Below are 142,616 nucleotides of genomic sequence, written 5' to 3' on the forward strand. Positions count from 1 at the left end.
TAACATTATGAAGTCTACAATAATCAAATTTACATATTAAAAATCTCAGACTGTTTTCTTAAGTTGATATGTATGTCTCTGCAGTTTTGACATATTTAGAGGTTTTTAATAGACATGCCATTGATTTTTTCTAGTTCTTACACCCTGAATAATTTCTTCATAGTTCCTAATTTTACACTCGATCTAATAATATTAACATTTTGTATTATATTCATAATATTAGTTATCTTTATTATGTATTTTATAATATTAATGTTTCAAAAATTCTTGTTTTACCTGCTACAGATAATACATGGCAAGACTTACATAGCACAACCTTCACATTTATTTAAAGATGGTTCCACAGGGCCGGTGAGCTTATTGTCAGGTCCTTTTCAAGATAATTACTTGAGGGTTTTCTGTGAACATTTAATCATCCATTCAAAACAAAAGGAGGAGTGACAGGTTAAATACCATTTTGCATCACAAGAGTGAAATTGCGCATGCAAATGAATGACTGGCATTTTACAAATGGGGAAGCAGCAAGCAGCTGTTAAGAATTACTTTGATTACACCTTGGGTTTCTACTTTTATTATAGACAAACACTAATCATCAATAGAAGTAAAGACATCAAAACACTAACCACATTCATATTATACTATGTATGTTTATATTTTTGTCAACATGTCTCTTTGTCAGTGTTAGTCATTCTGTCTTTGAGAACCGATATGACCTTCATTGTAAGTATAATTTGCTGACAACTGGGAGGAAAATGATGAGAGTAAGTGGAGCCAAAAGGCAAAACATAGGCACGGGCAGCCGCAGCACACAAACAGTTGCATGGGCCATTCACTGGCAGCGGAACATCCTTCAAAACAGTGGACCCTTGTTCTTCCGCACACATCACTGCACACTACCCAGCGTGTTGTAATGTCGATGGCAAAAATCCTATTATTTTGATCGGGTGTGAGGGAATTGAAGTAATGAGTGTGTTCGGTGTACTTGGCCGTCCAGTTCCTGCCGACAAGGCGGAGGCGCTGTAAGCTGCTGTAATACAGCTACCGGTGCTAAGGTTTTCTGGTGATGACTCTTTAAAGAAGCACGTGTTCTTATTAAAGAATAAATAAACGAACAAGGTACGTGGCTTGCTCAAGCACAGATACGAGTGAACACAAAAGGACGTAATGCGGAGGAAATCCTTCTTAACCTTTTCCAGGATGCCACACAGGAGTCTTAATTCATTGTGACATCTCAAGAACAATAACTGGTCAAGGCAAAACGGTAATTTCTTGGCTAAAGCACGAGTTAGAGAATTGTACAGCAAGTCATCCTCCTTTAATTGCCCCATATAAGTTTGTCAGTTTGTTTTGTTGCTTAACGCCGCTTGTAAACGCATGTAAATATTGGTAATAGTAGTGCAAGTGCACCGTGATTAAATGTCTGATGCAGAGGTCAACGTACAGGATGTCTCTAATCCCCAAACCTTTTATGTGAAGTCCGTCTTATACAGCAGGGAGGGGATGTCTGCTGGGGCCTGAGTCAGACTAAATATCCTTCCTCACAATAGTCATCCCTGCTGTACAAACACTGAGTGAGACAAATCAACAATGAGGAGAAAACTGAGAAATTCCTGAACTAATAAGCAAACTTTGATGCTAAAGGCCACTCTATCGTCATTCCCAAGCTCTTTCATGCAGAAAAACAGTTCAAACAGGCATCAAGGTGGTGGTTTCGACTCTCTTTGAAGAAAATTACAAAAGCAAACACAACAGAACTGACCGGTGGGGAAGCAAGCGCGCGCAGCCTTTGACTTCAGGAATTTTCATTGTTTCGGGGGAACAATTAACCTGGATGCTATTTTAGACGCCTTTCACTAACCCCAATGATGACAGCTGACAAAAAAAAAATTCTCACACGCCATTTCAGATCTCAGACCAGGCTAAACACAAGCCACTTGTTGAACGTTTATTTTCAAATGTGCATAGATACACACTAAATCTCAGTTTTACAAACCAAACAATCAGTGGATTTTGTGTGTCATGCTAACATAAGCATACATTTTCCAAAGACAGTAAGACAGTGCTCATCTAGGAATCAGCCTTGGTCAGTAGTGGTCAGTCTCAGCGTAGTTCAGTCTCTGTCTTGTTTTTGGTTGTGATTTTTTTTTTTTTTTTTTCTTGTACAAATTTGTCGAAATGAGTGTGAGCCTGAGCTGGAAAAGTCCCTTGCAGACTGCTGACATGACGGCACCCTCTTGTGGGTGACAAATGCAATGACATAGCAATGCCCAAAATAACAGACTAACATCTGATTTATGAAATCTGGAAATGTGTACTACTTATTGGATGTGAGAGCATGCGGGCATGGAGAGTGGGATCTCTGATTGGGAGAATGTTATTCTGCAGGACATTTTCTGGATGAATAAAAGTAATAAAGAGCGCACCCTTTACACTTTACCCTTTACCAGACGTCGTCATTGTCACAATGTTTGCTTTTGCTGCGTGACTCATTGAAATGCCTCCACGTGTCCCTCTGTGAGTAACCCAATCTATGGTGCAGCTTTAAACCTAGATAGGTGCAGCACCAATTACTTTGGAAAACCAAGAGATGATGATAGGTAATCAGCGTGCTTCGCTCAGCTCTGAGTTGCATCATATTGTGATACAGCCTCTCTGTTTAAGTGTTTATTCGAAGTTGCGACATGACCAGACGCGGGGAAATAAGGTCAAACATCAGGACAGGGAATGATTCACGCTGCAGCAACACTGCCAAAGACTTCGGGGACAAATTCTTACACTGCATTTCATTTGCAGTGTGTATGATCAAAAATCGTTAACTCAGATAAACATCATACAGTATGTCTCAGGCCGGTGGGCCACTTAAGTATTTGGTCAAGAGGCCCCCTGATAGTCATACAAAGTTACTTACATATCGACAGAACGTCTTTGGAGCCATTAGACTCTGAAACTGACTTTAGTCCTGAATCTAATGCTGATTACATGTTAGTTTAAAAACCCGACTTAACCCGAGGCTATTTCCAGCGGAGCCACGTGAGAATAACCTCTTCCCCGCGTGCCGATCATCTCTAAACTGCGAGACATTAGTGATACCTTATGTTCACCCTGACTTAGAACTAAACGGTGAACCATCCGAAGCAAGCCCAGCCCTTCATCGCTGTAAAGCGCATGTCCTCAGGCATACACATCACATTTGCAATTATGAAACCAACAACGTAAACACCGAGTTTCTTTTACAACCAAATAGTAGACCATATCTCCCCTTTTGTTGTATGAATAGGTTTGACTTTAATTAATGGAGGAAAAGGAAAATAACAATTTCTGTGCACAGTTTTTTTTCAACACAATACATGGGATATATGTTTACCTTTTATAGAGGGTTTTGCCACAAATCCACTCATTTACCGAGTCCTGGACTTTTGTGTAAGTTTACATACTTTTTATTGAGCATATGCACTTATTGTAAGACGAATATTAGCTCACTATATCAGTGAAACAAAGGGAAATAAATATTACTTACCTTGGTGTCATTAGAGCCTTTCAAAGACGCAGCGTTCCCTGCAGCAATAATCTATGCTGTGTCATGATTGTCATGGTTTCTGTACGTCAGTTGTGATCATTTCTGTTCAATCACGGACAGTTTACTGTTCCATTAAAGGGTCCTCTTCCTTTTATGATGTACCAAAGTCATTATCCGTCTCAGAGAAAGGTTGGCTCATAATGGGTTTTTAAGGCTGATCATTTTGTTTGTTTGTTTTTTTTTCTTACCTTAAGCTAAAGCAACTCAGTGAAGCTCCAACTCCTTACTTTGGCCGTAAGCTGTTTTTACATCTAGGCCCTTTTGAAAGATGCCACACTCAGCTGTAATAAAGACACCACTGAATTAACATAGACCTGCTGTTATTTCTGGATCATTTAAGGAAGCACTCCACCAGTTTATCATTGTCCTCCTATAACACTGTCAGATTCATGATGGACGGTATAAGATGAAACAGCTTATGTAGCCTCAAGCCGCTACCCTGATGTGTAAAATTGGTGGAGTGCCCCTTTATGATGGCTACCTGAGAGCACGAGATGTCTTCTGAGTGACAATCAGGGCTTGTCAATTTGAATAATTTTCACCGAGGGTTCAGCACCCATTAACCTTTGCTCTGTTGGACAGAGAAGCGTTTTCTGTAGTCTTATAATTTCTCACAAAATATCAGTATCAGTACCTGTATTTTTCAGCAGCGGGAGGCTGTGCCGCTGTGTATACTCAGAAATAATTTCTTCAAAATCTACCTGGATCCTCAGTAAATAAAAAAAATAAAAATCAGACTAAAATAACAAATATTTACCTTCACAAGCTTCTTGTGGGTCTAATCTCTTCCCAAAGTGATTTATATAAAGGTGTTACTTAAGAAATGTAACTAAGACATTTAAAACAAAAGGATGAAAACGTTATGGATAAATTAGGCAGATGAAAAAATGATTAACTAAAGAATTGATAAATTGTTAGCAGACTGCAACCACATGACCAAAGAGGCAGGGAGGCTGCATTTGGTAAAGACATTCAGAGATTTATACACAAGCAGCACTGCTTAAGAAACACTTAGAGGATATTTTATGCTCTTCTGCATAAGACATTTGGGCAAAAAAAAAAAAAAAAAAAAGCCTCCGTCACCAGCCGTAAAATGGTCACAATTTGCAAGAGCTTGAAAGCTTTGTTCCAGCACTGACCATGAAAAAAAGCAATGCGAGAGCGCATACACCTTGAGTACTAAAACGTCACTGTCACATCTCATGCCGTTTCAGTTTTAAAAGCAGTGAGCCACGTTGTGGAAACACAGGGACACAAAACACCCCATCCCCGACTTTGTTGAAACGGAGGATCAACCAAGCTGAACGGGAGCCCACATAAATATTCCATTAAGACCCTCATGTATTATCTACACACCATTACATCTGGTCCATGATATTGCACAAGTATCCCTTTGAAGGTATGTTCCGGCCCAGCACGGTGGTGTTTGAGTTCAGTGTTACCCCTACTACAACATTAATATCACACACTCTGCCCGGCTGCGAGCGCCTAACGTGTCTTTGGGGATTAGCCAAGTTACTGGAACGGTACTGTGTTCATGCTGGTGCTGCCAGCGAGGTATCAAGGGAGCTATGAGAGAGCAGATAATTAACTGAGGGGGCCAACCAAATAAGTCATATTCTGATAAATTATTCAGTATTTGGAGGCGGATGAATGCACTCCCTCCTCATATTGCAAGCAACACAATAGCGACATACTGAATCATTAGCAATTCATTGCTGTCCATTTTATTGCCATACCTGGTCATTTCCATCTGGATACACATTACACGTCCAGTGCTCGAGCAGCGGTGTCTTGCACAGTTTGAAAAAAGGTTGACAGTCGATGGATTAGTGCAAGGAACTGAAAAAAAAAAATACAAAAAATACAGCTGAAACAACGACAGAGACCCATACCTTTTATGTGATGGGAAAGAGATTTGTATACATATCACAAGAGATTGAGTTCGATATAGAGAATCCTCGTTTTTGTTTTTTGTTTTTTTTTGTGTTGATGAGATGGTAAGAATTAAAAAACATGGGTCAGATTTACTGCAGAACTACTGTGTAAACTAATCTTTGACAGCGTCAGAAAGCCTTTATAAGAAAAAGAAGAATTTGATAGTGGGGTTACCCTTGGGTTTTTTTGTTTGCTGTCAATTAACCAGTGCTTCCCATCTGCATTTGAACATAAGAGTTTAATTTTTCTTGATACAAATTTTAAAAATATCATGCATGAATGTAATGTATGTAATGTCAAAAACATAGGTGACACCTACTTTTTTCTTTTTTGGTCATCCATGTACATCAGACCTTAGTATTTATGATTTAGCAGAACTAGAATAATTAGAACAGATTTTTTTTTTTTACAGTGGACAACACAGTTGTAACTATAATACTATTAATGATTTTGCTCATGTTGACTCACTGGCATGTCTCATACCGACCTGGACCGGAATCATCATTAATGTGTTTAGCTCCACCTGTTTGTTATACAGTTCCTTCATAGACATCAGACCAATTTCCAAATTAAGGTTTTTTACTGGCGAGAGTGAATCCAGTTTTTGACAGGGGGCATTTTTTATCATTTTCCTAATGAAATAAAACCAAAGTAAGTTAAAAAAAAAAAAAATTAAAATATAAAAAAGAGATAAATAAAAAATAAAATAGAAATAAATTAATACATTTTAAATAATAAATAAAACATAAAATTACATCTTTTAAAAAATGAGTTGGCTACATGATGACACTTAAGCCCGTTGCATTTTGATGATGAAGATCATGAGATGTGGCTGAAAGCTCTGAAAAGCTAGTAAATAAACTTTTGAGTTGAGAATATTTTGTCACACACACATGAAAACAGTCCTAATGAAAACAACATGCATTTGTTTTGATACACAATTCACTTTTCAGTTTTTTTTTTCCCTTTCTCTAACCTTTGATTTTTGTCGAAGTATCGGATCATTTGAACATTTATTGAAATTAAATCCATGGGAAGAGTTTAGGGGGGAAACTCATAGACACCTGAAATGTGGAGCCCCGACTAGCCACTGTTTTCTTGTAAAAGGTCACCAGCCAGAAATGTTGGAAACCACTGGTTCGACCTGTAACAATGTCTGAGGCAAGGAGCTCATTAGGAGCCATATGACTTTTTATTCTTGAGCGACATCTGCCGGTTGCGCTAGACAGCATCAGTCTTTTCAGCAAATGCCCCAAAAACGACACGTTTACATTAAGGCGGCAGAGCCCTCTAGCAGTTGTAGTAATAACGACAGGAGCAAAGAACGCAGTCAGTTGATGTTTGATGGCGACATAGTCCACACGCGGAGGAGGTCAGGGTGGGCGGATGGACATAGGGGACCGCTTTACTTTTGGCCTTTCCAACCGAAGGTCACGTTTGTTTCTTGTGACCATGACCGCCATCGTTCTGTAACCTTAACCACCTGTTTATTACTGTAACCATGACACCGGAGGTCCTCTAACCTTAAACAAAGAATTTATTTGAACCCAAACCATGACCCTTGCCTTAAACCTAACCAAACCTTCCCCATAACATTACCAACACAATGAACCAGTTTCAACAGTGATTTTTAAGGATTTTAACCGATTTTAAATCGGAAACGCTCCGATGGGTCGTATCAGAGGGTAGGGAAAAAAACAGCCCCGTATGTTTAGATCGGAGGACTTCACTGGAAACACTGCAACTTATTTTCTTTGGCATAAATAACAATTCGAGTTTGTTAGGCCTCAGACACTTAAATTATCAGCATTTAAAGTGAAAAAAGGAAAGTGTGCCAACAAATGAAGCCAGTCTCTTATTTCAGCGAAAGTGAAGGAGTCCTGATAACTTCTGCTAACGTGTCTTCTTTATTTGGGGAATGCAGGAAAACGATTTTCACTCCACGTTTTTATCATAAAATCTCATAATAAGTTATATCAAATAAACTTTTATTTATTATTAAGTGTAGTTAGATTAGTTTGATGGTTTCAAGTTAAAATGGTTTAATTATCACTTTGAGTGAGTTTGACTGAGTTCAGTTGACAAAATGTCAGATGGATTGTTACTCATCAGTTTAAGTTATTTAGAAACACAGTTATTCACATATACTTCATATCGTGCATTGCACTAAGGTTAAAGATAAGGCTTGACATAATAAATTATTACAAAAAATTCCATGCCTATAATCTCATTTATTATAATCCAAAAAGTTCCAAGTGGGTACAGCACACTGATCTGAGTTACTTTAACTTAAGGAAAATAAACAAAAGTAAAAAATTCTGAGCTGTGATCATGTGAAACAACATTTTACCGTAACTTGTAATAAGTTAACAAAAGTAAAAATTCTAAGTTGCATAAACTCAAACCTTAAATTTAAGAGGGGTTTTCTCAACTCTTTCTCTTTTTACGGTGTTGTTGCAACGTGTCATATTTTACAAGCTCATCGGCAATTTTTAAATCTGAAAAGCAACTAGTAAATAAAACTCTCTGATTTATGTGGTGAGGTGAAAAGTGCTAGCAAGTGTTACCATGGAGATGAAGACGCATGAGCAGGAGGTGGGGGAGTGGAAGAGGAAGGGAGGGGGGGCCGCTGTTGATTGACAGTGGAAGAGGCGGGGCCGAACACAATACTCTCTGCTCATTGGCCGGGTTCGAGTCACGTTGCCAGTTTGGAACGCAAATGAAAAGAGTTGGTGTGGCCCGCCCCTGCTCTTCTTGTATGTCGTGTTCAGCGAGCCTTCGCTCAGAAAAGGTGTAGAATATCTGGTATAAAAAGGCGAGGGAGCGCGGCCAGAAAGAGGAGCGAGGCTACGAGACTTGCGACAACAGTAAGGTGACGTCTAACTTACTTCTTAGCACGGGTTGTCACGGTTTGCACCGGGGGTCATACCGTGTGTGTCGGAACGTGTGAGGTTAATCGTTTGCACAAGCTAACATCTACGGGCCCCAGAACAGCAGCAAGCAGTAGCAGTTGCCTATAGCTTGCTTGCTAACGTTGACGGTAGTTTAACGGCAAAGTTTAGTAAGCACAGCCTCATTTGGTTAAAAAAAAAAACATCAATATGGTGTCAAATAACTACCCATGTAGGGCTAACAACATTAGCAAGTGTTGTAATGGAATTCAGTACCAGCTATCATGGGGAAAATTAGCTGTGAATGAAAATTAACGTGTGAGTAAAAGGTTTAAATGAACTGTTCTGGCCAGAAATAACGTCTCTTCTTCAGCGTTTCTAGTTTTAGCTAAAGTTAGCCAGGTGCTTTCTTCAGAAACTTTGTTCGCATAGGTCATGACCTTTGGCACAAATAAGGAGACTGAACTGAAACTGTTGCTAAGACAAAACAATATCTGTGATGATGTCGCAAAAGACTGAGAAAATGTAATGGATGTTTTTTTCCCACTATTTTCTGACACTTTAAAAGACCAAATTAATAATCAAGAAAATAAGTAGCAGATTAAGCGATGGTAAAAATAATTTAGTTAGTTACAGCCATACTACAGTCACACCAAACCTACCCTTCAGTGTGTCTGCGTTTTGCCACAGTGTATAGTTAAATGTTTTGTTTTTAAAAGGCCAGAAAATAGATAAAAATGCCCAGTATAATTTCCCTGAGTGCAAGGCAACATATTCAAATAGCTTGTTTTGTTCAACCAATAGTCTGAAACCCAAAGATATTTAGTTTATGATAATATAACTCAGAAAAGCAGCAAATTCTTACATTCGAGAGGCTGGAAACAGTAGAGGTTTGGCAGTTTGGCTTGGAAAACGACTGGTATAACGTCATGACGTCAGCGATTGTCAAAACGGTTGTCATTTTATATTTATATTGAACAAGTTGACTGCTTGACTAACTGTTTCAGCTCTGGCACCCACCATAGGCACGAAATATACTTCTTTCCTCCACCTCCTCATATTATGTGCACTTAAGAGGGTCACATCGTGCCCACTAATTTGCAGATTTCAAGAATAAAAAGTGTCAACGTGCTTATAGAAGGAGCTCATAGATTTTCCTGAAGGCTACTGGAGTTGATTTCAGGGGGTTGGTTACGTTATCTACTTAAGGGCATGGCAACTTGTTATTATGGAATAGATAAACTCCTTTTAAACCTGAGATCAGTCAGCCAGAGACAATTACTTGCACATCTATTTTTACAGCTGACACATAGCTTCACTACTATTCGGATTAATTGTTCTGTGCTATTTAGGGGGGGAAACTGAGTGTTATGAAAAGGCTGTTTTGTTCATCTCATGAGAGATGACAGCCACACATCATTTTAATATTATGTTTAGACATATGATCATTTACATGTGAGATGGCCCCAATGTTTCCTCATCTATACCCACTTTACATTCACTTGCCTCTTGCACTACCATTAGAGTTAATCATGATCAGCATGAGAGCCACTTGAAGAATTCCCTCAGCAGAAGTAGTTGGGCTAATCGTTTTTTTCTTGTACAAAATCAGCATACCAGGACATGCTTTTGTTGGCAAGATGCAGACCAGCTGTGCTCCCGTATTTTCAAGATGCCAGTTTCAGTTCCAGCAACAGCCAGTACTTCCATTTCCATTTATAGTCAGACAGGTTGTCAGCAGGCATTCATGATATAAGGACATTATTGACTAAAGATAAGATGTCAATGTCAAGTTTGATATGAAAATCACGCTTGATTATGTTGCACTCATTTCACAGGTAGACAGTTCATTTTTTGCAATTACAAAAGCACAAGTGTGTTCATCTTTTTAGACAGTCTATTTCTGTTAAAATGTGACTGTTAATACTCAGGTTTGAATGGGTGAAGTCATGATTGAGGGGAGCAGAATTGCACTTTACTGCATGAAAAACTTGTCACCCGCTGACGGTCAGCATGATATGTAGAAGCTTTTCGATCCACCTACTGCAAAAATGCAAGAACAGAGGTGTTTGAAAATGTTTTGCTTTAACAAATGTCACATTTTCTGCTCTCAAGATGAAGTAAACAGTGCTCATCTCCATACAGGTACAAATAAAGCAGTGATTTGTTTTTTTGTTATTTAAGTCATCTGCATCTGCACCCAGCAGCACAGTTACGAGTAAGATACGGTGGTACAGTAATACACTCAGAGTCTACTCGTGGAGAGTAGAGTCAGCGTTATTATATTAAAATTTAAAAACCTGGCTTAGCCTGGAAGGACCATCCACTTATTAATATGGAAAAATTGTCAATATTATTTCATATTTGAGAAAGCTTACATCTTTTCAAATGCTTTGGATATTGAGATAATCCAAAGACGACAACACATAAGAGGAGGCTTATAGATGATTGGGTTGACTTTTGCACCTTCATTAAAGTGTTCTAACGGGCTAAGTAGTGAACAAAGTTTCAATGGGGATACCACTATCAGGATGTGGTATTTTTGTTATCTGAATATAATTTTTGCAAATGAAAAGAAAAACTTTTCATCAGGGGAAAAGAAATAGAGTGCCTTCATTTTAACCTCATAATGGTCATTCGTCTAGTCCATAGTAAGGTAGTAGATAAATTTATGTTTGCTTATATCACAATTAAGCTACCCAAGCTACTTGAAAGTTGAGTTGACTTTGACCCAGAAGCTTATTGGTTGAACTTTTGATGTCTAGCCGATCTGCTGCTGGCATTGATACAAAATTAAAGTGCTTGTTTCTGATAGTGGCTGTGAAGCACTACATTTCTCTATGCTACTGCTCATCTCAGCTCATACATGACCTATTTTTTTTTTTTTCCTCTTGTTGCGATCGACGCCTGAGAGTGATGCCTCAGAGACTGCTTTGATAGAACAGTCTGGATTGAAGTGTGCTACTAATCTCCAAGCTTTGCCAGAACTATTTAACTGTGGTATTTATAGATCAGAAGGAGAATCTTTAATTTTTTTCTGTCATTCTGCTGCCCCTCCCAGCATGTCTGTGTGCTTCTCTGTCTGCTTCTCCCATTTAGTTTATTTTGAGAGTTGTTAACTGTCCAGGCAATTTTTAGCATTGTGGAGCAATTTGCATCTAGGGGGCTAGGGTCTTACCAAACGAAGCCGAACAGAAAAAGACCACAGGCCTCTCGGGAGAGTCAAGTGAAAGTGTTTTGTATCTTCACAGCGTGACATTACATGTGCTGGAATGGCAAACACAGGCTCAGCACACTTAACCTGGAAAGCAGCCAGAGTCTCTTTGTACTGGTCTACTCAGCTGTGTAAGTCGAGGTCCATCTGAGTCAGATGGCTCAATTACTGCTAGCCGACCAATCTTGCCTCGGGATCAGAGGGTATCTCTGTCTTACACACACTAACAAAGGCACTGCCCTGTTCGCTCTGTTTGGACAAGACCCATAGACCATCATCAGCCTCAGGGGATGACCCGTAGCATCACCAAGGAAGTGCTTCTTTGTAGAGCACAGGATGTGGAAACTGACTTACATTAGAGATTCATAGGCAAGCCCCCCTCATCCATTAGAAATTAAGTGAAAGCAAGTGACATATAGTGTTGTCTGTTAAGATAACATTTGGACTTCTATCTTGCTCTTTATTAATTCAACTTTTGTAACCTCTTATACCTTCATTCTAACTAACTTTGTGGATGTCATTAACTTTATTGCTGTTTTGTTTTAATGTCTGTACTTTCTGTACTTTCTGTCCCTGATTAACTTAAGTATCTCTTGTTATGTCATAGTGCATAAATAAAAAAAAAAGAAGATAATATTTGGAATAGCGCTGCAATAATTATACAATTAATCAATTAGTCAATTGACAGAAGAATAATCTGCAACAATTTTGGTAATTAATTAATTGTTAAAGTAATTTTTTAATGCAAAAATGGCCAGAAAAAAGAGATGTTTTCAGCATCTCAAATATGAAGATTTCCTCTGGTTTTATCATATTAAACTGAATATCTTTGAAGTTTTGACCATTTGTTGGAAAAAACAAGACATTTGAAAATGTTATCTGGGACTCAGAGAAACAGGAATAGACATTTCACTTATTTCTGACATCATCTTGACTAAAATTTTTAGTTGTAGCTCTAATTCGGAATAAGATTCGAGCACAAATGAACTTTTTGCACATAAATTTTGTATCTAATGATAATAATGTTTAATAAGAATTTTTTAATCTACAAAATTTCATAAAACAAAATCCACATCACAATTTCTCAGGTTAAACAGTAATGTCTTCAATTTCCTTGATTTTTTTTTTTTTTCTGGTCAACAATACAAACCCCTAAAATATTTAATTTAAATATTATAAAACGGGGAAAAAAGCAAATTCTCACATTTAATGTGCTTGATCTTTTGAATCTGGTGCATTTTTGCTTGATATAAATGATTATTCAGTTATCAAAGTAGTTGTTGATTAATGTTCTGTCTATCTACTGATCGATTAATGGGTTAATTGTTTCAGCACAAAACTCATCAAACCTACAGTTATAGAAACTTTGTACATTGTTGTCCTTTTCTTTTTTTCAATATATCGATGTACTACAGTATGACTGGATACATTGCATTATGCAGTCTCCTTCGAGGACTAGCCTGGACACCCCTTATGCCACTTAAAGTATCTTAATTTTCTAAAAAAAAAAAAAAAAATTCAACCGCCTCGAATGCTCTGTCCATAAAAATAGATGAGTCTGGCAGGCCGATGCTACATCCCCCCTGTGTGATATAAATAGGCACTCGTCACCAAAAAACAACTGAAGACAAACAGACAGACAAAAGTATCCAAAGAATATATTCATTCCCATAAGGGCTGAATCAACTAGGTCTGTTTCTGTACAATTCGTTTTTCAGTAGCTTCTAGACACTTACATCGTTTTGTTTCATTTCAGACTTTTGCAGATGAATCGTAATGAGTATGGAGTTGCTATATTTTCAAGCAACTTTTTAGTAGGTTGGCTGGCGGTGTCTTTTGATGTACAAATCTAACAGCAAGGCCTATATGGTGCCTAGATCATTAAAGGTCCATCATCAAGCAGCTCATGTCAAACTGAGCCACCCCATCCCTGTTCTTTCCCTCTTGTTTGGACCCCCTCCTCTGCCGCACAGCTCTGTTAGCCAAGTGTGAGACTCGAGGCTTGCGTGTCTGGCTACACCGTCAGCTAATCTATATGCTAATGAGAAGATAATAATCAATGAGGTTCACGCATGGTTGGCCCCAATCAATACCACATTGCACCAGCAAACGGCTCAAATGGCTACATTTCATACAGCCACACAGTTGGGTGGCGTGTTAATGTGGTGGGGCAGACCATAAGTATGCTATTATCCTCTGGTTTTATCTACCCTATTCCACATAAATGAATTCTGTTGTCATTAAAGGGGTTTTAATTCAACTGCAAAGCTATCCCATTTCACTTTTATGAGGGGTTCACAATTTTCTACTTCTATTTTTTGCATTTCATTTCCATAAATGCTATAAATAGGTGGTTAGTCGCTTTCTTGCTGTGATTTGGCTGGTGTAGTTTTAGCCGGTATAGTGTGGATTTTGTTTTTCTTTCTTTTTTTTCTTTTTTTAAAACTCTCTAACCTCAGTGTAAGTCATGTCGCAAAAAATTGATGCTGATTACTGGCCTGCTAGTAAGATAACGGGTTAGATGTTCAGTCTGGCCAAAAGTCACTGCTCCTGTCCGTAGCTGAATGTTATGATACAAAATTGGCCCACTCAGAGACTCAAAGCTGAAGGTTATTTGTGGAAATGGTTCTTTATATAAATAGCTTAAAACCTGCATTTTTAGAAATTGAGGCACTGAAATGGAAATGGAGCCTTCAGGTTTCAGCTGTTCAGACCAAGACTAGGCAAAATATAGAGTATGCTGGCTCTGAGCTGTCATTTTAATCAAATACCTCATTACCTTAGATTTGTGGTTGTTCAAAAAATAATTTAGGTGATAATTACAATCTGCCTTATGTTGGAGGGTCTATGTATCCTAAAAAAAAAAAATCAGTATTCAGTCAGCAGAAGAGGGGGAGGGGAGAGACAGAGTAAAATCATTACCATCATCTTCATTAGAGAGGATCCTGCTGTCCAATCAGCATGCTGCTTTGCACGGGGAATCCATAGGCACCCCGTTGGCTGTCGCTAGGATACCACATAATCAGGAGGCAGGCCGCGGCCTGGTTGGTGGAGTGGGGTGTTGATGCTGGGACGACGAGCTCGCTGTGTGTTGGGGGTAGACAAGAGGGGCTGGGGGTTTGGATACAGCACAGAAACGCACTCGCACACGCTCACTCCTTCACTCAGTCAGCCCACCAGCCAGCCACTCAGTTAGGCAGACAAAGAAGAGCAACAACATCCTGAAGGAGGACAGCACGCTCCCGGGGGATGGGGCATCATACCCCTGCATCGCGATGGGGGGGCCGGAGGAGGTAGGAGCACCAGGGTTAGGGGGCTTTGTCTCAGCAGCAGAGTACCCCTCCACACACACAGGCATACATTCATGTGTGGATCTCCTGGCTTTTAAAGCTGTTAACACACAACAATTGATTTTGCAGCTGACAAATGTTTTCTTGTGGTATTTTTTTAATGTGGGTCATCAGAGGTTTCCTATATGTGGACTTAAGGATGGACACTGATAGAGGCTCCTGCATTTCCTTACTGTTATCTAAGCTCTGAAGAGACAGCCAGGCTGTCTGACAGACTCTTTAACAGCTCTCATCTTCCTGCAGGCTATGCAAATCCTCTAGACACAAATCTGACAGTCGGTTCTTGCGCTGTTCTAATGCCAGCATGACTAGATCAATGTGTCCTCTTGTGAGGGGTGCAAAGAGCTGAAATTGTGTCATTATGGTGTTGACCGGCTCTTTGCAATGTATTACTGGTAACTGGCTCTGCTTTGATGTGCTCTCAAACACACTGGCTTTACCACTTTTCATGGGTACCATATTCCTGAAATCAAGTCAAAGCTTGATTGTAGTTGTAGATGTGGATGTTGGGGTTAAGGACTGGAGTCTGTGGGGGGGGGGTACTCTAACGTACCCCTTCACTGATGGATGGATGACTCCTCTCAGAAGGACAGGGTCTGAAGGCATCATTACCAGAGGGGATTCCCTCCCGTCTACACCGACGAGGAGGCACTGGGAGGCAGACTCGTATGTAGACTAATGATTGCATACAGGCAGGCAGGAAGGCTGTGGCAGCATTGGTGCTTTGTTTACAACCATGAACCCACTATGGCTGACTAGATTTCAGCTTTTTCACCGATGCAAATACATAGATGTGAAATTTTTAAGTCATGACAGGCACTGGTGAATGTCAATTCATGGCCCTTTGTGTTGGACAGTTTTTTAGAATTTACGTTAGTTTTTGTATTTTTAATAAATTGATTTTTCTCCATTTGTGTTGAGTTTCTGCTGGGGTTTTTATTCGTGTTTAGTTATAATTTGCCTGATTCCATTCAAAGACCCTGGAGATTCTTGCTCTGATTATGCTTAAGACTCTTCCTGTTTTGCATGTTAAAGCATTTCTTTATTGAAATATTGATCATACTGCCCAATATATTTTCTGTCATTGTTATGAATCTTCAAATGCTTTTATTTAGAGCACATGCAGTTGTGCAAACTTGATTTACAGCCTTGTCTCATTCAGCGACAGATTTGTTTACCCGAACATTTTAGAGCTATTAAGGGCTGCTCTGCTTTTGCCATTTTAAGGAATAACATATGGTTTAGTAGGGCTGCAGTTTGTTTCCAAGTCTGCTTTGTAGGGTTATAGAGCTGTGCTTTGGCCCCCTAATCCACTCAAAAGAATAATTTGGAGGAGGAGGAGGAAATAGCTTAAGAATTGCGGCATGGGAGCAGCATCGCTCCTTATTTAATTACTTCCATCACACCCTCTCCCCTACTCCAGCCCATTAGAAATCCTCAACCTGCTCATCCAACCTTTGCCCCTCACATGCTCTCTTTCCCCTTCAGCTGCCCACTCCCCCAATAACTTAATGTGTGTACCTTTAACCTCAAGGCTAGAAATTCCATCCTCCCTGCTTTGGCTTTTCTTTTCAGCTCTGTTACATCAACTGTCATGCTGTTTGAAATTTCCTCCACATACACTCATTAACCCCACCCCTCGTCTCTACACCACCAGCATCTCTTATTCTTTTCTTTTTCCGTTAGAGCTCAGATTCATCAAAGACTTCTGAACTTTCTTCATATCCTTTTAACGACTTCAGCTTTGCTTTCTTGCGTCCACTAAGTAATATTTTCTCTCCTCCCATCCTCTTGTCATCTTCTCAACCCTCATGCTGTGCTACCCTCCATCCCTCTGCTTTGAGAGCTCTGGACCTTTTCCTCCTGTGCTAATGGAGAGCAGGGCACCAGGGAACCAACCCTTAAAAAGGCTTTTACGTAAGGGTCCTAAATCATTAGTTCTTTTTTTGTCCATGTTCATGATTGACAAGAACAAATGGATATAGAGGTCTGAGATAGTAATAATAAGCAATAATAATAATAATAAGCAATAATTACGCCTATACTCCTATTAAAGTTGATGACTTGGAGTTTGGTTTGAGCTGTTTTGATATAATTTTGCGTCATATGTACAACAACCTCTGCTGCCTTCCCCATTAGCTTTTACCAACTGTGCTTGTTGTAGTCGAGGTGAAATGCTCAAGTGTCTAATATGCAATTTAGAGTGGTCACTGATGTTAGCCACCTACCCTTCCTTGTACGCTAAATTCACTGGATTTCATTAGCTTCCCAAATTGCATTTTTGTGTGCTTCTCTAACCAGCTTCCCTCTGCCTTGCATCACTTTTTGTTTTTGGAGAATGAAGTCAGACACCCTATATAGTCTTTCAGAGTTTGTGTCTGTAATCTTAGAATACTGCAAGGGTAGTTTATTTGTACAGGCTCCTAAATTTGGATCTAGTATTTCTATTATGATTTTGTGCATTACAATAAACAGACCTTATTCATTTCCGAGTTGATGCTCAGGTACTACTGCAGATTTTTGTAATGCAGGCCTTTACCCTGGGTACTGTTTACAGCTGTGTTGCAATCTGCAGTCAGATGGCTTATACTGGGAATAAAAGGTGTGACTGTTATGGCAAGGAAGGTAGACTTATCCTGGTAGACAGTATATTCATGTATATTTCAGGGCTTTTACTGAATTTTTATTTTTATTTTAATTTGGCTCAGTTTATTAAATACATAAATACACAGTTATGAAATAATAATAGAACCACACTGCTTTGGTGTTTTCTTCTGTTAGTTTGTATGAAAGTGGGTGCGTTACATAAGAATACAGACAAAAGTTTTGTTTGGTTTGTTTTTGGTCTTTAAACCGTGTGCTTTACTATGACAGTTTACATTAAATATACAGTCATCTATGTTAATTAAAAAACTCTCTAGGGCTGCAACTAATGATCATTTTCATTATCAATTAATCTGCTGATGATGTTTTTCAAATGATATATTATTTATGGTCTAGCCTATTAATTGAATGTTTCAGTTCTAAAAATCAATAAGTATTGTTTAAAAAGGCTTTCAGTAACCATGAAAAATAGGTTTCTTTAATTAATAATTCAACTAAACTTTAACTAATTCATTAATTAATATTCCCAAAAGCTGCATATTTAGCTTTTTTCTTATGCAAAAAATGTATTTTACCAACTAGGATTATAACCTTGCTTACAAATTTCAATGAACTTTGGGTAGTATCTTTGGTTTTAGAAAAATTTGGCAGGCCATGTAGGAGTTTACATTTCCTTATTCAGAATCGCCTAAGGTGCAACATTACATTAAATGAATAAATACTTCATCCCTAGTGATGCACACACTAATTTTCCCTGCCCCACTTGATTTCTTTATCAGATCTAACTGATTTCCTCCTTGACATTTTATATGTATTGGTGGTGTCACATTCGCTTGAAGTTGAGCGGTTCATTAACTGTCCTGTACAGGGGAATTTTAGCTTGTTCAGTTGTTTCTTAGTTTGTAAGATGGGTTTTTTGACTAAAGAAAAACTTTTGGGTTTGGGTATAAAGAAGGTAAATAGTGTGCCCCTTTTCTCTTTTCTCTCCCTTTCTCTCTTCCAGGCACAGGAGAGCCATTCAAAAGAGCAGGGGGTCAAAGGTGAGAAGAGCAGAGGGCACCATGGAGAGTGAGCCAGGGGCCCCTGCCTCCACGGCCGGCAGCACCGGAACCACCACCTCCTCCACCACCAACTCCTCCAGCACCACAGCTGCCAGCAGTAGTAGTACCTCTAATACTACTGCTACTACATCTACCACTTCCACTAGCAGTAGTAATAGTAGTAGCAGCAGTAGTAGTAGTAACACTAGCAGTAGTTCAGCTAGTAGTACTGCAACAGGAAGACAGGCAGTGCCTCAGATATCTGTTTACAGTGGGATACCTGACCGACAAACAGTGCAGGTGAGTTTCTTGGCTTTAATAAAATTGTTGACAGCTTGATATTAAGTTGTGATATTGTGGGTTATGCTGAGACACATTCAAACTGCACGCACATTAAAATGCACATAAAGTAGCGTACTTTCCTCTGCTCTTATGCCCTCTCTTGGGGTATTGAAAGCCACATTCACGCTTCTCATGTACTCCTAAAATAAAGTTTGATTCATTTTCCTATTTGAGTAAGTTATGGAAGAAAAGGGATTTTTCTTTCGGATCAATATACCAATGAAGGAAACTCAAATAAATAGTAATTTCACAGGATCTGTCCAATTTAAAGGAAAGAATGCTTTCGGTCCTTAAGTGCTCTTGACCCATTGACCATGTGATAAGCCTCTCCACAGGCTTACCCTCCCCGAGTAAGGTCCACTCAACTTGGGTAAGCCTCTCCACAGGCTTACCCTCCCTGAGTAAGGTCCACTCAACTTTTAGTGCTTATGCTTTAACAGCAGGGTTTTTTTTTTTTTTTTTTTTACATTCAGACCTCCTTTTCTTGTACACACCCTGCTGACAGTTAAAAGGCAAACACTATTGACACTAAAAGGCCCTCCGAGATTAAGGGACTGCAGGTCATTCAGGGTCGGTGAGGGCTGAATGCATGTATGTGTTGCATCTCTGCTAATTTTACCCTCATTCCAAGAGGTTTGGGTCTGGATGATCCACTGACACCATGGACCGCAGGTCAGCATCTTTTCTGGATACTTGGAAACCAGACAGGGAGCACTTTCAGAGGTGAAGAGTGATGAGAGTTATTCCCAGTGGCAGAGGTTTAGCGTTGTTATAATTAGGTAAAAAGAATCATTGAGACTTTTCTTGCTTGCAGTGATTGAGGGAATGGGTGGATTTATGTCTATCTGCTTGCAATACTCACGAGTTTTGGACATTTTGAAACACAGTAGTCGTGTGTATTTCTCCGTCTCAGGCAATCAATACAAATCTATGGACACAGTCCACGATGTGATCAACTATTGAATAAATTGGTGACGATACGATACATTGTGATTAAATACAATTTTTCACCCAAAATTTGTTATTGTTACTTTTTGATGATGAAATCATGGCTGCAACTAATGGATATTTTTGCCTTTGATGAATGTACTGATTATTTTCTAAATTAATCATTAATTAATCTATAAAACATCAGAAAATTGTGAAAAATGTCCATCATAAACTCAAGGTGACATTTTCAACTTTCTTTTTTTCGCCCAACCAACAGTCCAAACCCAAACACTTTCAGTTTATGTTGATGTGAGACAAGTAAAAGCAGCACATGTAAGGTATTTTCTTCTTGAAAATGGACTTAATAGTTTCAGGTTTCAATTTTTTAATCAACTAATTGTTTCAGCTCTAAATTAAATTAAGAGTAACATATATGAAATACATTTTTTATTTCAAATGAATTAGAAATATCCCATATAAATATGTTGTCTGCCACATATACAATAGGAAACACAGGCAGTAATACACTGGAACCTAACCCTAAGGGGAATGAATTTTTCATTAAAATGTTGCTGACTGGGTATTGTTCTTCTCTGTTCCTGGTTTAGTGTCCTCCTTCTCAGTTTGGTGTTTTGAACAATGCCATATGGTCGCATTTCTCGTAAATAAAACGGCCCATGGCTTCATTAACAGTTTTGCCTTAAACCTGGTGGAGATAGGGCTAGTTAGAAGCTGCCTCAGCTGCTAATGCTTATGTTACTTGTGGACTTGTATTGACTGTACCTATCGGTAATTTAACTGTGAGCGCACGTTTCGCCTTGAGGTTTGTGGTTCCACAGGAAGATTTTATGATACTCTTGCACGTTTTGAAGACTACAAATACAATGTAATGATTTCAGGCAGGGTTGTATATAGAGTACACACTTTCTTAAGTGCGGGAGTGATGTGAATGGCTGGAAGTAGGTGTCTGATTGTGGAATGTAGGTGAGGGGGCGCACACGGACACACACACACCGACACACACACACACACACACACACACACACACACACACACACACACACTCGAGGCATGGAACTTTTGTGAATTTGACAGTGTAGCTGAATCTCTGACTCTTTGGCTTTCTGGTTGGTAAATTTTACACCCTGGCCCATTTAAATTTAATATATGCAAACTCTGTTCTGCGCAGAGTGCATTACTCAACCACCTTTGTCTCTGTCTGTCTTTACATTCAGGTGTTCCAGCAGGCGCTACACAGACAGCCAAACACAGCAGCACAGTACCTGCAGCAGATGTACGCTGCTCAGCAGCAGCATCTCATGTTGCAAACCGCAGCCCTCCAGCAGCAGCACAGCCTCAGCACCGCTCAGCTTCAGAGCCTGGCTGCTGTACAGCAGGTCAGCAAACGGCCAAGAAAGAATTATTCTTATGGAGTAGAGATGATTATTCCTGTTATTGTTTACCAGCTGCAAGAAGTCTTTCAGGAAATTGAAAATTTCTCTCTCTCCTGCATCTGTGTTGCAATAGGCCAGTATTGCAGCTGGACGGCAAAACTCTTCACAGAATGGCACTTCATCTCAGCAAACAGGATCTACTCAGGCTACGGTAAGTCCAGTTTTGAGTGTTGGGCCTGTCTTCTAAAAGCTTCTTATTGTCCATTAGATTTTCATGGAGCTAAGTTGATTTAGCACCAAGATGTTTGGGAGAAACTGGGCCTCACACTAGCAGCTCTGTGTACTGTGCTACTTCTTTTTTTATAAAGATAAGAGATTGAAATGCCTTTTGGTAATAGAGTGGTAAAAACACCTTTAACATATTCTCTGTCTTGTCTCTTTATATTTGACATGTTGATTTGAAGGAAGAAACTGGTGTATTGATTATACATATCCGTAGAGGTATAGAGGTGTGTAACCTAATTATCCTGTTCATTCTCCCCATAGATCAACCTGACCACCTCCCCAGCAGCAGCTCAGCTGATCAGCCGGGCCCAGAGCATCAGTTCCACCCCCACCAGTATTTCCCAGCAGGCTGTTCTGCTGGGCAGCCCATCCAGTCCCACTCTCACGGCCAGCCAGGCACAGATGTACCTGCGCGCACAGATGGTGAGACTGCAAACACCAGGAGCGTAGCCACTGGCACATTTACATCAGTGTGCATAAACACAAGCTCACAAACATACTGCTTGAATAAATAAGCACACTCCAGCTCAGATTTTTTTCCTCTGGAGGCTAAGCGTGTGTTTTGGGTTTGGTGTGTGTGTGTGTGTGTTATGTATGCATACGTACTCTGCCATAATAATTGGTGTGCTTTATTCTCATCTTGCCACCAGAGTAGGTGGTCAGGATAATCTGTCCAGCCCCAGAGGGCTCATTACAAACACAGAAGGGAATGCCTTGAATATGAATGAATGCTCAGCATTGTCAGATATGTTTGATCATTCTGGCCGGTAGCAAAACACATTTTTCACTTTAGATTGCCATGGCATTTATTTATGGTAGTCTTCTGGTGTTATATTAGTGCATAAATCAGTGTTAAATTAAGCCTTAGAGAGATTTTCATTTCCTTGGCATTTACCAATTAGAGGTTCAAAACAATGGAGGTATATAATTAACCTAACTGTTCTATCAGTTTGTTCAGTTTACAGATACTTTTTAGGATAAGAATTTAAGAAATACTCATGTTTATGTGCTCTTGCTTTCTTGTTTTTACCATACATTTTTTCACCTATTGTAGATTAAAGAAGAAACCAATCTAAGAAGGTTTTTCTTACTCGCTCACTTCTCCTTTTTTTTCTTTTGTGTGTGTGATGCTTTTCAGGCCCAGCAGAGTAACCTGGTTCAGGTGGCCAGGAGCCTGGGCCGGGCTGTTCCTCTGTCCCCTCAGCTCATCTTCACTCCAACAGCCACAGTGACGGCTGTCCAGTCAGAAAGCTCCACTCAGGCCTCCTCGCAGGTAGGCTCATTGGAAGTTATTTTCACTAAAAATATACGGTTAGTTACATGAGTATTTGGACAGTGAAACAATTTTCCGAATTTTGCCTCTGTACACCAACATGATTGATTTGAAGCAAAGCCATCAAGATGTGATTGAAATTTAGACTTTCAGCTTTAATTGAGCCATTTTTATACATAGTCTCTCATATTGTGAGGCTCAAAAGTAACTAGACAATTGACTGACAATCAGTTCATGGCCAGGTGTGGCCTGTTCCCTCATTACTTCATGACAAATTAAGCAGATAAAAGGTCTTGCGTTGATTCCATGTGTTGAATTTGCATTTGGTAGTTGTTCATGGGAGCTCTCAGTATGCGGTCCAAAGAGGTGTTGATGCAAATGAGGGAGGCCATCATCATGCTGAAAAAAAACAAAACAAACCTAGCAGACTGGTGGCAGAAAATGTAGGAGTGGCCAAATCAACAATTTGGTACATTCTTAAAAAGCAGGAGTGCACTGACGAGCTCAGCAAAACCAAAAGGCCTGGAAGACCACGGAAAACAGATAAAGTCGATGATCGCAGGATTCTTTACTTGGTGGAGAAAAGCCTCTTTACACATCTGGCCAAGTCAAGAACACTCTCGAGGAGGTAGCGTTTGTAAGTCTACAAGCAAGAGACGCCTTCATGAATGTAAATACCGAGGGTTTACCACAAGGTGCAAACCACTGATAACACTCAAGAAGAGAAAGGCCAGATTAGACTTTGCCAGAAAACATCTAAACAACTTGCCCAGGTCTGGAACAAGATTCATTGGAAAGATGACACCAAGATTAACTTTAACCAGAATGATGGGAAGAGGAGAGTATCGAAAAGGAAAGGAATGGCTCATGAGCCAAAGCATACCACATCATCTGTCAAACATGGTGGAGGCAGTGTCATTGCATGGGCATGTATGGCTGCCAGTGGAACAGAGTCACTTGTGTTTATTGATAATGTGACTGCTGATAGAAGTAGCAGGATGAATTCTGTAGTTTATAGGGTTATAGCATCTGCTCAGATTCAGCCAAATGCTGCAAAACTGATAGGATGGTGCTTCACAGTATAGATTGATAATGACCCAAAACATACTGCGAAAGCAACCCAAGAGCTTCTTAAGGCAAAGAAATGGAATATTCTTCAGTGGCCAAGTCAGTCACTTGACCTGAACCCAACTGAGCATGTTTTATACTTACTGAAGACAAAACCGAGGGCAGAAAGACCCATAAGCACAAGCATCAGCTTGTGCAGTAAAGACCTGGCAAAGCATCTCAAGGGAGGAATTTAGCATTGGGTGATGTCCATGGGTTCCAGTCTTCAGCCAGTCATCCACTGCAAAGGATTGTCATCCAAGTATTAAAAATAATCCTTATATTTATTACTATGCTGGTTTGTCCAAATACGTTTGAGCCTCTAAAAATGGAGGGACTATGTATAAAAATGGCTGTAATTCCTAAATGGTAAATGCGATATCTTCGTTAAAGCCCGTGAATTAAAGTTGTAAGTCTACACTTCAATCACACATTGATGGCTTTGTTTCAAATCCATTGTGGTGGTGTACAGAGGCAAAGTTATGAAAATTGTGTCATTGTCCAAACACCTATATATCTAACTGTAATTACAATCTTTAATCTAGTGTTAACGTCCCGAACCGGATTTCACTTGTAACTATAAATTAAAATGCACAGTTGAGCATAACATTTGAGAGTAGAGGATGTGAAATGGCAGTATACATTTTTTCACATATTTAGTAGATCAATAATGATTGAATGAAATAATAAAAATATATTGCACTTGGAGCTCTCATATTAACAGTATCATCTTCATATGCTTCATTAGCTTGCAATTGAAAGCATTGTTAAAGTGCATCATTAATTTTGTAATAAACAGTTTTGACAAACTAATAAAATCCTCACCTTTAACCATCTTTCTGTCCAGAATCAGGTCCAGAACCTGGCCATCCGTGGCCAGCAGGGGGCGACAACGTCTTCCTCTCAGACTCAGACCCTGCAGGCTCTCAGTCTGAAGCAGAGCCCTGTGCCCATCCAGCCCACCTCACTGATCAAGAATCCAAGCCAGGGGACGCAGGCCGCCACAGGAGGGAAGACCAGCTCCTCCGACGGCCCGTCTGATGGAGGGAAGAAGGGGGACGGTGCAGCAGTCACAGAAGTCCGAGCTATAAACATGAGCCGCAGTGTTACGGCTGTCAGTGCCCAGCCTCTGATTGCTCCAGGTAAGTAAAGCTTGCAGTTCCACAGCCTGAAAAGAAAAGAAAGGCCCAGACCCCTGCAGAAAACACTGTCTACGTAGTGAAAATAATATTACTGATATGGGTATTAGAGCCGAAGCACTTAGTCGTATCGATTAGTTAATTAACACTTAACCGACAACTATTTTGAAAACTGATCAATTGTATTGCATTTTTACCAAACATTCCCTAGTCCCAGCTTCTCAAATGTGAGGATTTTCTGACTTTCCTCATCTTTCATGATGGTAAACTGAGGATTTTAGTGTTTTGGACTGTTGGTCATACAAAACAAGACATATGAAGACATCATTTTGGCCTTTAGAAAATTGTAAAAGACATTTTTTATTTTTACTTTTCATTTTCAAATTTTTTAGACCAGTTGTTTAATAAGAAAAATAATCAGCATATTAATCCATTGTGGACATGATTCTTAGTTGCAGCCCAACTGGGTATCATAAATACATGAACCTTAAACACTGAACATAAATACTGTCTGTAGTACCAAATTTTCTTTAGTGTCGCAAACAAAAGGTGCACATTAAAAGCTTGGTTAGGTTCCCAGACTCCTTGCATAATCATCGATCAGGTATTTCATAGTTAAATTTTTAAATCCTATCTAGTGTCTTCAGGCTGATCAAACAAGTTGTAGTCGATAAATTGCCTCAATATTTCCCCCAAGTCGGCCTTTGTTTTAATATTGGATCAGTGTGTCCCTTATCACTATTTGTGTTGTCTAACAGATAGTCCACACTGGTTACAGAGCAAATGGTGTGTTTGTTAAATTTAAAGTCTGCTTTTTTAGAGGGTCCATATTATTTATGTACAGACACCAACACTCAATATTCCGTAGGGCGTTAGATTTTATTTTTGTGGGCAGATAAATTAAATTGCCAACTTGTCTGCCAGTTGATGCCTAATTCTTTTTTGTAACACATGTACATTTGAAACATTAAAATAGACGTGGGGCATCAAGCCGCTGAAGGATATAAAGTAGAAATGTGCGCTCATTTTTATAGCTAGATTAGATGAGAGAAGAGATTTTACACTTTGCCCTTCTAATAGCTTTCCCTGAAATGTCAGGCTCGGCATCACAAACCCATTCACTCACTATAGGTGTGAAACCAGCTGTATTAAAGACAGTGTGTTGGGTTGGGTCGGGAACAGTCGAGCTGCTTTGTGAAATAGAACTGTGAAAGGCACTGTGCCAAGCAAGAGTCTTTCTAAGCCACTTGTGTAATTGGAAGTCAGCAGTTATTTTTTTCTTTTTCTTTTTAGTTTGAATGGTTGTAAATATGCCAGCAGTACAAGCTGATTACGTCCAATTAAGTCCAGTATGTTTTCAGGGTAAGTGCCTTCGGATTTATTATCCTGATAAGACACCACATTTTACGGAATAGTTTATAGTGCGGATCGTACATGAGCCTAAAAATATGAGTATGAATCCACTGTATGTGTTTATATCTGCTGGCAGTAGTAACTGTGTTTGTACATGACAATAAACCTCATGCACACTGCAGTACGCTGTGTTAATGCATGCTGTTGTTATTGTCTGCCTATTCAGATGTGTGTGTGTGCATGCGTGTGTGTTTTGGGGCATGTGTCTGGGAAGGGGGGGGGTGTCTGAATGTGTCAGTGCACAACTGTGTCGTGCTTTGTTGCAGTAATGGATTCACATAAAATGAAAGGGAGGATGGAAGCTGAAAGTCTGGCTTCATGCTGTCTGAAAAAAATTAACATGAGTTGCCATAGCAGCAGGCCATGAGGGACAGGTGTGCACATGAGATGCTAGGGAGTTAATACACTGTGGATCAGGAATAGGAGACACAGTATGACTAGCTGATAGGATTCAGATGAGGATAAAAGCTTGGATTCAACCTGACTGTGACTGGGTCCTTATGCACTTTGATTTCTGGGCTAAAATCACAGAAAACCTTTTGAACTGACACATCACTGTCAATTGTAAATCCAAAATTTCACCAACTACTCTCATGATTTATGTTTAGTGCCTTGTTACAGCTAAAAGAAGGGACAAGCCAGTAATTTAGCTGCGGGAGGCCAGAGATTTTGCTGGTGGTTGGTGCTGGGTGGTAAATTCACACCCTTTCTATAACCTTGGCTTTAATGAGTAGATTGTAGATATAATTAGACTCTGTGTCTAATTAGTCTTTCAATTTTGTTAAATGTAGAAAATGACTCGTAATTGTTAAATTAAAAAAGTAATTAAGTAGGTACTTATAGTATTATTGTATTACTTATTACTGCTAAGAACAACATTTAGTTGCCTTACTAGTTCGCTATATTACTTTTGCTTTCCACCGTAATTTGTTGTGATCACATTTATTGGGTTAATTGTGGACTAAGCCCGCATTACCAGCATACATAGTCTAATGTCTAAATCTTTAAATGTCATTCAGTGTCACATTTACCACTTTATTGGCTCATTTTTATTCACTTTGTTTGATATCTGTGACAATAGTGAAGTGCAATTTCGAGGTACTTGTATTTCCACTTCATGCTACTCTATACTTAAATTCCATTGCATTCCAGCGGCAGATATTGCATTTGTTACTCCAGTACACTACATTTATCTGACAGCTTTAATTACTGGTTACATTTCAGATTTTTCATTTTCATACAGAAAAACCTATAATGAGGAACCAACAATATATAAAGTAGTTAAAATTGGCTCCACTTCGACCAGCTACAACATTAAAATACTGCTCAATTTATCAGAAATAATCATCTGATGATAGAAAATATGATGCGGTGATATGGTAACCCTGACAGGGACCGTTCTGCTAACTTTCACTTTTGATACTTGACATATATTATGTTGCTAGTAATTTGGTACTTTTACTATGTCTACAGTGTGGTATTACTTCTTTGACTTAAATAAACGTCTACCACTGCCTGAAGACATAATAAAACTTAAGAAACTGATAAAGATAATATACCAGTAAAGAATTAAGGAAGCTCAGAATTTTTCAAAAGTAACAAACTTAATGTAAACAATATCAATAACCATAATGTAATTACTGAAACTGTATTGTTAATCAACCTCATCTTTACTTTACTCGCGACTTTTACTTTACTTTATCGTGACTCAACAGAGACCAGCAGTTGTGTTTGACTGTGCCTGCTATTTTTGGTCATTAGTTATCCAGCTATCCAAAAGAGGGCAGATCATTTTGGAGCAATGTTTCTGTTACAGTGAATGTCACAAACTTTAAGAGTCAGTCACTTTCCCTTGAATAGGAATTGGGCTGGAAACCAATGTTAGGCTGTCTGGCTTGTTGCAGTAAGTTTTTGATCACCTCCTCTTGGCAGGAAGGAGCCACCTTACTATAAAAACCACAGCAGGGAACCCCAAAAAGCACCATGCTCACAGAATCAAAGAGCAGGTCTGTAAATGATGCCTGTGTCTTGGCAAAGTTATGTAGCCGCTAGCAACAGTATCAGTTGCCAATTCCTCTTGAATATGATTACAAAAAACCCTGGAAAGACGAGAGGACTAAATGCTTAAGTAAACCTTTTTGCGAAATGAAACCCTGGACTTCAGCTTTATGTAAAACTATCTCACTGTACAAATAATTCACTCTGTTTTGCCCTTGTCTGTTGTCTTTTAAAGTTTCCACTGTTAGTTTATTGAAAGGACTGAAAGAGTCAGGGGGTACCTTAATTGTACACCCACTCTACAGTATACCACTGCTAGAATACTGAAGTCCATCATTGGTTTTCTCCCTACTTTATTTCTGTTCAGTCTTGAGATTCTGAACTTTTCCTTCAGTTGTTTTTATTAAAGTTTTAGTTAGGAGGCCCTGACATTGTTTTTTTTTTCTAATTAAGATAGTGTTCTCTTAATGCTAATCCCTATTTGATAAAGTATCTGCAGACCTGATTTTGAATTGTATTGAAGTGAGGAAGATGGCGTAAGACCTGCTGTTGCTCTGTTGTTTTAGGTTGGAATGTGTTTCATGAAAGTAAGCCAAAGCGGCAGCCAGTGAGAATGTGGAAACTCAGGGATTTTCCAGGGCCTCGTGCTTCAAACTCATCAGGAACGTATACTGTCCTCAACCTCACGACATTGCACAACTATTCACAAATAAGAGTAAGATATGTGCACTTTAAGGGGGGAGTGAAGGCCAGTGCCACATACTGCAGATTGTACGACTGCATGTGCGCATATGCCTATATGTGTGGGCGTGGGGGGGCTGAGTCATTCCAGTCCTTTATCCCAAGACCTTGAGGGAGAATATCAGTAAGTGAATTCCCCGTCTTCCTCTTCTTCCAAGACTTCTCTCTGTTCCTCATTAGGGGCTTGAGAAAGTTGTCAGGATGCATGGGGAGGGCTTGTTGTATCCGGTGCACACTGATTCAGAAATCCCCCGCCTTTGCTCAGACTGGGGGCTGGGAATCTGTAGCTAACTCACAATTTGATTTGACTTTTATTAAAGTGGTGCAATTCAAATTCTACAAAACAATTCTTGATCCGTTTTGACTCTTGCGTGGCAGTTTTCCATAGTTTTTCTTTTTTTAAGACCACATTTTTCAGTACATAATCATTTATATTCATCATGGGAAAATCAAGTGGATTTACTTCCAGTCTCATTCATTGTGCACTGTGTGTGTAGCTGCCATGAGGGTATGTTTCATTTTAGTTCCAATGTTTGCTACATTGAACAGACACCCAGGTTCTCAGTTAAAGAATATGAGTGCAGATCCTTTGCAGCTTGGAGTATATTAACAAACAAACTCAGTTGTCCCTGAGGTAGCCTACAGTACAGTATGTCCATTTTAAATTTCACGATTCACATGGGCCACTTGTTGTTGTTGTTGTTGTCATCTATTTGTATAACTTGGCATAACACTGCCAACTCAGGGTCCACTTACAAGCTTTTTCTAGAGCCTTCAGTCTTCATCAGTCGATTGAGTTGGTTTAATTGTCAGATGGATCTGTTGACATGCAAGCGCAGTTCTTAGGATTTCGTCTGTATCTCTTTTTAGGACTTCTTGTCAGTGTTGGCTTTAAGGTAAAGCATGAAAGATCATTCTGGATCTTGGCATTAGAAGTTTGACAAAACAATCCCACATCAAGGTCCACTTACTAGGTTTTTAGCTATGCTCTAGGGATGGCATTGTCAGTCTGTCGGTCAGTTGGTCTGCCACTGTGGTCTAAACTGACATATCTCAGCAACCACTGGATGAATTGCCATTACATTTTTACAAGCATTCATGGTGTCCAGAGAATTAAACTTAGTGATTTTGATGATCCTCTGACTTTTTCTCTAGCGCCACCATGAAGCTGACATTCCTGGTTCTGAGTGAAATATCTCAAATGTCATCCATTGCCATCATGAGGTCAAAATTTCAGTTTGTCGTATACTTTGGTTTATAACCAAATACCTGCAAAACCAATGACAATCCCATTAGGCCCTCCTGTACTTTCTTACTGATGAAGGTGAACATGGTAAACATTATACTTTAAATGGCTAACATAGTTGATGACTACCAGTCTTGTTTTTTTCATGCATAATCTTTGCAAGTACGAGAAGACAACTGACCAAACTACATCCACTGATGAAGTCCGTGTGATACAGTCTAAAGTTGGAAAAATCTGAAAGGTGGAACTTGATTTGGGATTGTTTCATCGAGGGCTGTCACTGATTATTTTCAGTATTGTTTAATGACTGAAAATGAATGAAACAATTATTAAATTACCAAAATAGTTGCTGATATCTGTCGAATAAACTAATTGATTAATGAACTGATTGTTTCAACTAATCGTTTTATAACTACTTTATCATTTTCTCATTTTTCCATAGAAAATCATGATGCATTAATAATACATTATATTTGCCATCCCTTGGTGTAGCTGCTGAACTGATGGATTTTGTTATCCCCTGAAGTGTCTGTTTAAATTTCTCTTCAAGTGTGATTCATCTTATAGACTACCAATCTTTGATTATCATGCTGCTGGCATCCTGCTCTGAACATTGTAAATTTTAACTGCAGGCCTTTTGTGCAGGCCATAGCTAACCAAATTTTCTGTTGGTTGGTCCCACTGTGTCTCACCATCCGAAAAAGAAAACACTTTTCAGCAGATCCTGTAGCATTAAGGTCACTAATGACATGCAAACTCTGCTGGATAGAAACATCCACATTTTCCACAGCAGGGTACAGACTGTGGTTAGTCTCTCACAGGGAAACTTTGAAACCAGATGGAGCCTATCCCACACAAAACATCATGAAAAGAACGGGGGGAGAAGGGGGAGGGTGAGAACGATGGGGACTTTAGACAAATGCTGATGTACTTGGCAGTTTTCCATGTTTGGATTAATTGGGGGTTGGGTTTATTAGCATCACCAATCACACCTCTACGTTCACGTGACTCATACAGCAGAAGCTACTGTACAGTACTTCACTGCAGGGGCAACTAATTTCTTGTTTGGGTTTCAGTAATAAGATTGAATCTATTAGTTCTTATTGGTTCCTGGTAGAGCTGTAAGAGATCAAGGAGGCAGCAGAGGGACTGGGAACTACTGACTCAACATTAACTCTGTAAAGAGTATCATGGACAGTTGCCTCGGCATGTTCGTCTAATATTAAAATAGCCTCAGGCTGCTTCCGCTGAACACTCGCCCACTCACACATGCTCCCACAATACAAGATTGATGTGCTGTGTCTTGGGCTTCGGGGCGAGTTGAACTCAGGATGTCTTTTTACCCACAACAGCACTGACAGGTGGTGACAGGCCATTTTCAAATGATTTGTGAGTTATGTTCGGGCGAAAACTGCAACAGTGGGACAGTGCACCTTTCAGCAAGCTCTTAATATTACATCCTGTCAACAGGGGGCACACAGGTGAAGGGAACTCTATAAAACAATCTCTGCTGTGCGAACGTCTACATTTTCCACTGTTTATGAGCCTGTGGCACAGTGCCTTTGATATACACTGAGTTTGGACAGTTGTGAGCACACATGAAATTTATAATGCTCATGGTTTGTAGCGAGTCACAGTTGAACACAGTTAAGATATTTCAGAATTACCTTTATAGAAGACTAACATTTGATGAGATTGTGGCAGGCAATGTTAATTGTGTAATACTTTTGAAACAACCCTTCTTATTGATTTTTCTGACAAATTTATTTATTTATTTTTTTGGTCCAACCAACAGTCCAAAACCCAAAGATGTTCAGAGTGTGCAATGATTCTAAAAAAAATAAAAGCAGTAAATATTTACATTTTAAAAGCTAGAAAAGAGGTTATTTGTTGTGGTGATTAATTGATTACCATAATTTTTGCAGATTGACTAATTGTTTTAGCACTGTTGAAATCATCTTTTGCCCTTTGCCAACAGTATTTCCAGCAGTCATTTGTTGATTTATCAACGTTAGCCCTGCAACTGCTTTTAAATACTAGATTCAGGTTTTTTTAAAGTCGCTTCACAGCCAGTATGGACGGGAAAAATCATTACAGTGACCAATAATTCTTTCAATGTACATGTGGCATGTGTGGCTTGAAATTTATAATAGACAAAAATTAGAATCTAACCTTTAATGTTGTTCCATCAAAGGTTCCAGGAACTTTAATTTCCCAAGAACTTGTGTCCAGGAACTTTCCCAAGGGTAAAGCCCCGTGAAGATTTAAGCAAATTACTCTGCTGACATATCAAAAGCTCGATGGTCTCCTTCCATGTCATTTGTACAAAGTGGACGAAAAAAAGACTGGACTTAGACCTCGGTCCATCGGCCATAAAATCTCTTGGGATGCTCCATCCTGGTTGCTGTTGGCCACAAACTACAGGCATAACATGTTTGCAGTTGCAGGTTTTTAAAAATGCGGGTTGTATAACAGTGCTGTGGAAAATACTGCAAACACTGCAAGCCCCACCCCGACAGTTCCTGAACCTTCAGAACAGGGACTTTTTTGGGGGTAAAACTATCTTCCCAGAACTTAATTTAGACCCTGGTTCGTCTGGTGGAAATGCAGGTGGGGGAGCTCAAATGGTTGCTGTTCCCCAGGGAAAGTTCCTGGGGTGGAACCGCACCGCCTTTTAGTAAAATCACGTTGCGCCAGTTTTTCAGCATAAGAATTAAAATAATTAAAAGCTATTCTGTCAGTCTTCTTACACAGTTTTAAAAAAAACAAACACTGATGGCCTTTTGCTTTGATTGTTTCCTCTTTTTTCCCCACTGTCGCCCACAAACTTTTGTAGCTACAGAAAAAAAAAAGTCCAGAGATAAGCAGAGAGACTACAATCTAATGCCAGTCACATTGATATGTAACCAGATATAACTTGTAGGACTTAATTTAAAGGTAAAATCTGCTGACTGCAACCAGTCAGCAGATTTTGTGTATGGTGGACACAGCAGTTAGATAAATCATTTTCATAAAGTTCATAATTTAAAAAAAATAAGTGTCAGTAATGTTCTCGTTCCAGCTTACACCCAGATTCAGCCGCACTCCCTGGTTCAGCAGCACAAGCAGCAGCAGCAGTTTGTGGTCCATCAGAGTCAAGGTTCCCAGAAGACTACCGGCCAGCTGCTGCAGACGGCCTCAATTCAGCCATCACAGCACCCTGTCCCTGTGCTGCCCAAACCTGCTCCACACCAGCCCTCTACACCCAGCCAGCAGGCCACCATCTTCCACTCCACCATCAGCCCCCATGCCCTCCACTCCTCCCTCAGCCAAGCCAAAGCTCAGCCCGTCCAGCTCACTGCCATTAACCTTCAAATACAGCCAACGGTGAGTACAGTCACTTTATGTACACACATGTACTCACGTGTACATGATGCTATTAGATTTATAATAAACTATACTGAATGCTAAAACTGTGTGAAAACCTTGTGAAGGTTTGGTGAGGTCAGATATTGGTGCTACAAAAGAATATGATGTCGTAGTACCATTGTGTCCTTTTTTTTTTTTTTTTTTTTTTAAGGAAAGCCCTTGCAACTATAACTCAAAAGCAAAAAAATTGTTTGTAATTTTTTTTTTCTTTTGTTTAGAACCTTCAGTTGTTGAATGAATTTTAATATAGGCAAATAAAAGTCAATTCTCCAAACTAAACTTTGTACATTTCTATATACAACTACATCAGAGATGATATCCCCCTCTCACAGTAACATACCGTACATTATCCACTGTAGATGTTTCCATGATTGCGTAATGGATGTGATTCTTTTTTTTCTGTTCTCCATTTGTTTCTAATGGGGCATGGCTTTGTGTCCTACTTAACATCCTGACTTTTTGTGTTGTTCACTTCCTTGAATTAGGTATTTTGAAAGTGGTAACCAGCAAAACAAAAACTAGTGTCCCAAACAACACCCACAGTATCAATTTCAATTCCAAGACATACATGTTAAAAAGGAATTTCTGAGTTTGGGATTCCTGGTGTAATATTTTTCCACTGTTGTGATATTTTCCGAGCCTATTGGTTTTCAGTTTTTGAGTCATTGACATTAAAAGTACTAACAGCCCGATGTGTCTCTTCATGACTGTCCCAGATGTACTTTCTCATGTTTTTCCCTCTACCTTTTGTTCCTAATGCACATCTAAGGCCTCTCGACTGGTTCAAGACAGTAAAGATAAGCCAACCTCACTAGTGGTGAGAGAGACATGTCCGACTCCCTCAACGCAGCAGCAGCAGCAGCAGCAGCAGCAGCAACAACAGCAACACCAACAGCAGCAGCAGCAGCAACAACAGCAGCAGCAGCCGCAGCCACAGCAGCAGCAGCCGCCACAGCAGCAGCAGCAACAGCAACAGCAACAACAACAACAACAGCAACAACAGCAGCAACCCGCACCTCTGCCTTTGCAACCCACCAAGCCTGCAGAGCAGCCCAAGGTCGACACAGCTACACCAGCTGTTCAGCCACAAGGTAATGATTCAACGTCATTTTCTAAGCTGCTAAATTACTGTTTGTGAAGTCCTTAAATGTTTTGGTTAAGAAATTCTTTAACCAATTAGCTACTGAGACTAGAAGACTGGTAGCAGTTTAAAAACTGAGTGTTATCTAAAACTTTTCTCCTTGACACAGAAGATATAACTTTATCTCTGCTCTTCTCTCCTTGATTTGGTCAAGTCTTGCAATCTTCAATGGAAGCAAAGAAAACCAATGCTGCTGTTCACTTGTATTTCAGCACACGTTGTGTCAGCAGCTCCTCTAGTTTAACTGTTCCTTTTCTCATATTGCTCTGTTGTCTGATTTAGGACAGCAGTCCCATGCGCAACAATCAAATACCCAAAAAAGCCCTGGACATTAGTGAAAAAACAATCTCATGTAAATGGAGAAATAAAGGAAAGAATAGTCATGTACCCAGACTGATAATGGGTGTTTTTTTTGTTTTGGATTATGTATAAGCAGTTACCTTCAAATGATAGTGGGCACTTTTTGGCACACACAGTTTTCTGTAGTAGTGTGAGATATTGGCTTTGTCAGCAGTGAACAGGGAGCGTCGTGGTTATATTTTGTCCACACCCATTACATACATGAATTGGGCAAAAGTTAGAAACACGTCACATCCCTCTAACTATGGCCTCTCTGAAAAAAGTGTCAACAAAACTTAAAAATTGTATCACAAATGTAGGATTTATTGCATTGCTAGTATATTGGATAGAATTAGATTGTACATGTGTACAAGCTAAAAAAAACTGTATTGTATATGTATAATACAGTTAGGAAGCTTTTAGCTGCATGTATCAAGAAAATCCCAGAAATTTGTTTTTGTATTGTCAGTAAAATTTATTTTTGTATTGATGCCTTTTCTGTTAATTCTGCACATTTTGTGAACCAGGTGATTTGGATAAAAAAGGATAATGACGGTTCTGATAAGTGATTTGACTCACATGGTCACTAGGTTTGAGATACTGTAAGAGGATGATCATGCAGCAGCTACAGTTTTCTTGCTGAGCACAAGTTATTAGGGGTGTACTTTATAAATGTTGACGTGGATCAGTCTCTATAGTGATATTTCTCCTACATGGTTAAATGCTATCGTTGTATTTCTTGTAAATCGAAACGTTCTTTAAACCACAAAATGCTGTTGCTGGCAATGAGTTTGATGTGATGTGGTGTGGAGGTGCAATGCTCACCGCCCAAGCAGGAAACCATCTTGATTATCCACGGTCTGCAGGGGCTGAGGACTACCAACATACAATGTGCCCAACGTTTGAGCTTTTTTACTATAGAAAAATGTAACATTTAAATAGAAAGCCTCTACATAAAAGCTGGTTTGCTCAATTGGTCAACCTTCCACCTTGCTCTATGATAACAGACATTTAGAGAAATTGTCACAAGTTAAAATAGAGTAGTGCATTAGTAGCACACCAATCAACACAAAATAAATGTAGAAAAGGTAGACACACCAACACTCGTTCAATTTCAGGAAGAGTGCTGATCTCAGTAAGACTTTTGTAACCTGCACAAGGCTGGTTATTTGTTTTGTAAAGATTCACTTTTGACATGAAAACAAGTGATGTAGCTGGTATTAAAACAACTAGGTCCTGCTTTCTGCATTTTCTGATTCAAATGAATGAGGGAACTGCATTGACACAGTGGACATACAAACACTGGAAACAGCCGAGCGTTAGAACAACACATGAACTACACTGGTGGGGCTGTCTTGCCTCTGGTACCTGTAAGACATGAAATACGACTGAAATGAATGAGGGATCTGTGTTCTTCATGTAGGGCTAAAGTCGGTCCAAGCACAATCCCTTTGGACTTGGCAGCATGGAGGGCTCGAGGGGGGGGAAAAAAAAACAAGCTCAATCCATGGAGAAATGCACTCAGCCTGTATTCAGAAACTGTGCCTATAAACGAGTCATCGGGACTTCTGTAACTTTGTGATGTCACAACAGTCACCGCCCTCAGCCATGACCCCGCTACGGCCCACCTGGGACCCCCCTACCAAACCTTGCAGGATTTAGATTCTCCAAGTGTTTACCTCAAGTCTGCTCTATTTTTTATTTTTTATTTAGCTTTTTTACTGATCTTTGTTGAGGACTCTTACTAATGTTTTGTTCGGCCTCTCCAACAGTCTTTTCAGCTTTTAATCTTATTACAGCTTTGAATCTTTTTAATGCTATTCTTCTACTGATTGTTGAGCTAACTTTTATCTTGCTGTTTCAAGTACCCCATTTTATCAATCGAGTTTTTTTTTTAAATTAGTTACGCTTATTATGGCTGTGTGTTTTGACTGCGAACTTGCTTACTCACAGTTAAGGGATGATACCCACGGCCTGTAGTCAGAGCTCTGAAAAACAGGATAAGCTGCTTGACAGCCTTGTCTCTGTAGCTGCTGCCCAAGCGAAGCATATTTCGTATACGCAGTCTTCCACTCCTGGTGTCCCAGCTACCCGATCTACCACCTCCCCGATGTCCCCAACGGTCTCGGGATTCTGCGGCCACGCGCGCTCTCCTGGCTGGCCTCTAAAAGTCTCGAGATTAAAATATCTTTTTAAAGAATGACCTGGCCAAGCGAGCAGCGTACTGTAAACATGGTCGTGATAATAATCACAAACAATATAGAATAGAAACACCTGTCTGTATGAAACAATATAATTCAGCAGCCCCACAAACTGCGGCCTCCAAAATGATCGTAAAGTTGAGTCAGCATCTCTTTAAAACAGTTTCAACAGTAACTTAACATTATAACCGTCATGAAGGCAGGACTTATTGCTTGACTGCTGTATTAGACTGCATCTGTTTTAGCTGTGCACCTAAATACACTGTCAACTGAGTGTATGAACAGCTTTACAGTCTTATAATATCCTGAATATAGTTAAAACCAGGATAATACATAACAGAGGATTAGTAGGCATGAAAAAAATATTTATTGACAGATAATGTTGATGGCATGACACACTGTAGAACGGAAGTTGATTAAAGTTAAATTTGAAATAATAAAGCATCATAAAATTGTTTATAAATGTCATGAGATACTCTGATGGGAAAAAAAAAAAAAAATCAGACCCTCAGGACGTCTCCCCTCGGGGACCAAAATGTCCGGTGACAGCCGTGTGTGTGCGCAATGTGTTCATTTGTTCGACGCTTTAATGAATTGTCACGGGAAATTTGGTTATAGTCGTGGGGACGGGAGGACGGTATTTCAGTCGTAGGCTTCAGAGTGTCGGGTTCCCAGCTGAAACATGTTGACATGCTGCAGGAGCAGCAGCAGCAGGCTGAGGAGGATCAGAGCTGCCGACGTTAGCAGCTGTGGGAGGAAACGGGGAGGCGGGCCCTGGTTTAAAGCCTCACATTTATGGGTCTGAGGAGGCGCTGCAGCTTAAAGCCCAGATCCAGTCGCGAAGCGGCAGCGCGCAGCAGGTCGGCGTGTGTCTGCGTGACCGTTTCAGGACAAACGCAAACCCCCAGCCGCGCGTGTTTTGTGCCCGAAAGGAGCGGAAGTTGGCGCGGTAAGAAAACTGTCCTCATTCGGCACCGGGGGCGTTAAGATGACAAAGCATGGCGGCTGGATGTTTACTTTCGCTTTGTGGGTGTAATCGACACGACGTTGTTGTGATGATAGGAGGGATGCACGTTGACCGTACTGCCTGTCATGGGCCGACGGTGTGCCAGTAGGTCACTGGCTGTAGACCATCAGCGGCAGGTGGAGATGACTGACCTGGTATCGGCATGTAGATGACTATAATGCGACAATTATGTGTTAGGGTTGCATAATATAGCGTTATAAGCATATGTATCTTAGTATCTGATGCTTCAGTACTATAATCTGTCATCTTGTGAAAACAAATCAAGAAAAGAGATTGATTTAAGTAAGGCATTAATTATTCATGTTGCTCCTCAAAAGTTTATAGACATTTTGCCAGCTCTGTACTTCAAATAATAAAGGTGAAATTGTTCTTTTTTTTCCTCGATTAATTGTTTGATGTAAAATATGTCACAATACTCAGAAAAAGGCCCATTACAGATTCCTGAATCCCAGGATGGTGTCTGTAATTGTCATGTTTTGTCCAACTAACAGTCTGAAACCCAAAAATGTTCGGTTTACTATCACTTATGACAAGGAAAAGCGGCTAATGTTAACATTTGAAAAGCTGGAACCAGATATCTGATATTTTTGTTCAAAAAATGACTCCAAGAATCCAAGGCTGCTGATTATTTTCTTGATTTGATTTGACTGATAACACACATTCACTTTTACTAAGGAAATAACCGAATAATTTTTCATTCAAACTGACCCCAGCAGTGACCATTTACATGCTCTTGTACATTAACTGTATGGTGTTGTATTCATCTCTCGGTCAGGAGGGGGCTCAACCAAGAGGCCGAGTGCTGCACCTGGGACTCCTCCTCCAGCCATGACCTCAGGAAATGAGAGCGAGGCGCCCAGCGTGACGGGCAGCACGCCACAGAACGGGGAGAACAAACCGCCCCAGGCCATCGTCAAGCCCCAGGTCCTCACACATGTCATCGAAGGCTTTGTCATCCAGGAGGGAGCCGAGCCGTTCCCGGTCTGTGTAAGTGCCTGATCTCAGCTTTACCAGCAGGGAAACATGATAAACAACCCAGAGCCAACACGCTCTCCAGTGTACATGCCTGCAGGGAGCTGTCAGCAGGCAAACACCTTCCCCTCTGTTACTACTAGTAGTGACAGCTCACAGCTTGTGTTTGATTTAGTCATTAATTATAGTGAGGCGGAACTGTAGCAGTGAAAGAATACAGATGGGTGAAGGTGTAAGCATAATGAGCCCCACTGCAGTGTCTGTTATCTCAAGGCATCAAAATCCCTCTGTAATCTATGTCATTGCCCTTAAATATGTTATTATATCTTACATTGTTGATACACTGTGTTTATATGTCTGTCTTTCACATTTGTATCATACCATCTTTATCAACCGCTAAAAAACAAATATGTAAAACCAAACATTTTGTCAAGGTGCAGCATAATATATGTTGATTGTGATTTCTCGACTTGGGGCTCGCTGCCTCCTACTGGACGTTTTGTGTAAATTCTCACTATATCTACATGAGTGCAGGGATGAACAAACAAATAATGTAATTCAAATCCAGCATGAAAGATCATAGTAAATACATTGTGAAGACAGTGGTATGATACCTTCAGTTAGGGCTGTTAAGTGAAAACTGTTTTATCATTGATTGTTGGTGTTTATTTTATGAAATTTCAAACATCTTCATATCTTAATCATGGTAATCATCATCTTAATACTGCTCGTTGTGTCTGACCAGCAGTTCAAATCCAACAGATATATACCATTTAAAATGTTATATAGCAGAGGAAAAACATCAAGTCTTCACGTTTGAGAGGGTAGAAGCGGTGGATTTTGGGTATTTTTGCTTGATAAATCCCTTAAAATATTATCGAAACTGTTGTTGATCAACTAATGGTTTTCTAGAACTGCTTTGAATCCATTTCTTTAAATCATAAGTTTAAAATATTTTCCAGTTAATTTTCTCTTAACTAGTCAAATAATCAACTAATCATTTCTACTCTAAAAGATATACACATGTGAAGTAGCCTTTGCACTTAAATTTTCTGCTGTGATATAGCTCAGATGAAGCGGTCCAACTATATTTCAGTCACAGCCTTGCTTCCATTGTTCTTTTTTTTTATTGCTTGAGCTTGTACCCTTTAATTTTGGTACAGTTGTAAATATTTTCTACTTGACACCAGGTGGAGCGTCTGCCCATTCTTATCGACAGCCCAAAGAAGCTGGATCATCAGCTCTCCTCAGACCCTGACAAAACTCCAGTCAGCAACGCGGCAAACACCGACTCCGAACCGGAGGACATGAACCAGCCAGGTGAGACAAAAAGAACACATTTACTGTAGGTAAAAAGGGTTGCCCTCACTGTAACTACATGCTTCTGCATTTCTTCACCAAACCACTTGATATCTGCGTTTGATAACGTTAGCAAACTGCAGTGTCTGCAAAGTGACTGTTATCACTGCCCTCAAATCAAAGTGAAGCACATGCAGGAAGTGGCAAACTATCAGCAGCAGCTTTAAACACCGTAGTTTACGGCTGTAAACAATTAAAGGGGAGCGGAAAACCATATTTAATGTAGATCGGTGGCAGTTGGCCAATACCCAGTCTGCTAAATAAGGTCAGTATCGATGCGTCTGAAACATCTGAAAAAGGTTTTGGTCAGGTGGAAGTCAACACACCAAAAGTTTTCATTTTAAATTCCAAAGAGACGTACAAAAATACAAAGGTTGATGACTGTTTATTCGTTAGATAGCTTGTATTTGGCTACTTACTGTATGGGACACACTGGGCCGCAACCATCACAGTTCTCTGGAGCAGAAGTAAAAATTGTCACTTCAATATTGTGTAATTAGCATCTACATGATGTACAGCAGAATTGGACGTGTTAAGGTTTATTTTGTGTCTCCTGGTTATACTGTTCCCACCTCCACAGAAAAAGAACAAGAACCGAAGCTGACATGCGAATATTGTGGCTGGGTCGACTTTGCCTACACCTTCAAGGGCTCCAAAAGATTCTGCTCCGTGGTTTGTGCAAAGAGGCAAGTCACCCTGAGGTTTTAAATTTGTTGTCATTTAAACGATTAGATGCTGCTCCTGTAAATAAAAGCCCTAATAACGGACCTTTTGTGAACAGGTACAATGTTGGCTGTACCAAGCGGATAGGCCTTTTCCGTCCAGAGAGGAGTAAACCAACAAATCGCTGGCGTAGAAGATCTCAGGGTCGCTCCAGTATAGAGGCTAAGAAGCAGGTACGGACACACGGACACACACAGACACTTGCTCTTTCACTGCTGTAAAACTTCCTCGTCAACACTTTACATCCCATTCCATACTGCTTCCACTGCACATTTTATACCCTGCACTTTTCAAGCCTCATGCTTTTTAATGAACTTAACCATCATTTGTGTCAGTGACTGATTATCTCCCTCTGTCTTTAAATGGTCATTACGTGCTCTATGATCCTTGTCACCCTTTGTTGGTGACATGTAAAAATGGGAAACCATTTGTAGAAGATTTTCTGCCTTCTGCACATGTTATGTAGACATCAAATGCAACTGGATCTGCTGGACATAATACTTTTAGGTAATTCCAGCAGCAGCAGCAGCCCCCCTATAATATTGAAACATGTAATGAAACAACAAGGTTACATTTTTAGAGTAGAGACAAGTAGTTAAGATAATTAAAGAATACATTCTACAGAAATATTGAGCAATTACAATATTTAATACTGAAAAAAAAAAATAAATAATTTAGCTCAAGAACAATCTTTTAAGGTTTTAAAGCCAAAATGTTTTGAGTAATATGATGTCTGGTTCAGCACCTGACAAAGTAATCGCTGATGCTTTGGTATCGATCCAACACCCTTATCTACTGCCTGCAGGTATATTACAGTCATTTAAAGCTTTGTACAGTATAAGTCTTACTTATTACCCCTTTAATCTTTGCTGTCACTAACACAATGTCCCAGCAGTGTTTTACTGATGAGCCATTAATTTCTCAAATGCCCAGCCTTGACGTCATCCCCGAATATTTCTCTTTTCAGAAGCTGTTCCTATCACCGCAGCAGACTCAGGGCGGTTCTGTATCCTCACCACATCCCTCACAGCCCAGTCAGGAGGAGTCCAGCCCATGCTCAGACATGTCCAGCTACGAGGAGCCGCCGTCTCCCCTGTCGGCAGCCAGCTCAGGACCCCTGGCCCCCGGCCCGGCCCCGGCTCAGGTCCCCGTCCACCGACAGACGAGCAGGGCCTCGGACCAAGAGGGCTGCGCTGGGAGAGACGCACCTTTACTCTGTCAGCGCTTCTTACCCAACGACCCCGCCAAGTGGAACGTGGAGGAAGTTTATGAGTTCATCCGTTCACTGCCAGGTCAGCGGAGTAAATAGAGAACCCTCTGTTTGTTAGGAAACACACTCATAAAGTTTTGCATGCTGAACGGACCAGTCCTACAGGTATATTTTTGCTTATGAATCCTGTTTTACTATGATTAACTGCAGCCTGTACTTCTTCCTCCCATGTTCATGCAGGCTGTCAGGAGATAGCAGACGAGTTTCGGTCTCAGGAGATCGACGGACAGGCCTTGCTCCTGTTAAAGGAGGACCACCTCATGAGCACCATGAACATTAAACTGGGGCCTGCACTCAAGATCTTTGCACGCATCAACATGCTTAAAGACTCATAGCAGGAAACTGTGTGCGTGCATTGATCTGAATGCATGTGTATTTGTATGTTGGTTTGTTTCGCGTGTGTGTGTGTGTGTGTGTGTGTGTGTGTGTGTGTGTGTGTGTGTGTGTGTGTGTGTGTGTGTGTGAGAGAGCAGTGTGTAAAACCGTAGCACAGGGCAGAGGATGTTTCATTGTAGCACTGACAGCACTGACTACTGACTGCACTATGACCTCGACTTCTCCCCACTACTGGACTGGTTCCTTTGACACGGAATCTCATACTCGCCTGCATCAGCTCAATAACCATGGGACTTGTTGCCACTCTGGCCACTGGAACTGACGTGGGTTTCACCAGCGTTGGTTGCATGAGCACTTGAATCACACGGGCCTGCGGTGTGAGGTAGAAGCTGTGTTCACACGCACTCGCAGGAGTTAAGCAGTTCTCTGCTAATGGGAAACAATCTAGGCAGTGGACTGAAATGAAATCAGGACCCATAGTGAGAGCTGTGCCACATTAGTCTCACATTAAATTAAAGAATGTATTTGATTGATGTGGCAGAACGGCCAATTTTCACGCATGCAAGCTGTAATTGGATATCTAATCTGGATAAGAACTGGTGTTAACGCAGGTGCAAATGAAATGAATGCAGGAAGACATTGCAATCGCACTGCTGTCAGCTCCACCAGACTTAATTTTGAGGTGGTCTGGCTCACATTGTGATCAGATCTCAGCCAGGTGTAAATGCCATCCAGAGAGAGAGAGAGATGACAGGAAATGAAGAGGGAGAGAGATGAGGTTGGGCACGCTCTTTAAAAAAAAAAAAAAAAAAATCAGGTGAAACACCACCTAAGTCTCCTCTTGCTTTCTCAAGCTGCCCATCACAAAGCTACAGACGACTCCTTCCTCTGCCAAGGAAAAGTAAGTAGAGCTTATACAACAGCATTGCTTTCACATTGCTTCCTCGCTGTGTACCTGTTTCGCATATTAAGATCCGATCACAATGCAGGCAGAATTAAGATAACGAGCACTTATTAATACCGGGTGTGGATGCAGGCGGCGGCAAGAGGCTTTTATCAAAAGTCATTAACCAGATAACGCATCTGAAGACGGATTCCACAATAATAGCAGTTGTAAATTGGGCAGTTCAATGCAGTGGAGAAAATGAGGCTGAAAGAACAAGCAGTGCCAAAGTGTGCTACCTGTTCAGTTGTGTCTGGGTTGGGTCATGCTGTAACACGGTCATTGCTGAATTGAGGCATTGAGACACACGAGTGAAGTCTGAGTTTATTAATATTATATTATTAGACATGTTATTTGTACAGTTTTGTTGGTGTGCGAATGGGAGAGAAATGGCTGTGTGTGTGTGTGTGTGTGTGTGTGTGTGTGTGTGTGTGTGTGTGTGTGTGTGTGTGTGTGTCTGGGGGGGCTGGGAACAGACAATTGCATTCATTAATTTGCTCATTTTTATTCAGTAGATGCTCCTTTGCCTTTTCTCACAATAAGACTCTCACCGCTCTCGAATACAAAGCTTGAATGCGGAGAAACCATGTAAGCAGCTTCTTCTGTGACATTGATTTATCTTTCATGAGGAACTCACCAGTTTTCTCCTGTAGATTTTAAATGCTTAAATTTTTTTTTTTTTTTTTCCGTGCTTTTTCAAAATGATTTACTAAAAAATTACATTGATTTCTTGTCTCAGTTTTATAGGACACTAAGTTATCCAAGGAACACTTTGGGTATGCTGCACTCTGCACAGCCCTTCTTTTGGCACTTACTTTCTTTTTCATTTGCTTTAATGTTACGAGACACCTAAAGTGAGAGTGGCATTTTGGCATCATTCAAGCAAGTTTGTATGTACATAGCAGCTCAACTGAGGAAAGAGACTGTAACTAAGTGTGAAACTGTCTTTTTTTTTTTTTTTTTTTTAAGTTATCCTTGTTATTTTAAAACAGAAATTTAATGGTGTTCAATATTTTGAAATATGCAAATATATAATTGTCATGGCCTGGGAGTTGTTTAATTTTTTTTTTTTTTCCCTAATGAAAATATGATCATATCTATTTGTGTTTTGTGGCTGTGATGGAAGGTCAACTTTTTTAGATAATGCTTTGTTAAATGCTTGTATTTATCAAAACAGTTTGTTACACGACATTTTGCAATTATAAATAATTTGCAGTACAGCACTGTCTTGGGACATTTTTCCGAGTGTGTCTGTGTGGAAAGAAACCCGGTTATTTTTAGTTGTATTTCGGGACAGTTTTACAGTTCATTATGTTCATGTACACTTTATCAGAACTAGGAGTGCAAAAACAACACCTGTATCCTCTCCTCCAACGATGAATTATTGAAGTTGTGGTGGTGTTGTTATTAATTATTTATTTATTTTAGGGCTTGGGAGTGTATCTTGCTTTACTTTTTTACGTCCAGTGTTCACCTTCCGTATTTGTTATATCTCAGCGCCTTCTCGCAGACATTAGAAGTTCCACATTTGTAGGTACCCGCCAATCCGAACCCCAAAGGTAATACAGTGACATAAAAGAGAGGAAAGCAATTCAGGTTGTGAATTGTCAGAATTGATCTTCACGAGCCATCAAATGTTTGGCATTTTTGCCTGATCAGTGAGAGAACCAGTCATCAGAGTCATTAATTTTCTGTGGAGTTATCTAATCAGATTACAAGTCGTTTCAGCACTATAGGAAAAATATGACCAGAAGCAGGAGAAAGGAAAACCCTCAATCGAACAAAACTTTACAAATTTTAAAATAAATGAATCGGTTTACAAATATATAGACACAAATCGTCCCTCAATCTTGTGCCCAAAACAAGGCATGTTTTCCTAAGAAGGGATGTTTTTTTTTTTTAGATTTTACAGAGAATTATGTAGGTGAAGTAACCCTAATAAAAAGTACATGAATATTCATTACAATCATTTATGTTAGAGGAACTATACACCATACAAAAGTAGTATCTACAAAAATACATATAACCAGTAGTGATTTACTGTATACACTCATTGTGTTCACCTATTTTCACCCTCTGTTGGTTCTCGTTAGTTTTTAGAAGTTCTTTTTTTGCAGAAAACGGGACATTTCCAGCTGTGTTTTCCAGCTGCTACACAATTGTCGCGGGGTGTTTTGTCTCTCACAATGGACCATTCACACAAACGCACCGGCCGCCTCCCCTTTTGTTTCCACCGATCCAGAACGGAGGAATGGACGGGGAGCAGGTATGGTGGGGTTTCTTTCGAAAGCAGAGACGCGCTGCGGCGTTTGCGCTCGGAGGGGCGGAGAGGAGCGGAAAACACACACACACACACACACACACACACACGGTACCGACACGCCCACTGTTTTGATTCAAGAACGGACCGAACCATGAGAAGCCACCGCGTTTTTTTTCGTTGATTTGTCTGTGTGTAAACGCGCGAAGCTCGGACGTTTTAACGTGTTAACATATTATATGACAAACCAGGCGCGAAAACAGGCTTAGATCATGTGTCGAAATGGTATAAGTATGTGAATTTTAGAACCCCACCCCCCCCGTATCTCGACGACAATGGTTTAGCCCGGGTTTGAACTTGACCGTTAGCGGTGTTGCTGTGCGTGGATTTTAAACTGTAGAATGACACTTTGTTGCCTACGTGTTTATGTGACGTTTTAGTCCGCAGCGATTAATTTTTTTTTTCATCTTTTGACGTTTCAGTAAATTCACCGAAACAATAACGCCAGGTAAGTTAAGCCTCTAGAAAAGTGACGGTTTCATCACGGTGCGGTTTCTACGCTACGTCGTACAACTACATAGTATAAGAAAAATTAAAAAATAAAATAAAAATACGTAAAAAGGTAATTGGTAATTCAGGTAGTCGGATCCTTAACTTAAAAGTACCAATATCACACTGTAGCGATACTACATTATGCGTTGTACGTTGTCCTGCACTGAAAATGTTACCTAAGTAAGTAAATCAGGGGAAATGTTCTTAAACTGTCAGAAGTGAAAGTACTAGGGCTGCAACAAACGATTATTTCTTTATAATCAATTGAAAAATATCGATTGATCGTTGAATGTTTTCTTGATCAACCCAATGTTTTGTTTTTTCGCTTTGTGAAATTTAAGAAAATTGTTTAAAATGCACATCACAACAACCCAAAGCTTAAAGTGACCCCCTTTTAAACGCCTTGTTTTGCCCAACCAACAGTCAGCGCCTCAAAATGGCTCAGTTACCTGTAACTTAAAACGAGCGAAAGCAGCAAATCGTCACTTTTGAGAGGGTGAAACCATGACGTCTGTGGCGTTTTTGCTCGAAAAATGACAAAAATGATGAATCGATTATCGCGGTAGCTCGCGATCGATTTTCTGTCAGTCGACTAATTGATTAATCAGTTGGTCGTTGCAGCTGTAAATAATTGTATTGTACACATTGTTCTAAAAAGACACAAAATGACCAGTTTTACCAAGTTCTGTTGAGTTTATTAGTGACGGAGTCATTTTAAATGTTTAGACAGTTGCTAAAATGCCGAATCAAGGAGACAAGGCGGGTGATGTTTCCCCCGGTGACCTTCCCTGCCTGGAAAAACTCGACTCTCCTACAGGTATGGAGCTTTACTACAGCAGTTATTCTTCTCAGGCACATTCGGGGACCATCAGTACAGGAATTATTAACAGCGTGGCAGTTTTAATTCCCAGTGGGTGTGTGTGTCCTGTCTTTGGTGTCAGGGAGCCCACCCACCGCCTCATTATCCAGTCTGATGGCGCTGGAAAATTGTGTTTCCAACCTGAGCCTCGCACACGAGATAGTGGTGAACAGAGACTTCTGCTTCAAACCCAAGGGCCCTCCCACGGACAGGCAAGGAAAACTCCCCACCACAGCCGGAGTGACCTTGGTTACTCTTGTCTCCGAAGTTAAATGGGAGTTTAGTCTCTCTTTGAGGTGTTTTTTTTCCAACCGTCTTTGTCTCTGTAGCCTGGAGGGCAGAGTGACGGAGATTGTTCACCGGGCGTTTTGGGACAGTCTTCGGGAGCAGCTGAACAGCGACCCTCCAAACTACAATCACGCTGTCATCCTGCTGCAGGAGGTCAAGACTGTAAGTCGAGACTATCTGCGGATCTTAAAATTCTTCAAAAAGCACAGAAATCCAGTTCCCTCAAAAGAATAAAAAATACCTTGGAAGGTATTAAAAAGTCTCAGATTTCATTCACAGAATCCTTGAATACCTTTTATTGGTGCTGCAGACAATAATGTTAGTTATAATTGTGAAAAATGCCAAAAGCCCAAGGTAGCATCTTCAGATTGTCTGCTTATTTACCAACCAACAGTCCAAAATCTAAACATACTAAATGACTAAATATTAAAAATATTGTAGGACAAAAACTTTTACTCAAAACTGTCAGTCAGCTGATCAATTATTTGACGGGTGCATTTCATCACCAATGACAACCAAACTCTAAAATAAGTATTGCATGATCATTGGTCGTATATTTAAGCAGTGCAGATAACATACTAGGACTAGACTGAACCTCTTCATACTGTGTGTGTGTGAAGAGGAAGAGAATCGACCTCGCAATAATCAAGAGGACACATGCTCACAGCGCCACATAAGGATAAACTGAAATTTTCTGTATGTAAACTACATTCAAAGCAGAGTCCGTGTTTCCCGTTAGATGCTTCAGTCCCTGCTGCTGCCCGGTCACGTCAGACTCAGGTCTCAGCTGGACGAGGTCCTGGACATGGGGCTGATCCAGCAGGAGGTCGATCACGGAGCTCTGGACCTCCACAGACTGGCGGGGTACATCATCAGCACCATGGCGTCTTTGTGTGCGCCGGTGCGTGACCCAGAGGTCAGAGCGCTGAGAGACCTCAAGGACCCTGTGGAGCTCCTGAGGTGAGGGGCAGGTTAAAAACCACCTTCACAGAATGTGAAAACTAAATACCTAAATGTGGTCGTGCTTCTGCTTTTGTTGGTCTTCCACTCTGTAACAGCCTCCAACAAAAAACACAAACTAATTCTTTAAAAAGCATTTATTCTTAAAAACTGAGTTGTTTTTTTCTGGCTTATTCTTGATTTTTTTTTTTTTTTTAAGAATATTAACTTTGTGGGTTATAAAGTTGTTTCTTTGTGTTCAAATATTGCCTTCCCTGTCTACTCTCTGCCCCTCTGTCCCCTCTTCTGTAAAACACTCTGTCTGGTCTGACAAGTGCCGGGTAGACAGAAAGTTTTGCCTGTTCGCTTGCAGTTACATCTTTTACATAAAGCGTCCCGTTGAGTTTCACCGCTCTTCCCTCAGGGAGATCTTCCGTGTCTTGGGGCTGATGAAGACCGACATGGCTAACTTCACCATCCAGACTCTGAGGCCCCACCTCCTGCAGCAGGCCGTGCAGTACGAGAGGGCCAAATTCCAGCAGATTCTGGACAAGCAGCCAGGTGAATGCGAGGGTGGTCGCTCCGCTGCGTTTAAATCTCTAACCCGGCCGCTGCGGCGTGAGTGACAGATGGTACAGGTGACTTTGTGAGCGTGGGATTTACGATCACTGTTCGTTTCAGTCGATCGCTCGCCTCGTCTATAAAACTTTCAGAAAGTAATGAAAAATGTTCCCATGGTCTGAGGCGACGTCTTCCACCAACAACCAACAGTCTGAAACTCAAGGACATTCAGGTTGTTTCCGTGTAGACCGGCAAATATTCATAGAAGAAGCTGAAGCAAGAGAATTTTTGTCTAAAAAAAGAAAAAGAGGCTAAAACATAATCAAATGTCAAATTTTTTGTTGATAATTTTTCTTGGGTTTGACTAATTGATTAATAAACGAATCATCTCAACTCTAAAGGAGAATATTATTCTGTTTTCCCTTAAAAACAGCAATATTTGAATTTTTGTAGCTGTCAGTTTTGCAAAAGTCAGTTGCCTCTAGAAAAATCTTAGAACAGAAACTCTTAAATGCCGCAGTTAGAATCAATCACAGACACTTAAACCCGCTCCCCACTATTTTTCTGTTGAAGAAAACCTGAATCCATCTGCAGTTTGTCTGTGTCACTCAAAACACCCTGCGGATCCTCTGGTAACTCGGTGACATTGCAGTTTCAACCTTGGGTATCATATCAGTTTTTATCCAAGTGTATGTCTCTGTAATTTTTCCACTTTTCTTCAGCTTCTCTGGATAACACCACCGCCTGGCTCAAGGCGGCAGCCTCCGAGGAGGCGTCGGCCATCGGAGCTCGGTCTGATTCTCCCAGTCCTGACAGCCGAGGTCCCGTCAGCGCCACCGCTGTCCTCAACCGGGCCTACGTGCGTCTGCTACACTGGGACCCGCAGGACCATAAATATCCCGAGGTCAGCTGCAGCCTGCAGAATTACATCACACTACGGCTTTCGTTTGAGTGATATTTTATTGATTATCAGGGAATATTCAGTCTCCCTACGCTCTCCTCCTCACCATGCTGCATATTACAGCATGTGACAGTACATTAGAGCTCATGTAGTGTTGTAGCACAGTGGTTCTCTACCTTTTCTGTCAGACGCAGCCCCACGGACCGTTCAGGTGAAATCAAATACCCCTTCATCAGCATCACCCGTCACGTTTCAAATGTGCTCATTTCAAATGATTTTACACTGACTCCTATTTGGCAATATTAATTATATAAAAGCAGATATTGTTAGCTCACAACAATGTTTTTGTATAATTGAAGTGACCAGCGTTTATGTTGGTTTGGTCAAGTGTGCATTCACAAACTACCCGTTGGAGGGGCTGAAGTCTAATGTTTCAACTTTTAATTATTAACCATTCATCCATCAGGCTATTTTCAGCTAACTAGTTTTTACAAACTCATTCGCAACATGTGCGTTCAGCTAACTCAATATATGTATTTTTTTGTAATCATATAATAATTTCGGGGGGGGGGGTATTCTATTCAGCTATTCTACGATTCTTCTACGATCTTTCCATGTACCTCCTAGCCACTGTATAACCCCCCATGGTCAGGAATCACTGGAGCTTTTTATATCCAAACCCCAGACATGTTGGTTTTCTTCTGAGAGGCTCGTATTTATGCTCAAACCCCCCCCCTGATAAACTGTATGGCATGTGACCCTGACCTGACCCGACCTCCACACACAGACTGTGCTGATGGACCGAGCCCGCCTGGACGCTCTGGGCCAGCGGCTCCAGATGCTGGTCCTGGAGGCGTCGGTGCTGCTCCTGACCAACGCTCAGTGCGGGGGGGTCGTTTTCTTCCTGCAGGGGTTTGTAGGTAAACTCAGGCAGTCCGTCACTGCCCTGCTGGAGGGCAGTCACAGCAGGTAAGGGGAGGATGTGGTGATGCATGTACTGGCTGTCAAAGGAAACAGGTATTGTATGAGAAGGAAACCAATGGCGGTGACAGGAGGCAACTAGCTTGTCAGGACAGATCCAGCTAACCTCATTCTTTCTGTTCAAGAGAGGCCCTGTCATGATTAGTGGATAAATGTGGAACAGCAGCTTGTGATATCCAAGGTCTGTTCACACTCTGATCCAAGCTGCAATAAAATGTAGCACAGGCCATTTCTCCCTTAATCACCTTTTATTAAAATGTAATTTTATTACATCTGAACCCACTGAGAGACCCAAATGTCGTTAACGACCCTTATTTATTGGCCTCCATGAGTCCCAGCACTCTTTGCTCAACATTGCTTACACATTGCCTGTGACTTATTATACATCAAATGATGCCTGCAGGTAATTTGTCTAATGCCGCCTTCTGGTGCTGCAGGGACGCTGACCTGAAGGGGGCTCTGCTGGGGCTCGGGGAGACAGTGCTGCAGCAGGTGAACGAGGCTCTGAGCGGCCAGGGAGGTGCGGCGCTGCCTCAGGAGAGCCAGGATCTGCTGAGGGGACAAATATCCGACCTGTGGAAACACAACGACCCTGTCCGCACGCTCGTAGGTCAGGACATGATTGAGACGGGGCGAGATGAATGATTAATTGAAGCACAAATGGGAGGAAATGCTAAAAATCCAGATATTACATTTAAATTTCCAAGTATTTACTGCTGGATATTGGTGGTGGTTGTTGTGTTTTCATTTCATGTCAGGGGTAGTTCAGAAAATTCTGAGCTTTTAGGCTGATAAAACAAACTCCTCACAGCTATCGGAAATACAGTTTGTTAAAGAAATAGCAGTAAATTTTAGTCTATAAAGAGATAGTGTTTGGGGATGCACCATTTTCACACAACAGGAGAAACATGACTTGTAACTAACGTTTATTTTCATTATTGATTAAGCCGACAAATTATGTGCATATTAATGATGACTCGTTTTGTCTTTTAAAAATGCTCATCACAGTTTCCATCACAGACCACTGTGGCACCCTTATATTGCATGTTTTTTCTACAACCAACAGTCCAAAACCAAAACAAATATTTAGTTTGCTAAACATTCTTTGTCATATATGACAAAGGAAAGCTACAAATCTTCTCATCCGAGGGGCTGGATCCAGGGGATGTTTAGCATTTTGTTTTTGTTTTTTCGTAAATTGATTAATTGTTGCAGTTCTAAAGCACGAAGGGGAAAAATACTATATGTTCACATATTAGATTTAAGTTTTCAAGTATTTATTGTTTGATCCCATTAGGTTGTAACGGATAACTGACTTCGGATAACCTCTGTCATGCTTTCACTTCATTTAAGGCTGATTTAAAAAAAAAAAAAAAAAAAATTCAAGGCTCAAAAATACATTTTGTTTAGGAAAGGGTTGGGTATTTTGGTCTGTGAATCTTCACTCACTTCACAGTTCTCAGTCGACAGGAGAAACGTGCATTAAAATCTCAATGATGTTGGGTTATCTCTGTCCACATCAGTGTTTTTATACTTGAATGTGTGCTGCTGCACAAAGATGACTTCTCTCTCTCTCTCTCTCTCTCTCTCGATCAAACATAGGAGAAAGGGTACAGGGCTTCCTCCAGGCCATGCTGCAGGGCGGCCCCACTAAAAGGAGTCCAGATCTGCCCGGCCCCCTCAGGCTAGTGAGTGCTGAGCTCGCCGAACTGGGGATGGCTTTTGGGCGAATCGTCCACTTCAACAGAACGGTCTTTGGTCCCTTCTGCGCACCCATCCTCAGGAAACTGCTGTTCCCACCGGGAGAGGCCGAGGCCGGGGAGGACTCACGCTAGGCTATGGGCGACCCAGGTGACCTTCGGCGACCTTAACATAAGCTGCCACGTGGCATCGAACAGTGAGTGAGAATGTCAAAGGGGAACCCAGTAATGAGATGTAAAAATATGAAACAATTTGCCAAAAAGAAAAGCAGCTAAATTAGAGCAAAGAGCATCTTTCTGTTGGTGGACTGATATTTCTTCCTTTTTTGCTTTATAGGAAACATTTACCGTCTCCTGAAAATGAATTTTGTTTTTGTACCATATTTTATTAGATGTTGAGACAAAACAAAACAAAAAATATCAAAGCATTAGGCATGTACTGAATTATTATTATTAGAGTGCATTTTAACAGCACCAGACATTAGGAAAACATCTTTGTTTGGGTTTCACTCTTTCGCTCTCAAGATAAACACCCTCAGGAAAAATAAGGTGCCAAAGAAAATATTCTAATTGTTTGTAAATAATACTAAAAATGTAATATGTAGCTGGTTTCTTATCTTTATATTGACAGATGTTTATGTATAATTTACCAAAGACAGTGTGCACTTTTTTCTGATCTCAGTTGACGGTTGGTTGGTTGGTTTTTTTGTTTGTTTTTTTTTTGTCCTTTTGATCACAATCCAAAAATACACTCAATGTTTCCCCCATAGTAGTTGGTATTAGTGAGGGGTGGGGTATTAAACAGGTGCTTATTTGTAAACAAATCCCAAACTGAGCAATTTTCCATTTTTCCAGGCAGCCATTCAAAACAGTGCAAATTAACATCTGAACAAATGAAAATACAGGCATCAAAATTCTGTAAGGAGTCACCGCTCACCTCGTTGAATTTTAATTAATTTTTCTGGGGAAAAACAATCACTGGATACACTTACAGCTAAACACAAGCAAATAAACTGAACGCTTACACAGAGTGCTACAAATTACTCTCTTGAAAACCTATAATTTTGTTGTTTTTTTACTACAACAACTAAGAACGTGCAGACTGTTGTTTGGTATTCATTATATTTTCTTTCACTGGAACTAAGCGAGAGTCTGTAATCCATTTGCTGTGGGGGACAAAGAGCTTTCAGTTTTTTCTTTTCTTTTAATCTTTTTTTTTTTTTTTTAAGTACACCCTTCACATACCAAATATTTATATGGTTGGGGTAACTGTGCTGTAGCCAGCCACAAACAACAATTAAAAAAAAAAGGCACTGTGCTCATGATGCAGGCACCCTGCAAGATTTGATGTATTGTTCCTAGAGTTCCAGCAGCCCACTGGTTTCCATTCATTCCCAGTACATTATGAAAATCATTTATCAGACTCTTGTGTATGTTGTATAATCCCTCACAGTGAACGTGAGGTTTAAATGAACTTCCGTCAGGGTTAGATTATTGTTGTGTGGTGATGCAGTGTAAACACAGATTGATATGAACAGTCTGCACTGCATCGCGTCACAAAAATGATGTAACCCCGACATGTTGGGCAGATGGGATGTTCACTGTGATGAATTATGCAACATAAGAAAAGTTTCCAGGGTCAAGAGTTAAGACTCCTCAGGCAAGTTTCAGGAGTCAGCCGTCATGTTTTCATATGGTACGGAAATGAATACACACCGGCGGATACCTGCAATAGTAGCCAAAGTACAAAACAGTTTCTAAAGTGTTGTAGTGTAATTTGAAGAATGGTTAGTATGAGGGATTGGTACTAATTTGTATCAGTTAAACAGGCCAAAACACTTTCGCAGAGCTAAGCATTTTCCGACAGATCGATGCCTGGCAATCTTTTGAAAACCCATAAGGTCTTTTTAACAACACTTTCTGCTGCTTTGAAGGCCTTTCCAGGATCCTCAAGGACTCCGCTAACCAATGAATAAAAATAAATTGATAAATAAAAAATGTGTCTGCTGCACCATAAAAAAGATTTTTAACCTGTTTCTCATATTTCTCGACTCAATTACTGATCCGGGTAACAAGAAATATCATATCTCCATATTTAGTATGGCACAAAAAAACCCGTTAATTAAAGTAACATTAGTATAAATAAATATAACTGACGTAAAGCTTTCTTAATTTCGTACAAATCAAGCAAGGTGTTTGGTTTAGGAAAATCGTAATTTGGGAAATGTGTTGAAAATCTTTTTGGCATCATGTGACAAAGATTACGTTTTTTTTTGTTTTTGTTTTTTTTTTTTAAATCCAGATGTTTAGAAGAGTTTGTTAGGATACTGAAAATACCATCAACACCGCATTAAAGATGGCCAGGCACCTGACTTTAAAAAAAAAAATCGGATGCTTAGCTCTGTGACTTGAATGTAACACAACACATGAGAGGCACAAACTGGGGCTGATCGTTTGTTTAAATTAAAAGTTGCACCACCCACTGATCTCTATTGTAGGGGAAACACTGTTAGTATAATTGTACAATAATTGCCATGTTGTTATAATCGTCTCTTTAAATTTTGAACAGCTGGTGTAATGTTTCTTTGTCTCTTATCACTCAACCATAAAACAATCAGTGCTGACAACAGACTTGAGAGGGATTCTTTTGTCATTGTATTTAATTTCATTAATATAATATTGCTTTGAAATTTGAAACAGTATCACATTTTCATTGACAAACCATACTCTGTCCACAAACATGGGCAAAGCATTGTATGCTGGTACAGTTTTTTTTTTTTTTTTTCTTTCTCTACATTTTGTTACATTTCTGTTTACCCTTTAATCATTCCCCCAGTTTCTATCTCCAGTAGACCTGAATCAATAGAAATGCTCATTAATGGTCTATATCATTAATGATCTACAGTGTTCTAAACATTACAGTACCTACATGACAAGATCAGAAAGTCACATGGAGTCCAGGAAATAGACCTGACATTTCTGACTGACCTTTCTCAAGACAGGAGTGAAACACCCGGTCCTATTTAGCCAGTGATGTGGGACAAGAGGTTACCTTTCGTCTGTGTGTTGGGATTCATATCGAGGGCAGTGGAGGAGAAGGGGACTTAAAGAGTGAGATCTGAATGTCAGAGTAGCGCTGGTTGGCCCTGCACATTGCGTATGGCTTACCTTTCGTTTTCTCTCTCTACCTCTTTTCCACTGCTCTGCCCACTAACTCAACACACGCAAACACACTCACATCGGCTGCTCCCCTTCAACTCACAGCTTGGTATCCGGAAACTTGAACGCTGGGGTGAGCTACACAAGGAAAACACCAATGTTAAAAAGACTGGTACATGCACAGCCATATCATGCCACCAAAACTTGATTTAAATAGCTGCTGCTCATTAAAGTGTAATGATTTTATCTTATGCATCCATACTAGAGCAGGTTGTCTTGGTGACACACAAAATGGAAGAACATCCGTGACATAAATATTGGAGGAATGACGACAATGGAAACATGAAGGAGGGATGAAGGTGAATCGCTGTGTTGGTGTGTAACGAAGAGAGGGAACATAAAAAGCAAATGGCAGATGAGTGAGAGGAGACGAGACACTGCTACAGTACATACAAAGACTGCTCAGGCCAAGTGCATCACAGGGTACAAAACACAAAAAAAAAAAAACCAAACAAAACAAAACACTGCCAACATGCATCGTCAGTGGAAGCTAACAGTTAACAGTCAGAACAGAGTGGCAATGATACAGCCACGGTACCGCACACAGACCGGTTACATCTTAACAGTCAGTCTCCAGACACACTGTCCCTTCTGGAGAGGAGCTCAAAACCTCACATCCTGCATCCTGCAGAATACACAAACAAGGACGGTGGCCAGTGCTGTAACAGTAACAGTCCGAACTCCCACGAGGACAGACAGAAACAAGGCATAAAGCACGCACAGCAGGTAGCGCACACAGGGGAGAACCCACAATTATGCATCGACTCCACAACGAGCATTTCTGAGTCACAGTGCAGGAGTAAAATTCCTTAACAAAAAGATAAAAAAAAAAATAGTATCACGTTCTCAGCATAACAAATCCATTCACATTAACACCACACCAGAGCAACATTAAGACTTGGCTCTTTTAATGTAGTGGAATTAAATCTTTTCATTGCTGTTCATTTCCAAGTGACATACTTGCGTGTACTGTACCTAATTCTAAATTGGCGTGAAACAGCATGGATACCTACCCATGTAATCATGATAATAAGATGCTATGTTGGGAAATGTGCGACAAATTGTGCTCGGGGCTCATTAATACACTTGAGTTATATGAAATCTCGTTCAGGATTTTTTTGTTTAGATTACCAAAATTGTGAAATGTGGAATCGATGTCAGTATACTCCATAAGCTTGTTTGTTTTATTTTTTTTCATATTGTTATGAATTTTTTTGGTGGTATTCTTTTTCTTTTTTGCCTCTGGTTGTATTAAAGCTGGGATCCCCTCGTGATCCCTTCTTAATCCTTCCGTCCAAAAGTATTTCAGTCAGCCCCCATCTATCAAAAAGTATCACAAAAAGCACTAATGTCCTATTTGCACCATAAGAAAAAGAAAAGAAGGTATTAAAAGGGATAGTGCCATGTTTTAACAGTTTTTGTTGTTGTTTGTTGTTGTTTTTTTAAATTGACGAGAAGAAGATGCTGTGATTTGCTGTCTCTCAGTGCTACCATGAATGCTGAGAGGCACAGGGCAGTACAAGGCCAGAGCAAAGACTCTCATCCGGACAAAACTGTACCATCAATAGAACAACGTCATCCCAGCCAGTCACAGTCGATTTAATACACCAGAAAATCAGAAGTGTTGTCTTTTTTTTCTCTTTTTTTAGTCTTTTAAAAGCAGGGGGAGGCGTGCAGTTGTTGTTGGGGGGGGGAAGGGGAACGTGGGGGGCTTTAGTTGATTATAGATAACCCGAAATGAAGTAAGGCTGTTGTCCTCGGTAAAGTGTAGGAAAGTTGTCGTCCTGTGTGTATGTGTTTGTGTGTGTATTTTTTTTATGAGGGTTCAGTAGTTCTTGGTCCGTTTGAGTTCAGACATCAGTGATAGATTCATGACCCATCCATTGTGTTGTTAATATGAGTATTGTACAAATGCGTAGAAAAGAAAAAAAAACAGGTTGTTTGCTGCATGTTGCTGTTTTGTCTTTCATTGATTAATTGTCCATCTTGCATCCCATGCTAGCAAAGCAGCCTCCTCATAGTGCCTCACAGTGGTAGATGCCTGGTTAGACAGGACAGGCTACAGATGGAGAAAGGGAAAAAAAAATAACTTTGTTGTCTTTTGGCAAAACAACCGAACAATCAATTAAAAATAAAAAGTGATATTGAAAAAGCTAAAAAAAAAAAAAAAAAACTTTTACAGACTTGGAGTCTAAATCTTCAATCTGCGAGATATCAAAAGGGTCTAATAAAGGAAAGGTTTACATTTTGGGGAAACCGCTTACTTGCTCTCTTGCTGAGAGGTAGATGAACAGATTGATAACACTCAGGTCTGTGCCGTAGATATGAAACTACCACTAGCAGCTGGCTGACTTAGCCTAGCACAAACACTGGGAATAGGTGGGAACAGCTAGTCGCACTCGGTCCTAAGGTAACAACCTCCCCCCGACATCCCCTCTAAAGCTCGCTAAGTAACGTGCCGTATCTCATTTGTTTGTAAAATTAAAGTGTAGGAGCAACAAATCGCTGTTTTACAGGAGGTAATTTAGTCCTGACTCTTCATCAAAAAATGGCTTGAAACAGGAAGAATAATAAAGATTCAACCTCTGGGAGCTATCTGCAGTCACAAAAAAGGCCCAGGAAATAGTTTGGCACATAAACCCTCCCTGTAAAGCAGCAGTTTGTAATTTTTTACACTTTGGCTTTTGTATAGATTCACCAAACCAGAGATAACATTTTGGTTAGAGAGCTTTAGAGGTGCTGGTAGGTGGATTGTGTTACCTTCGGACAGAGCCAGGCCAACTGTTTCTCTCTGTCCCCAGTCTTTATGCTAAGCTGTGGGTTGTAGCTTTATATTTACTGTGCAGACTTGAGATGGGTGTTGATCTTCTCATTAACTCTCTGCAAGAAAGCAAACAAGCGTATTTCCCAAAATGTCAAACTATTCCTTTAACAGTTTGACACACTGGCCCCTTTGGAATGACATAAAACCTTGTAAATTGCTCAATAATACAAACTTAATCCTGCTGGAAATTCTTAAACTTGCTGTTGAGTCAAGTCAATGAGGAGTGTAGATATAGAGCAAACTAAAAATGATCATGCTTGATTTGCCTGTTGAGAAACTTTTTTTTTTTTTTTTTTTTAAATGGCCTAAAAAAGGAAGAATAATAAAGATGCAACCTCTGGGAGCTATCGGGGATTTGGAGGCAGATGCAAGTTGTCAGGAAGAGGAGGATGAGGAGGAAGAGGCAGTTTGGTTGATAGAGCAGGGCCATTGTTAAATGAGATCAGTCCAGGATCATCCGTTCCAGGGCTCCGCCATTGGCTGCAGCAGCAACAGGCGAGGGAGGCTGCCGGGGGGTGTTGGGGAGGCGCGGGAGAGCCGCGGGGGTGTTTGTCATGGCAGGTAGGAGGTTGGTGTGGGTCGCTGGGCAGGGCAAAGGAGGGTGCAGGAGCAGGCAGCCCTGAGGGATGCTATACCATCACAGTGAGAAGGCACGGGGCTCGTATGTAAATGTATATGTGTGTGTGTGTGTGTGTGTGTGTGTGTGTGTGTGTGTGTGTGTGAGTGGGAGAGAGAGAGATGCATGAAGAACTGGATGCACGGGGAGAGGAAAGTACGAGGGGGTGCAGAGGGGCGGCTGTGGGGATCCGGCCTCAGAATATGGTGGTCTCGTACTTGGTGCTGACGGGGCGCCTGTTGGAGTCCCGCTGGTCCAAGAGCCAGGTGGTGCTGCCCAGGGACTGCATGTCTGCGTCCATCTCCAGGGGATCGATCTGCCGGGGGGAGGGAGGGAGGAGGGCGTGAGACGGGCGGCAGTGGAGGCCATTGTGCCACACTGACAAGTCCTCAGCTCACACACGTGCATGTGGATTAGAGGTACCGTCCAGTGATCATGTTATAATCACAGACACTCGGGGCTCAATCCACGACATGGATGATGTCTGACAGAAAATACACTCAGCCTGCGTAAGCCGCAGCAGTAAGCCAAAACTACAACCCTCTGGGAGTTTAGAAATATACTGATTAGCAGTTCAAAAGCAACATGTGCTCTACACCGCTGGCTATTGTCATAACATGAGCAGTCAACATACATTATGCGGATTCATTTACTTAAGAGTTACGTATGAATTTGAAATAGCTAAAAAAAATCTCAAGGTAGGCATTTGAAAATTTATACTCCCTGCTTAAGGATGACACCTTCAGTTCAACTTGTCTTGAAAAGACAGATGCAGTATACAACAAATGAGAAAGGAAGCTTAAAACCATCCAACGAACACCACTTCAACCATCTTGTTTATGACCGCTATGGAATAAACCCTTACTGGCTCACATTTAGCCAACAGAGCTCATATAGAGAAGGTAAGTCACATCGAGAAACCCTCTTTTCTGAATGTGTTTAACCACAGAACTTTAACTTACTGCATCTTAAAATTTAAAAAAAAAATGTACGATGAAGATGAGAGATGGGAAAGTAAAGGGATGAGGAGAACGTTTATGGTTGAAATATTAGGAACCACAAAACAAGGCCACAAAGTGCACAGCAGCACCGCAACAACAAGAGAAAGAAAGAGGGGAGGGAGTGGTGTGTAAGCAGATGTGTGATGATTACGGGTTGAATAGAGGAAAGGAAAGAGAAGGACCTGGACTCCAGGGCTAACAGAGTGCAACGGGAGGAAGGAAGGACGGTGGGTAGTACACGTGTGACAGTGACAGCAGCGGCATTCGAGCAGAGGGGCACCCTGGGAGGCAGGAGGACCAAGAAGACAAGAACAAAGACATGTTAAAAAAACGAGAGAAGAGAGGGACAGAGCATTTAAATGCACTGCGTGGACAATGAGGAAGTCCAGTAGGAGCAGTTAATCACCTGTTCAGAGTTACAGAAGTGAAAATATTTAGAAAAAGTGATTCTACTTCCTGTGTTGTTGTAATTAACCTCTGCTAAACCCCACCCCTAGAACGGCGATTGTCCAATTACAGCTCAGCAACCATAACTAGGCACAGCAGGCCCCTCAAGCCTTGGACTTCTCCACATGTTGAAGTGGTCTGCATTTGGCTCCCAACAGGGATGGGGGTTTGGTTACAGGTTACAAATTTCCAAAGCCCTGTTCACAACTCGCACATCCGCCGTGCAATATTTCGCCACTGCGTGGCCGCCTGTTCTGGATGGTACAGAGTTCAGGTTAACATTTGTGGCTCTGTCCTGCTGTTTACTGGACTAGTGGAATACGCTCCAGCAAACCCAGCCCAGGTTACCTGAGACTTGGCGAGCATTGCGTTTGTCAAACATTTTGGTTAGTCCTCATCATAACTTTTTTCTTGTAATGTTAACAGTAAAATTATTGTTTGAAAATCCAAACAAGCATGTAAACTAAGGGCCAAACAGGGTTACGTTTGAATAAAATACTAACCCTACTTATAATACTAGGTTTAATTAACTTTATGCTGCATTACAAGAACAGTGCTGTTTCTTTATCTCCATGCTGACCTTTTGCCTGGGACATGTTTTAGGCCTTAGACTCAGTCTTTTAGTACAACATCATGTACCGTCTGTAGCCGCCAGGCACATCAGGACTTCTGGATTTTTGTTTTAAAACAAGTCATCAGCATTAAAAACTCGGCAAGGCTCAGCATCTTTAGTAAGCTTAATTAGCTAGTGATCCAGGAGCTAGTTGGCACTTCGGCCGACAAAACGGACAGTTGCTTGCTAGAAGCGACAGGCCTGTTCTCGTCTACTTCTCTCTGAAATCAAGAGACCAATTGTTCAGAAAAGAGCGAGAAACTTCGAAAGGTGTAGTAGCTTTGAGTGGGGGGGTGGGGCTTAGCATACAGTCAATCACTGCAAAACACTGTATGGCAGTAACAGTTTCTGTTTAAACAAAGAAGATTTGGTAGCATTAAAATAGCAATAAAAAAACAGCAAAACAAATTGTCGCAGGTAAGATTCTCCCCCCTCTTCAGCTAAAACTTTACAACCAGCCACACTCGTTATGCAGCTCTGTGATTACTCCATATATTATCCTTACAGGCAGGCACTAAAACAAAGTGATTTGTGTCTCCGCATAAGCATGTGGTCCAGCAGTGCGCATGCTCCCGGCTGTGCAGCTTTCCTCGGTGACAGTGATCACTGAATGCTCATTATATGCAGCCTGAGGGGTCAATGCATCAACGCGTAGCTCAGGGTATACGTGAACATTTACACAACACACTCAATCAGCGGTGAGGAAGCAGCGGATGGGTCCGGCCAGCGGGGCTGAGCCCTGAGGAAGGTCCGAGAGGAAATCGCATTACCCCCTTTGGGCGAAAAAATAAAACTGTTCATCCATCATTCGCATACGCACAAAAAGAAAATCTCCCGTGATCGGAGTTACTCACAGAGTTGGGGGGTGGGCAAGATGAAATTGGTAGCAAAGTAATGACTCATCACTTTCTGCCACACACACACACGCACAGCAAATCTTCCTTTCTAGGTGGCCCACTGGGCATTCGGTGCCGGGGGAAAATGTCGCTCATGAGGTTTGCGTACCTTTTCCGAATTATGACCGCACAATGCCGCGTTTCTGCTCTCCCTCTGTCCTTTTAACAAGTAGGGAAAATTTCACACTTGCAGACTCTCACAGACGCACCCTTTCGCTGCCCATTCTTTATCTTTTTTTAAAAAAAAAAAAAGGGTTTTCAGGGTGGTACTCACTGCTGATCTCCGCATGCTGCTCCATGACTGAGACACAGGACGGCTGGTTTTGGTCTCTATGACCTCTGAGCCCAAAGATGAAGGGGGAACATAGTGTCTCGCCCTGGACTGGATCGCCATCTGATAGGCCACCTCAAATGCCTGTCCCAGCGTTAGGATGATCTCGTAGGTCTGTGTCTGTGTGAATGAAAAACTAGGTTTAAGTGCGTTCACATCAGTAGACCGGGTAATAAAAAAACAACAAGTCTAACAGCTTCCATTCCAGTTGGCGTGGACTCAAATCAGCTTCCTCAGTGGTTGTCTTTTGGTTTTACAACAGACTTTAACTAAATTCACATTTACTTTTAGAGACACAGTTTATGGGCCCTTTGTTTCCATGACAAATGGTTTAGATTCTTAAATGACCTTCAGGTAAAGCCTGCTTTCACAAAGCTGCCTGAACTCTTTGTTTTACTGTTGGGGGAAAATTTAACAAAGTAGCTTAGACTATCAAAATCTACAGTATTTATAATTTTATAATGACTTCTGACTCTTTTTCAATATTTTATATATTTTATAGTTCAATATTTGGAATTACCATAATTTTTTTGGGCTTGTAAATGCTTGTTTTCCACAATGTGTTGTTGATCAAAAAAAAACCTTGCGTAGTACACAAAAGCTTTGCTCTTCACGTTGTTAGGATAATTACTTAGTATAGTTATCCCCTGGCTCTTGGCTGAATATCAAACACATTTTCAGAGAAAAACAAAAGCCGTTTTTGCAACATACTGCACATGAAGCGACTGTCTCATATACAAATGAGTGAGGCTTAAAATTTATGTCTGGGCAACGTGAAAACTTTGATAGCTACTGTTCAGTTAAAACAGTTTCCCAGTAATTAAATGTAGCTCCGCAGCGGCCCGTCCGTCAAAGATGAACGACTGTCATTGACCTTTACAGAAGCTGAGACAGAATTACAACATAATCTGTACGTGTACACGGAAATGCCATGCATAGTGGGAGTTGAACTTCAATTAAGCCATTAGATGAGCCAATCAAGAGAATAATGGATAATCGGATGTTGCATCCAGTTTTAGCTGCAGGATTCCTGACATCTCAAAAAGGACACACTGTTTTTTTCTGAATGATTCAATGGATGAATTTACAAAAAGCTCAAGTCTGAAGAATTATATGAAAATTTTAAAGGGTTTCCTCAATGGATTTGATGGAACAGAATGGCTGTTCAATAAATCAAATTTCTATTACACCAAGCAAAAGACACAAGACGAGGTGCTTGTTAAGACCAATGTTTCTGTGTTTTTAACGGTGTAGAAATGTATTACTCACCACCTCCACAGTGCTGAAGACATGGCAAAAGTGGTGGCCACTCTTCAAATCCTTGGTGATGTAAGCAAAAGTGCAGAGGTCGTCTGGGTCTTGGGCCGCGCATGAGATGTTCCTGATCTCATGCTCCGCAACTATGGTCTAACAGAGAAAGGAAGAAAGTGAGTGGTAATTGAAAATCAGCCACTAACGGAGGCCGAAAGACTCAACTGGAATGTTGAGGTTGGACAGATCAATGAACGCAGACAGACACAGAAAGACTTCCCCATTACCTTCGTGGCTGCATCTATGAACTTGACCCCTCTGTAGGTAATGGACAGTATGACGACCGGACCCTTTCTTGAATCCTTTGATTTCTGGAACGGACACAGTAAAAAGAGTGAGAGGCAAGTACATGTAGTACAGCAGAACACAGTGGTTCATGCACTATAAATGTGATTGCAACAAAAGCGTTTGTCAACTGCGTTTTACAGACAGGGTTTTCGTGTCTGACATTATCATTGTTTATTTCCTGGTATTTATTAATATTTATAATCAATAAAACTGTTTTCAGTTGCTCTTCAAAAGGCCAGCACAAATGAAATGAGAAGAAAAGAAGATTCTTGAAGATTTCCAGTAATATTTACCCTAATTTTAGCGCAGGCATCTTGTGTGGACTCAATCCCTCGTAGATCCCTGATTACCATTGATCCTAGGTACTAGGAGAAAGAATCAAAACACACCAGGATTGGGTCAATTTAGATATACAATGATATCCTAGTTAGTCTACTTCAGAGTAAACAGAGGGAAAACTGTTCAAAATATTTTGTAGTACTGTCACCCGCAAAGTGCAATGTAAAGACAGCAAGACGTGACTTACAGTTGCCTCGTACCCGCAGGAGTCCAGGATGAGTTTCTCAGGCTGGTGATGCCAGGCGGACACTGTGGCGTAGGTAGCAGAGTGGCTTGGCGGCCGGAGGTTTAAACGAGACTCTTTGTGTCGCTCAGTCTGTCTGTCCTGCAGAGATGTACAATCATTGGTTGGTGAACGCCATGGAAAGAGGAGACACATCTAACAACTGTACCATTAAAGGAATCAAATTCCTCTGTAAGACAGTCGAAAGCCTCGGATTTCAGTCGGTCATTTCAGACAATAAAGAGTGATTATACACAGTATAATTTACTTTACACGAGAAGTAAAAAGCAGATTCCGCTGGTCAAACATGTGACCGCAGTGACTCCAAGTGTAAATTTGTGTCTCAGTCAAGCTGGGAAGGTAGAAGAGATCTGAGTGCTGTACATTAATGTGAAGGCAACAGAAGTCTGCCCGGTCAGCACTTTAACATAAGTCCTTTTTGATCCGCTGGTAGACTCATAAATATGCATGCACTGGGTAGGCCCTTTAGGTCATTGTAGGCTTGGCACACCTCTTTCATAACTCACTTCTCGGAGTAAAATATACAGACGACGATAATCCATTAAGCGTTTAGGAAAAAGAAACGTATTGATTTTACATATCAAGGACCCTGGGTAGAGCAGTCGTAAAAACATGTCCCTTATAGACGCCCCTCTGTGTTTTCTCGTTGGCCTCAGTGAGTCACACACCAGGCATGCCGGCTCAACTGCTTGTGTATGTGTCGTAGTTTGACCTTTAGCAAACGGTAACATTTGATCACTGAGTTATTCTTAGTTCATTCTCTTAAAGAAGAGCTGAGGAAAGTCTGGGAGGCACATAAGACCTCAATTCATGTCAGTGAAGTGATTTTTATTATATTTAGTTAATCAAATATTTCTAAAATTCAGAGCGCCTCGGGCTCTCAATCTCAATCTGTCGGTGCAGCTAAATAGCTTCTAGTAAAGGTTAACTGGTAGCAACAATTCAAAACTGTCATGTTTTGACTTTCATCCAAATTACTGATTCTATTCAGATTCTAGAGAGTATTTTGTTTTGCATGCATAGGAGATTTGTCTGATGAATTACAAAACAATTATCTTATAATAATTCTGGAAAATCAATTGAGAAATTGTGATTAAATGGATAAAATATCAAGTAGAAACGTGTCTTTTGGCTGATCCTGCAAATTAAATACCTGATGAACCAAAGTAATTCTTCGCATAAATTCTTATAAAGCTCAGTGCTCATTGATTTCCAACACTGACCACAATGGTCTAATCTGTCCTCAAATATTAAAGAGATAGCTACCATGGTGTGAACATCTCCCCTGGTTACAATCTAATGTTGTCGTGGTTCATTGGATCTGCCCACTAAGATTTAACTCAACCATGAAGTTTGTTTTGCTTCCAGAACTGCTCTGCTTCCGAGTACCTCCAAAAACATGTGATGAGACACCCTGACAAATTTTACTTCCCTTTCCTCTATTTTTCACGTAGTCGCTCACTGAGAGCAAGTTAGGAGGATTTCCTGGATTCGATAAAAGTGAAATGAGGAACTCACTACAGAGCGCGGCCTCTCACTATAAGACCGCAGAGATACGCTACAGTCTTGGTCGACTCCTCTCCGCCTCCGGTCCGACTCGGTCAGGGGCAGAAGCATGTCCATGGAGCGACTGGTGTAGGGGTCCAACTGACTTAGGGGGGATGTGGTCTGGGACAGGAGGTCATGAAACTGCATCACACACACACACACACACACACACAGACACACACCGTCACACAAAAGAGTATAAACAAATCAAAGACACAGCACAGATTAATGATTTGACAGCACTGTCTACATGGGCCAGTCTCCCTGATCTACATCCAAGCTTAATCCTCGACAAAAGAGCCTCTTTCATGGAGATTCTATATTCTTTTTAGCCCAGTTTAATCTGCCTGGGAAATCAGCCCTGAGTATTTAACTGTTGTGAACATAATGATATTGAAGAATCCCATTCCAAAATTAGATATCCGCTACAGAGAGAAAAGGATCCATTTTCTCACCAAATTATGTTGGCGTAGAAATACAGCTTGCAATGTGACGCTGTTTAACTTCCATCTCAAGCTCCGTTTAGATTGTCGTAGAGTAAGAAAAATAAGGTGTTATCATCAATCTCTATTGAAATATTGAGCACTTCAAACACATTTGACAGCATTTTATATTGAAACATTATATATCTTGCTAAGCCATCCCTGACACTAAATAAGGGGTTATATTGAGGGCATATGCAGAACTAACCTTCTATCTAATTGGGCATCTGGAGCATATCGAATCTATTAACTGAATTAACACTGACAGTGTGTTTCTGCAGTTTAGTGGTGAAATAGTAGCACTGATATTGCTTCAGTCTGATTCTCACTCTTAGCGCTTTAGATAAAAACCTGTTTCTTGAATTGTGCTGTCTTTTTGTGAATTCTAGGAAGAGTAGACATCAAATTAGTGTCATCTAATGAACATGGTTTCTGCAGGGTTCACCAAGTTAAACTCAAGACTTTTAAAAGACCTTTTTAATACCACGTAGAATGCAATTTAATAACTGTTTCACAGTAATACCAACCAAAGTATGAAATATATCATTGAACACCAGCTTTATATTGCAATAATTTCTAGTAATGCCATTATTTAATAATTTAACACGACCTGGACCTTGACAAGCAACAGAAAATGGATGGATTTAGGGCTGCAATTTACAATTATTTTCATTATCGATTAATCTGATTACTTTCTTGATTAATCGTATGGTCTATATAACGTCACAAAACAGTGAAAAATGCCTGCCGCAATTTCCCAAAGATATTTGTTTTACTATTGTATATGACAAGGAGAAGCATCAAATTCTCACATCCGAGAAGCTGGAACCACAGAGAGAAAATTAAGCAATGGAAAAATAACCTATTTATTTAAGGTCTGAATATGAATTTTCAGATCTGGAATAATGGTACATGGGATTTTCCAGTCAGTTTTTGCTAAAATCCCATTCAAAAACATTTTTAAGTTACATTATTGCCTACAAAAGGCTAAAAAAAATATTTTAGAACTCTATAAATGAAATTCAAGACTTTTTTTATTACCTATAAAAACAGGGGTTGAAGTGGGTGGAATGATCCCCAACGAAATTATGGCACCTTCGATTAATAGGTAAATAAATGTGGAGAAGCCTCTCCCCACAGATCACCACACAAGGCGATGGTCCTTTTAACTTCACTGTTGCAGAAGAAGCTACGTCCCGCTTATCGAGGAATACATAAATAGCTTTACATTATAAATTCATGAGGTTATTATAAAGATCAGAGTGTGATCGGTATGTGTGATTAGGAAATTGCAAAAGCGAGATATCGCTTGTTGAAATGCACCTCTGGTGTTAGCAGCCAGGCTTTTGCTGCGCGAGTCAGACTAGCCATCAGGCATGCCAGGACAAATCCCGGTGGGCCACAGCATTGTTGAGCCCGCGGACCATCAAAAAAAAATCCATCAAGTTTTTACCGGCCCTGTCTGTCTCTTCAACTCTCTGTGCCGCGTACCTGTCATTTTGGGCGGGCACGAGAGAGTGCTGCGTGCGTACAAGTTTCAGAGCTAACAATTAAGACCCTAATAAATGTCAGCTGGACTCATTTCTGCATCACCAGTCTTACCATAATTGGGGACAGACGACGGGACTTAGTTGGAGCCTCTTCATAAGGTCTCTCTGCTAGAGAGGCAATGATCCTCTTCCTGTGGCCCAGGGCACCAATCTTAATAACCTAGAGAGGACAGCGTCAGGGCACAATATGAAGCAGACTTTCCAGTGCGTTGTGACATCAATATCTCACACACACATTCTTTTCTAGACTAAGCTAATAGAGATATATCCAAAATACACCGAGACAGAGTCGGTCGCATGCACTCCTCACTGGCAGGCATCCACAGGCAAACAGAAATGACTCTCGTCAATAATTCAGCCTCAATCTGTTTTGCCGTAAGCTTTAAGTACAGCACTGTCTCCTTCCCAGGACACGCTATAATTCACAATCCATTTTTGGACACAGCGCTTAAATAACACAGAACAACTTGGTGATTTATAGGATGGTAACAGGTAATATGCAACTACGGAAGTGATTTGCAGATAACTATCACACAGATCCACTTAATCTGTCACAATATAAATATATGTTTTTAATTTAATGTATTTTACCACTGCGGGTTCACCTGCCACACACTGATCCGTGGTATCTGTCTCTTTAAACCTTTTACAAATGCCATTTCAACTGTTGTGTCTAAAATCCTCAGAGGAAGAACCATAGGTTATTTTTATGTTGTTGAAACTCATTATCTCAATACTGTATATTTGCATAATTGGCTATTAACATTCATGCTCATCCAGTAAAGGTGGATGTCGAGTGATTAATGTTACATTTGCAATTATGCTACTGGTACAAAATATTCCGTAAAAGGTTCATATGGTTCTTTGTCTGAAGGCTTCAATTATTTATTCGGTGAGAGTCAGAGGCAGAAGAGGCAACTGGTTTGTTCTCTGGATTTCTGGTGCTGTTTTCATTATTTTCATGTACGGAATCCCAATGAGACCAGTATGCATGAGATGTGTGAAGTAAGATAAAATCAAACACTAATAAAAAGCCGTAACAAGATGTAAACCAGCTCACAGATCATCTTGATGCTTGGTACCATTTGATGAGAGATGCTGAAGAGGATGTAGGAAATGTAGCGGGCAAAGTGAGTTCTGCCAAGACGCTCAGAGGCGGGTTCTGCTACTCTGCACACTACGAGTAATGTGCCCTGCATTCACACCCTTCTTTCTGTGCTCGGCGCAGTCTGCTGGACACCATCCCTCAAACGCTGCATATACAGCACAGTATGTTTGGTTAATGCGCTCCTGCAGCTGCCGATGCTACTGCAGCTGCCGCTGGTCTCAGTCATATTGCCACTACCGCTTTGGTGTTGATAACAATCAGACACACATGGACATCGTGGTTTTCCTAACCATTCTAAGACTTAGGCACAGTGCCTAAACCAAATGAATGGGAAAAAACACTATGCTGGGATTTTAAAAAAGTGGGGACTTTCCCATATTATAATTAGAATCACAGTACAATTACAATACAATTTTATGTTCAATTATATGTTCCTTCATTACAACAGATATTGTTTTTGAATGGAGAGTGTGACATTGTGGGTTATTTGTAGCCTTGTTATCTTGCTAGGCTGGTGAATGTTTTCAAGTCCGTCTATAGCGAGTCTTTCGTGAGTTAATCAGCCCTATGCGATTGTTAGTCCCGTTTAACCTGCAGGCGTTTCTGAAGGCTGCCGTAACCTGTTCTGACACAAATTCAGCTGGAACTACACAGTGCAGATAAACCCAGTATATAAAGGGTTAGTCAACGTAAAATATCAAAAAGATGTCTATAGAGTTCCTGTAGCTCAGCGGTTCCCAACCATCTTAGCTTGTGACTCCTACAAAACAAAACAATTACTACTTACAACCCTTCATCACAGGCTGTAAAAGTTCAACCAAACCGGGATTCTGTCCTCAGATTGGTCCATATGAATCATTATTAGAAGCCAGACGAAATAAACAATCCAGCATTTCATAAGAAATTAAAGATGATTGAAAAGTCGGGGAAACAAAATTGTAGCAGAGGATGATGTTTTTTCTTCTTTCCTGTCCTGTTAACAGTCAGATTTATCTACCACTGCTGTAGTCTAAACACACACGTGCGCACACACACACGCACGCACGCGCACACACACGGACAGAGACAAACAGACAAACCAGCCCCTCTACACATGTTCAACCCGACTGATACATGCATTTTTCTATAACCTCCACATCTTTTAATCCAAAATGACATTAGTCTTCCTTTGTAATCACAAAGTATCATAAAATGTTAGACTATTTCAATAAAGATTAAACCAAATTACGTTTCCCTATCATCACACACTGCATTGCTCCTTAAATTACATTTGATCTGTTCTGTATCTACTAATCAGTGATTTTGAAAATGTTTTTTGATACAGTTTTATGCAAATGCTTCCATTACCGAGTGTTATTCCAGCATTTCATTTCAAAGTGCCTTTTAACCTCAAACACAATCCATAAGTAGACCACTCTGTGTGACCAGACTTTCACAGGTCATGAGCATTCACAGGTCTTTGTCAGAACATGAGACACTAAGCAATAACCTGCTCTCCCATCATCTGGAAGAGCCCAAAGGATAAATGATGTAAGTAATGACTTCTTACATTGACGATCTCCAGCTCCCACAGGTTCTTGACACACTCCAGTGTGCGGTAGCCGCTTGAAAGGAAGTTGGGCAGATATTCATGCAGGCCGAGGCCGTCCAGCCAAGAGGCAAGAGATGTGCTGCCATCACAGCCCAGTGCTTTTACCTGCAGAGTAGAGAAAGAAAAGTGTAGGAGAGCAACTACTGTAACTTTTTGTACTGAGGAAAGGACTTAAAATAGGAATGTATATACACTATACTTGTTTTCCGGTTGTAGCTATAAATCTTCCCTCACTAAAGCTGGACGCTGCCACTGACGCTTTTAGCCACACCAGTCGCTGTGTAAATTTGGTACAGACATTCACGGTTCCCAGGGGATGAATCTTAACTGACTGTTTTGATCCCATGACTTTTCTTCTTGTGCCAGCAGCAGGTTGACAGTTTTTTTTTGTTTTGAGGTAAATATGTCAACAACTACTGGATGGTTTGGAAATGGAAATTTGCTCCAGATCCCTAGAGGATAAATTCCAACAACTTTGGTGATCCTCTGAGTTTTCATCTAGAGTCATCATCTGTTTAAATATTTAATTTTTCAAATACTTTGATTCTCCACCAAATACTTGCAAAACTAATGGCACTGAGTGGCAAATGTTAGCATGCTAACGGGCTAAACCAATACGGTGGACATAGTAAACGTTATACCTGTTTAACACCAGCATGTCATTGTGATCATGTTAGCATGCTGACGTTAGCGTTTAGCTCTGAGCGCCGCTGTACAGTCTCAAAGAGCTGCTAGCATGACTGTAGACTCTGTACCATCCACATTCCCAGGCCAGTCTTTATTAGCCCATTCTCCAAAGATACACATTTTCATTTAAAATTATAATAAATTTCAGGGTACTACTTAAAATCCAAATTAGCAATATAATGTAATACTTTGTTTGGTTATTACCTTAATTACCTACCTACATTTGACTTGTTTGCCCCTAAATCTATAGTATATGTGGTCAAAAACAGGTTTATCCATTTACTGTTTTTTATTAGAAGGTTGTTACTAAACTCTGACAAACCACTGATCAGGCGAATACTATGGCATTTGTGTCTGTCCATGATTATAAAGCTTTTATTCCCTTTGTTTATGTATTTTTTTTACTTATCTACTAGGATTATGAAGATACTGATATTTTGACTTTTTTCTCTGAGACACTGTCAGTCACTGTCCTTCGTCAGTGCCAAGGTTAAGTTATGATGTTAAGTACCTTGGGCAAGCTGCGCGCCGCATGGAGGATTTTCTTTCTGTGTCCTGGGTCAGTGATCCCGATGTCTCTGAGGTCCTGGTCCTCCATCACGTTACTTCCCTGCATGTGCACAGACACAAGAGACAGGCACAAATAAACACATTCACACACAGCCACGCTCAAACACACGGGCATGCAAACAAATAATCGCATACACGCAAGCACGCACCCACACACATGTACAGACACAGTATACAATATGACATACAACAGTACAATACAAGAAAATAAATCAGTAATCACAGTCTCACACACACTCACATACAGTATTTCCATATAAAAGACACTATATTGACATATGACAAATAGCTATAAGAATATAGGTCAATAAAAGTATCATGACATAATCTACAATGTAGTTACCAGGGTGTACAAAAACACACTTGCTCATAACATACACAACATGCACACGCACGCAGAATATGCACATCTCTGACACAAGCAGCAACAACACAGTGGGAGGACAATGAAGTCAAATAAATTGTGCATGCCAAGAGTAATCAATCTGATCTGATGCGACTCAGAGGGAACAAAGCCTTCATAACTGCAGCAGCATCTACACAATCCCTTTGCTGCTGTGTTTCATTAGAGAAACAAAAATATTTCACTACAGTTTGTAACAATTCCTTAATTTAGGACATAGAAACAATGAACAATAATCCTTTTCCACTTCCTGAAATCTTGACTGACAAGCAGATTCTTGTCTGTTTCATGTAGCTGTTCTTATTCACAGCTCCAGCTGCTTTGTCATCTTATTCCAGTTTATAGGCAGGAATAAAGATACAAGGGGAACCTTGAAAATGTGGAGCTAAGCGTTTTTCCCTGTGGACTGCTGCAGATTGATTCTTCCTGGCCAAGAATGTTAAAATGTTCTGTAGTCTTTACTCAATCTGCTCTCACTGGATTGGTTTCAGAGCACAATGCAGCAGTATTCACAGGCCTGTATCAGGGTGCAGTTGGGAGATTACTCACTGATCGCTAGAATAAAGGTCAAAATGAAGCAGGGTCTGATGTAAGGGAGGCCCAAAATAGATTCCCCACTTTTATTAACACAGTTTGAAGTTTGATGATGCCTCGGGAGACACTGCAAACTTATTATTTCATGCTGCATTTGAAACATGTGACGGAAATGTATGGTTCAGTTCTTACATAGATTATGAGCTATGGTAGTTTGATTTAATCTGATACGACTTGCAGATGTAGCCACGGTAGAAGTCCTTCATCTCACTAAATACACTCAGTTAATGCAACAGTGAATTAGAACTGCTCTATTGCTCTGCCCCACAGAGGAATTGTTTAGAAAAAATCTAATTTTGTTACTTTTACAAGAGTCAGCAGGCATAATAGTAATCTGGCAACACTGAAAAAAAATACCTATTTTATGTATTACAATATGTATGTTCAGTACCAAATTATAACATTTGAGAAAGAGGGGGCTGCAGAATCTGATGCAATATTAATGCTGGAGAGATGCAGTGTAAATGCATGATGGGTAACTTCGAAGATGTTTTGCACTATTTTTGACACGATTTTTGACAATTTGCCTCGTGCCACATTAGTTTAGTCATCAGAGCAAACAAAGCGTGATGCTAAAATATTTATTTTTATATATTTCTATATCTATCTATCTATATATATCTATATATATATATATATATATATATCTATATATATCTATATATATATATATATAAATATATATGTGTGGCATTTTTGACTGTAATGAAATGTGTGGGCATGAGGGCCAAGAGAATGAAAGCCATGGGCGCCCCACTTCTGGCAGCATGAAAGGCGCACAAAATGATAATCATCGTGTAAAAATTATGAGAATGAGCACACAGCTGTTCATAATTTATCATCCCTCAAAAGCTGCATCTCAGAGCAATCATCACATGCAGAGAGCCTTGCCGACTCATGTGAGTGCCCGCTCTCCTGCTCTGGTGGGCGGGCCCCGGGAAACTTTTCAAGCGGCACCGTAGATCCTCAGCTGTGGCCGCATGGGTTTGTAGGTACAGCATGGCGCTGCACGCCGAGATTCCTGCCACTGCAGCATTAGAGTGTGGAGGGGCTCACCAACATTATGGAGTTGGTAAAGAATCAGATTTGGGTTTATTCTAATCTTATTTTTATATGCAGTGAGTCTCTGACATGGCTAAGTATTATTACATTTTTTTTCTGGTGTTCCTCCTGTTGTTCTTCAATATGGTATTATTACCTCAGCTAAGGAGGTTATGTGATCACCGGTGTCTGTTTGTTTGTTGGTTTGTTTGTTGTTTGTCTGTTTATTTGTCAGGACGATTATGCAAAAACCTATTGATCCAACTTGCACTGAAGTTGGTGGAGGGATGGGACATAGGCCAGGGAAGGAAAATTTCGGGTCAGATCTGGATCATTCACCAAGAATTTGAATTTTTTTTCCTCTGAAGTCTGGCATATGTTGTTTGACACTGGCCTTTGCATAGGTCTGGGCTCTACTGAGCGTCACATAAATGCCTTCGAACATGGCACTGAATTGAAAATGAGCCAAAGTATACTGCCCTCTACTGATCAGTCTACCATTCTTTGCAGTGATTCCCACTTCGCATTCAAGTTCAGTTAGATTGATCACACCTGAAGAGAGTCTGGCAGAATCTAAAAGGGCATAATATTAAACATTCACAATGTCTGCCTGACTTCTCTGACCTTTTCCCTTGTTTGTACCTCCGCATCCTTGTAAGTATCCATGGACAATTTGCCTTGTGAAGCTAATGATTTATCTCCTTGATGCATCAAGTCCAGCAGACACATTAGTTGTGGCATGAAAATGAACATCAGAATGCCTAATGACCCATAGTCCTCATCACATTATTGCCTTGCAATCTTGTTCAACATTGAATCTTCCAACCCAATTGTAATGACAAGAAGGTTGATTTGTTTTCTTTTTAACTGTTATCTAGATAACTATGCACTGGATTTGGGCAATTTAAAATATACTGTATATACCCTGAGATGATAAAAATCTGTCAGCCAATGGAGATGTGGAGAATCAAACTGAGATATTTATTTATTTCTGGTTGTATTAGGTTTGTGTTGACTATGTTGCAAAACCAATAAGTAGGGCTGATTTATGGCAAAATTGGATTTAAAAGATTTGTCCATCAATTTAATTAAGATCTTTTTGGTTACAAATTTAATTTACGAGATTAGTGAAGAAACAGCAATCTCATTTTATCCATAACCTCTTTCTCAATATGAGTCCCAGAAAATTCACTATTTCACGATACACATCTTTGTCACATTATAATATCACATATACAGTGATAAATGATTTTATTCACATTATAGCTCAACCAATTTTTGAGGTAAATATCAATAACATTTTTTTTTTATTATTATTGTAGGTGTCCAGGAGGTCTATTGGTTAAGGCACATACCATTTAATAAGAAAGCAACATCATCGGTTCAGTTTTAGCTCGAGACATTTGTTGCATGTTCTTCCCCATCTCAATCTCCCCCTCGTTTCTTTCACCTCTCCTATGTCCACTTATAAATAAAGAATATACTTAAAAATATACTTAAAAGAAAAAAGTATTCTTTAACTGTGACCACCAAATATAGAGCGGGACATTTTACAGTTGAAAAATAAACTCGTTGCTATTCTCTGGTGAACAAACTATGTTAACTAACTTTGGCATTTCTGTACTGCAATGTTTTGTTACTTACTGTCTGACAATGACAGTATATGTGCAATAAGCTAAAACCTTCTGATAAATCTGCCTGGATGATTTATCAGTCTGGCTCTAATCCTTGTCGCACACCTCTACTGCAGTCCCTTTACTAGGATTTCATATTACGACTACACGTCACACTCCTCTGGGCTTGGTGTCAACTCATAACAAAATACGAATCAGAGTCTAAGTTTTATCTGCGCAGGACCTCATAGTAGGACTGATCACATGTTCCTGTTCATTCAAGTTCTCCCATTATGTTGTGATTTCATGCCATTCCATAAGGAAAAAAAAGATCAGAGAGTAGCACTCCTCAACTGGAACACATTGTGAACACGACCACCTACCCTCTGAGCTTACTGGTTTCACTTAACTGAGCTCAGCTGTGACAAACTAATGTAACATATAGCCCATAGTGCTGATGTGGTCTGAGAGATTTACCCTTTTGGGCCTAGTTATTTACAGTGTACAGCCATGTTTTTCAGAGCAACATGACCGGGGGATTGAAAATGTAATGGTGTTTACTATAATCTTTGCCGAATGCAATATCAAGTTTCCTTGCAATGTTCTTTTCAAGGAACATGATAACGCTTTTAATCAGATTGTAGATGTCCTCTGAGCTGCACTTAAATGAATTTATCAATATAAAATCCGATGCAAAACATTCGCACAAATTGTGTTGATGACTACAAGAAACGCTAATCTGTCTGTTTTTTTCCCCCCAAAGATTTACACAGTTGACAAATCACATGGCCAACACGTGTAATTAAAATCTAAAAAACATGATTATAGTGTATATAAATACAACATTAGAGCATGCTGCTGCAGTGTAATCATAAAGTGTGCAGTTTGTGCAAGATTGTCTCAAAAGCACCACAAGCAGAGCACAGAGCATAATGGGTAGCGGATTTAGGGAGATTTGGCAGGCAACCATGCAAAGTGTATTTAGAATAGACTACAGTGTGTTTAGATTGAGGACTGTTTGTCCAGGTTATCTGAATGTTTCTACACAGAGTTCAAGACTAGTGGCTGTAAATCAGAGGATTCAGTATAGACGGAGAAGGTGACTGTAGATTTGTACAGTAAATGAGATAGCATGATTGGGAATGCTGAGAAAAAGTTAATGGGTTTTGGCTGTCATTTGTCTTGCCATTGCCATAATCTTTAAAGGGAGGGGCCATAAATCTTAGCAGGGTCATGCATCGCAGAGAGGTCAAGAGCAGTCACGAAGGGGGAGAGGGGAAGGGGGGAAAGGAAGAGAAAGGCTAGAAGGGTGAGTGTGAAAGAGAAAAGAAGAAAGGGAGACAAGCAGAGGGTGATAAAGCAGAGGGGCCACATAAAAAGACAAATGCAGCTAGGTTGACAGAGGGAGAGGTAGAGTGATGTTAAGTGGAACCGACCCCTGAGATGACGTGTTGCAGGTGACTCACCATGAATCGTAGGTCGTCGAAGCCATTGAGCAGGAACTTGCTCTCGTACTGCGGCAGCCCCACGTGCTCCAGCCACTCTCCCACCGGCTGGTCCAGGGCTTTACCACAGGCCCCATCTGCCGAGAGAGGGAAGCGCTTCAGCAGTGAGAAGCCGTTCAGCCGGTAGCAGCGGCACTCAGAGGACGACACATGGCATTGCCACATCATCCTCGGCCAGCAGAGGCAGAGCCGAGTGCAGCAGCACCAGGCGGGGTGGGGGGGAGACAGGGTCCAGGCCGGGGGTGAGGGGCTCCCACGGTACAGGCGGGGGCCCGGCTAAACTCAAACACAGGAGGAGGATGGGAAGTGCTGCAGGCCCAGCTCAAGCCCTGCAGGGGACTGACTAGGCTAATATACACCCACTGGTGTTAGTGTGACTGACTTGAAATGTCAGGCGAGGGTGGAGGTAGTGCAGGGAAGGAAGCCCATCTGAAGCTTCGTATTCTTAGTTATGTTGGACTGAGCCACTACGGCATCTTCCAACAAACAGGGTTCACTAAACATTCCCTTAGTGAGCAGATGAGCGAGTGTAAAAAACAACTGCCTAGCTAGTCCAAAAAAATAACAATATTGAACACTTCGAGTCAAGAGACAAGGTAATTTTCAGGCTGATGGAAAATGGAAATTATTTATCGCTAAATCAGACATTTTCATACATCACACATTATTCACTCTGCCAAAACTAACCCCGTCATTTTTCTAAAATTCAGAAATGATTCCATCAGGGTGTAACACAGAAATATTCAGTTCCCCCAAAATAAATTTGTCAGGGTTTTCACCACATACTTGTAAAGCTCTGGCTGAGTCCCATGGCTTCATTGGTCAACCTCTTTGAGAGCTAGGACACGGCTCATACAATGAAGGTAGCAGCATTCTAAAGTACTGTTGAGGTACTCGTGTTATTTTGATCATGGAATACACATTTGCTTAAATCATGTTTGGTCCTTACTCCAGAGCCACACAGAGTACAGTCAGGTAGACATATTGTAAATCCTGCATCGAAAAAAGAAACGTTGGCTTAGGATTTCCACAGTGTGCTGATTCCAAACTCCTCAATTCATGATCAAATCCAAGTGTAGATTCCTTAATAAAGCTCCAGGTAAGCTGTCTGCCAGCGGAAAGAGGCTCTGTGTCCTTGGTGGTGCCAGTGCTCCCTGTGCTGCCCAGCATTCACACTCTTCAGCAGGCTGCTGGCTGTGCGGCTCCGCCAGAGAACGTGCTTCTCGTGTCTCAAAGCAGTAAATCCAGGTCCAGATCCATCAAACGGCAGGTGAGCCTCTTGACTCTGAAGCGAGGATCACTGCAGGACCACAGTGCAGGTTAAGCTAGCTCCTTCCCGAGGCAGGCGCCCCCCACTCCCGCCCCAGCCCACCTGGTTCTTCTCCTCGCTGGGTAAAGCTAGCAGCCTCTGTGCTCAGGGCAGAGGTTTGCTGCATCCCCTGCCTGTCTGAGACATGCAGGCAGTGCGGATGCAGTCACAGCAGCTGCTCCTGGCTCACACGCGTTACCCCTCACTGCTCACAGGGCATAACGTCCTGACGCCGGCTACTTCTAAACAGGAGACCACAGATCCGCCTCAACCTCAGCCACTGCTGCCACGTACTTCCTACATCCACGACAGCCAACACACTCAATGATCATCCCCCCTTCTCATCTCAACAAATCCCTCAAGCTCTTCTTTTTAACTCCCCCCCTCCTCGCTCTCGTCTCTCTCTGCTTTCTCTCTCTCGCTCTCGATCTCATAGCCCCGTTCCCATACTGTGTGATCGCACTGCAGGGCTGCCGTATGCTGCCTGATGAAGTGGGGTGCTGCTCCACGTAACCACCTCTCCCTCACTCTCCCACTATATCAATTCCCCTCCCTCTGCCTCTCTCTCCCTCTCTGGCTTGCAGCCTCCCTCTCTCTGTCTCGCTCCTTGCCTCTCGCTCTCAAACACAGACAGATGCAAACCCACTGTCTCTTTCCTCATCATCTGCCTCTGTACCCCTTACCCCTTCTATCATGCCCACCTTTCTCTGTCATACTAGTGCACATATACTCGCTCCTCGCTGTCTGTCTGCCTCTCTCCAACCTTACCGCCCCCATCCCCCTGCACTGATTAGAATTGCACAGAGGCACTCTGGTCTTGGCAGTGCAGAAAGGACACCACCATCAGAGACAAGGAACAAATGCTGAGAGCCCAAAATCAGAGTCCTTTTTCTGCAAAGAATGACTAGAATGTGAAGGGATGACGGAGACCCAATCCTGTTCTGCAGGAGGAACACCAATTTTTTAGGCTAACACGGGATATTGAAACAAAGAGCCTCCTCAAGTTGCTGCTTGTTAGCAGATGGCTTTAATTCATTTACATCTTACTTTGATGATAGGACAAGGGGGGGCAGCATTGATTCAAGTCAGCAGAAGTCTCTAATGCACTCAAACGGGAGAAGAGAAATACGAAGAGAAACGAGAAGAAAAGAGAAGAGAGGAGACACACTTAAAGTCCATCTCCATCTCACCCAGTCATACTGCATGACAGAAAAGAGGCAAATTCCATTATGTGCTCCCAGATGCTCATGTCACATCTACAATTTTAGAGCACAACAGAGGCTACTTACAGGAAAAAGCCCAGATAAATAAGTGAGATGATAGAAAACTCAGGTACATTTTGGGTAAAAAGACTCGTGCACAGTGCCATTTGACTTTGAAAGAATTGCCACGGTCTACACAGGGAGTGGTATACTTTAGCACCCACCTATGTAGGGCTACTCACTGCGTCCATCACTGGTGTTATTTGGGTAAAGCTGCAAGCAGAGCATCATTATACAGGCTTTCAAGCTGCTCGCAATCACCTGGCGGCTAGTCAGACAGTCGGTAAGGCAGTCAGGGCAAGGCAAAGCGTTGCCAACAGAGGGAGGCAAAGTGAAGGGCTATTGATTGAACCTCCTCCGTAATTGGCCGCCCGCAACCCTGTTGCTCCGGTGTTAATGATCAGGTAAAAGACCAGGTCAGGTCCCCGTGACCCGTCAGTCATCCAACAAGGACCAGCGCTCATCATTCACTATCAGGAAGAAGAGCTGCTGTAATATTTGCCCCGACTGAGGAGAAGAATGATGGAAAGAGGAGTGAGAGAGAAAGGAAGAGGGAGAGAAGGGGCCCGGAGACAGATAAGAGACAGAAAAAGACCAATAGAAGAGGAAGCGATGAAACATATGGGCCAGATAAGATTTACCATCTTATCTCTAGGAAGTAAGAAGGATTGTAGTGGACTAATTATGATTCGCTACGGGATCCCACAACTCCTCCTCCTCCTTCTTTACTCTTTCCTTCTGAGCCTCATACCAAAGTCAGCTCTTACACCACAATATCCAGACAAAGACTGTTAAAAATACCAGCCACCCCATCCAATTACTTCCATTCATTTGGGACAGCAACACCTCCCACGGTAGTAGGACCTAATTACTGACTGACAGAGTATCCAATTCCCCTCCGTGGGGGGGAACTGGGTCACTGTCTTATCCCCTGTTAAACAGGCCAAGCTGTCAAATCTATCCAAGTGGGTTTCTGTACAGTTTGAGCACTGCTAGGTCTAGACTCGGCTCCAAGAGCGCCCAGAAAGACCTATTTACAGAGGAAGAGGTAGAGGTTGTGCCTAGATAAAGCCTTGCCTCTTTGTCAGAGCAGGAGAAAAGCACTAGCTCCTTGTCAACACACCCAAGCACTGGAGAAAATGAGCCGCAAAGCTGAATTAATTCAGGGAAACTGAAGGCGGACTCTTTTCCTTTGAACGTCAGTGTGTGCCTGTACACAAACCGAGCCGATGCCTCCCGTGTGCTGTTAGCTGAGCTCTCTCTCCACTCCCTCTCTCTTTTTAAGCTCATTTACTCAGTGCTCTCTTAGCACACAACTGAGGCACTCGTGATGGGCACACAACAGGAAAAAATCTCATCCTTGAGCATGCGAAATAGCACAAAACTGAAGGGCTGTTTTTTTGTAGCCGCAAAAATCTGATGTTCAGAAGCCTGCTTCCTGACGATGAATGGGTTTGTCCTTGGCGCCTGATATGAAAGGGACAGTAAACGAGGAAAAGTAGTTGGATGGAATGAAAACGGGGACAGAGGATAAGGTTCTCTCAGGTCCGTCACATAGAAAGTTAAAGGCTGGATGAAGAGCAACAATTTCGTTTTGCATCTTTGTGTAATCCCTCTCTCCTTCTCTCTACTGCTGATGACTCCAAAGGTTACCTGTTTGTTTCCTTTCAGTACACAGTGGAGAGGGAAATACGGACTCTCTGCTGACACATACGTACACAAAAACAGCAAAAGCATCCTTGCAACCTCCGCGACTACTTGTGCACAAACTCCGATTAAAATCAGAGCAGCAACTGCATGACTCAGCGGAATCTGGGACACTTTCAGTATGCCGTTCCACAAACAGGGTCTAAATATAGCACACACCTATACGTGAATGAAAAAAACATATTTCCTCTTATGTAATGTGAATTAACCTCAGGTCTTAATTGTTAGGATAGCAATTAATCTAAGAATGCTCGGGTGTGTTGGAAGTCAGGTTGCAAATAACATCCTACATAAACACTACCATGGAAACTAGCTTTGCTTCAGGATTGCTTTGCTAATATTTATTGTCTTTGGGCCTAAAATATTATTAACCAATATAAAGAATTGTGTTTTGGTTAAAGCAGCCTGGAAGGAACTGATATAGATGATAAATACTAAGATGATGATGGTGAAAATGGTTACAGTAAAGATAACTGCTGCTTTTATTTAATTTTTTATTCTCTTATTATTTAATGAATTTACTTTATTCCTCTTTTTAAATGTATTTTAATATTTTGACAGCTGTTTAAATGATCTGCTCTTTTATTTTTTATTTTGTAGGGCACTCTGAGCTGCATTTTGTTTTTCCAAAAGCTGTTCTATAAATTAAATTTACTTTTTACCAGCCTTTTTACCTTTTTGAGCGTGGCTGGTATTGTTTTCATTGTGTGGACAAATTTTGTCACCGTGATAGCATCACAACAGTTCAAGATGCAGTCACGAAACTTTACAGGTGCGTATTTGAGATCAAACTGAAGGCCGTGTTCCAAGAGAGGGGGTTGGTATAGGAAAGCGGCAAATGTCACACACCCTGATGAGTCCTGTGCAGACCCAAAGAGGCTGTTACACAATCCTGTATGATGAAACCTCCTTATGGCAGAGTATCTAATGGAGGTAGGGTTACACGGTATCAGCTCAGGAGTGTTATCTAAACAAACTGAGCTGATGCCAGCTGGCTTCTCCCTCTGCACTGCCTGAAGGACTCCTGATGAAGCGTACTATCAGTTCAAGCCCTATTGAGATATATAGTAACTCCGGAAAAAAAAAAGAAAAGAAAATATGACAGTGAGGGAATTTTATAATTAGTTTTCCCACAGAGAGAGAACCTTGTGTGTAACAAATAATAACAACGATGTGCCGAACAAAAGTCAGCATGAATCTCTGTGACTTATAAGGACAACAGAGCTACCCTCCATCTTTTCTGAAGATGTGCTTGAATTCTGAATAGCAGCTCTCATAAAAGCTGCTGCTGCTCATAAATGTAATCATTTACAGGGTGTAAAAAGTTCGGTCGCTGCTAATGTTACACATAATTTCCGTCCAATAAACGCTATTGGACTATCATCAATGCAGCCCCAAGGAAATTCAGAGCTTTATAAATGGTTAATGAATAAGACTCACTTAATTCCCCAAACCTAATTTTCATTTTGCATTAACCAACCAACACATTACATATGAGAGTCATATCTCTGAGGAGGCAAAAAGAAAAAAATCAGTTCATACTGCACAAATTCAAGTCTATCATCATGGAAATAGAATAGACAGTGAAGCATTACCTGAGCTTGGTGTGGGCTGTTTGTTTTTGGACGTTTCAATGCCTGCTCCAATCAAGTTCATGATCTTCTCAATCTGTTAAAGAGAATAAGTATGAAACAGGGGGAAATCACATTGGACTTAACTGAAATAAATCACCTTGCATTCGACTGAAATATCAACAACTACTAGTGAATAACAGTTCAATACGGAACAAAAGAAAAACGGATCCAGACGTGGAAATTCTTTCAGTATGTTTTAACATCTTCCCTCAGTGAAAACCAATCTTTAAACTCTGTCTAACCTTCCTCCATCCCATCATGGCCAAACCAGTTATAAAACATGAACGATGAAATAATGGCACTGGGTGAGGGGTTAGGACAGAGAGCTGCTGCTGGGAGTGTTGGGAAGGAGGCGGGCTGCCTTGCAATGATGGATTACAAGCAACAGTCCAACGTGGACAGCAATTCAATGACGAACCCACCACTCAGCGAAAACACAGCAAGGTGATAAGATGAATTACAATCTAGAAGCTTTTGAAACTCCAAATTATTGAGGCCTATACGAAGTCCTGTAGCCAAGTCCAGGCTCCACAAACTGACCCGCAGGAGATTCAGCTCTGTTGCTGACTGTTTCTTAGTGAGTATTTGATTGCCCTCTGAGACCTGTATTATTTAAGCTCCACAGAATAAAGCAACAGCTTACTGCAAGGTTAAGTGAGCACAATGCTGCATGCAGGAGATTACAGAGCAACTCAGAGAAGAATTGTCTAGGGGCTTAGAGCCAAAAATGTTTATTTAAGTAGTCTCTGACTTTCCAGGAGAGCCAAAATACATTTCCAGGTTGTTTGTTTGCTTTTGTTTGTTTTGCTAAATAACTGAATAGCAACAACGCGCTTTTGGTGCCAGGTGCGGCGTGTGGTGTGAAGTGCAGATACAGAAAATGTAAGTGGGACAAGTTATGAACATTTTTAACTTTAAATTTTTTTGTTAATAGTAATGCACTGATCTGACACACTGGATTGGTATCTGCCCCAATCATAGGGTTAGTGTTAGCATTTTATCAAATCTGAATCCAGTATCAAATCCACTTGTCAGATCCTAATCCTTTCGAATCCCTCACCGAATCTCATTAAGTTTTCATCATTTGCAACTTAAGTTATAAATAACTACAAGTCAACACTTCAGTTTAGATCTGTGATCGCCAGTTGCTGGGCAAGACGCCAGAAGCAACTAGTTATTAGTCACAGCTACAAACTTAATAAACATTATCAACGTTCACAACCTGTAGCTACAACCTGAAAATGAGAAGTTATGAAATGTCAATTGTTGATGGTATTGGTTGTACTGATACACTGAAAAAAACGGCTGTAACATGCTGATTTTTACATTTGATTTTTTACAAAACTACCTGATCCGAATAACACTCCTTTAACCTCAGAACTATGAGGTTAATGGGCTCGAAACAATGCTTTGATATGCATCGAGAGTTGACCTGGGACTGTCCTGTATTCAAGATGCTGTGATCAGCTGATCATTTCTCAAGAAAAGAGTCTCCACTCCGCTCACTGGCAATCGTAGTGTGATGTTAAAGAGTGATGTGTCTTTTCACTCACAAACACCCTTTGGCACTATATTAGTCAGCAGCTTGGAGAGAACACGTTGACCAACAGACTTAAATTTCAGTTTTGTTGTTACAGAATATACATTAATTAGCTACAGCTGACATAATCTACCGCCGGTAACATTGGTCATTTTAGCCTGAGAACGCAACAGTCAGCGCAGGCTAAAACTGAGAAGTCCGCTAATGTTACCAGCATGTTTTCTAAAGTGGCCTTTGAAAATAAAAAACAACAAGGAGAGATAAAAGGTTCAGTAAGAGATTTGTTAGCATCGGAACTTAACAAATTGGGGCATTTTGCAGACCAGGAACCAGATCCAAAGTGGAACTGGACATTGAAACGTAATGCTACCCAATAATGCCCCTACTGAGTGGATTGGGTAACGCCCATAGCATGACCATGATTAAAGGTGTGCTCCAGCGATTTAGTATTGCACTTCCACAAAGTTTAGGGACGTACAAAAGTTGTGTTAAAAAACAATGTGCAAAATTGAAGCAGCACAGTCGAATGTATCCTAACTTTTAGTCCCTAGTATGTATCAAGTTCCAAAAACACCAGGTCTTACATTTCCAAGATGGATAGTGTCTTTCGTTAGACTTCCTGCCTAGTAAATACCCATATCTTTTAAACTCTGCATCTCCTCTTTCTTTGTCAGTGTCAAAAGCCTGAAAAGAGAATAAGACGGAACCATTTACAGCAGGTGTCAGATGAGTTGTTATGCTAATCTGTCTTGTCTCTATTCCCTCTTATTAAACATTCAAATAGAACGATTGTATTTCACTGATCTCATTCAGCTCCATGGGAATAGACATTTAATTCTGAAGCACCCAATGTCATATTTCTTCAATAGAAATATACACAGTAGTATATTTATGAGTCACATTATTCCAACTCAGGGAAATAGTCTGGGACTTATCATATCTACGGCATATTTGAATAATAATCAGGCTCATCGCTGGTTAAATGTAAGCAATTTGTCTACAGGGCACCACACTACTTGCTGACACTTCATGCTTCAAGGACAACAGGCCCTCACGCACAAAACAAATTTACCATTCACCCCATCATAAAGAGAACAAACTATACATATTAAGGGCATTCAATAGTCTCTGGCTATTGTAGAAGAGTGTAACTCCATGTACATGTTTTGACAACTTTAAACAAGGGTGGGGTCACCCACAATTTTATGTGCGAACTCTTGCAAATCAGGCTGGGAACTAAATTTAGAATCACTAGAGTGGTCTATTCACAATCAGCAATGAAAATTTTGTGAGCTTGAAAAGCTGAATCTGCTTTCACTGGTGACACCAGAGACACAGCCAGGCTTATTTGATGTAATATTTAGTGTTTGAAAAAGCCCTATGCACTTCGCTAGTGGCATCAACACTGTAGAAAAGCCTTGATTCATTTGGAAGTCAGGCACGTGGGACGCATGGCATATGCCTCCAGCGATACAGACCTCACATTACTCTTTGAATTAACCCAGTTACATTCTATATCTCACACACACACAGACACATAGAGACACATAGAGACACACACACACACACACACACACACACACACACACACACACCAGGACTGCATTAGATCTAAGCTTAAGTGCGACCTTATTAAAACCAGTCACCTAAATGCTGCTGCTAAGGAAACCAGCATCATCATAGTTAAAGTGCCGAAATATTTCATGACATCATGCATATACAGCCTCATTCACTGCACAGAACTATCTAGATGTTTGTCAATCAGTTAGGGTAGAAATATATTTTATACGAGACCTTCTCCAGGTTACAGTCTGCTTTTGAACCTCCATTCCACCTTTATAAAATGTAAAGCTTATTTTTAACTCCAAAAAGAACAACGTATGCATTTTCACAAAAGTGCAAACCTTTCGACCTTCCTACCGCGATCCATGCCCTCAACTGAAATGCAACTGATACAGTACTGAATTATAAATTTGAGGAATTCAGTACACAGCAGATAATCCTCAAAAAATTAAAAATTCTAAGTGAATTCTTAATACCAGAAAAGATCCCGTCACTCTTTTTAACAACAGAAAAACCGTTATACAATACACTAAACTATCGACACAGAATTATGGAGATATCCTGTATGCTAGTGGGGCTGCCACTGCCCTTTTAGCCCTGGTCATTTACACAATGCTATTAGATCTATTACTCAAGACAAGTTATAAGAAAGGCCCGGATAGTCATCACTAACATCTAGAAGTCATCAGCATGTCTGGTTTTTTTTTTCATTTAAAAAGCCATGCTAAAGTAGTTACCAAGATATTTCACATCCTTACTTGAACTTTTTTGGACATGATTTTGTAATTCAAAAGAGAAAGTTGGTATCAGATTAATGTATATTTAAACCATGACAACCATCAATTTAACATGCTTCTCGTGAAATAGAGCTGCCATGTGAATTGATCTGTTTTTTTTTTTTTCAAACTACTAAATTCACTTCAGCCTTAAACAGTAGAAACAGGGTTCAGTGAGGATCATGTTGTAGATGAATTTTAACACCAAAAGAAATATTAATCTAATACATGGTACGCTACTGTGCAGCACCAATGCCCAGTTGCCAGTTTATGAGGCGCACCTAGCCAAAACAAATGCACACTGTAACAACCTGCAATAATCCTACCTTTATGATTATTACAGGTTCATCCCGCGATTAGGATTATTGCAGGTCAAAATGTTCGGTTTTTCTGAAAGTCTTAGAGCATTGTGGATTCAACTTTATGGTCATTTTGGAGGCTTTGGTTTGAGGTGCTGTTAACTTGTATAGCTCTATCCTAAGGCGTGTTTCTAATATCTAGTCTACCCTTGTTGATATGAACATGTCATTGCATTTTTGCTACTATATATAAGCATGCGCTGACGTAGCCAACTGGGTAAACAAAAATAATAACTTCATTTAATTTCACAATATGTTCATGAAACTGAGTTAGGAATCAAGGTGGAAGGAAAAGGTCCAGTTACCCTGACCTGATAGTCAGCTCTCATTGGGAAGTAATTTGACACAAAGTGCACTTTCCAGTGAATGTCTGGGAGCAGGAAGGAAATAATCAAGTAAGAAGATCTATTCATGCAGAAATGTAATTGATAGTGCAGTTATGAAGCACATGGGACTCTGAGTGGCCTGTATCATTAAATCAGTGGTGCTCAACTCTGAGTGATGGCCCTCCATCCTCAAGAGATTTACATGTTAATGTAGGTTGATCTGCTCTTCAGTCCCTGCACACATTGCAAAAATTATCCATTTTATGTCACCTTTTCAAGCTCAAGTCTTGCAGTGAAAAAATGAAAAGGTGAAATCATTTTGCTTGTTTCCAATGCAAATAATTTTTGTGATTGACTGATGTCATTGGTACCAGTCTTATTCTGCATTGGCTCTAGATATCATCACGTGTTCTTCTCGAACTCAAAACAGGTGAAAATACATTGAAAATTAGTTTTGTTTTTTTTTATTTGGAGAATTATAACCTCTTAAATCTAAATTACTGACTGACGGACAAGTTAACAATGACATTTCTTGGGGTGAGCTCTTCACATAATAGTGCAGGGGTAGAAAGTGTCCCAGCATCTCTGTGTTCTCTGTTTTCTCTAGAAGCCTGATAACATCTCTTCTGAAGATGGGTCCTAATGTTATTTAAGAGGTCATTGGCGGTCAGATGATTTCACCCTAGGGTACATAAACCCTTACCTTTTAATATAGTTCGTCAGGTAGCTTTGAGCCCCAGAAGAATTTGAAAGCAGCCCTGACCCAAAACAGGTATTGGGTTCACACTTTGTAGTCCAACTTGATGGACTACAAAGTTGGGTTCAACTTAAATTGCTAATAATTTTGATTAGACCCAAAAGGGACCCAAGAGAGATTAGATGAGCAACATGGGCTGCATCTTTTTTTCAGATAATCAAAGTACCACAGACTGCTGACTTGAATCAATGTGGCTTTAACATGTCAGAGACTGTGCTTGTTACTTTCAAGAGAGCCCCATACCGGCCGGGATTTTGCCAGTTTTTCCCTGAGTCAGTCAGCCTTAGTGAGCTCCTCTCCACCTACACTCATTATGTGTATCGGTGCCCCTGCAAAGTATACAGAATATATACATATGTGGCACTGTTCCAAGAGAGAATAATTTAAATCCTGAAATACTAAAGTAAAGCAGTAAATGGAATATTTTAATGTAATTAGAATTAACTGGAAATTCTCCCAGCTGGAGGTAGATAAGGTAACAGAGGCAAAAAAATAGAGGCTTAAGACAAATTGTTGGCACAACTTTGCAAACAATGAACGTCTTTTTATGGACTTGGGCCCATATGGGTACAACTGTTATAGGCTCAAGTCGCAGTTGGAATCGCTCCATTTTTGGTCTGGGGATTTTTGATTTTTTTTTTTTTTTTTTAATGTATCATTCCATATTGGGTTTCAGTAAGATAGTTATGGGTCCTTTTAGGAAAACCTGTATTATTTATTAGAGTCTGGCTGATAAATTTGCCTGGGAGATATTCTGGTTGATATTAGCTTACGCACATATTTTCAGCATCGGTGCATATGACGCCTGAGAGGTAACAAAATGTGTAGTATGGAAATGCTGAAGATATGTCTGGGGTAATTTAGTCATTTAGTCATCTGCAATTTCTTGCTTCCCTTTAAAGTCATTAAAATTTGACACGAATGTGACCACAACATGCTAGCTAATAAGATAGAGACAATGTATAATCTTATACAGTGTGCTTTAGAGATACAGAGTACAGTGTTGTCCACTGAGTCAATGTCTCCTGTGTATAAATGATGGCTGTGAGCCCAAAACAGATAATGGAAATGATGGCTGGATATAATAAACTGACCAAAAAAGGCCGCCTGCTTCACTGGCACTGGTCTGGAAACAGGATTACGGCCTCAGTCTCACTGTCAATAACGACAGATGGGCCAGCAGCTCCACACTATACAAGACCCAGATCACATAATGCCATCCAGCAGCGCTCATGATTTGGAGTGTTTTTCATTATTTTGACAGCTTCAAAGCCGTTCAGCATAAATAAAGCCACTGGGAATGGTAATAGTAAAGACATGATGGCCGGCACGGTGTACTGCAAATGTGGCGTCTGTTTACCTCTTCATGAGTAAATGTAAGGTTCTAGCACTGCCACCTCCGCGGTATGATATACTGTTACCTTGTTTGTTTAGGTTTTTCCATGTAGTTTTACTGAACCCAGCTTTTCAGGCAGTGTGCTGGAATTGGGAGTTAATCACAGATAATGTCAGATTATCGTAATTGTAATTCCTCTGCGTATTTTTTCACCTGTACAAAAAGAGACTTCAGCTCCATATGTGACAGATGGATAGGAGCAGAATTATAACATTTTAAAAGCTTTTAGTCAACTCAATTTGACAAACTCATTGCATGAAGAACTGAAACATTAGTTAATTAATCGATTAGTTGATTGAAAAAACAAAAAAAAAATCAGCAACTATTTTGATAATTGATTAACTATCTCAGTAATTTTTGAGCAAAAATAGTGAAACAAATATTCTCTGATTCCAGCCTCTAAAATGAGAGGGATTCCTGCTTTTCTTTGTCATATATCATTGTAAACTAAATATCTTTGGGTTTTTGCCGAACAAAACAAGACATTTGAAGACATCACATTCGGCTCTGCGAGTTGTGATGGGCACTTTTTGACAATTTTTTGATGTTTCATAGACTAAACGATGAATCAAATAAATAATCAGCAGATTAATCGATACTGAAAATAATCTTTAGTTGCAGGCCTAACTGCACGTGTATCTATATATGGTTACATGCAGGTAATGTACGTGTAAATCGGTTAGACCAGCCATCCATTTTTTGGAAAAGGTAATGTATGATGTATTTACCTTACCTAAAAATTCTATAACATGCAATTGATTTTCATAGGTACAGTAGTTGTGTTCTAGGAGAATATATCGCTGCACACAGAATATTCATATTGAACGCATCTACCAAACTAAAGCATGAACAAGGACAACAACACTGACTTGTTAAACAAAGCATGAATAGCACTTGGTATATTCCGTAGTAATGCCACCACAACTCCTGAGTTTGGGTATCACTACCAAAATAATACAAAGCCCCTTTTTTCTATTTGACCAAATAAGCCAAACTTCTCAAATTCATCAGATTTTAATCTGGTTTTAATGCAAAAAACAAAACAAACAAAAAAACAGCTTTCAGTTCTTGATTGTTTACTCTGATATGGACGCATTTCAGTCACTACTCAAGTGACTTCATCGAGGTTTGATACCTAGCCTTAGACATTACCGCAGGACACCAGCATTTCAAGGCCAATATTTTATATAAGTATTCACCACCCTGCTCTTGACGCTTCTAGTTTTTGTTTTGTAATAAACATTCCAAAAAAGGTTACAAAAGGCTGAATTTAATCGCTCTTTTGCAATTAAGTTTCCATATTAATGTTACTGGTTGGCATTATGTTTACTGCAAAATTTGATTTCCAGATGCAAAATAGTCACAACTGCTAGTTATTAGTAAAAGAATGGTCTGACTTTTCAGAAAAGCAATTGCTATTGGACCAGCTACGTTTGTCATGAATTAACTAAAGTTAACAAAAAACTGTTAACTAAATGGCATAATACAATCATTTAAAAGTTATGAAACTAGAAAAGCACCATAGCTGTATCTTAAAATTTAAATCCGTCATATTGCTATTCTCAAACTGGCGAACCTGCATTTTTAGCACACAACAGGTTTTTAACAGGTCTAGCCCTTGCATGAGTGGAATAACATGTTACACTGAGAAATATGTTATGGGCAATGTGACAGGTGAAACATGACTGTGCCTCCCTCCACCCAGCCCCCACCAACAACTTCACTGCTACTCTCATATTCACGTACCACATCTGTCTAACCAGATCTTGGGATGTGTTCACTCTGCCGTAGCTATCTATATGAATTATAAACCAGCTTACACGTACTTCGAAAATAGTCCATTTTTATCAACTGGAATTATGAACATGAAAACGTTTTGTATGTTCATTCTTTTTCATTTACACTGGCGCCAATTCAAATTCACAGACACTGAAAACTAGTTTAGGTTTATAAATCATTTTAGGAGCTATAGTATATCTGTTTTCACACTGTCAGTTTAAAAATTATTATATTACAAAAGGTTTATAACGCATACACATTTTAAAACAATTGATATAGACATAAGCTACCATATAATAATATGGGTATTTTCATTGGGGGTCCCAATCCACCTATGTTATGTAAAACCAAGTGAAGAAGCATATTCACACACACAGTATGCACTGTTCAAGTGTGCATATGTAATGACCTCAGGAATCCAGCTGGGAAATTTATAGTACACACACAAATGAAGCCACTCAAGCATCTGTAACATGTGGTTCTGTTAACCTTTAGAGTATTAAACAGATATAGTGAGGACGTCAATCAGCTTAATCATATATGCCATTCCTATTAATACTAACATGTGTAACGGTCACTGAAATGCAAGATTCTTATATTATAAGGTTATTTGTGGTATTAGTCTTAAAGGAACAGGAAGAATCCATCTTAAAATACATGAACACACAAAAAAGTAGTGAACGCAGCGTGGATGTACCTTGCATTCATGTGTCCATTTTGCTGTTTAGTAGTGTTTCCTATTTCTGTAGATAACTGGCGAAACGTCAACAGGAGGATGATGAATTGTTCCATGGCAGCTAAAATGCAGTTTAACGGGAGAAAGTCTGGTATTGGCAATAGCCTTTTAAAAATTGAAGACAAACCTGAAGATGGCTCAATTTATCAGATATGTGCTATGGTGACATGAAATAGTAGCTAATCTTTTGTGGTGGTGTACATTGTTAATGTCCACAAGATGTAGTTAGGCACTTTTAAGGCCTTCCTCATTAAAACTGCCAAATTATTCACTCTTAAGCATTTGGGCCAGCTGTATAGTGTAGCTTTTACTGAACACACCATGTTGCGCTGATGCTCTGTTCAATTCATCAAAATTAAACCTCTCATATTCAAACTAGTAAAATACCAAGTATATTGTACAGCTATGGTAGAAAGTACCTGACAAAGATAAAGATACTGTTGGACAGTAGGATACCATTTAGAAGCTGCAATGATTAGGCGATTTGTCAATCAAAATAAAATTAATCACCAAATATTTTGATGGTGATTAATCATTCAAGTCGTCTTCCAAGCAAAAATGCCAAAAAAAAAAGTTACGTCCAGCTTCTCAAACATGAAAATTTGCGTCACCTGATACTGCAGGATATTGTAATAGGCATGTATGACTGTTATAGACCAAACAAATAGTCGAGAAAATAATCAACAGATTTATCAATAATGAAAATAACTGTTAAATGTAGCCCTAATATCAATTCCTCTACCAAAAGTGGCCTCCATTGTCCATAATTCAGGACATCTATTGTGCTGTTTGACATGGCATAGTGTTTGCATGGCTAATTTTTATTATTAATGAGCTCATAATGAGCCCTGTTCTGCATTATTCCTATTCTCGTTTTTTCTCACACTGTGAATTTATCTTTTTATTTTGAAGTTTTACTACATCCAGTGGCTTAATTTTGTGGGGCTAAAAACGATTAGCCAAAATTAAATGCTTTACAGTGAACAATGATAATAGTTTTTGGGCATTTTAATGACCAAGTGCGGAATGGCTAACCACTTTGTCGTGGACATTAGCTAATGATGTTCTCCACCCCCCAAAAAGACTAGCTACTATTTCATTTTACCACACACATATTTGACCCAAACTAAAACATGATATTTGACCCACCCAGCCATTCTGACCGGTTCATCAAGAGAAACCTTTGCTTGCTTGAAGTTTGGCTAAGGCAACTAAGCTAACGTTAACCGAACTTATAACTACACTGAAGTTAATGTTACAATGGTGGCTAAATCATAAAATACTTTAATTGGGGACAAAAATGTGAAAAACTACACATTAAACTCGAAAACTGACTTTTATCGGTTAAACTTTACTGCAGCTGTAACGTTACAAAAAGCGTTGAAGTGAATGACGGTTACAACGTTGTCGTCAGTGGAGTTGAGCTAAGCTTGGACGGTTAATGTAGGTGGCTACCGGGCTGCTGTTATCACGATTAACGGTGTGGGTGAACTAAACTGAACAGTGCGACTCAGTCACAGCTGATGGCGCAGTACGGCCAGTAAAAGCATCACAGTTCAAACCCAGGTGGTGACAAAGGTTTAACTATGTTCTTTGGCTTCCAGCTAGGTGAGCTTGATTGTTTGGTCAGCTCTCCTTGGCTCCACTCCAATGCCAATTTGGATTTCCCCGACTCCAACTGGCAAAGATGGCGAAAGTTTATTTTATTTTATTCGATTTGGTATCGTCATAGTTGTTGTTGTTGTTGTTATTTTATTGGTTTGTTTTATGTGCGCAGACCACATATTAGTAGTTTAAGACGTCATCTCCTTTTTCAAAGTTTTTGTTCCCTAATTTTTTCATTCATTTATTTATTTTTCTGCTTATTTATGTCACATAACCCTGAATTTCTTCCAAATATGCCAATGAAACAAACTTGGACAATTTTCCAAAAATAACCACGTTAAAACCAAGAGAGAGAATACAAGCTGTTTTGATCCAGTGACCCAGCGGTATTATATAAATTACACCGACGCTAGGTCACAGCAACCCATTGATGGGTTACTGGGCAAATATAACCAAGTATTGCATTGGTGCTATATCAACACCACACTGAGTAAATTTTTAACCTAGTGATTCTTGGACTGATTACTTCAAGTTATCTTGACTCAGTGCAAGATATTATTCTGCGAACTAATAAGCAATTTGACAATTTGATAATACGACTACATTAAAGAGCAATGCAGAAGGAGCATCCATTTAGAAACCCCGGTCAGATATCAAAAGAGTGATTTACTAATCCAACAAAAGCTGACAGGACAAGTAGAGGACATCATAATACACCCTCATAAATCAGGATCATCAAACAGGCAGCAGCACTCACAATGTAGCCACCTACAGGGCTGAGACTGAATGTGGTATATGTCTTTGAGGTTTTTCAACTGAGTATTTTCCTTTATCGAAGTTTTATTTAATGGATTGAATGGCTTAACATATAGGCCACCTGACCATGTTTTCTCTGTGTTAAGTAGCTCAGAAAGAAAGCTGTGTCAGAAAAGAAATTCAACAAAAACCGTCTCATCACATTGGCTGATTCTTCTCTTTGTTCAAGTAAAATTCTGAATAGAAAACCAAGTGCTTTCACTACAACAGGACCCAAAAAATGGTCAGCAGTTACATAAGCTGCCAGAGATAATATAATTTAAAATATATACTAAAGGGTTTAAAGGTTATGCTTCAACTTATAACTTCCTTTTTCTAATAATAACATCTGAATGCCAAGGTGTGTATTCAATGTGTTGACTTTCTGTGTGTGCGCATGCACTGACATAAGCGTGTGCTTATGTATCTGACTTAAAGCCCAGCCTTCCCCTGAGCCTCATGTGTCGCTTCAATGTTGAGGTTGACGGTTGATCCCTTCGTGAGATATACACACAAGCCAGAGTTGGTTTTTGCCCCCGCCCATACGCACACCCATATCCCCTACCCAAACAAATCCCTTGAAATCTGGAAGAGAAACAGACACTAGGGAGCAGCTGCAAAACAGGATGCCCTTGAGAACAGGACACTCCACCCAACATGGCCTGAATAAACATTTCTGTCAGAGGGCATTGGGATGGAGCAGAGAGCAGGCACAGTACAGGGAGAAATGACAAAGAGAGGGGTACGCAAATCCAAATAAAAGTGAAAGATGTCTGAGTATTATGAAGCGACGCCAAACTGCCCTTGCTGTAAAGATGAAAAAGGCACATGATCACAACATACAGGATCAGCCATGCCCTATTCATGTGACCATAACTTAGACATGACCCTGGTGAAGACCATGGCTGGAATCAAACTCCTAGGGGCTTGTGGGGCAAAAATGTGTTGTTGTGCCCCTTACTGACCCCTATTATACTTGGCGGTTTCATTATTTCCCCAGGCACCCAGACACCAACCTAAAGCTGAAATGATTGATTGATTAATTGATTAGTTGGTGGACACAAATACTTGCCAACATTTTTGATAATTGATTCAAGTCATTTTTAAGCAAAAATGCCAAAACATCATCGGTACTAGCTTCTCAAATTTGAATAAATGCTGGTTTCCCAGTTTTCCATGATGGTAAACTCAACAATGTTGCATTTTTGACTGTTGGTCCGACAACAATATGTTTGCATGGGCATTTTTCACAATTTTCTAACATTTTATACAATGAACAATCAATTGATTAGTAAAGGAAATAATTGTCAGATGTATTGATAATGAAAAGAATTGTTGATTGCAGCCTCACAATACTTCTGTGATGTAATAATACTGTCTTGCCTGAGGTTTTCTGAAGGTTAATTATTTGGCACACAAAAAGAAATTAAAGCAAATTAATGAAACAAACTTTACAACTAGCAAGCTCAATATAAACTAAAACAGTTGAACTACCAGATTTTGACCAGGACCACAGGATTGTGGACCCATCATAGTTGACATTCTATTTCAGTGGAAAAATTCTCATATATTTATACATATTTATGATTCAAGTTGTAAAGTTGTAAAAATGATATGGAGTGAACCTGGGACTTTTGGGACCTCTGCAGGTCTAGGGCCACTGGGCAGTTACGTGGTTGCTAATCCAGCCTTGGTGAAGACATTAACATGAGTCCTAGATATTTACAAGTTCAAGACTCAGTCAAGTCTCAGTTCAAACGGGTTTGAAACTAAATCAAGATTGTGACCAAAAAAAGACAAAACAATCTCCCATTCAATCCACCACTTGCATCTTTTGGACGCATTTGAGACCAGCAGTGCCATTTCCAGGATTTTAGAAATACTGACATCATGGGCATAACAGAGGAGGTGGTCTGAGACACCTACCTGTCAGCCACCTACAATGCAGCTCTAAATTCACTCCCCAAACAGCTGAACACCCATCCACACAAGGACTCATGTGACCTCAATGACTCAAATGATGGCAGCGTGGGTCAATGACTCACTTGTCACCCTAACGACCCTCAAGGTGTTAGCACCCATCCACACCTTGACCCATGTGATCCTAGCGACTCACATGATGACCGGGAGGATCAACGACTCACAAGTGCTGCTGATCTCACCAGAGGATATAATCTTGGAACTCCGCACTACTCAGGTAGGACTGAAGAAGCCTTTCGGATGATAGGCAAAACATCTTCCAGTTGTCCAGTTGCCTTCGCATAGCACTTACAGAAAGTCATGAGTCCAGATTCCCCTAGCAGAACCGGGCTCCTTCAAGAGAATGGCCACCAACCAACATGTATATCCAATATTTGTATAGAACGCAAAGTCCTCTTCATGTCATTAAACCCCACAACTTCCCAGATTCCTACAAGCACAGTATTTCCAAGGACATGACCTCAGTGTCCTCAATGGTAGCTATGGCCCTGGAACCAAAAAGACTGTATTAAAAGAGACTGGTGGCCTAGATTAGGGACAAGTCCAATGTAGATAAACAAGAAACCCTCCTTAACTGAAGTTGATTTACAGTATGTATTCCACAAGAAGCAAATCAACATCAAGAGAATTTTCCCTGCTAATTAAACCAGTTGCTAGCCATGCTATCAGTCGGGTATGACAAAATGTTGCTCTATGCCAAAAGTTAACCTAATAGTCTGAATAAGATTTTATAATTTTTTACAATTGTGAAAGGGATTAAGCACTCACCCGAAAGTGTCTAGTGCTCCAGAGTGCTGTGGACATTTTTAAAAAATGCATAAATTTGCCTCAGAGCTTTACACTATAATAATTTGTTAACAGTCTTCAGCCATTGTCCCAACAGGTTGTACTATTTAAGTGTGTTTGGAAGTTTTGGTAAGAAATTATTATTCATTTCAAGGTCTTTGCAGTGCTTCAGGGTGTGCTGCACCAATGCTCCAAAGTTCTCGAAAATCACAAATTAAGATTTTGGGGTTTATGGAGGATGGGGGGTGAGGGATTGCTCACAGTGGGCTGAAAGTACATGGCGCAAGACGCAGCAAAGGAGCCAGAGGAGTGCAGGAGGAGACAGTGGAAGCGTGGGTCGGCCCCTGAGACATGTACTGAGTGGATGTGGAATGACAGCACAAGTCCAATTAGTCTTGGATGCCAGGACTGCTACAGGGAGGTCGGTGCAAGTGATCAAGCCATTCATGCATTCAAGCACTCGCCCGCAGGCATTCTCCGCCGACAGCCTGGGCAAAGTTACTCTATCACTGCTTCTGCTGGACTCCTGGTCGCTCTCATACTGCTACCTCTGCTCTCCCCCTCTTCCTTCCTTCCTTCCTTCCTTCCTTCATCTCTCCTGAAATGTGCTGCCTCGCCTGTTCCCATTTCGTTCTTTTTTCACACTAATCCTCAATTGCTTCTCTTATCGGCCCTTCTTTTTTGTCACACATTCACACGCGCTCAACACACTCTCTCTTACGGATATTAACAAACTCTGCTTGAAAGCCTGTCCATGCCTTAATGCCGAAAGTGCCACTCCCTCTGTCTTCTACACCCTCCCACTTGTTTCCCATCCCCAGAGCAGGAGTATTACCTCATCCCACTCAGAGGCAAAGGAAGGCATGCGCTCCATGGATGGCTGCCCAGTGCTGCAGTTAGACACCGACCCACAGCGGCCAGCCAGACCTCCATCCTCTTCTCCGAGTGGTGACGCCAACAAGTCAGAGTCCGACTTGGACAAGCTTCGAATCAGCGCCAGGTCTTTAGGTCTGACTTTGACCGCCACAGCTGATGCAGACTCAGTTGAAACTTCACTCAAGTCTTCGATGTCAGCCTTCGAATTCTGGATCACCTTGCCAGGTCTGGTATCCGGCGTGCACTGTGCCATTGTTTTGGACCTGCCAAGCGCAGCTCAGGGTCCTCAGTTCCCTGTAGTACTCTCACTTGTATAGTCAGTCCAGAGATTAGTTCAGGGTCTTTGTGGAGCTTTAAAACTTCTGGTGGTGGAAAGCCAGTCAACGGTAGTGCTGAAAGAAACAGAGCTGTGAAATATAAGTACTGTAGACTGAGGGAATCGGCCGGCATTCCAATTGACTCAAACTCATGCAAAGTGCTCTTCTTTGGAGGAAAGGGAAGCATATAAGTGGGAGACTTGTGCACAGGAACAATCATCAAGGTCCACCCACTGGTTGTATCCTGTTGCCCTCCCTTTAGTGACTGGCTGCCTCAAAGAGTCCCCCTCCTTTATCCCCTCAGCTGTGGCCTTTCTGATTCTCCTACAGTTACTTTTCTCATTAGGTAATGTATCTCATGTGGTCATGCAATTCCTGAAAGAGAATATTCCAATTGGTGTCTGAATTAAGAAACCAGGGTTAGATGAAGCAAGAAGCACGTTTACACATATCCATGAGCAACTACGTAAGACACACCACTGTGTATACCACTCAGTAACTCACAGATACATTAAATCTGTAGTACTTTAAGATATAGCCTGATGCCTGATGTCTGACTCAATCAGCTGAAATAAATCTGACAAAAAATCTCTCAGTAAGAAATCAAATACGTCCTCATCACTGCATCCTCTTACCTCCTGACTTATTTAGCCCTGGTTCTTTCTCTGCTCCGTGTATTTGTGTCCATCCTGTTCTGAGGTTGTTTTCAGACTCTCCAGGAGGACCGGCTCTGTCCCATAGTGATGATCAGAGGACGGGAGGATCCCAAAGCCTGGCCTTATTCAGACTGACAGCTGGGGTAATCAGGTTACTGACGCACTGGGTGGCTGCTCCATTTTAAAGGAGGGAAAGGCAGGATTCCTCCTTTGCTGACTGTGTGTGTATCAGAGAGTGTGTTTGTGCGGGAGACTGAGGTTACTGAGTTGAGCTTACTTTTGTTATTGTAGGGCAGATATGAGGAAATGGTATTTCAGACCTTTGTTGAACCAGCATGGATGCCATATAAACTGCCACCCACATGTATTTGTCTTTCTACATACAGTATCTACTGTATACTATATATCTGTCTTTTAGTCTAGAACACTTCACAGCCCAACTCGGTCAATTACCTGAAGTGTAGCAGAAAATTTAGGATGCTCCTCCCGATGCTTCTCCTATTTTTCCTCTGAAAATTCTGTCTGACCAGGAAATTCATCTCTAATAGTTTTTAATGCACATATTCCACAGTCACAAATCCAGTTTAGGCTAAAGAGATGACACTTCGCAGTGGCAAAACACTGATTTTGATACTAAAATCATTAGATTACATTTATTTTCTCTACTTTTGCGATATATTTGAAGGAAAACATCATAATTATATGATTTACCAAACTATAAAGGCCCTAAAGTGTTTTTATTGTGTTCTTGGACTTGGTTGTATAAGGGAAATATGAACTCTTGGGAGCTACAGAGGTTTAAAAAAATAAAGATGGGAAATGTGGATGATGCGGGAGGATTGAAGAAAAGATCTCACACACTCTATTCTATTCATGACTCTTCACAAAGGGATCTGATGCTGACAAAAGGGTCTCTTGTGAGGAATCGTTAGTATTCACAGGCAACCGTAGCCATGCACAGGGCGCCTCTGTGCCCTGTGCGCTCCATCAGCCAAGTTCCTTGCATGCTCACCCCTTCCCTATGGGCAGTGCTGGTATGTGCATGACAGAAAAGATAACATCCTTTGCTCGCCAAGGAGGGTTCACACAGTCACCCACTGCTCAGCTGGCAATAACAAAAGCCACATCTAATGAAGCACGTAGAATTGCACATCTAATGATCTCTATGGCTGTGATGAGGATGAAACAGTTTAAGTTATCCACATCTTCTGTGCCATTTTAAACAATAGAGGCTCTGGAGTTCAACATGTTTCAAGATAATGATGTCTTCATGGCATATTAGAGCGACAAAAATAAAACATGCATCCCCTCCTTCAGCTGGCTGGCTGCTGAGCCTCGGGCTAAAGACAGTGGTGACTCATGAACACTCTTCTCTAACAAAGACATGCACACTGTGCAAGTCACAGAGAGGCAGCGCGTACAGTAAACACACACACACACACTGGAGCTTAATGTTTTCATGAGCACAGTGTGTGTAGTCTGTGTGTGTAGTTTGTGTGCTCCTAAATTGTTTGTGCTCCCTGGCACACGGATGGCTTTTCAGGATTCTTGTGCGTGTTTGTGACATTCTTTCCACCTGCTGTATGTGTGCCCGGGTCCACAATTGACATTTTTAATAACACTGCGCAACTTCTAAAACCACTTTTCTCACCGTTCCAGCCTATAAATCATTATCCTTCTCTGCAATTTGGTGCCCTGCTGTTCCCACCTGATCAGCCGGCCTTACGCAGACTTAGAATGAGGCCACTGGGTAAAGATCTAATAAAGTTAATCAACCTGGGAAGCTATTACCTTTAGATACCCTGGATTCAAACAAATCTCCAAATCAGCTTCTCTTGAACACCATAAAATGTACAATGTACAATTCCCTGTATCCTCGGGAATCTACAGACCCAAATGACAGTCATATGGTTCATTCTCTGAAATCCCATTGCACTGTGTTTGGCTTATTCTCCTTAGAGAGTCTGACAGGACGTTAACCCGAGAGTCACGGACAAGAATACTCTGATGCTAACCTTTGAGGTCATCTGCTCCCCAAGGCAACAAGGATGCCATTCATCCAAGATATCATTTCCAGAGCCCCGAAGTGTGGGAAATCAAACTGTTCATCACTGGACAAGCAGAAAAATCCAATAAATAATAATGTACAAGATCAGATTATGCCCAGAAGACTATAAACAAAGAGGTCAATCACAGGCCAAAAGCATATACCATATAAATATTTTGAAACAACCCAAAAAAATTCAATATACAGGCAGTGAAAGTGGTGTTATTTGCGTTATTTTTGAGCTGTTGAGCACAGGTGTCTCACTTTGTAATGACACTCTTCGAACATAACTTTATTGTAAAAGTTACTTCAAAGTTGAGGGATATAATAAATCACTTCAATAGAGGCAACAGCAGAACTACCTGCTGATAACTCAGAATGGCTAAAGACCTGACTCCTGTGAAAGCTTTCCAACAGCCACAGACAGAGCTGACCTCTCTGCATGGAAATGGGAGGGCAAGTGTGCATGGCTGAGTGAAGACGTAGCACCGGATATCCATCAGCATTAGAGAGTGGGAGCGAGTAATAGACACTGGAGGGTAGTTATACAATCTTTTCTCAGCGCCTAACTGGGTTTAGTTGGTCTTCTCACTGGGTTATTCAGTGAATTTCCCCAAATACCCTCTTATCAATAACATCTGCAACATCTGAAGATTATGGGAAAATTTAGATAAAGTTCCCCTAAAGTGAAAGAATCTGGCAGTTCTCTAGTGGTGGAGAGTGGTTTACTGGCATTTTTGGCCACACTGGCGGCCTTTCTCTGGGGATGGCAGTGTCAGTTGGTTGGTTTTAGGGAAGTGTCTCAACAACTAATGCACAGATAAGTATGAAACTTGGTACACACATTCATGCTCACCTCAGGATTAAATGAACTTTTTCTAGTCCTCTGACTTTTCATCTAGCGCCATCACCAGGCCAGGATTTCCATTCGTCCAGGACTTTGTTTAATGACATTCCCATCAGCCTCAGCTGCACCCTGTGGTTGGTGCTGGAAATATTCATTGTTATATGCAGAGTTCACCTTGACCGGTTTGAACACTATCTTTACAATAAAAGACTAAAGTTTTCTAAGGTGAGAACGCTTTAGCATTCACCTTACCCTGTAGCTGCAGGAGAAGTCACACACTGGAATAAATCACTTCTATTACTTATCATGTCTTTAGTGTGAAGGCTACTGGATAAACAGGATGTGATCTGAATCTGACGGCTTGAAAGAGTGGTGATAGTTGGTAGATGCCTTCAAACAAGATGCATTGTCGTGAAAATGTAAAATAGAAGAGCATTCATTCCCGAGCGGGACATTCCAGTATTGTTTCCGTGAATTCTCACCTTCAAAAAATGGTTTTCCGTGATGTTATTGCAACATTTATACTGCATCCTTTTCAAAAGGAAAACATTTTTTTGGTCGAGTGTGATAAGGGATTGCTCATTCTTTTCATCACGCCACAGGGCATCATGTGGCACAACAACTGCTGCTGGCCACATAGGGATAAAGATAATTTTAACAGATAAATTTAGTATGCAGCAAAGATCCTAATCAAAGTGCACCGTGGAATCCAACGTTAGTTCCTTCATTTGTATGTAAGAATAGAAACGATGGAATGATATCCTGCGTACAAGAGGCGTGTGTTCTGCACGCAGGTGTGTGCTCACCTGCAGTGTATTCGTCTAAGGATACATGCATGTATCCATAGATGCCGGCTTGGATGGTTGCCTAGGGTGCAACACTGTAGCCTATGTCACACTGTAGAATGAGTGGTTGGTGTTGAGGCAGTGCCGGTGGGGTAATGTGGTGGTGTTGGTGACGGGGCGGGGAAGGGGGACACAAATCCAAATCTCTTCTAAGCAAACCAAAATGTCCAAATGGCTAAAATGCCCTTTGTGCACGTGTGTTTATGTTGTGCACATGGGCAGTATCTGCATGTAATGCACGCAGGGGTAAATGCTTGTGTCGAAAGCCAGAGGCACGCAGAGCTTCCTGTGTTAGGTTAGTGCTCTCTGTGGTGCTTTCAGTGAAAACAATGGGCACAGCTCCATGTTTCTGAATTTCCCATGGAGGGGGGGGGGGTAATGATGACAATGGCCCCTGACAGATTAAACACATTCCCTGTTTTATTGCAGTTGGCCCAGAATTTGAAGGTAAAAAAAAAAGAGAGCAAAAATGTCCAGTTTAATCTAATGACGAAAAATTCGCCGCACCTCATCAAAGGTACATAGGGAAAGAAGGAAGGAGGGACATATTTCAATTCAGAGGGGAAGAAAAGACAAAGGGAATAAGAGAGCAAAGGATGAAGAGAGGAACAGAGGGGAGCAGGTAGAGGGAGGATGAGAAGGCAGGGTAATTAATCCACAGATAATGGTGACGGTTCACAGCCAGGTCACTTTCGGTGTAACATCACCATAATAGCTGCCCTTGACAAGCTCCATATCCAGAGAGTACTGGAGATATATGTCTTAATCATAGTAATGATATTGGCAGTCATGAATCAATTAGACATGCTCAATATATTCAGCCGAGAGTCAAGAAATTTATTCTCATATAAAGTGGTACTGTAAGACAATCCACTTCCATTATGCGACAGCTCACGCAGCACTTTTGAAGGAAAACAGTTGAGGGAAAATCCAGCGTTTCCACATACTCAGGGTATAAAATACTACAGGAATATTGCACAAACCCTGCTTACTGTCTTTTATGTGCAAAAGTTTATTGCTATGGTTAAATCTGCCTTTGTCCTTAGATACACAGCACTTAACTTTTGGACATCATATCTTTTTAGAGGGTAAGAATCCCTTCCCTCCTTAAAAATAGACGCTGCCCTTGACTCTACACTGAGCACATTTTTAGAAGCAATTCTACTTGTTGCCGGAGTAAAAGGCAAGACAGCACTCTAGTATTCAGCCCTAGCCTGCAGTTATGACTACGTCAGATTTAAAAAGGTGACATTGCAGGAGGTTTTTTCATTTTAGCCTGGGTTCAACTGGTCATTCTTATTTTTAGAAAGAGAAAGATCTTCCTATTGTTTTGTGAAATGTGTGTTTTCTTTATCTCGTAAAGATCAGTCGGTAAGAACTGTGAGCCTGGAAATGAACAACTCCTCAGAGAAGGTTGACTTCAACAACGTGACTGCTCTAATGGCCATACAAAGTCAGTGGATTCTCAGAAAATAAATACAAATGTGCCCGGAAATGCTTTAGGATTTTGTTTTAAGGGCTCAAATCAGTCCATTTAGTAGAGAGCTGACTAACACAAATTTTTGGCAGAAGAAAAGAAGGAAGCAATAAAGCCCGATACGCACAAGTGGAAAGCATTCAGTATACTTTGATAAAGACAGGTTTTGCTCATTTCTAACAAGAGCATAGTCCTTTCATGAAACACCATTACATGCATGAATGAGATGGTAATAGATGATGGGTTTTTCAGCTCCACTTTGAGCGCATATTGACAGACACAGGGGAACAACAGAAATTTCTGTAGGGGGAGATAAGCGGGGAGACGCGTGATTGCAAAGACAGCTTCCTGATAGAAACAACTTGGGATACTTGAGGGCGTTGTGCATGCGGCTGGAAAAGAAGTGATTTGTGAAACTTCTCTCTGTTTGCATGTAATCTTTCTTGATCACTAGAGATAAAACTGCAGATTTTGCATCGTGTTGTGCGTTTGTGTACGAGTGAAAAGGGCTGAACTGAAGGGGTTTTAAGATTGTTCATGCTGCTTCTGACGAGAAGAAAGACAGAGAAAAGCCCGAGCAGGAGGTACGAGGCTCCATCTTCGTTTCATTGTTGCCTGCACAGCAACAACACGTCTTATTCTGTTGAAAATCAGAAATCGATGACGCCTTCTGGAACCATACATGCCTTCATTTTCAGCATTTTAGCAGAAAATACAGAAGCAGCCAAGTGAGAACAAAGAGTTTAAAGTTTCCAGGGTGGCTGGTAAACAGCATAATAGATACAAAGGTTGTATTCCTTCACTTATGCTTTTTTAAGGCTGATTCTTTTACTCAAAAAATGCAGATAGTGCAACTCTGCCTTTGAATGATCTTCACAAGGGAAAATGCAACATCTATCAACAAGATGTTCATTCCGCATGTTAGGAAAATAAACATTGTTTTGATTGTTTACACTATTTCTTTTTTGGTTTTGTGTCCGTCTGTTCATCAGTTATTATATTGGAATTAATATATTTATCTACAATTAAATACAAAATGTGAGATAACTATGAGATATTACCATCAAATCACATGAATTCGGCCAGAGTCAAAAACTGAGTTGGCTGTTACCATTACTATGCTACTGAGTTAGTTTTCTTAGTTTAGCCTGGAATTTAATAGCTTTTTATAGCTGGAGGTTCTTATTTCACTCATGATTGGATTTATCTATGGCCTCAATTAGTTATGTGGAATAAAACACGGAATTACAAAGGTGTCAGTTGATCAAAATGGATATTTTTTCAATTATAAACAACACGCTGGGCAAAAAATTAAAGCTAGCTTTCACTTAATATGACCAGAGTGCAGTTACTTGTTTTGTGGTTGGTGTGACTTTTGCACGGTGTTTTCGCAGAAATTATACATTTCCATGGAATAATATTTTTTTAAAAACAGAAGTAAGATTTTCTGTCTTGACTCACTTCTGACCAAATATGTAGTTACTGCTTTTTTGGCGTAATAGGGCTCATAATCTAGCACACAAGATTTAAAATAGCATTTACAGTTTAAGTGGCTCAGTAGTTTTCAAACAGTAGTCTTTAATTTATAGAAATAATAACTGAACGTTAACCTTCAGGCAGTGGCACTTTCCTACTTAGAAGGATAAACTGCATGTGCATGTTGTTGGGAAGTAATAAAACTGGGTCAGAGCGTAGGTGCAACAAATCAAGTAAAGGTAAGTAAAGAGAAAAACGGGAATGGTTCAGGTTAAACTGCAACAACATCCCATGAACACAAAAGACAGAAAGCAAGAAAATAACATTTTCTTGTAACAAAGTTTGCGATGGCCCATCAGCTGTGGGCCGGGGAGGCAGCAATTTGCATCTACTTTTATATGCATGTATGGATAAGAACCATATGTTTGAAGTGATGAGGACCCTGATAAAAAATTCAAGTGCTTTCGTTGGAGGTGAGGTTATATGAAAAATGTATCAAGTCAAGTTGCTCCGAATTTAGACTTTCAGATTTTCAAACAAGACTGTCAAACGAAAACACAGAGAGAATATACAGAGAATATAAGAATCTCATCTGGCATAACGACAACATTTTGATTTGTCTTAAAGATGATTCATCAAGTAAAATACTTTTAATTCATTTGAATTTAATTTATTAAATTACCACAATATTGGTACGTGATATTTTAGTTCAATAATTTAGATTTGTGGCGACATATAGCTTTCTTTTAAAGAGGGAAAGCACACAAAAAGCTCCAACAGAACTAAACCAAACTGAAACACTTCTGTTTAATCTTGTGAGATTACAATTATTACAATGAGAGTGATGGTGGAAGTGGTTATGGTAAATATATTTGCTGTTATGTTTGATTTATCCTCCTCTTTTTAAAACAACTATTTTTTTGTGGTGTCTGTTCTTTTACCTACCTCGTACACACACAAAAAAAAAAATTAAGAGACAAACTTTGTGGACAATACAAGCAGCACCCAGCGTGACTATTTAGTAAAAAGCATACATTTTCTTATTTACGGATGTTAATAATTCTGTAAAACAAACGTTATTTACTGGACAAAACAATCTCACCTCAAGGGTCCTTTATTAGCTGTTTTGGAGCTTTTGATTGTAGTTCTTGGTCTTGTAGTTGTTGTTCTCTTTGAATTGTACAAGTTCAAATTTACATTTTTATTAATTTTCTTATCCATGTCGGCTTAAAAGAGGAGCTTCATGTTGAATGAATAAATGGTGGGCCTGCATACAAAAGTGACATAAACACAAATACATATAAATAACACTCAGGCGGGGTGGGTGCTTTGGAAGGAATTTTAGTTTTAAAATCCATTCAAATATAATGTAACGTTTCGACATAGTTATAACCAATTCTTATTTCACACCAGTATTTATAACTGTGTCAGTAAATAGTTGCGTAAATTCTTTGCCCGTACTTTTGACTTTATGAAACTCAGCTGTGAAGTGCAAAATACTTTGGATGCAAATGCTGACGGATGAATATTTAACACGGTTATTTATAAAACATGGCGATGCACGACGCGCTGGAGCAGGTGAAGGAGAATCACTGTCCGTGTCTAGAGCTTACAGCTGGCCGGTGGCAGGCCGCCACGGGCGGGCTAAAGACACTTTATAGGTCAGCTAACAATGATATGTGCGCTCAAAATGTTCACCCGGTGGTGGCGAATGACCTATGCTTACAGCCATGTTTAGCCTTTTAGCTGATGACATGACACACGGGCTTGTTTGTAATGATTGAACCTTGAGTTGCAGAATAGTAAAGCTAACGACTCTTCATCTGCTATCCCACTGTGCTACACAATCCTGGAGGGAGAGAAAATAATAATTCCATCTTTCTTCCTGGTCACACTGAAAGGCCCACTAATCAAATTGGCCGTAATTGAGCCTGATTTGATGTCATTCCTTTGCTAACCGGCCGGGCGTTGCATTTCAACGTCTCAGTGGAGGAGGATAATTCATCTGTGATCTAGAGGGAAAGGCAGTCCCTGGTTTTATGTCAAACGAAATACAACACAGAGTTTGTAAAAATGGTGAAAATACACGATGAAGCCTTGACATCTACAGCTGTGTTTTGTACAGCAGGTTAGTGAGAGATTAGTTGCAAACTTTGCTTTGTTTTCTCACATGCTGTGGTGTAGTACATCTGTATCAGCCCGCAGGCCCATGGGAGCCCCTGCTGGCCAACACAACCATTGTTTGAAACGAGCAGATTCAATAGCTCTCCCCGAGGCTAAGGAAAGTGGATATTGATCTGTAGCCATGACTAAATGGATTAAATTACAGAGTAGTGTTGGTAGCAGGGCAGCAGAGAGAACTAGACAAGTGGGAGGAGGAGGAGGAGAGGAGGTAGAACTGAGATGGAGGGAGGAGAAAAAGGAGAGACAGGAGGTGTTGAAAGAATCTACCACAATCATTGCCCCGCAGACTGCTTCCTTTCTCTCTGATTCTTTGATCAATAGACCACCCAGCAGCCTTGTGCAGTCATCCGCTGCGTGCCATACTCCCAAGCATCATCCCGGTCTTCATGTGGTTATGCGCCAATTGGCTTTGGAGGAATCGGCAGTCGGGGGATAATCATTTTTAATTCAACCAAGGCTGTTTAGTGGTAAGAATGCCAACTGCATGCTGTGAACAAAAGGGGGATGCATCACCATGAAACCAGAACCCAAAACGAGCCTTCAGAGGGTGTAAATCTGGGCGGATCTGTCCGGCTTGTCAGTCGCAGTCAAACCTGTTTGGTATAAACAGTTAACCTATCAGCAGTCCTGCCTAAGCCTCTCTCCTTCTTGGCCTTGGTGATGGGTCTGGGGGCTGCAGGGAACAGCTCACAGAGAGCGCGTCTCCTGTGAGCCCAGAGTGTTGGTATTTTGGACATTAATGGGTTCACTTGTATGACGGGAATGGCAAAGAGGTGAACGTGAACTGCACTGTAAAAATTAAAAAGGTCAAGTCAGTTTTAAGGCAACAATCTTTAATAACAATTTTAAGTTACGCAATTTAAACTGATCTCATAAAGCGGCTATGTTGGAGATGATCAATGAATCACAAGACTAAGAGGGGTCGCTTGTAGAGAAGAGCCCACAGAGAGTTGTAACTCGACTCTGCAGCTCCCTTCAGCTCTACAGAGATTTACAGCGACGTTTAAGCTCATTTTTTTTGGTTTCCTGAGCCATAACTTTACTGTTTTGGTTTGCGCTCACCGCCCTCATCAGTGTTGCTTATGTATGAGCTGCACCCGGCAGCTGTTTTCAACAGAAAAGCCCTTGGCGACTAGATTAGCTATCTTAGCGGGTAAAGAGCCAGATATTGCCCTCAGGAGATGATGGAGATCAAAAACAGAGCTAAAAGAGAGTGAATATTGGACTTACGTTCGCCAGGTGAACAGAAAGGTGACTCCAGATAAATGCTAATGCTGCTCCATGTCAACTTAAAAGGTGTTGATATGTCAAATTTGTTTCTGCTGCCCCCAAGTGGCCAAAAATTTGCAGGTTTTTCCTGTGGGTTGGTACAATTTTTAATTTTCTGCTCTCTTTCCCCGAGTTGGAGGAACTTATGCTTTTACACAATTCAATTTTCACTTGTTTTAAGTTACTCAAAGTTACTAAAATCTGCAATCTTTACCTACTTTAAATTTTCTAATTTGGCTCAATTATCAGTCATGTAACTAGTAAAATAGTGACAGTCTGGTCCCTCATGAGCTACATCATCAGATATTGCTTTTACTGTGTACTTTGATTTTACAGTGTTGCTTATATTTCCGTACACAGAATAAAGCTCACTGGTATGGCATGACTAATACTAAGTGTAAATAAGTAACTTAGTGTTGCAGGAGGGTGTGGTGAAAGGTTGTAGTGGAAACCTACTCTAACTTTATCTTGGTTTGCATTGTTTTATTTTTGATCAGATATAACACCATGTGATTCAGCTGAGACACGTGTAGAGGCCTCTACAAAAGTTTTAGGGATTTCAGATGTTTAGATTCTTATTCATCACCCAGTACCATCTGGGAGGTGTCTGATCGGTCGCAAATTCATTCCGCAGCATGAGGCTGCGACCCCAAACATACAGCCAGAGTCATAAAGAACTGTCTTCAGTGACAAGCCGAGCAAGGAGTCCTGAAACAGATGGTCTGGCCCCCACAGAGCTAGGATTACATGAAGAGACAGAAGACACTGAGACAGCCTACATCCACAGACGAACTGTGGCAAGATGCTTCTCCAAGATGCTTGGAACAACCTACTCGCCAAGTACCTTGAAAAACTGTACTCAAGTGTACCGAGGAGAACTGGAACCATTGTAAAGGCAAAAGGTGATCACACCATATATTGATTTGATTTAGGTTTTTTCTGTTTACTGCACTTTGTCTGAAGTTAATTGATAAATAAAAACTATTCATGACATTAATTTGAAAAGCATCCTCCCTTTACTTTTATCGTCTAAAACTTTCGAACAGCACATAACAAATCTCCATCATTGATCTTTCTTTAAATCGGAAGAAAAGGAATAAGAACTGAGACTCTCACATCGATACAATGAATGTTAATGGGCATTTCGCTAATAAGATAACAATGGCTCTTAAATTGATGTGTTAAGTGGACAACTAGCTCGACATTGAGTAGACTCATTGTTTCGTTACAAGACTGAAGTCATAAGTTTGGGTTCTTAACGTGATAGCTTGATAATTAATTAGAACTGATTTGAAACTGACAAACCCATTCAATTACTATGCGTTAAAGATAAAGGAATTCATTGATTCAACATTATGAAATTTTATGGCGGCGAGGGGTCCGGTATAAACACTGAGAAAACTCCTTCCTTACATTTGTGAAAAACACAGGTTAAATGAACTGTCTGACTTCGAAATCCCACCTAAGAGTGTAAGTTATCAGGTCTCACACACTTCTGTTGAAAGATAAGAGGAGTGGCTTGGTTTGAGGGCAATACTTCAGTTTTTTCTTGAAAATGCGGCTGACAAGACCTGCGAGCTTGCAATCCTTATTTATACCAAAAAAAGTTAATTTTTTTTTTTTTTTTTGCAGTTTAGTGCAGGCTGATAACAACATCATGAGAGAGTTGTTTTCTCATACACGTCATGTCTCCTGCCACTGTTGAAAATATCTGTGAACAATACGTTTTTCAAAACCTAATTTTACTCATCTAATATTCAAAGCAGCCAAACCCCGCAGTGTCCGTTCATGAATGCCCCCCCCGCGTAACATCCATTGTAATACATATTTCTCATGATCGCGGCTTATTTCTTCAACTCCTGAGCTCTAAACATAAACACTTTTCCCCACTCCACTTCATTCCCTTCAGGGCAACGCTCCACTTCATGGCTAGACTGAATATTCATAAAGACCTCTGATTTCAGATGACACGCGGGTATCCGCTTATCCTCGACATATGCATAAAATGTGCATTAACATGGTTTTATTCCTGTCTCAGCGATGTTGAGAGTGGATGTTTGTGGGACATTTAATGGAATCCTTCCCTTAGAGTGGCCATCAGATTGCCTGTAATCGACCAAAGTCTCTTTGAAGATCACAATTTTCAACATGCATGACTGACAGCTACCAAAAGTTATCTGATGTGGTGCACAGCAATGTAACAGTTTGGACTGTCTTTGCAGCGCTTTCCCTCAGGTCTACAAGTATATAAATTGGCAAACACAGCGTGAAGCATATGGCTATTGCCCCCAACAAATTTGTTTCTTTTTTATATGTGGCCTAGAAATTTCCTAAACCATAAAACCACAAAAATATCCTCTGGGAGCGTGAGATACAAAGAAATTTGACAGTCCATGGAAGCACATAATCAGTCATCGCACATCATTCCAGTGTCGTGGTTCTAATTGCAAAGCATTACGACTCTCTAGCTCCATCTGTTGAGACATTTTCATAATTATAGGCAGACGTTTGTGATTACGGATACAGAAGTTGTGATCCAGCTAGAGCAAAGCACTGAATTATTGCGAGGCATTGTCGACACAAATGTCAGCTGAGATAATGATTCACTAGCAGCCACAGATTCTTATGTAACAGCTGCGATTCTTCAGACATGCTTGACTGAATAAACTAATGAGGGTTGGGTCAACTTTCTCATTTGTCTAGTGAAACAATATTTTAAACGTCCATCTGTTTTTCTATATCTGCATGTAACATCCAGGGTCACGGGAGGGTGATGCTTATCCCAGAATGCACTGGGCAGGACAAATGAGAACACCCTGTACAGATCACCAGTCTATCACGGGGGCTAGCACACTTGACAAACACATTCACACGTTCGGGCGGAAAGAACGTGTCAGATTGGCTCAGGGAAACCCCAGGCACTTGGCTGGGTTGGGTTCTACCAGAGGACCGTTTTACCGGGTCAGAATCAGTGCGAACCTTATAACACTAAACTTACTTTTGACAATCTGAATCTTGAGTTCACTAATTCTGATGCGAGAATAACGGGCCTAATATTTTCAGTGTTAAAGTTTGTATAAAATGACAAAAGCAGGATATATCAGTAAATATAACACTAATGACGCTAAAATTATGAATCAGACTGAAATCCAGGACTTATACACCCTCTTCCAAGGAGTCAGGAAGCAGGCAGGGAAAATCCCTGCAGAACCCGCACACCCTGGACACGACCTGTTCCAACTCATGCCCTGACTGACAGTTAATCTGCTGTGTAATACCAGAAACAATCCCTGCGCAATAACCCCGCAATACTTACACATCAACTGCACCTACTAATCATATTTATTAGTTTATTATATTTATTATTTTAATATTAGTTTAAAACTCACTTTGTGCAATTACATGTACCAATCATCCATTTGTCAAATATAAATACAACCTTTTGTCTCAGTTAAATATAAAGAGGCTGCAAATACTGTACATAATGTCGTACTGTATGTATTTAAAGTAACTTATTACATTATCCATTTAATTTTTATTTCAGCACTCTTTGCACTTTTCCACATCTGCACCACTTTCAGAAACTGTTTGACTTGTATCATAGACACTGTTTGTTGTTGTCGCTATATCTGTGTATCTATTTTTATTTATTTATTTTTTACCTACTTGCATGTACATAAAAGTAATTTGTTTATACTTATCTATCTATGTTCAGCTTTGTGCCCATGCGTATCCTCCTAAAGTGCTGTTATTGCCACTGTGTGTAAGCACACCGAGAGCCACTGGAAAGTGGAGTCAAATTCCTTGTATGCGCAAACATACATGGCCAATAAACCTGATTCTGGTTTTAACAGAGTGAAAATGCTCTGAATTTCAAAAAGCAGAACAGGGACCATTCCGGTTGCATCAGGTTCACGCAGATCAAGATTTATCTCAAATTTTGCTAAGAAAAATTAGCATTTAATTAACTATTTTGATAATCAAATACTTGATACTTAATTTTGAGGCATATTTCCCTATTGTTTTACATGTTTTAAAAACAACTGAGAAAATAATCGGAAGATTAAACTATAATGAAAATAATAACCAGTTGCAGCCATATTTTGAACACACGTTCCATGCCTTGTAATTTTTTTAAAAGCTCAAAAATGTATGCTAATATATGATATGCCAAACCTTTTAGCAAACACAAGTGTTACACATTAAGGAGATGCGAAACAACATTAGAGTTGTGTTTCTGGCTACCTGATGAATGTGAGTTCTAATCACTCTTTTTTTTTTTAGCTCTGATTTTGGTCTCTACCAACTCCTGAGGGAAATATCTGCCTCTTTAGCCGCTAATTGCACCACTACGTTCACAAGCTAGTGGCTAACTGTGTGTGTTTGCTGCTTGGTGCCGGACAGACAGTGTAACTTGGGTTTTTACAGCTTGAATGAACCAAAACGGTCCAAGCTGCGGGCTACACTGGAAAACAACGAGCTTCGAGGGACTGAAATGCTCGGGTCATTATTATCTGTCGGATTGTCTCTACTTTTTCATGTTATGTAAAAATATTTCATAGCCGCTTTAAGGAACGTTACCAAGGTCAGCTGGTTAGCAGTGTCACAAACTGTGTTTCCAGAGTTTCTGTTAAATTCAAGATTTTTTAAGAACCTTTTTAATACCCCAGAGAACTCATCTCAATTCCTGTCTGACAATTGAAACTGCCTGTGTCAGTCAAGAGCCATTAAAAATGGGCTTTGTTGCAATGGACAACAATCTAAAAGGAGCATACATTTTTTAAAATCATTGTTTAATTTCCCAAAGCAATGCAATGAAATACAACAAAAACATGTAAAACCTAAAATAAAAGCAAAAATATAGTAACAAATAACAAAATAATGAAAAACGCTCCTTAAATGTGCGTGCCGAACAGTATGTCAGAGTGAGACAAGACATTTCATGCTTGACACTAACAGAAGAGAGGATGTTTAATTAAAAAATGTCTCTAAAATGGGGATCTGAAATTAATTCTGACGAGGTGAAAAGTAATAAATATCAAGATCCAAGCAGAAAATAAAGTAATTATACAAAAATGACAATTACTTCAGGGGCTGAAGAGATTGGACATTTGAGAATTTAAAAAGTCACATTGATAAACCCAAGTGTTAAACCAAGTGTCCTCACTTGACTGTGTCTGTTCATGGCAACAAAGAACGGACAAAATCCACTGGTTCTTATCTGTCTGGACGCATCATGCCCGGCCTGACCGGCATCATCATTGGTCGAGGGTGGCGCATCATGTGTGGTGGTCCTGGCATCATCTGCATGGGTCCTCCCATCGGCGGCCTCATGCCTCCTAGAAGTATAGGGACACACAGCTTAGGTGTTGATTTATGGCAACAGTTTTGCACAATGAGTCACGTCAATGCATTTAAAACTTTAAGCAACAATAAATGTTGCTCTGCGCACATTAGACATGAGTGAAGCTTTGTCAAAGAAACATGCGTCTTACCAGGTCCACCAGGCATCATCCCATGTGGTGGAGGCCCCATCATGGGCATCATAGGAGGACCTCCCATAGGGGGTGTTGGTAGCATGCCTGGGCGAGGAGGACCACCTGTATCACAAGCATCAAATGTTAATGTAGTCACAATGCTAGGACAATGTACTTTGTGTGTGAAGTAGATCAGATTCACATGCATCACAGCGAATTACGTTTTACTTGGAGGGCTTAATTTGCCTTGAATTCTGACTAAACAGAAAACACACACCTGTGTAAATGTGCTGGGAAAACATTTTTAAATTGTTAGACAATTTAGTTGTAGGTAAAACTCAGTGGACGCAGAGATTTGTGTTTGTATTGATAATGATTGGCAGTTGCCCGCTCCGACAGATGAAGGTAGTCTGTGTGAATGTGGAGGTTGTTCAGTCTCTGAACGCTGGTCTGAGATTAGCTGGGACGCAGGTTTTGGGGAAAAAAATAACATTAATGTACCTCTTCTGTCCAACCTCCACAATCTAGACGTGAAATTGCTGTGTGGAGTAGCCAATTAAACGTAGCAGGAATTACTTGCTATCTTATGATTTAAATCATAAGTCTAGTATAATCAGGAAGGATTGCATCATTTAGTAAAACTCGCAAACACACGATACTGTAAAACTGAAATTTCGACCAAAAAAACATACGTAGTACCAAGCTAGCAAGTGATCAGTGGGGCGGTGGCTCGCCGTCCGCCTTGTGTAACCAGATTGCTCTGTCTTTAGCGATCTCTGGTCAGTCCTTTTTCCGCAGTCCTCCCAGACTGTGATTTAGTAAAATAGATTTCTTGGCCCAGATGCCTGTGGCTTTTATTTTCCGATATTTTTTTCCCTTCTTCCAGTGTCTCAGTATGTTATTAGAACAGCCGATAGCAGCACAGCCGAGAAAAGATGTCTAACCGTCTGTTAAAACTTAGCTAAAATTTTGTTTAAAAGTCTTGTAGATTATGACTTTTATTTTAAATGGCATTCGATGAGTGTATTTTCATCTTATAACCAAGTATCAGTTGGACCAATTTTTGTTTTTTTGCAGACACTGTAGTACAACAGTACAACCCACTGGAACGTACAACTTTTATCCAAATTTGACATATGTTTTCATTATTTGAGACAGCGCCCCTTGACACAGTAAATATTTTTTATTTTTTTTTAAATAACCAATACATCTGCAACTTTGGCCAAAAGAGATTTGGCCTCTATGGAGCTTTGTCTGTTCTCTCCTTTAAAAAAAAAAAAACACATCAAAGTGTTAAGAGAGACCTCTTACACAACTTAGAAATTCTGCCTTCAACGGACACTCTGAATGTAACTTAAATGTTTACCTCTGTTTTAGCAGAGTCATCGCCAAAACTCAACAATAAAGTAGGTTGGTAAATTGTTACAAAGAGAAAATGTATTTTTTCCTATAGGTTTCTATTACGTCCAGTGATGCAGCAGTTTTTAATCTATTTGACTATTTGAGCATGAATTTAAATATAAAAAGCCATTGTCCGTGTTATAGTAAATTAAATTAATCCAGACCTGAGAGACAACTGACTCACCTGGGGGAGGGCCACCAGGGAACGGTGTGGGAGGGATCTTCCCCTGTTGAAAGGCAGCCGCTGTTGGGAGAAAAGACAAAACATTAACCAACCATATAAATATTTCATGTCTAGCACATTATCTTGTCATTGTATTTTTGTGTTTGTAACTAATTAATTTAAGCCTGCTTCACACTTTACGTTTTGAATGCAAACAACAAGACAAAGTGCACACTGGGTCTTTTAAGATTTCTGCGTAGCAAAATACACTATCTGGTCCAAAATCTGTGATATAATGCTCATGTCCACTGCAACATGTAGTGTTTGGGGTAAGGGTGCTACATGAAAAACACAGATAAACACACCACATTCTGCATTCTTGACATGACGAAAGGATGTGTAGTCTACCATCATCTTTCTTTAAGTCCTTTTTGTTGTAAAGGAGAGTTTAGTCTCTAAAACAACGTATCACTCCCCACTGGACAATACTACGCTCCAGCATCACATTAGTTTTGCATCTCTTATGTGGATTAGTGGTTTGTAATCTCAGAGGGGGCCCAAGTAAACTGGTGTGCATAGTAAACATATTTAAGCAGAGAGCTTGGGTAACCCACGCACGTGCATAAGCATCCCTTGTGTGGGCTATTGTGACAGGCTTTACTCCAACATGAAACTTATTGTGTATATATAACCAGGGCACTATTTTTTTTTTTTTTTTTTTTTTGGGGGGGCTTTGCAACAACCAAATAAATCATCAGTAATATATGCTACTGCCACTAGAGGTCACTTTCATATTTAAGTTAAACTTACTCATACCTCCATCACTTTGTGTTTCACACTCAGCTAAATGTCTATGAAAATTCTCAGTCATCCAGGTTGTAGGATATTTAAAATATTTAGAACTTCATCATTTGGATGAGAGGCAAAGTGTCTTAAAGATATAAACAGCAAGCGCAGCTCCTTAGTACTTCTAGATTCACTCAGCCATGTTTTCCAGATAACTGAGACAAAAGGTTGCTTACTTGTCTTATCGATCAGGCTCTGAGCCTGCTCCTCCATCCATTTCTGGTAGTAATCTTTCACATTTTCTTTGTGTTTCCGGCCACTGCAGTGAGTCTTCCTCACCGATGGCTAGAAGGGAAACAGAACAAAATTGTGGATATTTAACAAGAGCAGGACACAACAAAGAGATTCTTTCATGCTTTTCAGCTATTAGATTTGGTACACACAAACACAACTTACCGAATCATGTGTAAGGTAGGTGTCACAGTAATCACAGTAAAACCTGTTAATGTTAGAAGAAAAAAAAGGGGGGAGGATTCAGGTTTGTATAAGACTTGTCCAAAAATGCTATACATTCCCTTAAAAAGAAGTCTCACAGAAATGTATGTCAGTTGTGAATGAGGCCTGTGGAAATTATGCATATATTGTGCAGTTGTTTCAAAATGTCCTACAAGACAATTCATGTCTGACAAAAAAATTCTGACATGTTTTGAAGAAAAGCAAACCATGATCCTGTTGGATTTTCATTCCCGCAGAAGCATTTTGAAATGTCCAACATAAAGCTCCTGACAGACATTTTTATGACTGAAATAATTAGATTATTTTCTAACCTTTCACCCTGGACCTAGATGACCTTCCCCGGTTTAAATAACCATCAAATTAATTTAGAAAAGTAATAATCATTTTGGTCAGTATGATGATCCTTATTTCTATCTTCTTACTTTCCTTGCTACTTATTTTATTGTGACGTTATACTGACAGGTGTTTCTACTATGTGGTCCACCCCATTTATATCTGTGAGGGTAGGCTATATTGTATAATGCAATACCATTCAACAGCCCCACAAACTAAACTCTCCAAGATGATCATAGAGTTGAATCAACGACCTCTTTAAAACAGTCTCAACACAAACTGAACATTATAACCTTTATTAAGGTAGGTTTTATTGCAGAGCTGTTGTATTAGACTGCATTACTTTTAGCAGGGTGTACTTAATAAACTGCAAACTAAGAATGGCTGTTCAAAACTCAAATCTGCTGATGAAGACCTTGTGATACAGTCGAATACTCCAGAAAATGCGAGTAGATAGATCTTGATTTGTGGTTGTTTTGTCAACCACATTAATCTTGTTTAAAGTTACGTTAGCCTAGTGAGTAATAGCCGAAGTAACTTTGACTTTAGCGAAAAAACGATTTGATACCACGGTGCTGCGGTTGTTCTTTTGCTGGTAAATCGAGGTTCACTCCAGCACATAGACACAGCCCAAACAAAGCGCAAAACAAACTGGTGTGTTTCGTTAGTTTTCGAAGTTTAATTTACCGTCATTCTTTACTTAATATAAATATTAACATTAATAAAATCTGTCGAAAAGTGAAAAACACAGATTAAGCATAGATAAATGAAACACTATCTGAACTTACTTAGGCATGGTTCGCAGCAATCTCCTTCGAGAGCGCGACTCCGGTGTAACCAATAAACGTTCCTACCAGATATGAGACCTACCTACACTTAGTTCCGCCTGGATGTTACGTAGCTGAGAACTGTTAAAACAAGGTTTGTGTTTATTTTCTTTAACTTACGCGACAACTGACTCAGAAATAACCACTACACGAAAAAATATTTGAAAACAGAATATTTTGAGTTAAATTTTTTTCCCCCCAGTGGACCCAACTCCAGTTTTTAACAGCAGGGCACAATAATTGTTAAATTAAGAACATTTTATTTGAAAATTTTACCGTCTGTTAATCACAAATGACACTGATCGAAGTTTTGCTTTTATTAAAATTAAAGATCGTGCCCAATCTATGTACAACATTAATGATTATTTTAGAGGTTTATTTAACAGGCCAAAACTTACCTATTGCTAAACAAAAGTGAAGCAAAGCTTAGTAAGCATACCGAGGGGAAGAAGTACATAGTAAAAGTAGTAATACCTCAATATAAAAATTCTCAATTACGAGTAAAACTCCTGTATTCATAAATAATCGGTATTAAAGTATCAGCAAAATGTATTTTAAAAAGTAAAAACTTTTCCATTGCTATGTACAATATATTATATTTTATAAGATTGTCATTGTAGTCGTTCACCCATCAAAATAACAAGTGACTATGGAGGCCAAATAAATATAGTGGAGTAAAAAGTACAGTATTTCTCTCTGAAATGTACTGGGGTAGAGGTATAAAACAGCAGAAAATAGAAGTACTCAAGTACAAGTCCCTCAAAAAGTACTCATTTATAATACATGAGTAAGTGATTCATTACTTTCCACCACTGCAAGAATACAGACTGTGACTAAAAAATCAAAATCAACAATCATCCAAAAACAATAAGAAAAATAATCTCTACTAATAGTAAAGACTCAGTACCATTAATGAAGAAATATACTGTAATGTAATGTAAATGTACTGCTTTTAGTAATAGAAAGAGTGGGGGGTACAGACAAAGCATTATTCTTACCTTATAAGAACATCTACATGTATGTAGCTATATATAATTCACACACTTCATCACATTTATATATGTCACAGTTACACAGATCACCTCGCCAATTTACTGTTCCCTGTCCACAAAATTCATCTAAGACGGCAAATGTCTTGCCTCGGTTCATTTTTTTTAACATACATCCACAAAAAGAAAATGAACGAATAACGGTATCCTGTGCTTTTAATTAATTCATTTTATTAAAAAAAAAAAAGTTCACTCAACTGAGAACATGACTGAAATATAGTCAATATTTTAAAGTAAAATAAAGCCTGGAGCAACGTTAAATAAAGAGTCTTGTAAAAATGCAAGAAAGGGTTAAATTGCTTTAAAACCAGCAAAATCATATTATTTATGGGAAATTCAAACATTTTGTCCTGCATAAAGAGTCCGAAAATAATCTTACTATTTTGAAAGTTTGAAAATTTGTTTCAAGCATAGTCATCAGTGCAGATGTGGTGTGCACAACATTACATAAACATCTCTCAGTATTAGACTGCATTAGTTTTAGCTAGTCAATTAATCAGTTAATCCTTGTACTACTTTTAGTACACAATAACCATATAAAGGTTTTTTTGTTGTTTTTATTGCAAAACTGTGTAATAACAAACATAAGAAACATATTCTGGGGTTAACAGGTAAATAAGACATAAAAGAAGGAAAAGGGGAAAAAAAAAAAAAAATTAGCAGGTCAGACAATCACACAATTTCCATTTATTGAGAGTCTTTAAGGCTTTGGGGTTTGTTGAGCACTTAATAGTTTGTATGTAATGTTGCATTTAATTTATGAAAACGTTAAATAAAACAACAAGTATTTTGGGCAAATTCTTTCCAAAAAATCAATGGTATAGGTACTGTACAGCTCAAAAACAAGTATAAGATTGCCTCACCATCAAGTTCACAGAAAGAGCAATTAATATCAGTGTAATTTATTATCTTTTGCAAAGGATGTTTTGTTGGATAGCATCGATGCAGCAGTCTGAAACAGACACGTCTAGGTTCGTTTGCGATCAAGTATCCTTGGAAGGCGAGGTGAACACTCTTTTTCCACTGGACAAACCTTGCCCAGTAATGGATTCCATATGGAAAGGTGTCTCTCTGAAAGAGATATCTGATCCTTCTGTCCCGGGTCGCAGGGCTGGATCAAACATCATTACACCTTTAGGAATCACATCCTCCACGATAGCAAATTCTTTTGGAGTGGCAGGGATAATATAAACAGACAAAAATTACAGACAAAAACGACACGAAATGCCTCCATGGAAGGATTACTGAATGGGCCTGCTGGGCACAGGCTCGGGGGATGCAAGGGGTCAGGGGGCCCGGGGGCCAGAGCCAATGTTTGAAGTGAATCGTTAACATTTCTTGTTGGAAAGTCAGTCAAACTTCTACGAGAGTTGTCTCATAATCCGTCCACGTCTGCTTCACATAGAAATGCACATAGTACATCCAGTATTAAACCTCTGATATCTCTGTTACTGAGTCGAAAAACGAGCGGCTTGGATTTCATTGATGACCCAATGAAAAGGTGGCTGCAAATAGCAACAGATGACGTCGACGCCCACTACGTGATTGGCGAAGGTGACGCGCGGGCTGTTGCAACGTCAAACATCGTCCCCCTGGTCGTGCCATGCGCACTGACGGTTGTTGTTGTTGAGCTGGTTGTTATGGCTGGACAAGGCCTCGGACTAAACTGAGAGAGGACCCCCTCCCCTCCCTCCCGTACTACCCCGTCTCCGCTACGGGACACCCGCCACCCATGGAGGGCACGGACATGGACGTGGACGCGGAGCTCATGCAGAAGTTCAGCTGCATGGGTACCACGGACAAGGACGTCCTCATTTCGGAGTTTCAGAGACTGCTGGGCTTTCAGCTCAACCCAGCCGGCTGCGCCTTCTTCCTGGACATGACCAACTGGTGAGTGCGGGGATGCGAGGGCCCCTTGTTGGACAGGAACATGACGTTAACCTAGCACATTAATTAGCTAGTTAGCATATGTTAAAATTCTAAAAAAAAAAAAAAAATGGAGACAGACACACAAGTTAGTGTTGTTTAAAGCTGAGAGGACATGGGAAACCGCATTTAACTCCCAGCGATCATTTCAGGGGCAAACGGAAACGAAGCGTTGAAGTTTGACCTGCTTGTGAGTTATATTAAGGTAAAAATAACTGGAGAAGCAAAGAGCGTGCTAGCTAACTACCTAGCAGGCTAATTTTAAGAGCAGGGAACTCTCGATGTAGATTATCTGCCGTATTACATAACACCGTTCAGAGCCAGTTAAAACGTGCTCTCCGGAAAGACAAAACTCAAGGCGGTCACTTAACGTTAGTCTGATGACGTAACCGGTCGTGATCAACGGCTATCACCGGCTCACAACAAGTGGTCTCGGTGACCCTGATCAACTGATACCGAGCGTTAGTTGATCAATAGTCGGAGGGGTTTGATTACATCTCCTCTGAAGGGGGGACATCCAGCCCCAAAAAACCCAAATCAATGTTTGTTCAAGTTTATTTTTGGAGCGTAGTGTCGTCATACCGGAAAGATGACAGCGTCAGGTGAGAGCTGACTCGTTCTGGTTTAAGTTTCGGTTGAATACAGAGCTTAGGGCAATAAATTGTTGACATCTCGGGAATATTTCAAGGAAAATAAGCATGATCATGGGCCCATTTCAGCGTAGGCCCTCTTGTACAGGATCGGGGTTTCCCCTCAAGAAATCCTCACGCATTCCGTGTCGTGATCAGTTAGTTTGCAGATGAACCTAAACACTTGGATGAAACTGATCTGATATCAGCTTTCCAAATTGTGAAAAACATTACATCCAGTATTAAACCTCTGATACATCTGTTACCAAGCTGCAAAATGAACAACTTGGGTGTCATTCATAAACCAAATTTTTTTTATTTTTATATGACTCCTGCTTCCAGCTCTGAATCAGTAACGCCTCAGGTATATCCTTTAAAAAATGAAACACTCATGTACGTTGTCATTTATGTTCCAGTTTACTAGGCACACTAAAACTGATGCTGTCAGAAAAAACAACCCTGCAGTAAAACCTACCTTCATGAAAGTTATGTCGAGTTTTTGTTTCAGAAATGACCGTTTTCATGCCACAAGTTTAGTGCTACTCAGATTGTTAAAACTAAAATTGTTCAAATTCATTAAAGGAGTATCCCACCAATATTACACATAAAATCAAGGTGCCACTTTCTGATAAGGCGCCATTTATAAGCCTCAATTAATGGCTCTATAACTGGTTAACAAATCATTTATGAATACTTTATAGATCAGTTACAAACTGTTAGCAGACTTGATGCCTTTCTAAACAATATAAGTGCTTGCTAGAGGAGGATTTTCCACTACCTGGCAACCCAAAAGTTGTCGTTATTAATGTCTTATAAATAATCTGCAAAATAGTAGTAAACGATTTATTAGCCATAAATAAAGACAGTAATTACAGGTTATATAGCCTTTTAAATTGTACCTTATCAGAAAATGCTACCAAATCAATTAGATAATCATGGCAAGTACTTCTCAGCCTGTAAAAACAGTTGTATAATATCTTCTGTGGCTCTGAAGGAACATTTTCAAGTCTGAGAAAATAACCCCCGATGATGTGATGAAAATCAGCCTTAGAAACTGGAGGTGTGGCGATTGACAGACGAGGATGTTTACTAGTTAGGAAGGGTGCAATGAAAGACGTTACAAAAGCCTCTTTTAAACAGGGACCCCACTCTATTGCCGTTAATATGACCCCCCCGTTAATAAGACACCCCCATTTTCCTTGTTTACACTGAACCCAGCAAAGCCAGCATAATGCCATCCCCATGTGTTTTTTTTTTAGATACCATACCGGTTTCCAGAGTCAGATGCGTGAGGTGTAACGGAGCATGTAAAAACTGCAGGAGCACCCCTTGTAAATATCTGGCATTTGCTGAATGAAATAATGCATCTGCTCTTATTTCCGCAAGGAAATGTTGTATTTCATAAAAGTGTATTCAGAATGCCCATAACAGTTTCCCACAGCCCAAGCTGACATACTTCAATTGTTTTAGTCCCACCAGCCGCCTAAAAACCAACAATATTCTGTTTACTCTCATAGAAGTCTAAGACAACCAATAAATAATCAATTTTTAGACGCTGAAACGAGTAAACATGTACATTTTTTTTCCTTAAAAAATGCAGCAGTGGAAGAGATTAGAGATATTGACAGTGTGTTGTCTCAGGAGTTGCTCCATTGTTCACTCTCTGTTGAGCAAGTCTCGGATTTTTCTTGTGATGCCTTATTTGAAAAGAGAACCATAGATTATAAATTAACTATATTAAATATGTGAATTCTATTTTAGGGTGGATTTTCCTTTTACCTGTCAGTATCAGAAGAGTGGACTGTCATATTTGAGTTAGTAGTCAAGTACTTTGTGAGGAAACAGATCAGAAATACTGTCCGTCAGCTAGAGAGAACAGGGTTCAGTCCCCTGACTCAGCAAGTATCTGATATATTTATATTGTAACATTAAAATTAAAAATCTCATGGCCACTATTCCTTGGGTAATGTCTACTCCTGACAACATGCTTTTCCTTTTCTGTTTGAACAGGAACCTTCAGGCTGCTATCGGTGCATATTATGACTTTGAAAGTCCCAATGTCAACACGCCATCCATGTCCTTTGTTGAAGATGTGACAATTGGGGAAGGAGAGTCGGTTCCTCCAGATACACCGTTCACAAAGACCTGGAGGATACAAAACACAGGTATGGACCATGTCACTGCATTCACACGTTTGGCTTATACAATTGGCCTTTCTAAATCTCCATGTAATAAGAGCTGTGTTTGATTGCGCCCATCTTTGTATGTTACAGGCGCAGAGTCGTGGCCGCCTGGGGTTTGTCTCAAGTACATTGGTGGGGATCAGTTTGGCCATGTAAACACAGTCATGGTGAAGTCTCTAGACCCCCAGGAAATATCAGATGTGAGTGTGCAGATGCGGAGTCCCACAACTCCTGGCATGTACCAGGGTCAGTGGAGGATGTGTACAGCCACTGGGTTATTCTATGGAGGTAGGAAATCGTCTACAATTTTTTAATTTCTGATGGGGCAATTTATTAGGGCTGCTGCTAACTTTTATTTTCATTATTTTATTAATATAACTTATTTTCTTCACAATTCCATCAAACTTTCTCTGAGACCAATGACTCAAATCGCTTCTCTTTACTAACCAAACAAACCAGAAGTATAAAATTTATCATCATATAACACAGAAAAAAAATCTGCACATTGGTACCTTGTATCTATATTCAGTTGGCCCATGTTTGTGTATGCTCCTTGTCTTCACAGATGTAATCTGGGTGATTCTTAGTGTAGAAGTTGGAGGTCTCCTCGGCGTGACCCAGCAGCTGTCCTCCTTTGAGACAGAATTCAACACCCAACCCCAACGCAATGTTCAGGGAGACTTCAACCCCTTCGCCTCGCCACAGAAGAACAAGCACGACGCCACTGACAACAGCCTCAGAGATCCTGGCGGGGCCTGGGAAAGTACACAAGAGCCAATCCAGCAAGATCAAAATGGACTGTCTCATAATGCTGTAAATAGGGCGTCAAACGGTCTCCAAACCAATCTTTCTGTGGTGACTTACGGTCAGGTATGTATGCATCATATTTAAGATTTTATACTCCACATAAAGACTCTCCACTTATAACCCCTCCCCATGACCATGGGACATGGGTCACCGTATGGCAGTATATTTAAATTAATGTACAAACAAAAATATATGCATCCATTCACAGTATATGTGTCCCCTGGCTGATGTGTTACATCATGTGCTTCCTTTAGGGGTGACCCCATATGATTGACAGATTGACTTTAAGATTTTTAAATATTATCTGTTTGGCTTGGAGGAGAATAAGTACAACTTGGTGTGACTGAACAACCTGATTCTTCCTTGACCAGCCTTTTGTGAAAGTAAAGGATGACCAGTGGTGCTCTGGCTCAACAAGTTTATCACAAGAGGTGACACATTTTAACACTCAACCCTTAATTTCAAAGTGTGTCTTTTTAAACAAGTCTTTTAAAATATGAAATATATGCTAATAATCTCATGCACAGTCATGATTTTTTTTCCAAAAGTACTGCAATAGTGTGTGATATTTAGTGAAACGGCAGTGTTGGCCTGATTCCATATATCTAAATTTTATGTAATTTGTTCATTGTAATTTCTTAACCAGTTGTAGCATAACACAAGACTGAACTTTTAAGTTTTTGCTGCCCCCTGGAAGCTGCAGTGTGCATTCCACAGCACAAAATGAAAGAGCCGGACAAAACTACCATTGTCACGGTCCACTAAAGCTTTACCAGTAGAAGGCATAAAACTGTAAAGTTTGGCCTGAGGAAGCAGCCACCAGAAATTACGGGCAATCATTTAAATCAAAAGTGCTTTTCTCTTTTTAATCATGAATGTGCTCAGCAAGTTTAATGGCAGTCTGCCTGTGACATAATGAGATATGTTGTGCGCAAAATTAAACTTTTGACCTCGGGTTGACTTTGAGTGTAAGAGGGTTTCATTCTCCAAGGAATATAAACGTGCTCAGTCAATTTCATCATAGTCTGTCCATTAGATTTTGATATTACTTGTCTATAACTGGAAACTTTGGCCCAGAGTTGGAATGGGTCATCCTTTAGTGACTACAAATAATCCATACACATTTAACACCAACTTAATAAAAATCTGCTCTAGTGTTTGTCAAGGGGAAGTTAAATGGGTCATCAACATGATGAGGTATTTATCCCCGGGGATTGTTTATATCCATACCAAATTTCTTGGTAGTTTGTTCAGAAGCTGTACAATTGGAGGAGTTTCTGACTTCAAGTTGCTGTTTTAATAAGGTATAACTGAAGTAAAAGCACGTGGAACAGAAATGAAGACCTCTTATGACAGAATTAATTTCAGTCTAGCTGTAGAGTATAGCACATTATGTAACCACCTAGTTTCCAGTTATTAGGGAGAAAGTACTTTTTCTTTTTCCATCTTAACTCTCATGTAATGAAAAGGATAGTTGCATGGCCTGGTTAGTTAATTTTTAGCCATGCTAGTGATGTGCCTCCTGGCCCCTTTCTTTGGCCCAGAGGGAAATATCTTGACAGAAATTAGAAAGTTTTTTACAGTCAGTCATGGTCACCCAGAGGATGAATCTTAAGGAGTTTGATGATTCCTACCATCCAGGGACAATTTCCACTTGTCTAACAATTCTGTTTAGATAGTATGGCTCTAGAATGAATCAAATTCCTGTCAACCTCAGCTACGCTTTGTGATTGCTGCTAAAAAGGCTATGTTGCTAACATAATTAAAATTACTTGCTAAATGATAGCATGTTACTAATTTATAAGTTTGGGAATTGAATTTAGTTATTAAACTGAAAGCACAGCTGCTTTACAAGTTGAGCCATGACAATGTAGAACTGAGTTTAAAGCTTAGGTTCACAGTTTTTCAAGTCTATCTTATAGACAGACTTACAATAGTCGGATGACCGTATGGACAATGAAGCACGTTTTTCTTGTCGTAATTCCCCCTCATGTTCTTACTGCCCCCGAAAAAATCTGTTCTCAAATCAACTTCAGTGTAAGTGATGGGGGACAAAATCCACAGTTCTCATTCTGTCTAAGAGTACAGTCCAAAGTTTATATGAAGTCCATGTGAGGCTTCAGCTGTCCGAGTTAGCCAAATCAAGTGGGAATCTTTCAAAATTAGTGTGCTTTAGTACAAAAATACGTCATCGGATCGTTCCGGCACCCGAATGGTTCTTCATATATCAGCTTTGTTTTCTAGTGTGTAATTGTCATTTCAGCCAAATTATGCTGCTAGTGTGTATATAGACTGAACGTGTTGTTAAAATCAATATCAGAGATGACATGTACTGTGACCACCACGTGAGTATTGCTGCTATTCAGCTGTGCATTGCTTGTACTGTTGATTCATAGTGACATTCATCAGAAAAAATCTAGCCAAAATTTTTTTTTTTAAACTAAATGTATGCCCTCTTTTGAGGAAAAGTCCTTTATCATTGCACCTACCTATCAGTGTAACAACTTGTTAACTCAATTGAATCGCCTGACTCTCTCTAGTGGAGCCGCATGATTGTTATATTCTACAGCAGTAACATCTCACAGCCTCTCCTGGACTGTTGAGAACCACTTAGCTTTGTCAGCCAGTCAGGGCATTCAAATCATTAATTCAAAAGGACGCTGCTTCCTACAAGTACTGCAGGCTTTGCTACTGCCCTGAAACTGATGATAACAGCAGACAGCGGTACACAGCTCTTACATACATAGCACACTCTGAAACTTTTGTAATAAAATCCTTCTAAGATATAAACTAATACCCATTCTCTCATTTTTTCCAGGGTATTCACGGACCCTATCCATTTGGACAGAGCTAGAATGACAAAGACCCCCCCCCATAGTGGATGATGAGCTGAACACCCTGGGAGTCATTAAATGTAGAGGAGTTGGAGGGGGGGAGGAACAGTTGTTTTATATTGACTCATGACAACCCTCTCCCCGACCCATGGCCCTTTCCACAGAAACACAAATTACAGTGAGGTGATGGATTACATCTGCTACAGTGAAACATCCCACCTGACATCAACGACCGGATTAGCATGTGTGAATGCTTCATTTAAGAGTGCTATCAACCCTTAAAAATAGATACACACGACTATTTTTATTTCCACTGTAAAAACACAGCTAATTAAAGGGAAAATCAACCCTAAACGATCTACATACAATTTGGTATTCCCATGGGCAATTGAATACTTTGTCTCTTCAGGGTTCCTACACAGATCTGAAAATGTTTGGAAAAGTGTTGGTACACAGTACAAAACCTAATAGTGATCGATGATAGATTTGAGGCCTTGAAAATTGTTTAAAAAAAAAAAACACCAAAAAATTGTGGGATGTATGTTTTGTATGGAAAAAAGTGTAATCTTTTATGAACCACACCAAACTGTTTTTATTAGAAATGTGTGAAGTATTTCCAAACTCTTCTGGATGACAGCCTTATACTAGTTTCACACACAAATCTGTTGAATAATGTGGGATGTTACACAGCTAGTATAACAACAAATATGACCTGTCGTACCAGCCACTTGGCCACAGATAAATACCGGAGTTCGTGAAAGACCACTGCAGAATTGCTCTAGATCTAGGATAAATCGATGCACTTTTGCTGCATTCCCATACAGTGTATACGTCTTGCGAGGGTTCACATCATTGGACAGCTAAAAATGGTTGATTTGGCTGTGTGAAAAAATTTGGTATTATATCTATGAAGTTTGGGTTTAATCACCTTGAACGATTGGCTGGCATGAGGTGTCCATATTTGTTTGGTTTTGAGACACCTCTGTATTATTATGTGCCAAGTCGGAAGAATCAGAGCTGTCAGAAAAGTCTGAATTTTCCAGTTGTGATTACGACTTAGATGTTGACTTGAGTGCTATTTACAAGTCTGAAACTGGTAATTATGGTGATCGTACTATGATTGGCATTAACAGGTCTGTTATTTGGAGTCTGGAGGAGTTGTTGCTGGAATTTTTCTTTTACAATTTCAGGTCCACCGATCTGATATACATCCACGGGGTTTGTTTTCTTCAGTCAGTCTCACAGAGGTTCAAACAACTTGTGCTCTAGTCCGAAAAAGACGACAAATTCGCTTTCAACTGTCATGTTTCAAGTACTTTTGTAACTGACTGTAATGGAACTTATGGCTGAGAACACTAGACGTTACCACCAATATCTGAGTTTTTTACATTTATTACTCAAAAGTTACTGTTGTACCTGGTGTTCACCCTTTCAGACTAAAACTAGTAGTTTTAGATGCCTTGAACCCTGGTTGCTAAACTAGGTCAGATAACACATGAACCTGTTTGCTTCAGCCTCTAAGAAGTATTTTTTAAATTTAAGTATTTGTCAATTGAACTATTTCACTATTTGCCGTTTTTTTGAGAAAAACGTGCTGTCAAACCCCAAAACAACACTCTAACTAGTCCCAGTATTTCCCGAGATACTTCCACAACATTTGAAATGTAGTCCTAAAACAACTTTACACTAAGGAGCCCATCTCTGTGTGGTAATTAAAGTAAAAAGTAAACCCATGCCAGGCATATCTGAAGGAAGTCTTAGTGTCCAGCCACTAATCTGATACATGACATTTTAGAAATTTAAAGACAAGGGCAAGAAAATATGGACGATCCCTGTGTAGGAACCCCATCTCCTAAAGATAAAGTCCACAGAACCAAGACACTAATCTGTGCTGTCATAAAACGACACAGTCTGCTGGTGCTCGATTCAGACTGCATGGGACAATGTGTGTGTTTGTGTGTGTGTTTTTTAGGGTGGGTTTTCGCTTTAAATAGATGCTGAAGTGTAAAAGGATGCAAGTGAGTTTGAGCCAGTGAGGTGTGAGGAAGGGTTGAAAAAGCCATTTAAATCTATTTTGCCTGGTGAGTGACTGTAGTTTCCAGAGTCCATGTCTACAGTATGTGTACTAGAAATATATTTGTGTGTGTGTGTGTGTGTGTGTGTTTGTGTGTGTGTGAGTGTGTGTATGCATGTGCATGTGCGTGCGTGCACGTGCGTTTGCCCGTGCATGTATGTTAATGGTTTCTCGTTGGATTTAACTGACATAACAATGGTGTATACTACTTGGGCAAAGGATGACGTGTCTATTCACACACACACACACACACACACACACACACACACACACACACACACACACACACACACATACACATCAATATTTAGAGAGCTTTACTAGGTGTTTACCTCTGAAGCATTGTTGAGCAATTTGGATGAACTGACTCACTAATTGCCCTGATGTTATTTATTTGCTGTCACATTGTGCATTGCAGATGCAAAAAGTCCCATTTATAGCCAGCAGGTGGTGCTAAAAACAAATGACCAACTTAAACTTGAGTTGACATGCTGAGTACATTGTGAAGAAAAGGTGATAAGTTGTAGTTTGATTGTAGGACAATTTGAATATGAAAATTAATGGTTTGTATCAGCATTATTAGCACTGATGTTCTATTACTGCTATTTGCACAATGCTCTCTACCACTGCTAATGAGGAAAAGTAGTGATTTTTGGCTTATTGTGTGAATTCCTTTTCCAGAAAGTTTCATGGGTTTGTTTTGCTAATCTTCTCTACCCAAATTGCCTATGTTCTCCAGAGCTTTAAGTTTTGTTTTCAAAGTATTAAACATAAAGTTTCCATTCTTAAGCATCACTGTCATCGCTGCGCCACTGTCTGATCTTAAAAACTAAGATTGATTGACTTGTGTTTATTAAGGTTTTGCGTATCTGCGAATGAGATGGTCTGCTTTCACACCTGAATTTTTACTTCAGCTTTGCTATGTTCATTATGTCAGACAATGGATTTGATCATGTGTTTTGGCTTAAAAATAAAATGGGAAAAGTTGGTGATAGAACTCCATGATAGTGTTAAATTTTTTTCTAAAGGGGTATTTCATTGAAACTTTCTCCTAGTTGTAATTATGAACATCTAAATATTATTGTTTAGAGTTCATTGCCTCTATGATCATGTATACCCGTAAAATTCACCAGCATTCTGCGTGCATCTGTTTGTATTTGTACTGAGTCAGCTTAGAGTCCTTCTCCCAAACAGTATACACTCTTCTGCATTGCTTCTTTTAGTCAAGTCAGTCTTTTGTGTGTGTGTGTGTGTGTGTGTGTGTGTGTGTGTGTGTGTGTGTGTGTGTGTGTGTGTGTGTGTGTGTGTGTGTGTGTGTGAGAAAGCGACAGACAGTGAGGAAATCTGAATATTGCTGGATTCATTCTATAGTTTTAGTTTGTGACTATGTATGGACTTGAGATTGGTGGTATGGTTTGTGAATGAGATGAAAGTTTACATAGTCCTAAAATAGCACATTTATCTGAAGAGAAATTGTCAAACAATAAAGCTTTTTTTTCCCCCCCTGTATCTATAATTAAGCATTTGTATGATTAAATTAACACTGAAACAATGAGTAAGTTGTATTTTTTGGTGAGGACAAATACCAACTGTGCTTATTATTCCTCTTATTTTACGTCTAATGCTCCTTAAACCTTAAATCACATCCTGCCCTTCCAACATCATCAAATTGTGAAGCTGCAGTGTCAGCAGTTGCACACCTGCAGTTTCAGTCAGTGCAGGTGTGGACATGCTGAGCATGCCATCTACAGGCAAAGAAAATAATAGTTTATGCCATTCTAGCACTGAAGCCACCTTCAGGAAATCAGTGTTAAAACTGCAGTATTTAGCCATGGTAGTAGCATGGCTCTAGGGATGGCAATGTTGGTCGGTCTGTCTTGTCTCTCAGTCAGTTGGCCAGTCCACCACTTTGGTCCAGACTGAAAGACCTCAACGATTTGATAGTTCGCCATGAAGATTAGTACAAGGAAATTCATGGTACCCACAGAACAAATCATACGTACTTTTCCTCTTGTGCCACCAGCAGGCTGGCGTTTTTGGCATTTAGTGAAATGTCATAACAAATCTCAGCTGTGAAATTTGGTACAGATATTCATGGTGCCAAGAGGATGAATCCTACTGGCCTTGATGATCTTCTGACGTTTCCTATTGTTCCATCAGCAGGTAGCAGTTTTCAATTACTTTGTGAAATAAGTGAAAACTTTGGCACAGATATTCATGGTGCACAGATGATGAATCCTAGTGACTTTGGTGATACCCTGACTTTTCCTCTAGCGCCACCACGAGGTTTGTGTTTTTTGTGAAATGTTTCATCAACTAGTTATTGACCAATGAATTTCCATGGTACCCAGCTGATGCATATTAATGACTTGGCTGATCCCTACATATTTCTCTAGCACCACCACGGGGTTGACATATTTTGGTTTTGAGTGAAATGTCCTCTGACAGTACATACAGTAGATACTGTATCATATAAATGTAAAATCACGTATATGAGCCATTGTACTGCTTTTTCTGACTCGTTCTATTTTTTGCTGAGAAAGATGGTTTATTGTGAAACAATATAATGACGAACACTATTCTTCGAGGCAACACTAGAACTACACTTGTGATAAATGCAGCAGACCTTTCATCTTTCAATCAGCTAGCATCACTGTGAGGCTATACATGAGCTAAATGCTAATGTCAGCAGGCCATCATTCTCACAATGACAACGCTAACATGCTAATGTGTACTGGGTACAGTGCTTACTTTGTTCACCATTTTAGTTTTGCGTGTTAGCATGCTAATGTTTGCTAATTAGCCATAAACACAAACTACTCCAGAGGCTGATGGGAATGGGATTTGTCATTAACTAAAATTTTTGACCTGATCATGGCGCTAGATGAAAAGTTAAGGGATTACCAAAATTATTATAATTCATCCTGAGCAGAACATGAATGTCTGCACCATATTTCATAGCAATATATGCAATAGTTTTAACGGCATTTCACTAAAAACCACAAATGGTGGCACAATAGCATGAATGTTTGTACAAAATTTCACGGCACCCCCTCCAGAAGTTGTTGATATTTCTGTCCAGACCAAAGTGGTGGGCCAACAGACCGACATTGCCACCCACAGAGCTATGCTGCAGGCGACGCTAAAAATGTGCTAAACCATAACCCCATTATAAGCTAACTGATGAATATCTAATAGCAACATGTAGATTTACAGTGGATGTTGATAATCTCCATTACAGGTCTAGACTGATCTTGTAATGTAAGGACAGAACTGTAAGTTTTTGTTGATACTCAAACTTCCTTGATACAACTACAAACAAATGCTATGAGGTATCAGTCTCTGATACTGGTAGAGCTCTGAGGATACGCAAGTATTTCCAAACAGGTGTTCCCAGTAAAATAAGTACATGTCCAAATATGCAAATTACTGGGTTATTCAGTGGTAGACTTCAAAATAAACTCTGCACCACCAAATACTTGTTACACAAGTATTTGTTATCTTTAGCCCGAGGAAAGCTTCCCTCTTTGGTCATGGATTTAACAGGTTCCTACAGGCCTTTTGGAACTAATACTAGGTCAAAAATGAATTAATTTAACCAAATTATTCAGTGGCGTGGCGTGCCTTTTCCACTAGGTGAGGTATGGCCCTAGGTAAGTAGCTCTGTGTAGTCTGGCCGTGAGCATGTAAGGTACAGCGTAGCAGAGAGAAAGCTGCTGGTGGCCACCTTTCAACTGCTTTTACTTTACAATAATCACCACAGTACCACAATGATCCGTGTATGTTTTCGCTGCCTTCAGGGGGTAATTGTTATCTAATCAGGAAGCAGCATTAATAATAACAACAATGATAACTGTTATTATTGTTGTTGTTTCTGATAATAATGCTTCCTTGTTAAATAACATTTCATTGGTTGAATGTAAACCACAAACACACGCTGCGGCGCATAGCCCTGCGCGTAAAGATAGCGGAGCTGGGAAAAGAACTGGGTGACCTGTCAGAGCTGTCTCTGGCAGCCTGACAGAGCCGGAAGGCGATGCAGCCGCTCACCGTGGACATGACAGTAAGCAGCAAAACTAAAAACTGTAGTTAGAAACTTGACATGACAGAGGAAACTCTCCCTGGGAAACAGAACTAAACTTTTAGAAATATTTTTTAAGACAGCTCTGATAGAGCTCAGGACTTATTGGGATGACGGCTGTTTTACTCCAAACAGCCTCACTGTATTAACCTGGACCCTGTGTGTGTGTGTGTGTGTGTGTGTGTGTGTGTGTGTGTGTGTGTGTGTGTGTGTGTGTGTGTGTGTGTGTGTGTGTGTGTGTAGCAGTTGACCTTTTGAGTGTTTTGATACCACTCACTAGCAAAACTTCCCTCGACCATGTCCAGAAGGCTGACAGGTTGATTCAACAACGTCATTGTTAGCTATTTAAAAAATTAAAAAAAAAAAAGAAAACGTTTGCACTATGACACACCAGGCCAAACTCAGTGGCAGTTGAGTGGAAAATCGCCCAAACCGCCGACATTTCTTTTCCCTCTTTTCCATTTTCTGACCCAGATCCAGTTATTTTTAGCGTGTGGTGTCAACCAATCGGGCCACCAGGAGAATCCGAACACACACGTCGTTGTTCAGAGAAAAATACGAGAAAAACGACGCTTTTTCATTAGTCATTGCACTCTTCTGTACTCATATGTGATATATGAGAGAGTAATTGGAATTGCAGTCGGCCTGGCCTGGTGGGATTGCTGTTATTTGTATTTTGAGTCTCTAGCTGCAGATGTAAAACACCGAGAGCCATAAATCCATTTCCTCCAATAAAAGACTGCGAAATAAGTATGTGAGTAAGTAATTTGGTAGTAAATATACCGCTGCTGATTTAAACTGAACTTAAATCAGGTTAGTCGATACTCGACCCTTTTACCATTTTAAATTCAGGTTACTACCGTGTGGGATGAGCCTGACGGTGCATACTGTAATACACGTATACTGTATCTGTGTATTTATGTAAGACAGATAGTGTTTGTTTGTGTGGGTGGATGTGACAGCCATGTGCGTGCAGGTGGGGAGGACTGAGGCGATTATTTGAATGGGGCTTGTGCAGACATCGTGTGGCTTGCTAACCGAGTCAAATATTGACTCTTGTTTAAGCGTAAATTCTAGAAAGCTCCTATCACATCTGCAATCTCTCTTAGTACTTGAGTCATTAGGTTTGTTTTCATAACTGATTTTTGATAACTTCCCATCATTTCTGCCAAAGTCAAACGGGAATTTAGCTCGCGGCTCCGAGAGCGTAAATGTGAAGGAATGAAACAAAGGTGTAACAGATGGATAGTGCTTTAATCTTGGAAAGCAAAATATGAAATACAATACATCCCAGAGGATCCTTAGTCATATTTATGTGGAGAAGCACTGTAGCAGTTCAAATAACTTTGTAGTAACTTCAGAAACTTAAATGTGCAGAGAAAATTAAAATTCATCAATAACTTTAATAAGTTACAGATGAAAAATATACATGTTTTTAATCCATTTGTACTTATTCCTATTCTGAATCACAGTGGGATTACAGCTCAAATATAATATTGAATGAAGAACTGCTTGCTACAAGACTCTGGGGGGAAATGCTGGAGGCAAACTAAAATGTTTAATTTGAAAATCCCTTCCTCTGATCCTTATCTGTCAGCATTCAAATGAGCATCTCCATACTGTCTTGCCCCCAGCAACGCAGGGCAAACACCACCCACCAATTAGTTGTATCACAACACATTAGGGATATTAGATTTTTATTCTGAGAAAATCAACCATTAAACATCGAATATAACATTTTTAAAAGATGAGTCTCACATTTACTCATTCAGTATAATACAAAAACTGTACAGTGTGTCTGAGGGGTCAAGTAGTGCAGTTGGAGTTGGAGACAGGAAGCAGACGTGTGTTTTCATACACCATCTGGTTAATAGAGTTCCTACTACTTTGGAGGTATCAATTTGATTAGATTAAGGATTTTATTTGTCTGGGAGGGAAATGCTGCAGGCATCATAAACGACGAGCAATGTGAGCCAAACGTTTCGTAGAGGGAAGGCTCAGAGCATCGCAAAAGCAGAGGAGAGTGAGCAGCGGAGTTTCATTTACTCAAGTTAAAGATGAGATACTACAATGAAAACAATACTGCATTACAAGCACATTTTCTTATTTAAACAACCACAAAAGGAAATATTCTGACAATCTGGCAGCAGAATGTTTCAAAAGAATGTTCATTACAAAACAGTCATACACAGCTTTTATGTGCTGTAGCTGATCCTTTATAAACTCATTAATAGCATCTGAAGCTGCTCTAGTTCTGCAAAATAATGCATAATGTTATGAGACTGTCATAAGTTTTTTTCTATGAAATCTTTATCTGCCAAGTAAATATTCACTACAGCTGCTGGGTAATTTTAGTGAATTAAAATGTATATCCATCTTAAATGTTGCAGAGAGAAGGTGTAAACTTCCACAAGATAAAAATACTTAACTAAAGTAATTAAAGTAGCTCAGACATTGTCATAAAAGTTGCACTAATCAATATTTTCATAATAACAATGGATCAAATGACATATGAAAAGACTCGCTCAGAGTGATGAACCAGCAGAAAATTATGACCAGTCTGACCTGCAACTTCACCACTTTGGTTTACTCTCACCAATCCCTTTAATGTTGTTTCTGGCAGCAGCAAAAGCTCAGATAAAGCCCCAAGACACTACATGCTCACCACCAAACCGCAGCCAGATAAAGTTAGTAATTAGCTTGTGAATGTAATGGAGCATTAAGAAGCCAAAGAGCCAGATATTTGTATCAGGAGTTGGAAGAGACCAAAACCGAGCTAAAAGAGGTGTAAATATTGGACTTACATTCATCAGGTGGGCAGAAAAATGACTCCAAATGAATGTCAATGTTGCTCCTTGTCTGCTGGATGTGGGAATAGTCAACTGTTGGCTAACAAGTTCACTATAACAACTTCATAGGGTGATAATATTTCAGTGTATACTATGTGCTGCTTTAATTACTGTAATTCAGCCAAGATGCATGTGTTAATGCATTAGATATGATCAGGGACCTGTGTGTTTATCAAAATGATAAATATGTTTGACAATGGTTTTTTATCTCACCAGTAGCTAATAGTCTTCAAAATATTGCAGAAAGCAACTTTTAGCACTATGAAAGCAATTTGTGGGACCACTGACTAATATCCTAATATCCACCTGTCATCTTATTATGTTAAATAGTCTCTGTTTTGCTTGCTTAATCCTGAAACCACATTTTATATATATATATATATATATAAAGCACACATTATACGTATTCTAGATTTTTTTTGTTGATTCACTGTATGTATCACATTTAAAGCCCCTATCAAGTCCTGCTGCAAAAGGTTGATAATCTTTTATTTTATCAATCATATTGTAACTCAGTTCTAACTTTGGAATCATCAGCACTAATTTATACCACAAGGGAAGACCTCGTACAGGCTTTCTCATGCATGGACACGATTCACATGCAAAGACAGTTAAAACTTTAATGTACAACTTTTTGCCCTGAGGCAGGAAGTGTCTCTCCCTCCTCTTCATCAAGTGTTGTTGAATACAGTTGGAGTCGGCTTAGAAAACTTTGAAGTTAGTTCATTATTCTCTTTGTGGTTTTCTACTATTGAAAGAGCTCTAACTTTGACTGAAGATAACCTTAATTTCAGTAATCAATTAATCTGCTTTAAAAAGATGTGTCTCGTCATGTTTCATTCAGGTTTCATACAGGATGCTATCAAAACTGAAATCTCCATGGTGATTAGCCTGTTGGCCAAAAGAGCGGCAGTGGTATCTGTCATCAGTGCTGGCGACATTGTGAGTGGCCATAAGGCAAAACAAACAGAAGAGACTGTGTTTGTTGGACTTGTCTATTCCTGCGTACAGCACCAGCCGCATACCATCTACTGCTTCAGTTGCTTCAAATTTGATTTGCTGGCACGGTCCTTTGCCTGGTGACATGCAAAGTTTCATTCCAGTAAAAGTTTGACTACTGTCTATGGAAAAAAAAAAAAAAAAAAAGGCAGACAAGCTTGAACAAATGTAATTTAACAAGCTAGCGGAGTGAACATGACTTAAAGCAGTAACTTTCCTCATGTTCAAACAACAAAGATGGTAAAGCATCTAGACTTGCATTTGTCAAGTTGTTCCACCGCAATACTGTTCGTCTGCTGTGGAAAATATCAACTGACCCCAATAACATGAAACTGAATAAAGACTAAAGTTTGAAAGGGCTGGCACTGTCAACCAAACAAACCTGTTTAACATTTTCACTAGCAGAATATAAAACACATCTCCAACTGCAGTATATGTAGTGGCTTTAGTGTTGCGGCACATTAAAGGTAATGTCAGAAGACTAAAATAACTGATAAATTAGGCACCGTTTGTTTTATCACTTCTCTTATTGATATCATGACAGAGAATTAACACTTGACTGTGCGGCTCCCCCTCAGCTCTGTGGAGCTTTTTGGCCTCTTTCAGCTCATTGTTTTGGTCTTTGTAACCCACAATGTTACTGTTCTGGTTCACTCACAATCCTCTCGTCAGCATTGTTTACATTACTGTATAAGCTGCAGCAGGTGGCTCTTTTCAGTGAAAAAGCTGTAAAAGCCCACTGTGCCCACATCCTGCCCAGCACCAAAAGGCAGACAGACAAATTTAGTGACTAGATGGGGAATGCAGTGAACCATTTAACAGCTAAAAGTCCTATATTTTCCTCAGGAGTTGGGGGGGGGGGGGGGGGCAAAATAGAGCCAAAAGGAGCATTAATATTGGAGTTAAAGTACATTAGTTGGGAAACACACCAGAAAACCCCAGAAACACAACTGTAAAGGAACGGCTGTGTATCTGTTGGATGTCTAAATAAGCCACCACATTCTCTCAAAAGGTGATGAAATTTCCAAAACTGATGATTTCACAAAAGTGATTTGTGACCACTGCTAAAGTGCCTGATCATCAATAGTGGCAATGTGGTGTTTCACAAATGTTTGTCACCTGTAAATTGCAGATAAATTTGCAAATCCCACAGGGGTGTTGCATGCTCATGCATGACTCTCAAGTGTAGTGTTTGTCTTAATCAGTGAACCATGTCATAATAAACAGCAGAGGAACTGATACCATACTGCAAACTGTAGCTCACAGGCTGCAAATTTGGTGAAACAGGTCACTAATGTGTGAAGGCATATACATCTCTGTAAGACTAATATTTTAATTTTTTTTTTTTCATTTGATGCACAGGCTCTTCTGTTAATATTGGTATTTTAAACAAGAATTTCCACAATATTTGTTAATTTAATCCTTTGGTTTATTGCCTAAATGTTTTCTTCATATGCATTTTTTTTTTAATGCTTGTGTTTATTTTTGGAGAAACATACTTATTGTTCAGTATTTGTAAAGTACTTTTCAAAACTGCACAGACACACATATGCACTGAGAAATACTAACATTACAAGTATACAGGATTCCAGTATTATATTTTAAAATATTACAAAGGTTACACATATTCAGACACTAGAGTGTAGAGGGTAGGGGAAATAGAGCTTGCACCACACAGCCAGACTACCTGCTGATCATTCAGATAGTGAACCTGCCCAAGACTGCCAAATATCAGCATCACTGATCTACAGTACATTCATACTGTAGTTATTTGTAACTGTGGACTGGTATTTGACCAGTTTGTCAGAAAAGGCTTCATCCATGTACAGGTCAAAAACACAACCACCTTCTGGGATTAAAACTCACAAACTTCCACCACTGCATGTCATGTCTGTCCCTTCTCATCTCCATCTTCTATTCCCGTTCAGTGGTTCATTACATCACATCCCACTCCGTCTCTTGACCTAATATCCTTTTCTTTTTTTAAAAACACCTGCAGGATCAGGCATGTCTCTGCAGTGCAAACTGTTTTACCAACAGAATAATGCCTTGGCACCCTGCCCAGCTGTTGCATTAGTTCACTGTGAAATGGATCTTAATTTGACATAACTGTCCTTGTGAGTAGGACTGTTACAGTTGAATGTGGCGCTGTCAATTAAACTCTCTCTGTTTCCAAGAGGAAGTAATTCAATACAGCACGTTTACTGACAACGCACCGTTAGAATATATTTAGTTGTACTCATCAAACTGTATTTAAACAGCAGCAGGCACTTATTCGTTAAAATGTGCCTCACATGATATGCCACATGTAGTAGTAAAAGTAGATTGTAACACATTTTTGCCAAACTGACCACAAACGGATTTTCTATTGGATTATCCCCCCTAAAGAGTTATAAGAAGTGTCATTAAGTAAGAGATCACTCACTTCATATTCTGACAATATGACATTCATTCACTCAACAAAGATTAGAGTGAGGCAAGCTACTGGAGTTTATTGACTTTGCTAAGACAACTCAAGGGTCACTGATATTTGTTATTTTAGCGACACCTGCACAATCATTACTCATATCAGCATCACAGTGGACCAATTGTGGCTCCGTATTTGACTTCAGCACCGTTAGCTTCCTTTAGCACAGTGTCTTTAGACCATGAGAATGTTGTCCTAGAGCAAAAGAAAAGGTCCAACACTAGTCGAAGAAACTGCCATGCAAATTTTGTTGATCCACTGGATGTGGGTAAAGCCAAAAGCAAAGAGACGTTTTCCCCTCATAGATAACTGAAATTATTTGATTTTATATGAGGAGACTCCTTTAAAATAATACAGTACGTCCAGTTTAAATTACAAGGCAATTTAATTGTGTACCATGTCATAAATTGTAAATTTGTATGTGTATGCACACCACACAAGCACATGTGTACACAAGTCCACACTCATACTTTATGCATGAAACACACACATGCATTTATGCACAAGCACAAAAACACACATCCAATTTCATAATTTTCCAATGAAAGGAAGTTGTCATCGCTCACGGTTTGATTTGGTGTGTCTACAAACACTTGGGCACCTAGAAGTCTTGACGCAGTTTGTGCACACCCTCTCTGTATCTCACAATTAGTCCATTCAGACTGTGGGCTAACCATATCAAATTCACAGCTCCTGCCTTAGAAATAGAAGATTAGAAAACATGTCCTGGAACTGAAAAAGAAAAAAACTCCAGGCTTTAGCGGGTGCTATCAGCAGATTGGCCATTTAGCAATTTACATGGTGAATTAAGAGCAAGATTAGAGGGGAAAGATTAGATAAACAGTAGT

The 142,616-nt window shown here is 40.1% G+C and overlaps 5 protein-coding genes across 11 annotated transcripts; 3 read left to right on the plus strand and 2 right to left on the minus strand.

The window, feature by feature from the left end:
- Positions 1-8,278: 8,278 nt before the first annotated feature.
- On the plus strand, positions 8,279-44,619 carry phc2b (polyhomeotic homolog 2b (Drosophila)). Of its 3 annotated transcripts, none has more exons than XM_040116200.1 (15): positions 8,279-8,387; positions 18,578-18,914; positions 21,122-21,283; positions 21,414-21,491; positions 21,827-21,988; positions 22,704-22,838; positions 24,793-25,087; positions 33,544-33,848; positions 34,660-34,981; positions 39,374-39,585; positions 40,761-40,890; positions 41,510-41,615; positions 41,711-41,825; positions 42,620-42,944; positions 43,103-44,619. In XM_040116200.1, exons 2-15 carry the CDS (start codon positions 18,636-18,638, stop codon positions 43,255-43,257), a joined length of 2,781 nt encoding a protein of 926 aa, XP_039972134.1. In that variant the 5' UTR covers positions 8,279-8,387; positions 18,578-18,635; the 3' UTR covers positions 43,258-44,619. The 3 variants fall into 3 exon arrangements, with proteins under 3 accessions (XP_039972134.1, XP_039972135.1, XP_039972136.1); XM_040116201.1 differs by having other exon boundaries at positions 8,279-8,382; XM_040116202.1 differs by lacking the exon at positions 8,279-8,387 and adding an exon at positions 16,842-16,887.
- A 2,173-nt stretch (positions 44,620-46,792) lies between these two features.
- LOC120783307 (T-complex protein 11-like protein 2) lies at positions 46,793-55,996 on the plus strand. Its single transcript, XM_040116207.1, has 10 exons — positions 46,793-46,969; positions 47,740-47,830; positions 47,955-48,084; positions 48,202-48,322; positions 48,900-49,120; positions 49,524-49,660; positions 50,383-50,564; positions 51,349-51,530; positions 51,980-52,152; positions 53,145-55,996. The coding sequence occupies exons 2-10, from the start codon at positions 47,752-47,754 to the stop codon at positions 53,375-53,377; spliced, it is 1,458 nt and encodes a 485-aa protein (XP_039972141.1). The 5' UTR covers positions 46,793-46,969; positions 47,740-47,751; the 3' UTR covers positions 53,378-55,996.
- A 14-nt stretch (positions 55,997-56,010) lies between these two features.
- On the minus strand, positions 56,011-100,288 carry anks1ab (ankyrin repeat and sterile alpha motif domain containing 1Ab). 3 transcript variants are annotated; one of them, XM_040116204.1, is made up of 15 exons: positions 100,202-100,288; positions 99,209-99,641; positions 83,937-84,009; positions 78,025-78,140; positions 72,849-72,947; positions 71,609-71,755; positions 69,004-69,111; positions 66,890-67,060; positions 65,315-65,452; positions 65,082-65,153; positions 64,728-64,811; positions 64,459-64,596; positions 63,133-63,309; positions 60,120-60,217; positions 56,011-56,539 (listed from the first exon to the last, which is right to left on the minus strand). In XM_040116204.1, exons 2-15 carry the CDS (start codon positions 99,500-99,502, stop codon positions 56,458-56,460), a joined length of 1,797 nt encoding a protein of 598 aa, XP_039972138.1. In that variant the 5' UTR covers positions 99,503-99,641; positions 100,202-100,288; the 3' UTR covers positions 56,011-56,457. The 3 variants fall into 3 exon arrangements, with proteins under 3 accessions (XP_039972138.1, XP_039972137.1, XP_039972139.1); XM_040116203.1 differs by lacking the exon at positions 100,202-100,288 and having other exon boundaries at positions 99,209-99,709; XM_040116205.1 differs by lacking the exons at positions 60,120-60,217; positions 100,202-100,288 and having other exon boundaries at positions 99,209-99,709.
- A 14,855-nt stretch (positions 100,289-115,143) lies between these two features.
- Positions 115,144-119,939, minus strand: snrpc (small nuclear ribonucleoprotein polypeptide C). Its single transcript, XM_040158727.1, has 6 exons — positions 119,832-119,939; positions 118,651-118,693; positions 118,431-118,539; positions 117,430-117,489; positions 115,863-115,967; positions 115,144-115,706 (listed from the first exon to the last, which is right to left on the minus strand). Exons 1-6 carry the CDS (start codon positions 119,837-119,839, stop codon positions 115,585-115,587), a joined length of 447 nt encoding a protein of 148 aa, XP_040014661.1. The 5' UTR covers positions 119,840-119,939; the 3' UTR covers positions 115,144-115,584.
- Positions 119,940-122,479: 2,540 nt separating this feature from the next.
- ilrun (inflammation and lipid regulator with UBA-like and NBR1-like domains) lies at positions 122,480-132,905 on the plus strand. 3 transcript variants are annotated; one of them, XM_040115649.1, is made up of 6 exons: positions 122,480-122,809; positions 125,485-125,639; positions 125,748-125,945; positions 126,223-126,527; positions 126,836-126,895; positions 129,283-132,905. In XM_040115649.1, the coding sequence occupies exons 1-6, from the start codon at positions 122,652-122,654 to the stop codon at positions 129,316-129,318; spliced, it is 912 nt and encodes a 303-aa protein (XP_039971583.1). In that variant the 5' UTR covers positions 122,480-122,651; the 3' UTR covers positions 129,319-132,905. The 3 variants fall into 3 exon arrangements, with proteins under 3 accessions (XP_039971583.1, XP_039971585.1, XP_039971584.1); XM_040115651.1 differs by lacking the exons at positions 126,836-126,895; positions 129,283-132,905 and adding an exon at positions 126,719-126,821 and having other exon boundaries at positions 122,481-122,809; XM_040115650.1 differs by lacking the exon at positions 126,836-126,895 and having other exon boundaries at positions 122,482-122,809.
- Positions 132,906-142,616: the final 9,711 nt, after the last annotated feature.

The sequence above is a fragment of the Xiphias gladius genome, chromosome 21, assembly GCF_016859285.1.
Source record: "Xiphias gladius isolate SHS-SW01 ecotype Sanya breed wild chromosome 21, ASM1685928v1, whole genome shotgun sequence".
Classification (NCBI taxonomy): Eukaryota; Metazoa; Chordata; class Actinopteri; order Istiophoriformes; family Xiphiidae; genus Xiphias; species Xiphias gladius.

What these genes read in the sequence shown, in the direction of transcription:
- snrpc (XM_040158727.1), bottom strand. An exon ending in CCCTGGTGGCCCTCCCCCAG is followed by an intron (nt 115,968 to 117,429) that starts GTGAGTCAGTTG and finishes CTTGTGATACAG; the next exon opens with GTGGTCCTCCTCGCCCAGGC. An exon ending in GATGATGCCTGGTGGACCTG is followed by an intron (nt 115,707 to 115,862) that starts GTAAGACGCATG and finishes CTATACTTCTAG; the next exon opens with GAGGCATGAGGCCGCCGATG.
- LOC120783307 (XM_040116207.1), top strand. Translation starts at nt 47,752, where the DNA reads ATGCCGAATCAAGGAGACAAGGCGGGTGATGTTTCCCCCGGTGACCTT. An exon ending in TGCTGCAGGAGGTCAAGACT is followed by an intron (nt 48,323 to 48,899) that starts GTAAGTCGAGAC and finishes GTTTCCCGTTAG; the next exon opens with ATGCTTCAGTCCCTGCTGCT. An exon ending in CTGGAGGGCAGTCACAGCAG is followed by an intron (nt 51,531 to 51,979) that starts GTAAGGGGAGGA and finishes CTGGTGCTGCAG; the next exon opens with GGACGCTGACCTGAAGGGGG.
- phc2b (XM_040116200.1), top strand. Translation starts at nt 18,636, where the DNA reads ATGGAGAGTGAGCCAGGGGCCCCTGCCTCCACGGCCGGCAGCACCGGA. An exon ending in CAGGATCTACTCAGGCTACG is followed by an intron (nt 21,492 to 21,826) that starts GTAAGTCCAGTT and finishes TTCTCCCCATAG; the next exon opens with ATCAACCTGACCACCTCCCC. An exon ending in CCACTCAGGCCTCCTCGCAG is followed by an intron (nt 22,839 to 24,792) that starts GTAGGCTCATTG and finishes CTTTCTGTCCAG; the next exon opens with AATCAGGTCCAGAACCTGGC.
- ilrun (XM_040115649.1), top strand. Translation starts at nt 122,652, where the DNA reads ATGGAGGGCACGGACATGGACGTGGACGCGGAGCTCATGCAGAAGTTC. An exon ending in CTGTGGTGACTTACGGTCAG is followed by an intron (nt 126,528 to 126,835) that starts GTATGTATGCAT and finishes TTCCTTGACCAG; the next exon opens with CCTTTTGTGAAAGTAAAGGA. An exon ending in CAACAAGTTTATCACAAGAG is followed by an intron (nt 126,896 to 129,282) that starts GTGACACATTTT and finishes CATTTTTTCCAG; the next exon opens with GGTATTCACGGACCCTATCC.
- anks1ab (XM_040116204.1), bottom strand. Translation starts at nt 99,502, where the DNA reads ATGGCACAGTGCACGCCGGATACCAGACCTGGCAAGGTGATCCAGAAT. An exon ending in ACAGCCCACACCAAGCTCAG is followed by an intron (nt 78,141 to 83,936) that starts GTAATGCTTCAC and finishes CTCTCTCGGCAG; the next exon opens with ATGGGGCCTGTGGTAAAGCC. An exon ending in TCATAGATGCAGCCACGAAG is followed by an intron (nt 64,597 to 64,727) that starts GTAATGGGGAAG and finishes TTTCTCTGTTAG; the next exon opens with ACCATAGTTGCGGAGCATGA.